The sequence below is a fragment of the Mesocricetus auratus genome, unplaced genomic scaffold (assembly GCF_017639785.1).
Source record: "Mesocricetus auratus isolate SY011 unplaced genomic scaffold, BCM_Maur_2.0 Super-Scaffold_100062, whole genome shotgun sequence".
In the NCBI taxonomy this organism is placed as follows: Eukaryota; Metazoa; Chordata; class Mammalia; order Rodentia; family Cricetidae; genus Mesocricetus; species Mesocricetus auratus.
The window spans coordinates 163,432-307,610 of NW_024429234.1; the positions used below are offsets into that span (position 1 = coordinate 163,432).

Consider the following 144,179-nt stretch of genomic DNA (forward strand, 5'->3'; position numbering starts at 1 on the left):
TGTATGTATATGAAAACTTCTGGCATTGGTACGTATATGGGGTAATATGGGGTATGATATGGAATGTAAAATTCGTCTAAAAGGTTTATATTGCTCTTACTTATACCCACTACTAGTCATTGGCTTTTACAGTAAACTAGTTTCATTAGCCCTCTCTCTCTCTCTCTCTCTCTCTCTGCAGGGTTTCTCTGTATAACAACTCTGGCTGTCCTAGAACTTGCTCTGTAGACCAGGCTGGCCACGAACTCTTAGAGATCCGCCTGCCTCAGCCTCCCAAAGGCTGGGATTAAAGACGTGCACCACCATTTTTCTTTTTGTCGGTCTTTGTTGTTGTTGTCACTGTGGTACTGGTGATTGGATACATAATATTTTCATAACAGCATTGGTGTCTGGAAAAAGATTGTCAAATTCATAAGGTCACTTAGCTGGGGCAGTGGTAAAACCAAAACTGGTTTCTAAAGACTGTTACTTAGGTGAGGTTTTTTGGTGGTGGTGATGGTGGTGGTTTTTGGTTTTGTTTGTTTGTTTGTTTTGGCATGAGAGCCCATTTGGATTAATGATGACTGGAAGAGTGGTTGACTGGATGGGTTTACTCATTTCGTCAAAAGTTCTTCATGTATTCTGGATCATCTACTTACTGTGTGTTGAGCTCTGGTTTAGTGCCTGGAAAGCAAAATCTAAGCTTCAAATGGTACAGCTATGGCTGTAGCAGAGGGTTGTGAGCTTGAGGCCAGCCTGGGCTACACAAGGAGACCCTTCCCCCCAAAAATATATATACACCTACATAGATAGATAGATAGATAGATAGATAGATAGATAGATAGATAGGCAGGCAGGCAGGCAGGCAGGCAGGCAGGCAGGCAGGCAGGCACGCAGGCAGAGACAGACATAGACTTGGGTAAAGGCAATATTCAATTCAATGCCATCAAAGTCCCAGATGGACAGATTGGGCAAATGTCAATTCTTAGCTTCATTCCAAATCTCATGGCAGATGCTGTGGGAAACCAGCAGTCACTGTTGACAGTGTTGAACTTGTTCTCACAAGACTCAAGATCCTCAACAGAATTTCTCAAAACTGTCCACATTTTGTGTCTCTTTTTTACACTTACTATTCATTTATTTATCATGTGTTGATATGCATGCGTATGTACATGAGTATGCGCATGCCTTAACACTTGAGTTTTGGTCAGGGGATAACTGAGGGAGTCAGCTTTCTCTTTCTACCCTGTGGGTGTCAGGGGTCAAGTTCAAATTGATGAAGTCTGGCTGTTGTTGCTAGTGCCTTTATCCAATGAGCCGTCTCCCCAACACTCAAAACTATGGGTGTTATTTTGAAGATTTTATTTACTAATTTATTTATATTGGTGTTTTCAGAAACACCTGGCTATCCTGGGACTCACTTTGCATACCAGATTGGCCTCAAACTCAGAGATCTGCCTGCCTCTGCCTCCAAAGTGCTGGTATTAAATGCATGCTTCACCACACTTTATTATTTTTAATTGTGGCCCACAGGAGAAGGTGTAGGATCCCCCAGAGCTGGAGTTACAGACGGTTGTGAGCCACCCAGGACAGTGCTGGGAACTGAACGTGGGTGCTCTCTGGGAGCAGAGCATGCTGACCCCTGAGCCGCCTCTCTAGCCCCGACTGTGGACATGTTGGGTGGACAGTTTTGTTGTGAGATGTCCCGTGCACTGTAGGCCTTTGAGCAGCACCCCTGATCTCTACACACCACACGCCAACGCCATTCCCCTCCCTCTACTGTGACAACCACAGATCGTGTTCAGGCATGGCCAGAGATTCCCAGAAGCACAAAACTGGGCCCACTGAGAATCACCAGGAGTGACAGAAATTAATGAAATGATAGCAAGTATTTCAAAGGCAACAAACACTCTCCCCTGTAAACGAAATGTGAGGGATATACAGCGACCTCACATGATTATTTTAGAGCAGATGAGGAACGCTTCCCTGAGGACGTGACAACTTAATCTCTTTTAACCAAACACAGGCAGAACCTGCCTGCCACCGACAGAGTTATGAATGCGCAGGTCCAGGTCAATAGTCCCGGGGAAAGGAAGTCAGATGTCAGCTTCCTTTTGGGAAACAAAGGTGGGCTGAGGGGATGTTGTGTGGTTTTCGAGCTGCTGGAGCCTGAACCCAAGACCTCACATATGCTGAGGTCATGACCTCACTGTGCCGCAGCTTCAACCACGGTAGACTGGGTTTTGTAGGGTAATTACCCATTTCAGACCCTGCTATCTAAAGCTCACTCAAGTGGCACAGCCTTGGCAAGGTGCCATGAACTTCAGAATAAAACAGCTAGTTAAAATCAGAGCCCAGCCTTAGATCCTATCTTCTGCTCAGAGGCCGCCTACAAGTCAGAAGTAACAGAGAACAGGAATCAGGACTTACCACTTGTCATTGCTTAGAGAATTTGGATAAAACCCTCCCTCTGCCTTCCTCCAAGCCTGTAACAAGGATGACTGCTAGCAGGGAGGAATGGAAAAGACCTTCAAGATCCCCAAATACCTCTGTCCCCAGGGACTGTGGTCGTCAGGAGTCCCCAGTGGGAAGGTGTGGGTGGATTTTTAGCTGTTCCTTTCCTTAATGAGGCCAACAGGGACTTGTTGGTGCTATGGTATCAATTTTATTTTTTTTCCCAAGACAGGGTTTCTCTGTGTAGCTTTGGAGCCTGTCCTGGAACTCGTTGTGTAGACCAGACAGGCCTCAAACTCACAGAGATCCATCTGCCTCTGCCTCCTGAGTGCTGGGATTAAAGGTGTGCACCACCACTGTCCAACTAATCTTAATATTTTGAGAATTCTGTTTTAAAATCACTTTTGCACACGGGCTTAACATCCTCACCTTTTCCTCTCTGAAAAAGCATTGAGACTGGGCTGTGAGAGAGATTGCCTGCCCCATCCACTGGTCATTTCCTGCAGCGGGTCAAGGATTCATTCCCTAATGCTTCTGCCTCCACATCTCAAATGCTAGGACAGCAGCATGAGCCACCAGGCCTGGCTTGCCCACTTCTTTACCAACAAGATCATGGAGTTCCAAGAATCATGCTGAAAGTAGCATGTCTATATATAAATCAGAGTCCTCCTCAAACTTCTGATTTATTCTTTTTTTTTTTTTTTTTTGGTTTTTACGAGACAGGGTTTCTCTGTATTGTTTTCGAGGCTGTCGGTCCAGCCCAGCCTCGAACTCACAGAGATCCGCCTGTCTCTGCCTCCCGAGTGCTGGGATTAAAGGCGTGCGCCACCACCGCCCGGCTCTGATTTATTCTTTATCTACTTAGGAAAAAATGCTACATGATACATTATTTAGTATATTACATATACACTCATATATCTGTATCACAAATATATCCCAGTGCAATAGAAAAATGGCAGTAGAAAGAACCAATGACATTTGCAATTAAATTAGTAATGTACTACATTGATTTCTTAATATAGCTTTCATTATTTGTTATTGTTACTGTTGTTCGTTTGTTTGTTTGGTCTCTGTGTGGCTCAAGCTAGCCTTGAACTTGAAATCCTTCTTCCTCAGCCTCCCAAATGCTGACTTCCTTCCTTTCCTCCTTCCTTCCTTTCTTTCTCTCTCTCTTTCTTTCTTTCCTTCTGTTTGTTTTTGGAGACAGGGTTTCCTCCATGTAACATCGCTGGCTGTTCTGGAACTCACTCTGTAGACCAGGCTGGCCTCAAACTCATAGAGATCCATTTGCCTCTGCCTCCTGGTGCTGGGATTAAAGGAGTACACCACTATCACTTGGCTCAACTGGTTTCTTAGTTTTACAAATGTTGTGTAGAATATTAATACAGAGGATCTAGATAAAGGACATGTGTGTATGTTATTTTGTATTTCTTTTATAGAGTCAAAATTACTCCACAGTAAAGTCAGTGTTTTTAAAAGGGCACATTAAAATAAATTCAAGGTGCTGAAGAGATAGATGGCTCAGTGGTTAAGAGCACTTGCCAATCTTTCTGCTGTTGTTTTGTTTTTCCGGACAGGGTTTCTTTGTGTAGCCTGGCTGGCCTGGAACTCGCTCTGTAGACCAAGCTGGTCTCAAACTCAGAGATCCGCCTGCCTCTGCCTCCCGAGTGATGGGACTAAAGGTGTGCGCCACCACTGCTGACCTGCACTTGCCACCCTCATGGAGGATCCCGGCTCAGCACCCAGCACCCGCATGGTAGCTTACAACCATCTGTAACTCCAGTTCTGGGGTCTAGCGCCCTCTTTTGGCCTCCTTGGGCACCAGGCATGTAATGCACAAGAGCAAAACACTCATATACATAAAATTAAAAACAAATCTTTTGGGCCAGGAGGTGGTAGCACGTGCATTTAATCCCAGCACTCAGGAGGCAGAGGCAGGCGGATCTCTGTGAGTTCAAGGCCAGCCTGGTCTACAGAGCGAGTCCCAGGACAGCCTCCAAAACAATACAGAGAAACCCTGTCGGGAAAACAAAACAGAAAGAAAGAAAGAAAGAAAGAAAGAAAGAAAGAAAGAAAGAAAGAAAGAAAGAAAGAAAGAAAGGTGGTAGGAAAATGGTATTACAACCAAATGAGGAAACAGCCTTGGAGAGATTACTCAGGTAGTAACCAGCCCAAAAATCACAGCTAGGAAGCAGTAAGTCCATGCTGTACCCAGGATGCCTCAGGCTTAGGAGGCAGGAGAGTAGATTCTGCTATGTGCTCTCTGTGCTCCACATATTAGACACTTGGGAAGGGCGTGTCTTGGGTCCAGAGTGAGAGTGGGGGGCTCCTTTACTTGGCACAAGGCTCTCACAGACTAGCATCAGCCTTCCTATTTCCCTCTATTCTCTGCCAAGAGGAAAGCGGTGCAGGCAGTAATCATGATTGCTTAGAAAATAATAAATGTGACTCTACATGTGTTTTACGTTGCCATTGGCATCGGATGGGAGGGACGTATTCTGTAGGTATCAGGAAACACAGGGGTCAGAGGACAGCTTGCAGGAGTCAGTTCTCTCCTTCTGTTATGTGGGTTCCAGGAATTGGGCTCAGGTCATCAGGCTCGATGGCAAGTGCCTTTACCTGCTGAGCCATCTTACAGTCCCTGGTGTTTTGTAAAACATTGTAGCAAACCCATATGATGGGAACACATACTGAGTCCTCCGAATTCAACCAATAGAAAACCCAGAACACAAAATACACGCAGACCTCCTCTCAAAGCAATGTGATTCACTTGCCAGGAATGGAATTTTCACACCTTCAAAGGCGGAATTGAAATTTTGGGGGAGGGTGCTCAGTGAATCATAAAGCTAGTTACGACATGTAGGGGCTTTGAATAGGAGGAAATGGGAACAATATTTTCACCTCAGGTGGGTTGGCAGTTCAAAATATTGGGCCCTGTTGTGACCTCTACTGAACTGCCACCTCCCAGACAAAAAACAAGCAAGCAAACAAACAAAAAAATCTCAAGAAAACGCTCCCCTCAGGATCCACCATAGAGTAGTGTGCTGGATATCCATGCTGCCCCTTGGAGCAGAGGAAACCCACACTGTCAACCTATGCAGGAGCTGTGCTCCATATCACGTACTTCCATGTGCTCTATCTGACCTTCTCATTGCTGAGGGATGCGCTGATCCCCATCTTCCAGTGCAGGAAAGTGAGCCCCCAAATGAGAGCTGCTGCACCCAAATGTCACAAACCATCTGAGAAAGGATTATCTGCATTTGACTCTAAGGCAGCTGTTTGTTCCAACTGTTTTAAAGTAGCTTTGCAAACAAACCATATATTTTAATCTCAAAAAACAAAAAAATCCTCACTTCCACCAAATCACTCCATAGTGTATACATCCGTGCACACAGTGGTTCACATTCTGAGACCAGATGGTAAGACAAAACTGAAGGTTGTTCCCAGGACACACATGTTCTGGAGACAGAGCTCTATGCTCAAAGAGGAATGAATTAAATGAAACATCCAGGTACAGGTTCCATTTTTTGTTTGTTAGTTTCTGGCTGCTTTTTGTTTGTTTGTTTGTTTGTTTGAGACACGGTCTCAGAGTCCAGGCTGGTCTCAAACTATTTATAGAGTTAAGGGTGTTCTTGATCACCTAACCTTCTTGCCTCCGTCTCAGACAAGATGGGATCACAATCATGAGAGGCCAGACCTGGCTCAGAGTCCACGTTTTAAGCTTGATACAAAGTGTTGCATTCGCACCTAACCTTCTCAAATATTTGCCCCGTTAATTCTTTTGTAAAAAGTGTAATGTCAACTAATGTAAAAGTTAAGGTTTCTGTTCTCAGAGTTTGATTCTGAAAAATTGCATGCACAGTCAAGCTGAAGGGGCTCTGTGGGGCAAACTCACATACACCACCCTCTAGGTTCCCCATGGCTACTTTATTACACTGGGGCCAAGAAGATGGCTCAGTGCTTGCTGCATAAGCCTGTCAATCTGAGTTCCATACCCCTTCAAAACCAGATGTGGAGCCCACTCCAAAATATTGTCCTCTAACATGCACACACACACACATACACACACACACACACACACACACACACACACACACCATTAAAAAAATAAAAACGCTTTCTTGCATTGCTTAAATATATTTGAATTATTTGTTTATTATTGTTTTGTGTGTGATGGAGTGGAGGAGGGCTTGTGCCACAGCGTATATTTGAAGGTCAGTTCTCTTCCACCTTTATGTGGTTTCTGGTGCTCGAACTCAGATGGCAGGCTTGCACAGCAGGTACCTTCATACACTGAGCCATCTCTCTAAGCCAGCTTCAATTCTTTTATTGTTTTCTAATATGTGCCAGGACTCTTCATGGATAATCTCACTTAATCCTTAAAAACTCCTCTTTGAAGTTGGTAGTATCATCACTCCCATCTGAAGGTGAGGAAATGAAGATTAAAGACTGGTATGAGAAGCCAGTGTCTGCAAAGCTACTGTGTGCAAAGCCATCGCTCCAGAAGGCCAGCCTGAGCTGAATCCAGTGGAATTTGACCAGCTCTGTTTATGTTGGAGATTTCTTTTCTGAACCAGAGGAGTTTCCAGGTGTAAAATTCAGTTTAAAAGGCTTCGTGTTGAGCAAGAAAGAATTTGTTCTTTCTGATTCCAAAGATAGATCTTCATCTGGGAGAAAGAAAAAGCCCAAGGAGGAGTGTGTGTATGTTCATTGTAATGTTATTAAAATGGAAGCTAGGCATGTTAGCTCATGCCTGTAATTCCAGCTCTCAGGCATGAGCGCCTGAGGCAGGGGGATTTTGGGGAGTTCTAGGCCAGCCAGGGTCTCACAGAAAGGCTCTGTACCAAAACAAACAAAACTAACAAAAACCTAGCAGGGCTGGAGAGATGGTTCAATGGTTCAAAGCACTAGCTTCTCTTCCAGAGGACTCAGGTTCCATTCCCAGCACCCACATGGCAGCTGTAACTGCAGGTTCAGGAGATCTAGGCACAGACGTGCATGCAGGCAAAACACCCATACACACAAGATAAAAATAGAGGTTAAAATTTTATAAACAAACAGATTTTTAAAGTGTAAGTAAGTTAGGAACAATGTAAATGTATAAAATTTGACAAGTGATAGATGGTATATAATGTAAATTTCAAAATTATCTTTCCTTTGCCTCAGAAATATTTGTCAATCTAGCACAGGAAATATATGTGCAATCTAAAAATAATAATACAATACTTAGTGATATATTGCTAAGACTGTATCTAATTCTGTTCGGTCTAAGAAAATAATAGATTAGCTAAAGGAATCTGTAAGACCAGAACTCCAAGAGAAAAGTAGGTGATCCCATCACATTTTATTTATTGCATGTGTGTATGTGTGTGGGCACTCACATGCCGCAGTGAGAGTATGAAGATCAGAGGACAACTTTTGGGAGTCCATTCCCTCCTTTCACCATGTGGATTCAGGTGGAACTCAAACAGTCAGCCTTCGTGGCAGGCGCTGTTACCTTATGAGCCTCTTGCTGACCCAAGAAAAAAAATTTAAGAGTATTATTGCTTGAGACATGTGCTCTGCACATTTGGTGCATTCTTGAAAAGCCTAATATAAACCCCCCACCCTGAATCACCAGGTGTGATAGCACATGCCTATAATTTTATCACTTGGAAGGCAAAGGCAGGAGGGTCAGGAGTTCAAGGCCAGCCACAGCCATGCAACAAGTTTAAAGCTAGCCAGGGCTATATGACACCCTGCCTCAAAAAAGAAACTAAGCAACAAAAGTTATCAGTGCCCACATTTATTGAGTGCCCACTGTATATAGACACTGGGGAATCAGTGGTGGAAGGACTGAATTCCTAACTGTGGGCAACGCAATACGGGAAGGGATTGTCCTGTCTCTTCCCTGGATGGTAGCATCAAATTACCAGTTTAGAAAGGACTAGGTTCCAGTTGTTAGCAAGTCAAGGTAGGAGATTACTGTAAGTACAGAGTCAACCTGAGCAACATAGGGAGAACTTGGCCAGCCAGGGATACATAGCAAGACCCATCTCAAGCAACATACAAGAAATCATCTCCTGTATCTTCTACTTAGAGTGGTAGCTCCCAGATCAAGGGGATGCTCCCCACATGGCGATACCTGCAGTTCTGAATGCCAAAGCCAGGGTGGTGGCAGTAAGGGAGGGAAGACGCTGTTGGCATCTGATAGACAGAGGTCAAGGATGCCGATCAACACCTCCAAAGCACAGAACAACAAAAGAGTATCCAGCTTGAACACCAAGGGTGCTGGTCCTGAGGAATACTGAGAGATTCTCAGACTCTTTCTTGGAGTCTGACGGAAGCAACATGGGAAAGGACGTGTGTCTAAGGAGGGGACTGCAGCCTCAGGGCAATGTGGCTGCAGGGAGAGGAGGCTTTACCTGCGTGATTGCGGACGGACGTTGTTAGGCAAAATTATGGAGAGAGAAAACCCCAATTTCCTGAGACTCCTACTGCAAAAGTTAATTTGTAAATTGTTTCCTTGGCATATCTTGGCTCCTTTCCCTGCCTCCATACAGAAGGAGACCATATGGTAAAAATGAAAGGCTCTGGGGCTAAAATCAGATCTGGGCTGAGTCCCAAGTTTGCAGGAATTAAGTTTTTTTGTCTTTGAGACAGGGTCTCATGTATCCCAGGCTGGCCTCGAACTCACTGTGTGGCCAGGGTGACCTTGATTTTCTGATCCTCCGGCTTCTAGCTGCCAGGGCATGCATCACTACACCTGGTTTTGTGCAGAGCTTGCAATGGAACCCAGGGTTTTGTGTATGCTAGGCTACCAACTGAACTACATCCCTAGCCCAAGAATCCAAAGTCTTTCTACTTACCTAGAGCTTCTGTTTCCACATCTGAGGAGCAGGGATTGAAAACGCTATGCTCTGACTCAGAACAGGGAACAGGCAGTTGAAATGCACTTGGCTCTCTGCAGAGGCTCAAGCTTGATTCTGACATGATTATTGGTGTTTGTATGCCCACAATGTACCATGAAATGAAAAGGATAGGTATAAAGAAGTATGTATTATGTATGTCCAAATTTTTTTCAATATGGGCATCTGCTGAGAAAATAGTCCAAAGCAATTGCACAAAATGGCAAGCACACATTGTCCCCAAGCAGGGGAACTGCCCGAAATACAACTCAACAGAAACCAACTATATTCCTTTTGAAATCAGAGAGTATATGCACGTTACTGTAGAGCTTTTGGGGGAGGTATGAGGTGGCAGAGGTAGCAAGGTCTCATGTAGCCCAGGTTGGTCTAGAATTTGCTGTGGGACTAAGGATGGCCTTTACCTCCTGACTCCTGTCCCTCCGCCTCCCCTTCCCCAGGGCTGGAGTCATAGGTGTACATCATCACATCTGATGCTACTGTTGCTCTTGAAAGCTGTCTATCCCAAAGGGTACTTAATGACACATGCCTAGCTTGTAACTCAAGCAAAGGCTAAAAGAAGATAGAAAATGAAATAAATGCCTTGTGCCACCTGCTGGCGTACCGCCAGCCCTTGCAGATACTGAGCATCTCATATGTGCCTAGTCTCATACCTGAGTTATACGAACAGGGATGTTTTTATACTGATTGACTGTGATAAGGTGAAAATCTTTGGGCTATGTTGATCTAACAGAGATTTGCTAAGTGCATTTCATGTGCTTCTTTTTCTTTTCTTTCCTTCTCTTTGTTGTTCTGTATTGTTTTGAGACAAGACCTCATTATGTAATTCTGGCTAGCCTGGAACTCAGGTTGATCTTGAACTCACAGATCTGCCTGCTTCTGCCTCTCTAATACTGGGACGGACTTGTGTGCCACCGTGACCAGCTGGTTTTCATTTTCTTTACTAATGAGACTACTGTGAAGCACATTCAGTTACATGTGTGGCTCAAATCTGTTACTTTGTTCACCTTTAAATATATATATATATCTTATATATATAGTGTGTCATATAGCCTAGGCTAGCCTTGGACCACTATATATCCAAAGATGACCTTGAACTCCCAATCCCCTCCCCCCATCCCGTCTCTACTTCTCAGGTTCATGTCTTTTGAATAGTATTTCTACAGATAATATAAACTTGGCTGAGATGAAAGACAAGCGAAAAAAACTGAGTGGAAAAATACAAAGGCAAAACCCTACGATTGAGTCTGGATAGTAGAATTATGGGTGGGGTTTTCAGTTTCATGACACTTCTGTGTCTTCCTAAGGCCCTGTGGGGGTACAGATATCCCTGTGATAATCTCGAAAAGGACAGGATCTCTCCTGTACCCCAGTCGAAAGCTATCCTTTCTTCTAATGATTGGATCTTATTCGACTGTTCTTTTCTGAATTCAGAGTTGAGGTTCCAACTAGCTGAGCCTTGCTTTGAAGCTGGGTACGGGGTGCAGTGTGACTCCCTGCCTGGTCCGTCTCCACGGAAAGGGAACCTAAGGTGCGAGGCATGTGAGAAGCAGCCCTGGCTCAGAGCGTCCCTGGGCAAGGAAGTGAGTCACTGGTGAGTCAGCCCCACCGCCCTGCGCTCGTTGGTATTGTTCCATGAGGCTTCTCCTCTCTGTCACCTTTCTCCCCTGAGCCACACGTGTGGCCTTGAGGTGGCCCCTGACTATGGAGAAAGGCTCCTGGGGGCTGATCCTGTAAAGTCCGTCATTCCTGGCGCCGCCTCTGATTGTTCATGTGCCGGTCTCTCAGACTCCCAGTTAGTCATTCCACAAAGGCTTTATCAGCAATTCCATTTTACAAAGGGGGAAACAGACTCCCAGAGGCTGAACACTCTGCCCAGAGCCCATCATGAGGGAGAAACTGAGACTTAAATTCAGGCCTGCCTCCAAAGCCTGAGCCTCAGGAGCACTGGATCAGGGGGTTGTGTTTCGGGGAGTTCTCATGCAGGTCTGCCCAGAGCACAGCGAAGAAATGAACTCTCGTCCTCCATGTTCCCATCACCTTATATTCATGTCGTCAGGGTCCTCATCTGGTCTTCTTGATCTCTCACAAAACATGTTCTTGGGTCAGAGTTTCTGAGTTACATCTGGGGCTAGGAGAGGAGTGCATCAGCAAAACATCTGCCTGGCATGTGTAAGACTTACTGACACTTACATTAAAGTATGAATTTAGGTCCCCCTTAACTCCTTGAAGAAGGACCTGCAGACGGAGTTCTTTCCGATTGTAGGGCGAGGGCCGCTGACAAACGCTTAGGGGGAGAAGATGTCCTCACTTCTGCTCCCTCCAGAACCAGGCCACTCCAGGCCTTCTCCCCAGGAGCCCAGACTGGCTTTCAGTTTATTAGCTAAAGTGGGGGGAGCCAGGACCAAGTAAGCAGATGCTCAGCGGTGTGGCTGCCCCCTCACAGATGCCGCCAGCCCAGAGTCACGCCCGGGGCTAAAATCCCTCTTCATTTTAAGCTTGTTTATTTTTTGGTAATACAATGTTTTATACATAATGTAGTCACATGAGTCAAAAGTCACATGACATACAGTATATAATATACACTAGTGGAAAATTGTTCCTACCAAGTGTTTTCTACCCAATTTCTTACCCCAACTCCATCCAGTCTCCACTATCCTCTCTCTCTCTCTCCCTCTCTCTCTCTCTCTCTCTCTCTCTCTTCCTTTTTTTTTTTCTTTCTTTTTTTTTTGAGACAGGGTTTATCTGTGTAGCCTTGGCTATCCTGGAACTCTCTCTGTAGACCAGGCTGGCCTGAAACTCATAGAGATCCACCTACCTCAGCCTCCCAAGTGTAGAGATTAAAGGTGAGTGCCACCACTCCATTAGTCTCCACGCTTACGTATTTTTTTCAGTTTTTTTTGTGTGTGTAAATAAACACACACTTGTGTATCCACCGCAATTATTTTCTTTTGGATTTATTTATTTTACATTATGTTGTATGCCTGTCTGTACTGGAACATGTGCTTGGGAACCTGTGGGGTCAGCAGGGCCTGTCAGATCCTGTGGACCTGGAGGGACAGATGGTTGTGAGCTGCCCAGTGTAGATACTGAGAAGCAGACTCCAGTCTTCTACAAGAGGAGAAAGCTCTCTTAACCACTAAGCCACATCTCCAGCCCCTACCACATTTCTTTTAAAAATCACAGCTTTTGGCTGTTTTGTAAACGTTAAAATGCTAGTGTAAGAACACATTATTACCCAGCACTTGGGAGGCAGAGGCAGGTGGATCTCTGTGAGTTCGAGGTCAGCCTGGTCTACAGAGTGAGTTCCAGGTTTTTCTGAAACCCTGTCTCAGAAAAAAAAAAAAAAGAAAAGAAAAGAAAAGAAAAAAGAGCACATTATTACTAACACCCTAATGAAAAGGAATCTATAAGTATTTTCTTTATAGAAACATCTTTGTTTTTTTCTTGTGTGTGTGTGTGTGAGAGAGAGAGAGAGAGAGAGAGAGAGAGAGAGAGAGAGAGAGAGAGAGAGAGAGAGAGAGAGAGAGAGAGAGAGAGAGGATCTCACTTTGTAGCACTGCCTAGCCTGGAACTCACTGTGCAAACCTTTAATCCCAGTACTTAATGAGGCAGAGGCAGGTGGGTCTCTGTGAGTTTGAGGTCAGCCTGGTCTATGTAATGATTTCCAGGACAGCCAGGGATGCATAGTGAAAAAGCAAGCTGTGGGGAGCAAGCCAGGAAGCATTGTTTTCCCGTGGCCTCTGCATCAGTTCCTACCTGCAGTAGGGAGTCCTGCCTTGGCTTCCTGCCCTAACAGGCTGTAAACTGTAAGTGAAGGAAGTCATTTCCACCTAAGCTGCTTCTGGTCAGTAGTATATCACAGTAATGGAAAAGCAAACTCGGATGGTTATACATATCTTTAATCCCAGCACTTAAAAGACTGAGGAAGATCATTAGTTTTTTGAGTTTTTTGTTGTTGTTGTTGTTGGTTTTTTTGTTTGTTTGTTTTTGTCTTTCAAGACAGGGTTTCTCTGTATCTTTGGAGGTTGTCCTGGAACTAGCTCTTGTAGACCAGGCTGGTTTCGAACTCACAGAGATCTGCCTGCCTCTGCCTCCCTAGTGCTGGGATTAAAGATGAGTGCCACCACTGCCCAGCTGGAAGATCATTAGTTTGAGGCTAGCTTAGACTACAATGTAAGACCTGGTCTCAACAAAACAATCAAATACACACACACACACACACACACACACACACACACACACACACACTTTAAATGTGTGCTTGATGCCCATGGAAGTCAGAAGAAAGTGTCAGATCCCCTAGAACTGGAGTTCAGGGTGGTTTTGAACCACCACACGAGTGCTGGGAAACATATTGAGGTCCTCTGAAAGAGCAATAAGTGTTCTTAACCACTGGGCCATCTCTCCAGCCCCTCTTTTAAATAGGTCTTATACATCCCAGGCTGACCAAGGATGGCGCTCTGCCTCTAGTTCCAAAGCACTCAGATCCGGTGTACACCACACCTGGCTTTATGCAGTGCCAGGATGGGACCCAGACCTTCAGACATTCTAGGAAAGCACCCTGATCTACACCCCAGTCCAAACTTGGGCTTTTTGTTTTGAGACAGAATCTCATTCTATAGCCCAGGCTAGCCTCAAACTCATTGCAATTCTCCCCCTTCAGCCTCCCAAGTGACAGGATTACAGACATGTGCTACCAAACTAGGCAGATGATGTTCTTAAAATTGACAGTGGACAAACTGTGGCACATTTGCTTTCTGCAATACAACTCACCAAAACCTAGGTCCTTGGGAGGCGGAGGAAGGAAGATCACACACTTGGGCATGCATGGCCTGTGAGAAAGGACACTTCTGCTGTCTGTGGTTTATGCAGCCAAGAACCTTCTGAGAAATAGAGTCGCATGTGGGTTTTGTCTGAACACGAGAGCATGGAATTGCTGGGTGGTAGACAAAGGCCCACCTTCATTTTATTTACCTTTTTTTTTTTTTTGTCTTCACAATGGTCCCAGGGCCTGCCTGCTAACCTCCTTCCTGGAAAGGAAAGAATTTCAAGGAAGAGCTTCACTGGCTGGCTTTTCTACCTCACTGAGCAGATAAGTGGCAGACATGAGATTCAAACTCAGATCTGAAACCAGAACCTCTCCACTGGGAACTGCACCATGATTTTGACATCTTACCAGGATGTTCAAGTTCCAGGAGGCCAAAGACAACTATAAAGTGAGAGCTAAGGGAATTAATAAAATAAAAGCCTTCCTTTCTGACTTTGGCTCCCTTCCAAGAATTCTGACTTACGCTGGGGTGGCCCGTCTATGTCCTACAACCAGCTTTCCCAAGGGGAATGACTTCTCGTGTTTATAGTAGGTATGACATGAGCTCTTAAAACTTTACAGTCACTTAGCATGCACCATCTCTTACGAAGATTTCTTGACCTAGCGTGGGCCTGTCTCCCTGCAAGCCACCCACAGAGCCACTGATACCTGGCCAGCTGTGTGCAGATGAAGCTGTCTGTGAACCTTATTAATTCACTTTATTCTCAGCTTGTGCAATGACGGCCTGACAGTTCCAAACACCCTAGTGGCATGCCTGGATTGTCAGGGTAGTGGCCTGGAAAGGGCAGGAGCCTGGAACTCCAATCCTTCTCCTCAGGGTCTGGGTGGAGGACCGTACTTGGAGAATTAGATGAGTGGACCACATGGAGTCGGGAATCCAGGAATCAGGTAGCAAGTGTTGGTCCCTCTCACTTTCCTTTGTAAAAGAAAGATGCTACACTGTCCAACATGATGCTGGAGGTTAGAATACCACCAATGTGCTGTGCCCAAGAAGGTCACCTCCTGACTCTGCACCTTCAGTTTTTACACTCAGAAAACTGGACCATGTCCAAAGGCATTGTATGGAATGAAATGATGAAAGCACTTATTTCCTTCAGCTGGAAGAGGAGGAGGTGAGGGAAATAAATCCTTAACCGCTTGACTGTGCAGAGAGCCCCTCCATCTCCAATTGACGATACAGCCATGGTGAAGCTGCTGGGAGAGGCCTGACCCTTGCGGATGACCCAGGACCAGTCACACCAGTGGAAATGATAGCATTCTGTACTGGGCCCTAGCATGAGTGGTTATCTGTCTCATGTGTGTTTTAGGGACCTAATGGGTCTCCAAAGTAGGAATAGCAATGGCACCTGCCTCCTTAGAATGTGGATGGAGATGGGGACCCAGAGAGGAAGTACACCATGTTTAGATACCTCGATGGGGAAAAGTGAGATCATGTCTTAGAGAGGAAGTCTCATATGAGGTCTGTGTGGTCTACACACAGGGAGCAATCTATCATGTTTTGCATGAGAAGTTCTGGAGCTCTGGAGCTCAACAAACCCTTAGTCCTGTCACAGTGGGAGAGTCAGTTACCTCACACACAGTCATTTTGGTTTTTGCTTTGTTTTTGTTTGATACAGGATCTCACTATGTAGTCTAGGCAACTGCAAACTAATGATCCTCCCACTCTGACCCCTGAATAGCTGAGATTATAGGCATGTACCACCAGGCCCAGCTTCCTGACGTGTGTGTGTGTGTGTGTGTGTGTGTGTGTGTGTGTGTGTGTGTTGTTCTATTGTTATTGTTTGTTTGTTTCTTTGTTTGTAGACAGGATCTTACTCTTTACACCAGGCTACGCGAACTACTCACAGTCTCTTGTTTTGGCCTCCCCAGTGCTGGGATTACAGGGATACACAACCAATGCCTAGACTTTGCAATCATTTTGAAAGATCAAAATTATAGCCCATATTCAAAACTTGGGAGGTTTTGCATTAAACATTCCAAATGCTAGGATTTCTATTCTTTCTGTGGGGAGTGAGTGAAGACGAGACAGGGTCTCACTGTGTAGTTCAGGCTGGCTTTGAATTTACAGCAATTCTTCTTCCTTGGCTTCCCAAGTGTAGGGATTATAGACTTGAACTACCATGGCTAACTCCAAGATGTCCAGAATTTCTTAAAACACAGGACCTTTCTTTTTTCCTTCCGTTCTTTCTTCCTTCCTTCTTTCCTTCCTTCCTTCCTCCTTTCCTTCCTCTCTTTCTTTCCCCTCTTCCTCCTTTTTCTGCAAAACAAGGGGGCTGGAGAGAGATGGCTCAGTGGCTAAGAGATCTTATTTACTACTCTTGCAAAGACCCAGGTTCAGATTCCAGAACCCACATGGTAGCTCATAACTTTTTATAACTCTAGTTCCAGGTGATTCAACCCTCTGTTCTAGCCTCTTTAGGCACCATACTAGCAAGCAAAACACCCATTTACATAAAATAAATCTTTATTGTTGTTGTTTTTCTTGTTTCTTTCATTCTTTCTTCCTTCCTTTCTTTTAGAAACAGGGTTTCTCTGTGTAGCCCTGGATGTCCTGAAAATTACTCTGTAGACCAGGCTTGCCTTGAACTCAGAGATCTTCCTGCCCTGCTTTAAGAGTGCTAGGATTAAAGTTGTGTACCACTATGCCCAGCTAATTTTTTTAAAGCAAAACAATATAAACCATATTGACCCCATCTGCCATAAAACTTGAAATAATTCAATATAAACCAAAAGGAAACTCAGATGCTGTCTCTCTGAGTTGATGTTTGAGCACAAAGTCTAGTTTCAAGTAACAATCAAAATTCAAGGAGAGATTGTTTTTGTTGTATGTCTTGTTTTTCGAGACAGGGTTTCTCTGAAGCTTTGGAGCCTGTCCTGGAACTTGCTCTGTAGACCAAGCTGGCCTCAAACTCACAGAGATTGGCCTATATCTGCTTCCTAAGTGCTGGGATTAAAGGTATACACCACCACCACCCAGCCTGGAGAGGCTAATTTAATATCCTCTGTAGTCAAATTGCAGGCCAGATCTGTAGATCTGCTGCACCCTCTCCGAGCAGCTTTGATCTCCTATGAAGTAGAGATGAACGAAGGTGCTTTGAACTCACATCTTCACTACTTCAAACCCAAAGGCAAGGAACAAGTTGGAGAACAGAGGTTCTCTCCTACCAAAACAAAGAATACTAGGGAAGAATTCTGAATGGTTTGGCTTAGTTTCTTTCCTGTTCATGGACCAATCAGGAGTTCCAAAAGAAAAAAAAGAAAGAAAGACATGTAAACCCAAACTATAGGCCTCAATAGCTTTCTGTGGGTTTGATGTCCTGCAGGGTCCAGGAGAATGGGGAGTTCATGTCTGCCATATTGTTTTGGGAAACCAACTAGAGTGAATGTGATTCTCACTCAATGCATACATGGCATTTTACATACTTAGCCATATGCATAAATAACCCTCTCACTCTTCCCCCTTCCTGTAAAGGGGTTTATTAATTTGGTGCTGTTTTATTAGTACAGAAACTAAGTAGTTAAGCCATGCAAGCAAACATTGACCCAAGTAGCAGACCTGGGCTGTGAACCCAAGCAATCTAGCCAGTAGTCACACGCTCAGTCATATCATGGCTGGCTATCTAAGAGAGTTTTATAGGAAAGACCTGAAAGGAATTGTCACAACGCTTGCATGCTTGTAGTACTCAAAGGTGTGGCCACTACTGGCATGGCTCTCCATCTGTGAGCGTGGGTGGGGGAATGGGTGAGAGGTCCCCAGATTCCTACCATGCTTGCTGCCTGCACCGGGTAAACCTGCCTTTGATCTGCCCAGGGAGCCACTGGGCACACACAGCACTATCTGTTTATCTAGCCCTCTACTGGGCACCTTGGCTCTGACGCTGAAGCTTTGTTTTCACCTGTCTCCAAGTCTGTGTCCAGTGACCCAAGCCCTAGATCAGGAATCAGAAAAAGCATGTTTTGATGTTTCTGTTCCTCGTCCAGACTCTACCCCTAACATAATATAAAAAGCAGTTTGTTTGTTGATTGTCTGCGTTTGAGGGAATTGGATCCAATTGAAAAAACATGCTGTGTGTTTTTACTCCGAGCCTGCCTATGTGGCCTGGGACATGGCAATAAATGAGAAGCAGACTAGGACTTAATTTTTTAAAATGCTTTCTAATAAAATAAAGCAATTCTTTGCCTCTAAATTGTTCTGTGCTGGGCTAGGCAGAAGCTTTCTTCATGGTCTGGGGTCCCTTCAATTTCTAAAATGTCTCCACTTCCTCCTGGGGTGGACAGTCAGCCTAACAACTCCAGAATGCTACTTGGATGATGTGGGAAATGTCCCATCCTCCTGTCCCCTAAGCCCGGTAAAAAAGAAGCCTTGTGTCTCTGCCACACCCAAGAGAAGAGGCCTTCTCCCTGCATTGTTCAACTGGAGGAATTCAAGTTGTCCTTGTTGGTTTGTGGTGCTGGGGATGAGCTCATGACTTCTTACTAGGCAAGCATTCTACCAGCTGAGCCCCTCACCCACTCTGACCCACAGCTCTTGGTAGGCTTATCTCATGACTTGCCTCCTAAGCACAGCTGATGGTTAGAATCCAGGGGCATGCATCCATACAAAGGATGAATGAAGTTAATCAGATTCTTTTTCTTTAAATTTTGCACGGGTGTACACATGTGTGTGGTTGTACAGCATCTTCCTCAATTGTTCTCTACTTTATTTTTGAGATGCTGAACCTGGAGCTCACCCATATAGGCAGATAGGCTGGCCGGTGTGCTCCGAAGAACTACATCCCTGCTTCTCCAGGGCTAGGCACACACCATCCCATCTGCGTTTTTACATGGGTACTGGGGATCCAAATTCTAGTTCTCATGCTTGAATGGCAAGCACTTAAATGACTAAACCATTTCCCAGCCCTTTTGTTTTTTGAAATAGGGTTTTTAAAAATTATTAATATTTAGTTTTCACCATATAGCCTTGGCTAGCCTGGAATTTGTTATGTAGACCAGGCTGGCCCCAAATTTATAGAGATCCATCTGCCTCTGCTTAGCTGGGCATGGTGGTACATGCCTTTAATCCCAGAATGTGGAAGGCAGAGGCAAGTGGATCTCTGTGAGTTGAAGAAAAGCCTGGTCTACAAAGAGAGTTTCAGGGTAGCCAGAGCTGTTACACAGAAAAACTCTACCTCAAAACAAACAAACAAACAAAAAATTTAGAGAAGTAACTGGCTCCCTGTAGGCCCATTCACTTTTGCCTACAACAACTGTGACTTCCTAAAGGTTGCACTTTGCCTTCAGAGTCAATGTTGAGGTCACAAAAATGTGGGCTCAGTAGCAGATCCTAAGGCTAAAAAATGTTATTTTTTAATATTTTTATTTTATGCACATGTGTGCTTTTGCCTACGTGTATGTATGTGCATCATGTGTGCCAAGTGCCTGAAGAGACCAGTAGAAAATGTTGGTCCTCTGGAACTAGAGTTATGGATGGCTGTGAGCTGCTGCCATGTGGGTGCTAGGAACTGAATCTGGTCCTGTGGAAGAGCAGTCAGTGCTCTTACCCACTGAGCCATCTCTCCAGTCCCTTAATATAGAGTCTTAACATATAGCTGTGTCTGACACAGTACTGGCTATGTAGCCTATACTGCATTTGACCTCATAGAAATCCTCCTGCCTCATCCTCCCAAGTGCTAAGAGTACAGACATGTACCACCACACCAGGCAGATTCTTTATTCTTAAAATTCTGGGCTCCAAAGAGTAAACGAGGATGGCTGGCCTAGTGTGGAGGTGTTCCAGACTTTAGATGTCAAGCTTCCATCAGGGAAATCCTACTCAGAGAAGGAAGCAGAGATTACCCATGAGGCATTGCTGGAAGAGAGGAATGGTGATGTTGAAATTCACCGTGTTAAGCCCCCTTACATCCCCCTTGGGTCCCACTTCCTACACCGGATATCTTGGCTACATCTCAGGAAAACTCTCAGTTCACTTGACCAGGTCTGACAAGACCTGTTACAGCAACTACAATAAAGAGTACCTTATCCCACCTCGCCACGGTAGATGGTGGGGTCTTTTTAATTAGTATCTGTTCTTCTACAATCTATGTTTCACAAAGACTCAATGATTGTTGGGGGACCCTGAATACACAGTACACAGTGGGAGTAGTGTGTGGGAGTCCTGTAGCACCTTGGGTTTAATACCCAACACACACACACACACACACACACACACACACACACACAGAAAGAAGGAGGAGGAGGAGGAGAAAGAAGAAGAAGAAGAAGAAGAAGAAGAGAAGAAAAGGCTTTGTGAAAGAATGTTTGTCTCCACTAAATTTCTTGACCTGGCTTTCCAGCCTTCCCTGATCTGTCTCCATATCTAACCTTATTTCCCACGACTCCTCACTACACACCCTCCACTGTGGTTAAACCAGTCTCACCGATACATCAGCTCATTTCTCTGGGCCTCCTCCCCCTTTTTCACCTATTTATCCCTCTAATATAAACCACCTCCTTCTTCATTCATTCCTTACACACTTCCCGAATGCCCACTCCATGACAGGCATTAAACTAAGTGTTGGGCGCCCATGAGAACATCACAGACACCATGTTGACTATGGCCTTCCAACCCTTCTTTATGAAGCCTCCTCAGAGAGCACCAGAGTCTCCCCACAACCTCATCACCTCCTTCCTCCCTCATTTGTATGATTGTCTTGGTAACCCAAATAGCTCACTGTCCATAAAGTTTTGCTTGAGTTTTTCCCATTAGGCATCCTCCTGTACAGTGGATTTTATGTGTCTTGGGAACTTGAGCCCCATTTTACACTTTTGAAAATTTATTTATGTGTTTCAGCATTGAAGACACAGTAGGCACCCCTAAATTTATATATATACTCTTCATTGCTTCTTTTTCGATTGAATGTGTCTCCTGCTTTCCTGGCTTGGAAAGTAGAAGGACAGAGAAGCATTTGTCTGGCTTAGCCACCCTAGAAATAAACAGTCCGCCTGGGTTTCAGCTGATCCCAATAACCCTGGCCGTAAAACACCATCTAAATACAGGGTAGGGATGAACAAATAGAGGTTTTATTTGTTCTGTTTAGTCCCTGGTGCTGTGGGAGAGAGCTTCGCAGACCTCCTTACCACAAACTCTTGCTGACAAACAAGAAGCCACTTCTCTGGCCGCCTCCTGGACAGCGTCCTGGTACCTCCAAGTCACCTCCCCTTGTCTCCAGTACTTCTCAAAGACATCTTTCAGTTCTGTCTTTGCTGGGTAGAAGGGAAGGGGTGGGGGGGGGGAGGCGAAGACCCTCAATTTCATTCTCCCCCAGACTTAATAAGCACAGTAACAGTGGTTCATCCCAGACCCGCCCAAAACAACTTCACTGTAGGATGTCTCCACAGAGTGACATTGCCCTTTGGAAACACAAAGTTACTCTTTCAATTCAAGAAAGGAGAAAAAAAATTCATCCTCCAATGAACCCCAAACCTGTAGCTGGCCGAAGTCCCGGGGTGGCTGGCGGCGTCAAAGTGAATCATTTCTCTCCACTCGGATTGCATCAGCCACAGGCAGCTGGGAGCTGCTGCTCCCCAGCAGAGGCCTCAGGCCACGTACCGAATCCTGACTCTTTTTCTTCTGAAAACAGGGTTTCGTGGAGCTGCCCAAGTCCAGAAAAGGATCATTCTGAGGCAGACATTATTCTCATTAGGTTCTGATCCTCTTAAGACTAAACTAGCTGTGCCTGTCTGAGTGTTCACCCCCACCCCCCCTCCCCATGCCTTGAACGTTGAGTTCCTAGCTTATAAAAGCATCCTATATGCTACACAGTTAAAACTCAACTAGAACCTTCAAGCAAAGTCTTCCTAAATAGCCTGGCCTGGCCTGGACTCTGTTTGTAAAGAATTTCCTTGTCTTTCTTTTTAAAGGTGGTATTTAATTTTATTTCTTTTTCTACTTTTTTTTTCGAGACAGGGTTTCTCTGTATAGCTTTGGAGACTGTCCTGGAACTCACTCTGTAGACCAGGCTGGCCTCAAACTCACAGAGATCCCCCTGCCTCTGCCTCCTGAGTGCTGGGATCAAAGGCCTGCGCCACCACTGTCCGGTTTAATAATTTTAAATTATGTGTATATGTGGAGGGGGCATACCCATGAGTGCAGGTGCCTCCAGAAGAAGGTGTCAGAATCTCTGGAGCTGGGTTACAGGCCTGACACGGGTGCTGGAAACTAAGCTGGGGCCCTCTCCAAAAGCAGTACGTGCTCTTAAGCACTGAGCCATCGCGCATGCCCCCTTTCTTTCTTCCATCCTTCCATCCTTCCTTCCTTCCTTCCTTCCTTCCTCCTCCTTCCTTCCTTCCTTCCTTCCTTTCTTCCTTCCTTTCTTCTTTCTTTCTTTCTTTCTTCCTTTCTTTCCTTCTTCCCGTTTTGAGATAGAATCATGTATAATACATCCAGCTGGCCTCAAACTTGGTGTCCAGCCTTAGCCACAGATAGCCTTCTGATCGCCTCCACCCTCACCCCCTCCCCCACCCCCACCTGGGATTACAGGCATGTGCAACCATGTGGCTTTTATGTGACCCTAAGACATGAGCCCAGGGCTTCATGCGTGTTCTTCTAGCTGAGCTACATCCTCAGCCCTGTGGTTTTTCACAGGCTCCTAAGTAAAGAAACCTCTGAGGTAGGTGATCTGATTGTCTCTTTTTCAGGGTATGGACACCGTGGACTAGGAAGGGCTGATTTACAATTTCCTGTTCTCAATCACTATTTAAACAGGTCTCTCTTACCTTTCCAAGGATTCTTCATGCTCCAAGGACTGAGAAAACTCTGCTTCCCCCCAGTCATCTGCAGCTCTCTCTAAGCCTCTTAATTTACTTCTTGTCCATCAGTACTAACGAAAACACTCCAAAATAAGCAGTCATACTTGCTACAAATGTTGAGCCCAGTCTGTATCACATTGTCATAGACTTGACAGTGAACAAAACAGGCATAGATCCTTGCCTCTGTGGAATTTACAGAAGGTATAGGAAGACATACACATAAAGTATATTGGATAGCCAAGTGAAGGTGGCATACGCCTTTAATCCCAGCACTTAGGAGGCAGAGCAGGAGGATCTCTGAGTTCGAGGCCAGCCTGGTCTACAGAATGAGTTCCAGGACAGCAAGGACTACACAGAGAAACTCTTATCTTGAGAAACAAAAATAAACAAACAAAACCATACTGGATGAAAAATACTGACGAGAGAAGGCAGAGGGGCTGGGTTGTCAATCAGTTGGTAAAGCACCTGCCTGGCATGCATGAGACCCTGGCTTCTATCCACATACTGCATAAGCCAGGCATAATGGTGCATGTCTATAATCTTAGCACTTGGGAAGCTGAGGCAGGAGGATCTCGATGTCAACAAGTCCCTGTCTTAGGCGGATCTTTGTGAGTTCGAGATCAGCCTGGTCTACAAGAGCTAGTTCCAGGACAGCCTCCAAAGCCACAGAGAAACCCTGTCTCGAAAAACCAAAAAAAAAAAAAAAAAAAAAAAACCAAGTCCCTGTCTTGAGGAAGAGGAAGGAAGAAGAGAGCAAATGCAGGGGAAAGGTAGCATTTTACACAGAATGGCTAGAGCAGGCTCTTCTAGGCAATACCAGACTTACAGATGTAAGGGCAATAAGTGAGCCGTGTAGAAGGAAGGGCATTCATAACAGGGAAAGACAACCGTGAAGCCTTGGATGTGGTGTGTGTTCGGGAATGGGAGAGGAGACTCAATAGCTGTAAAAGAATAAAGGAGAGCCGGGCGGTGGTGACCCACGCCTTTAATCCCAGCACTCAGGAGGCAGAGGCAGGCGGATCTCTGTGAGTTCGAGGCCAGGCTGGACCGACAGCCTCCAAAACAATACAGAGAAACCCTGTCTCGTAAAACCAAAAAAAAAGAAAAAAGAAAAAAGAAAAAGAAAAAGAATAAAGGAGAGCAAGAGGGTAGTGAGTCAGATGAAAGAGACGGGACTCAGAGCCAAGGGGCCACCATGAGGACTTTGGGTTTATTCTGAGTAGAAAGGGGAGCCATTGGAGATGTTGAGCTCCAAGCAGAGTTGCACCAGGACTCAGGAGACAGAGACAGGTGGAGCTACACAGTGAGTTTCAGGACACATAGAGCTACAAAGGGAGACCTTGTCTCATAACAAAAACAAAACCAAGAAGCTTTATTTGGGTTTTGTTGTTGTTTTTGTTTGTTTGTTTTTTAAAGACAGGCTCTCACTATAGCCATGGCTAGCCTGGAATTTGCTTTGTAGACAAGGCTGGCCTCAGACTCACCAAGTATTGGGGCTAAAAGTATGTGACACAACATTAGACAAGACTTGTTTTTTGTTTGTTTTGTTTTCAAGACAGGGTTTCTCTGTGTAGCCCTGGCTGTCCTGGAACTAGCTCAATAGACCAGGCTGGCCTTGAACTCACAGAGATCAGCCTGCCTCTGCCTCTGCCTCTGCTGGGACTAAAGGCGGGCGCCACTTGATTCTTAACAGTGTCCTCGGACTATAGTGCAGAGAACAGCCTGAAGGAGGCCAGGGCGGGAATATTAATAATACAAGGGAGAAATCATCAGGGAAAGCAGCGTAAGAACAGGAGTCTGAGGACCATGCCCTAGAGCAGTCTACTTGTAGGAGACGTAAGAGACAAGGAGCCCGCAGAAAGGCTCGCAAGGGCAAGGGAGCCGAGGGAAAGCCCGGAAGCATTTCAGGGAAGAGAGACAGATCAGTTGTGTGAAAAGGGCTGAAATATAAACTGCCACACACAAAACAAATGCTTACTTACCTGAGCCTGGTGGTAGATGAATGTAATCCCCTCACTCAGAAACCTGAGGGGGGGGATCACTGACAGTACTGGGTAAGCCTAGGCTACACAATGAGATGGTTCCCAAAACAACAAAGGAAGTGTGTTTGCAAATAACCCTCGAATCAGTTTTGCTGGGTGTGGTGATTTGGGAAGCAGGAGAACGAGGAGTTTTAGGTTATCCTTAACTACATGGCAAATTTGAGGTCAGCCCAGGCTATAGGACACTCTGTCTTAGAAAACAAAAGAGCGAGAGAGAGGGAGAGAGAGGGGGCGGGGGAGGGAGAGGGAGAGAGAGCAGGGGAGGGCAGGACCCTTGTACAAAGTTCTGTGTTCTGTTCTGCACCCAGAATTCTGCCTCTCATCACCACCTGTACTGGGATCTGAGGGGAGGCTTGGTGAGAAGAATAAGCTGCTGTACTGCCTTACAAGAGAGGACAGAAGACCTGACCTGAGGGTGGCAGCAAGGGAAGACACAGAGGCCTCTATGGAAAGCAAAGACAGATCTTGCTCTTAAAAAGAAAAAGTGCCTGCAGCATTTTGTTGCTGCTCTAAGGGAGCAAAGGAGCATGTCTTGGGGCTGGCTGACTCCTTAGGTCATTATGAGCCGTTTCTACTTGGATCCATCCGGAAGCCTACACTAGAGTAGAGGCTGAAGATGAAATTCTTGTGCTCTGAGTTTTTCTCTGGCAGGTAAAGGAGGCAGGCATGTCAGAGCCTGGGAACTGGGAGAGGAAAGATGGGAAAAGATGGCTGGCAAGGCATTCCCGGAGGGTGGGGCAGAGGAACCTGTTTGAAGAGCAGTAAGGACTACCATTAGATTTTGAGAACTTCTGAGCGATGTATACAGTAGATAATGGGACTGTAACATGAACAGTTTTGCACACAGGACACGTCATGCACATCAGTTGAGTGCACGGATGCTTTACAAAGCCTCTTAGGCCCCTACTCTTCAGGACTGCTGTGCCCGAGGCTATCACCAGCCTGACATGGACTAGCTTTGCCTGTTTGGGATCTTACATAAATGGATCTCTGCTCTTGCACACAATCATATATCTTTCATTCTTACTGTTGTGAAGTCTTTCATTATGATTCTAACATCATCGGTTATCACTTGAGCTGTTGATGGACATTTAAGTTGTTTCCTCTGGGAACCACTACTAATTGTGTTGCTATGAGCACAATTGGACGGGTCTGATATTCATCACCACCACCCCCAACCCTGTCACGGTTTACTTTCAATATATTCAAACTTGTAGAGAAGTTTAAACAATTGTAAATGGCTATCTGCCTATGAATCACTATCTCCTCCTCCTCTTCTTTTTGGACAGGGTCTTATCCTGTAGCCCACGCTAGCCTAGAGCTATATACCTAGGCTGGCCTCATATTGGGGAGATCTTCATGCTGCCACCCCTGAGTTCTGGGGCTAGAGGTGTGCCTCCACACCCAGCTCATAGTAGTCTTTGTGGGCATAAGCTTTCATTTCTCTTGGGTAATTAGGTAGGGCTGAGATTATAGCATCATAGACACACACACAAAGCACACCGCACACCACACACACAACAGACACACACAACACAACACACACACACATTTAGCCCCATAGAAGTGTCTTGGCTTTTATTTCATCATAGTGGTTGTATGATTTTAGACTCCCACCCATGATATAGGACTACTACCTATTTTGGTTTATTTATTGTTTGTTTGTCTAGGACAGTCTTGGTGTATAGCCTAGTCAGGTGTCAATCTCTTGACCCTCTTGTCTCAGTAATGGGATTACAGGTGTGTGCTACCTTGCCTGGTCAAGAATTAATGCTGCTCAGTGTTCTTAATATCACTTAGCCTTGACAGCCTTTTACACCAAGTGTTTTGGGAGAGGGGTATGCAATGGAACCTCATTGTGATTTATTTTGTTGGTACTTTTTATTTTGCGGCTTATTTGTGACTTCCTTTGTGAAATGACTATTTGCCTTTTTCCCCCACTCTGGATTGTTGTTTTACTACTGAGTATAGGATTCTTTTAATTTTGCAAATATCATCCTCTTGTGGATAAATGCTTGCCAGAAGAGGGAGAACATGTAAACATTTCTCTCTCTCTCTCTTCTCTCTCTCTCTCTCTCTCTCTCTCTCTCTCTCACGCACACATGCACGCACGCGCACACACACACACACACACACACACATATATACTGATATCTCTATGTATCTATATCTATATTGTGTATGTGTTCGAGGACATCATGGCACTTGTGTGGGAGTCAGAGGACAACTTCCAAAACTCAGTTCACCCAGGCTGTCAGGTTTGACACCTTGACCCTCTAAGCCATCTGCAACCCACTTCTACTTCTTGAAAAGAGTTTCCTTTCTGTATTAACATCTTTGCTACAGAAATAAAAAGAACCTTAAGTGTTGGCTCATGCCTATAATCCCAGCACTTGGGAGGCTGAGGCTTGTCACAAGTCCACAGGTAGCCTGGGCTACACAGTATGACTCTGGCTCCCCTCTTCTCCAAAGTAAGTTTCTACCCTGCCTGCTTTGTTCCGTTATTTATCTCTGTGATAAAATTTGCCTGTGGAAGTTAGAGGCAGGTGGAGTTCTGTGAGTTCAAGATCAGCTTGATGAGTGCTAGGCAAACCAGGGCTGGATCGAAAGAGGGGACAGAGAGACAGAGAGAGAGAGAGAGAGAGAGAGAGAGAGAGAGAGAGAGAGAGAGAGAGAGAGAGAGAGAGAGAGAGAGAGAGAGAGAGAGAGAGAGAGAGAGAGAGAGGCCTCACTGGCCTTGGCTTCATCCTGGCCCTGGAAGCCAGCACAGATTTTTCATAGGTAAAGTTAGAAGCAATGCCCATGCCACCTGTCCCAGCTCTGGTGACCTGCACTACTTGTGACTCTGGGAAATCATTTTCTCATGTTTCATGGCTCATGGTCACACTCTGCAGTCTGCCCGGTGAGCACAGAGTCAGCAGGGCCCCATGTACCCAGTGGGGTAAGGACATCATTTTTGCCAAGTTTTCTCATACCTTGGCTGAATAGTAAGACATCCAGGGTCTGGACGGTAAAGAACAGAATGTGTGGAAGTTCTTTATAACAGTTATCTAATTAAGCCAGGTTCTCCCGTATTGAAGCTGAATGATTTCCCCAGTCCTCAGGCACTTCCCCGCCAATGTCCAGTTAACAGGTGTGAGCATAAATCCTGGCAAGCTTCTTGAGGGAAGAATGGGCTAATTTGCATGCTCTCTAACCCCTTCTGCTCTCAATTGCCCCTCAAGATGACCCTTTATCTCTGAGGAAATTCTTGCCCTGCAGTGCAGCCCTCTTTGGACAATGCTTTGTCCCAGTGGTCATGTTTCTCCTTGTGTCCCCCAAGGCACCAGTCGAAGGTTTTTATGTGGAGCAAACTTTCCCCAGGGGTTTCTAGGAAGCAGATGAGCATAGTCCAGAGCAGGAGGCATGGGAAATTAAACAGAAAATGAGAAATGCGGAAACTAAGATTCAACTGTATATCTAGTAACAGTTTTTTTTATTTTAAATCACATTTAGAGTGTGTGTGTGTGTGTGTGTGTGTGTGTGTGTGTGTGTGTGTGTGTGTGTATGTGTGTGTGAGTCAGCTCTTGCCTCTGATCATGTGGGTCCTGGAGACTGAACCCGGGCTTGGTAATAAGTGCCTTTATCTACTGAGCCATCTCGCTGGCCCTAATATCAGAATTTTTAAAACTGGCAGGATGGGAGCTGGCAAGTTGGCTCAGCAGTTGGAAGTGCTCACTGTTCTTGCAGTGGACCTGAGCTCAGTTTGCAGCACCCACCCTGGGTGGCTCACAACCACCTCGATCCAGTTCTGGTCTCTACAGGCACCTTCACTCACATGCACACACTCCCACATAGACCCAACAAATACACATAATTAAAAAGAAAGTGAATCCTTAAGTATGCAAAACGCAACAGGATAGTAAAGTTAAAGGAGCAATTATACAAATCTACCCTTAGCTAGATTTTTCCTCCCTCCCTCTCTCTCTCTTCCCCCATTTGCTTTTTTAGACAGGGTTTCTCTGTGTAAACAGCTCTAGCTGTACTGGAAGAGGCATTTCTCTTAAGTTCACTATTTAAAGTGGTGTCCAAAAACTCAGCAATCCAGACAAATTTTGTGATAATACAGTTTTTTCCTAGAATTATGTAAAAGTGCATTTTTCTTGCGTAAGTGTGTGTGTTACTGGGGTTGAACTGGCCCTTGAACATACCCCTCTACCACTGAACTATATCCTCAGTGGCTTTTTTTTTAACGGATTTTATGTATCCCTTAAATTTTGTGTTTGCATCACCTAGAAACATAATAACAGACTTCTGCCGGGCAGTGGTGGCGCACGCCTTTGATCCCAGCACTCTGTGAGTTCGAGGCCAGCCTGGTCTTCAATCTTATCCCACCCCCATGCAGTATACCTCTAGGACACCAAGGTCATGGTTTCCCCCACCCCATCCTCCAGTGGTGATATCTTGCTTATATTCTAACAAATAAAGCTTGCCTGAAGATCAGAGGGTGGAGCTAGCCACTAGTTAACCATAGAGGCCTGGAAGTCTGTACAGACAGACAGGAAGTGATATGACTGGGCAGACAGAGGAAGTGATAAGGCAGGAGGAGACAGGAGCTTGGTCTCTTTTCGGCTGGGAAGTTGGAGAGGTAAGGTGTGGCTGTGGCTGGATCCTTCATCTCTCTGATCTCTCAGCATCTCCCCCTATATCTGACTCTAGGCTTTTATCATTAAGACCTACTAGAACTCGTATTACATCCTCCCCTACTCCTTCCTTTCCTTTTTCTACTCTGCCATTTTCTTTCCTGTTTTTAAAACAGGGTCTCACTCTATAACCCAGGTTGGCTTCAGACTCAAGGTTATCTCCTGCTTCGGCCTCTCAGCACTGAGATTACAGTAGTGAGCCACCACATTGTCTTCCAAGTCATTTGTTTGGAAACAATGCTTTCCTGGGGGGCTGATGAGAGGATTGAATGGGCGAAGGAGCTTCCTACCAAGCCTGACCACATGAGTCCAATCACAGGGACCAAGTTGTGCTCTGAGCTCTGCCTATGTGCTATTACATGAACATACTCACACATAAGCATATGTGCACATATACACACACAAGAAATAAACGTTAAAAAAAACATGCTCTCTTACATTCATAACAACCAAGTGAAAGATTAGAGAGAGTTCTTGGCACAGTTCACTTAACACGTTTATAAACAGGAATTCCACCAAACTTCTAGATGAGAGACAAAAGTTGTCCATTACTGCCAGGTATTGGTGGTGCACCCCTTTAATCCCAGCACTCAAGAAGCAGAGCCAGGCAGAACTCTGTGAGTTTGAGGCCAGCCTGGTCTACAGAGCAAGTTCCAGGACAGGCTCCAAAGCAATAGAGAGAAACTCTGTCTTGAAAAACAGAAAACAAAACAAAAAGTGATCCATTACTATGATCCTAAGTTTCCTCCTTTTGATATAAGAGGCTAAAGAGATTGGGAATTTCAATAAGTATGAGAATATTTTACAATGCTCCTTATAAGGTGTGTGGACACACATCTGCACACATTCAAGACTCTATGTGGATCAGTAACCTCAGCCTCCGATCTGACGCTCTGCAGGAGAAGATGACGGGCATGGATGTTGCTCGTGCCTCATCCATCCTTTTTGTCATCCTGTTGAATGAACCCAGGCAGCAGGACAAGTGATAACCTTAAGCTGGACACCCCACTTAAGATGTACAACACCTGTAGTGCCTCTTTTAAAGACAGAGTCTTGTACTGTAGCCCAGGCTAACCTCAAACTCCTTGAAATCTGCCTGCTTCAGCCTCCGGAGTACTGATATTATAGGTTTGAGTTCCATATCCAGCTACCCATCTCAGTCTGAACAAGTCAGTAACCGACTCCAGGTCCCACTTACCTCATCTATGAGTTGGCACTGCAATTCGCTTTTAAAACCACGTCATCAGCACCAGGTGGTGGTGGCGCACGCCTTTAATCCTAGCACTCGGGAGGCAGAGGCAGTATGATCTCACTGAGTTCAAGGCCAGCCTGGTCTACAAAGCTAGTTCCAGGACAGCCAGGACTGTAGGACTGTTACACAGAGAAACACTGTCTCAAACAAACAAATGAACAAAACACTTGCCCTCAGAGGCAGGTGGGTCTTAGTGAGTTCCAGGACAGACAGGACTACAGAGTGAGACCTTTCCTTAAGGAACAACCAAATAAAAACAATCAAGGTTAGGGCAATAGTTCATTGGAGAGAGCACGATAAGTATATGACTGGCCTAGGTTCAATCCTCAGCAGCATTTATATTAGATAAGTAAATAAATAGTTACAGGCCAATTTGATTTCCCTTAGTCTCAATTATGACAATAAATTTTACAACATTTTCATCATGTTGTAAAAATGAGACTTCTTTTTTTTTCTTCCCGAGATAGTTTCTCTGTCGCTTTGGAGACTGTGCTGGAACTCTTTGTAGACCAGACTGGCCTTGAACTCCCTGAGCTCAGCCTGCCTCTGCCCTCTTCCCCCAGTGCTGGGATTAAAGTTATGCACTAACAAGCCCAGCAAAAAGAAATCACTTAGCAATCACCCTTTTTTCCATCGTCCCCCTCACTCCTACACAGTAGTCTGCATTTATAGACTTACCTGTTGTGGGCATTTATATAAATGGATTTTTATGACTGCTTTCTGTCATTTGTAATATTGTTTTCAAGGTTCCTCCAAGTTGAACACATTAAAAGTTATTACTGAGCCGGGCGTTGGTGGCGCATGCCTTTAATCCCAGCACTCGGGAGGCAGAGGCAGGCGGATCTCTGAGTTCGAGGCCAGCCTGGTCTACAGAGCTAGTTCCAGGACAGTCTCCAAAACAATACAGAGAAACCCTGTCTTGAAAAAACAAAAAACAAAAACAAACAAACAAAAAAAAAGTTATTACTGGGGCTGACAAGATGGCTCACCAGGTAAAGGGGCCTGCCACAAAAGCCTCATGACCTGAGCTTGAGCCTCAGTAGCCACAAAAAGCTGATGCTGTGGCTCCCGTCTGAAATTCTTTCAGTGAGATGGGAGGCAGAGACAAGGCAGTGAGTGCATGGCCTGAGCATACCCTATAACAGACTAAGATGGAGAGTGCTAAGACGGCTTAGTATAGAGAGAAGTATCAGACTGCAGCTGTGGTATTGGCACAGAAATAGACAGGTAGACCAATGGAATCGAATTGAAGACCCTTATATTAACCCACACACCTATGAACACCTGATCTTTGAGAAAGAAAACTATACAATAGAGAAAAGGAAAGCCTCTTCAACAAATGGTGCTGGCATAACTGGAAGCTGGCATGTAGAAGACTGCAGATAGATCCATGTCTATCGCCATGCACAAAATTTAAGTCCAAATGGATCAAAGACCTCAACATAAATTCAGCCACACTGAACCTCTTAGAAGAGAAAGTAGGTGGTACCCTTGAACAAACTGGCACAGGAGACAGCTTCCTGAACATAATACCAGTAGCACAGACACTGAGATTGACAATTAATAAATGGGACCTCCTGAAACTGAGAAGCTTCTGTAAGGCAAAGGACACAGTCAACAAGACAAAACAGCAGCCCACAGAATGGGAAAAGATATTCACCAACCCCACATCTGACAGAGGGCTGATCTCCAAAATTTACAAAGAACTCAAGAAGCTAGTCACCAAAATACGAAATAATCCAATTAAAAAGGGGGTACAGAACTAAATAGAGAATTCTCAATAGAGGAGTCTAAAATGGCTGAGAGACAAGAAAGTGCTCAACATCCTTAGCCATCAGGGAAATGCAAATCAAAACAACTCTGAGATACCATCTCACTCCTGTCAGAATGGCTAAAATAAAAAACACCAATGACTGTTTATGCTGGAGAGGATGCGGAGAAAGGGGAACACTCCTCCACTGCTGGTGGAAGTGCCAACTTATACAGCCACTTTGGAAATCAGGATGGAGATTCCTCATGATCGGAATCAGTCTACCACAAGACCCAGCAATTCCACTCTTAGGCATATACCCAAAAGATGCCCAATCATACAACAAGGACATCTGTTCAACTATGTTCGTAACAGCATTATTTGTAATAGCCAGAACCTGGAAGCAACCTAGAGTGGATAGAGAAAATGTGGTACATTTACACAATGGAGTACTACTCGGCAGGAAAAAAAAAACAGTGGAATCTTGAAATTCGCAGGCAAATGGATGGCACTAGAAGAAACCATCCTGAGTGAGGTAACCCAGTCACAAAAAAACAAACATGGTATGTACTCACTCATATATGGATTTTAGATATGGAGCAGAGGAGTACCAGTCTACAATCCTACCACCAGAGAGTCTGGGAAACAGGGAGGACCCTAAGAGAGATATGCATGGTACCCCAGAGAAGGGGAATGGGACAGGATCTCCTTAGCAGATTGGTAGCATGGGGGGAGAGGAGAGAGAGCTGGGAGAAAGAGAGGGGGAAAAGAGGAGGGGAGAGGAGGATATGGGAGAGCAGGAAGTTTGAGTCAGGAGAAGAATAGAGGAGAGCAGGTTGAGAGATCCTATAATAGAGGGAGCCATTATAGGTTTGAGGAGAAATCTGGTACTAGTGAGATTTCCAGAGATCTACAAGGATAACACCAACTGGCAATCTAAGCAATAGTGGAGAGGCTACCGTAAATGCCCTTCCCCCATAATGAAATTGATGACTACCTTATATGTCATCCTAGAGCATTCATTCAGTGGCTGATGGAAGCAGAGGCAGACACCCACAGCTAAACACTGAACTGAATTCCTGGAACCCAGTTGTAGAGAAGGAGGAATGATGAGCAAAGGGATCAAGACAGGCTAGAGAAACCCACAGAAACAGCTGACCTGAACAAGGGGTTTCTCATGGACCCCAGACTGATGGCTGAGAGACCAGCATGGGATTGATCCAGACACCCTGAACGTGGGTGTCAGCAAGGAGGCCTCGAGTAGTAGATCAGTATTTATCCCTGGTGTATAAATGGACTTTGGGAGCCCATTCCACATGGAGGGATGCTCTCTCAGCCTGGACACATGGCCGAGGGCCTAGGCCCTGCCCCAGATGATATGACAGACTTTAGAGATCCCCCATGGAAGGCCTCACCCTCCCTGGGGAACAGAAGCAGGATGGGGTGGGGGTTGGGGGAGCTGGGGGGCGGGGAGGAAGGGAGGGAGAGGGAGCTGGGATTGACATGTGAAGCAAACATGTTTCTAATTTAAAATTTAAAAAGGGGGGAAAAAAAAAGACTGAAACTGTGGCTCAGTGGTAAAGGACTAACCAGAGCTACAAGAGACCTTGTCTCAAAGGAGTGTGTGTAGCCCAAATTCCATTCCCCACCATGTTTGCCCTTAGAGCAGAAAATCTTGCATTTGCCTCTGGGAGATCAGCCTTTTGGCTCCATATCTGCATCAGTAAAACCTTCCTGGAATGTCATTTGGGTAATTTAATACAGTAGTCAAATCCTTCTTCTCTCCTGGCAAATCAGCAAGTACTTATTAGGCATCAACTGTGTACTCAAGCACAAATTCCAGGACCATTTGAGAGCAGTGCAGATGGATAAGCCAAGATGCTTAGGCGTGACCAAAATAGCTTGTTGTCAGGCCCACCTGTCCAGGGGCTTCAAAGGCCAGGGACTGGACAGGTTGGCATTCAGAGCAGTTGGCCACAAGTACACTTTTAGAAGTATTTTCATTTTGAAAGACAAAAGTTGAAGAACACGTGTCTATTATAGATGGAGGGTACCTGGTAACCAAACACAAACTTGTCCGATCAGACTCTGGATTGGGAAAATGACTATGAAGTACGTTATGGGAAAGTGATACAACTAGAATATTAGTTGTAGGTCGGCCAATAGAGTGGAGCAACGTAGAACCTCTGGACTGTGTATAAAAACAAAGCACACATCTGTTTTCAGGAAATACGTATGAATGCATCATAATTGTAAGTCTACAGCTTAAACTGGAAAAGAATACAGATGAAGCCAGTCTTTTGTGTCTGTGGGCTCTGTATCTGAGGATTCAGTCATACATGGGTCAAAATATCAGAACGAAAACCGACATCTGAGCCAGGTGGTAGTGGCGATGCATGCCTTTAGTCCCAGCACTCAAAAGGCAGAGACAGGCAGATCTCTGTAAGTTTGATGCCAGCCTGGTCTACAGAGAAAGTTCCAAGATGGCCAGGACTGTTACACGGAGAAGCCTGTCTCAAAAAACCAAAACAAAACAAAAAACAAATAAACAAAAAATGTCCTGCAGGCTTGCCTACAGCCAGATCAAATGGGTCAAAATATTAGAAAAAGTTTCCCTCCTCTCAGATGACTATAGCTTGTGTTGACATAACAACTGGCCATCACACTACACACTAGGTAAATACCAGGTGGGTATGGTAGCCCACCTGTAATTCCAGCCTTAGAAGACAAAGATCCTCAGAGCAAGCTGCCTATCAAGCCTAGCTGTATCACTGAGCTCTGGGTTTGACTGAATGACCCTATGCGGTGGTTTGAATAGGTATGCCTCCACCCCCAGACTCAAGTGTTTGAATGCTTGCTCATAGGGAGTTGGTATTAGTACAAGGTGTAACCTTGTTGGAGTAGGTGTGGCTTTGCTGGAGGAAGTGTGTCACCATGGAGGTGGGCTTTGAGGTCTCATATATGCTCAAGCCATGCCCAGTGGAACAGTTCATTTCCTGTTGCCTGTGGTTCAAGATATAGAACTCTCAACTACCTCTCCAGCATCATGTCTGCCTGCATGCCACTCAACAAGACAATAATGGACTAAACCTTTGAATCTCTAAGCCAGCCCCAATTAAATGTTTTCATTTATGAGTTGCTGTGGTTGGCCAGGCATTGATGGCTCATGCCTTTAATCCCAGCACTCAGGAAGTAGAGACAGATGGATCTCTGTGAGTTCGAGGTCAGTCTGGTCTACAGAGCGAGTTCCAGGACAGCCTCCAAAGCTACACAGAGAAACCCTGTCTCAAACAACAACAACAAAAAACCATACAGTTAGGACTATAGGAGATAGCTTAGTTTGTAAAGTGTTTTTCATATGTGTGTGAAGACCTAGGTTTAAGTCCCAGGATACATATAAAAATCTGGTCATGGTAGTACATGTTTATAGTCAAAGCTTTGGGAAGGAAGAGACAGGTGAATACCTGGGCTGTCCAGCCTAGCCTAATCAACAAGCCCCAGACCAGTAAGAATCACTGTCTCAAAAATAAATAAATAAATAAATAAATAAAAAACAAGGCAGATGGCTCCTAAGGGGAATGGCACTTCTAGTCCCCAAATGTATACATGTGTACACACATACTCACGTATATGTACCTACACACACATAAAATGTAATGCTCTGCATGGTGATACCCACCTGTAATTCTAGCAATTGGGAGGCTGAGGCAGAAAGATCATGAACATGAGATGGGCATAGGTACATAGCAAGACTTGGTCTCATGAAGTGACAAACACAGGCAGGTGAGACGGCTCAGCAGGTAAAAGCGCTTGTCACACACGTGTAATGACCTGACTTTAGTCCGCAGATCCTCTGACCTTCACATGCATGCCATGGCACACCAGTGCCTACACTCATACTCGTGCACGCACGCACGCACACATACCACTAATAAAGTAAGCTGGGTGCTGGCGCACGCCTTTAATCCCAGCACTCCAGAGGCAGAGACAGTTCAAGGCCAGTCTAGTCTACAGAGCGAGTTCCACGATAGGCTCCAAAGCTACAGAGAAACCTTGTCTCGAAAAACAAAACAAAACAAACAAACAAACAAAAAACCAAACAAACCAGAAATAAAGTAAAAAAAAATTTAAACAAATATACAGCATAGTCACAGGTTACATGGCGAGTGCACTGTCAGGTGTCACCAGTTACCAACAGATGACTTGAAGCATGTATAAAGATATGCATCAGTATGTACAAATTCTAAGTGTTCTATATAAAGGGCTTGAGTATCATTGATTTCGGTATCCAGAGATCCTGAGCCCACCATGGATACTTAGGGGTAACTGTATATATACTCATAAATGTTCTTATGTGTGCCTGTGTGTGAAGACAGAGAGGGGGAGAGAGATTTCAAAAGCAACAAAATGTCAATGAAGTTGTGTGTGTGGGGGGCGTTCTTTATATTTGTTGTTTCTGTGTAAACTTGAAATCATGTCAAAACAAGAGCCTCCTAGAAGTTTTCTCTCTGGTCCTCCTCCTTCACAGCAGATAAAAACAGAAGCAGGAGTCAGCTGACTGCCAATCTCCCCTGTGACCAAGCTGCCTGTGTCTCAGTGCTGGAGGTGACAAGTGTCTGTGTGATAGCATCTGCTAGCAGATGGTTAGGAACCCCAGCACCATCCAAACTTCAAACTGTCCTTGTGTCCTGGTGTAAAAACGTTGCATCATCCCTGCTAACCCCCAGAGTGAGATCCCAAAAGCTGTCTCAATTTATGTCTCTCATTGCCTTGAATCTGAGGCGATCCCAGTAGCTGAGAAGTACCATTGCCAATCTGGACACTAAGTTTCTTCTGAGCTGCGCCACAAAAGAGAAATCTTTCCTGACCCCCCCCACCCTCAGATCAAAGGCAAAATCCCCCACAGTTCCGAGAACATTTCTGAATCCAGAGGCTCAATGTAACTTAATCTGTGCTGACCCAGAGTGAAAAACCACCACACATACACACACACACACACACACACACACACACACACACACACACACACACACACACACACACACACGTGTGCGTGCATGCAATGCTGCTCAGCTCAGGCATCAGGCCACTGGGAACTAGGAGGACAGACGGCAGCCCCACAGACTTCAGAAGCAGACTTTCCCAATCAAGGCCGAGAAATGCCCAAGTTAAACACATGGGGCCTCTGGCATTCAGAACTCGCTAACTCTGAACTCTACAGAATAGTTTCAATGCCAGTCCAGCCTGGGTTTCACCATCTGCCGGCCAGAGCCAACCCACTGACTTCCAATTAGCGGCAAGAGGAAGTGGAGAGGGGAGGGTACTCAGCTCAGGGCTTCAAAGAGTAGGGAGTTCAGGGAGATCCCAGCAAGAGCTTCAATCACAAAGCACCCGCCCGGGGAGAGCATCCACTGCGAAGATCTTTCTAGTTCTCACGAAAGTGCTTACTGACTGTGATGGCCCACAGCCCAGATGGCCTCCTCCTGAGGACAAAGATTTCCTCCTCCAGCTCTTATGCACATGGGGGTGAGATGGGCCTGCAGCCGGCCACCAATCACATACAGCATCCTGGCTTTCCTGGCTACCTGAGACAGGCCTGCAATTCACAGGCTGAAGAACAAAGTGAGCTCTCAGCAAACCCCTTCATCTTGTTTATCTAGTGCTGTAGTAACCCTGTGTGCCCTACTAGTACTGTTGAAATCCTCACTTGACAGAGAAACTGAGGCACAGATGGCATTAGTTTCCCATTATAGCAATGAAGTGTCTGGGATAAACAGTGTTGGAAGCTATTGTGGAACATTATTTTAAGGTGTGTTATATTTGTTTATGATGCGGAACATTTGTTTGATGTAGCAAAGAGATGTTGCATTCTTATATGTTGCATTTGTTTAACTCTGTGAAGCTGTGGTCTTTGCCTGTCTGAAACACCTGATCGTCTAATAAAGAGCTGAACAGCCAATAGCAAGGCAGGAGCAAGGATAGGCGGGTCTGGCAGGCAGAGAGAACAAATAGAAGGAGAAATCTGAAAAGAGGAAGGAAGGAGTAAGAGAGAACAAGGAGAGTAGGATGTTGTGGGCCAGCCACCCAGCCAGCCATGGAGTAAGAGTGAAAGTAAGATATACAGAAGTAAGGAAAGGAAAAATCCCAGAGGCAAAAGATAGATGGGTCAAGTTAAGAAGAGCTGGTTAGAAACAAGCCAAGCTAAGGCCAGGCACTCATAACTAAGAATAAGGCTCTGTGTGTGTGTTTTATTTGGGAGCTGGGTGTTGGGCCCCCAAAGAGCCAAAGAGTAAAACAACAGACATTTTGGCATTCCAACATGGGGCTAGAATGAAAGAAAATCCAGCTGCAAGAGGCTTCTAGCCAATCATCAGTTGACCCTGCTGCTTTGGATCTGTTTCGAGTCAGCAATCATGGCAGGGAGATGTGTTAAATCACATATTGTGGTAGCCACGAGGCAGGGAAGAAGAACTATCTACCTACAACTCCCTTCAAGAACAAGAGTCAGTGACCTAAGATGGTCACCTCTTAAGGACCATGCCTTCAGCTGGTAGGCCTTTGGGGAATGTTCCAGATCCAAACTTGTTTCTTTAAAGATTTGTCTATCGTGTATGTGTGTGTGTACGCATGTGTGTGTGTGTGTGTGTGTGTGTCTGTATGCTCGCGCCCACCATAAGTTTATACACACCGTGTGTGCAGGAGCCAGTAGAGACCAGAAAAGGAAATTAAATCCCCTGGAACTGGAGTTAGAGGAGGTTGTAAGCTTTCATGTGGGTTCTGGGAGTTGAACCTGGGTCCTAGAAGAGCAGCCAGTGCTCTTAACCCCTGAGCCATCTCTCCAGCCCCTGGTTTAAAAAAAAATCACACTATATTTATGCACAACAGCCTCACTTTTAGCATTCCTCCCATTGGTTTTAAGTTTCCCATTTGATTCTTTGCTATTAATTATTCCTTGTTTCCTTTGTAGTGCTGGGAATAGAACCCAGGACCTCATGCACACTAAGCAAGTGTTCTGGCTCTAAGATACACTTGTATGTCACTAATTTCCTCGTTCCCCGTGCTAAGGAAGGACTCTGTGTTTCTTGAATGACTTATTGAAAGAAAAAAGTTGCATGGAGCCAGGTATGGTGGCACCTACACACTCAGTGCTTGGAAAGTAGAGGCAGGAGGATAAGGAACACAAGGTCACCCTTGGGCACATATGAAGTGTGAAACGACCCTGCGTTACATGAGTACTTGTCTAAAGCAAGCAAGCAAACAGGAAAACAGCAGCAGGAGAGAAAAACAACAACACAAGTTACTAAAGGGAAATAAAAACTAGAGTGGCCCTTCTACGACTCTAAAATGCCTAGCATGGGCCAGAGAGGTGGTTCAGTTGGTAGAGCGTTTGCCTTTCATGTGTGAGGACCCACTTTTGGATCCTTAGCATGCTGCTAAAAGCCTGGCATGATGGGGGCACCTGGCGCCCTAGTGCAGGGGAGGTAGACACCGGAAGATCCATGGTGCTCGCTGGTCAGCTGGCTTAGTCAAATACATGAGCCCAGGTTCAAATATGTGAGCGCCTTGTCTCAAACATGACAGAGTGGGGCTGGAAAAATGGTTCAACAGTTAAGAACTATCACCGCTCTTCCAGAGGACCAGAGTCTGATACCCAGAGCCCAAATGGTGGCTCAGAATGTCCAGCCCCCTAAGGCATTAGATACACTCACAGTACATAGACATATGCAAGCACAGTGCCCGTTCACACATTTTTTTTTTAAAAAAGTATGGTAGAGATCAACAGAAGAAGACATCCTCTACATACATCTAATCTCTGGCCTCTACATACACCTAAACACATACACACACACACACACACACACACACACACACACACACACACACACATTTTTAAAAAGACTCCTTGCTTCTAAGGAACTTTCTGGTAACCTAACACTACTGGTTCCTGGCCCTCACTGTGAACATGAGAACCTAGATGGTCCCTGGCCCTTGCCAGCCCCAAGGGAGCCTCATCTCCCATCTAGGACTCCAGTCCTCTGGCCCTGGCAGGCACCTCCTGAAAGTGCTCTCCCAACCTCAGCTGGCCCCTGCTCCCATTTATTCCTACTCTCTCCCAGACCCAGGTTGAAAGATAATATATGTAAACCCTGAGTTTGCCACTAAGTGTAAGCAATGCTCCCCAACAAAGACATGGGAAGCAAACACTCATGGTCAAGGCATGGTCCAGAACTCAGGAGCACAACTCTAAGGGGCCTCCCTGCTCCCAACCAGCTAGTCAAACCTACATGATGGTGCAGCTGAGGTCCCCTAGGCAACCTGACTGTCATCCACAGTGCCTTCGTGTAGCAATTCCAAAACCATCCCTGAAAACAGATAAGGTGTCTTTATCTAAAGGAGGAGGCTAAGACATCCTTCCCAGTCAGTAGCCCCTTTTATTCAGGACCAGGTTCCAAATCTTAATCTCCCTTCTCTGTCTGCTCCCTCCCACTCCTGCCCCAGGAATAGGGACTGAACCTAGGACCCCGTGCATGTTAGGCAAACCCTCTACCATTGAGCTGCATCCCCCGGTCCTTTTTATTTTACTTATTGTTTTTACTTTTTATTTTGAGATAGGGTTTCTATGTAACCAAAGATTACCCTGAACTTCTACTCTCCCTTCTCCACCTCTTGAGTGCTGAGATTAGTTTATATGGTACGGGGAACTGAACCCAGGTGCAGGCTAGCAAGCACTCTACCAATTAAACTACACCCTTGGCCTTTGTATTTTGAAACAGGGTATTGCAGAGTTGCCTTGAACTTCCTATGTAGCCCAAGCCAGTCTTGAGCTTGCCACCCTCCTACTTCAACTTTCCAAAGAGCTGGGATTGAAGGTCGGCATCCCCAAGCCCAACACTACCCCTCTTACTAAAGAACATAACATTTTTACTTACTATTCTCAATTTATTCTCTTAATACCAGTCATTTCTACTGTCTTTGGCCCTGGGGAAACTGATCCTGGGACTGCCTGCAAGGCCCCAGAGAGCCTTCACCCTCGGGCTTCGGGTTGAATGTGGCCAGTATTTGAGCATTCCTGTGTGTGTGTGTGTGTGTGTGTGTGTGTGTGTGTGTGTGTGTGTGTGTGTGTGTGTGTGTGGCGGGAGGGAGTGCTGAGTCAAGAGTAACACATAGAGACAATCACAGGCCAGCCACAGCCTCTGTCCCCTAAGGCAGTTCCTCAAGGCTCAGCCCTCTGGGCTCCCTTTGGCCCTTCAGCTCTAGGGAGCTAACAACTTCCTGTTTTTGCAAGACCCAGGATCCTTTCACTCTGGGCTTCTTTTATTAATTTTTAGCCCCCAAATAAACCCTTTTCAATGCACTTTCTGTTTCCTCCTAGAACTAAGAATGTTGTTTAAAAAAGAAATCATGTACAAAGTCTCTATTTGGCATAAGCCAAAAAAAAATGAAACCTTGATCACAGAATTTGGGGCAAAAGAGTTTGGAGAGAGAGAGAGAGAGAGAGAGAGAGAGAGAGAGAGAGAGAGAGAGAGAGAGAGAGAGAGAGAGAGAGAGAGAGAGAGAGAGAGAGAGAGAGAGAGAGAGAGAGAGAGAGAGAGAGAGAGAGAGAGAGAGAGAGAGAGAGAGAGAGAGAGAGAGAGAGAGAGAGAGAGAGAGAGAGAGAGAGAGAGAGAGAGAGAGAGAGAGAGAGATTCTTTTTTTGGAAGGGGGAGGTGTGTGGGTGTCTCTCAATGCCTTGAAATCCAGTATCAAGGCATAGGAGGCAGCATCTCATTAATTTGATTCTCTTCAACAGATATAATCTGGGAGCCTGCTGTGTTCCAGAAACACTACTCTGGGTTGGGGGAACCCAGAACCACGCTGTGCAGGCCCCAGGTTCCAGAACCTCACACTCAGGGACACTCAGCCCATGCAGGGTGAAGGCCCTGCAGTGTAATTGAATGTGACAGGCAGCCAAGCAAGGCAAAGCCAGAAAGATAAGGGCCTAATCAGAGTCAGACAGGACAGTGGGAGAAGGGAAGCAGCTCTGGGCATCACTGGGGACCTGGGAGGATCTTGTGAGGTGGGGAGGGGGTCACACAGGTCAGCTCCAAGGCACAGCAGCCCCTCCGTAGCCACTTCTGGAAACCCCAGACATGGTATTAGAGCCTGCCCTGGACCAGCATGTTACTTCTCCCCCATTTGTCTCCCACTGGCCAGGAGCTGAACACACCCACTTCCCAAACACACACACACACACACACACACACACACACACACACACACACACACAGAGAGAGAGAGAGAGAGAGAAATAATAATAATAATAATAATCAATTTAAAAAACTTAAAATTGTAGATACACTATTTAAGTCAGGCCTAGGGCACAGGCCTATAATCCCAGCCATCAGCAGATCTTAAATTCAAGGCATGCCTGGGTAACTTAGTGAGAAACTGTTCCAAAACAAGAGGTTACAAAAAAAAAGTGGGCTAAAAGACAACTCAGAGGTACAGCACTTGGGTGAAGCTCTGTGTTCAACTCACAGTTCTGAAAATAATTAAATAAAAAAATTAGCTTTCCATGGTGTCATCAGTAACCCCAGTACTTAAAGGCCACGGCAGAGGACTGTGAGTTCAAAGCCAGCCGGGTCTTCACAGAGAGGCTGTGTCTCAAAAAAGCCAAAATAATAATTATAATTATAATTATTATTATTAAACTCTTTTCCTCAAGGAGGATAGTAGCTGGGGATGAGAAAACTTGAATTTGGAGTTTGTTTTCTGGCTTCAAACTCTGGTTTTGCCACTACCTGCCTGTGTGGCTGTCAGTTCTCAGTAAGTCAGTGTTTTCCTCTAAGTGAGGATGATACCAGGGCCTCCCTTGTGGGTGTCCTGTGAAGTTTTACTAGGTGGGAGACTCCATACAAAGTGCTAAGTGTCCCTTCTGGCTGGTTGTAGATCTTGCTACTCTAATCAATTTGAAGTCAAGGAGTTCAATCCAGGAGAATTCTCATTTGGTTCCTACAGCAGCTCTGTATTCAGCCTTGGACAAGTCACCTGGACTGAGCCTCAGCTGTTTAGCTAGAGCAGGGGAGGATGGAACAGTGCACACACAGGAAGCTCTGATGTACGTGTGTGTGTGTGTGTGTGTGTGTGTGTGTGTGTGTGTGTGTGTGTGTGTGCGCGGGCACACATAGAGGTTGGAGGACAACTTCCAGGGACCATCTCTTTTCTTCTACTGTGCATTCTAGGGGTCAAACTCAGATGGGCAAGCTTGTGTAGTAAGGACTTTTACCACAGGGCCATCTGTCTGTGTGTGGGTATGTGCACGTGAGTGCAGGTATCAGTGAGGCCATAAGAGGGCATCGTATCCACAGGAGCTGGAATCACAGGCACTCATGCACTGTCTCACATGGTGCTGGGACCCAAACTCACAAGTACAGTAAGCATTCTTCACTGCTGAACCATTCCTCTGCCTCCATAAATTACAATTTTACTAGGCTTCTTATGCAGAACATTTCTGGATTTACCAAAGAATTACATAGATATCAGTTTCCTTGTACCTGAAGTCCATTGCCTTCTTTCATCATCTTATATTGATGTGATATATTTGTTATGAGTAATGTACCAAAGTTGATGTAGGGTTATCAATTTAAGTCCATTGTTCATTCAGATTTTCTAATGTCCTAACCTCCTTTTTGTGTACTAGGATCCCATTTTCCAGGATTACCACATTACATTGAATTGCTTAATATTCCTTAGTTTTCTCTTGGCTGTGAAAATTTCTCAGTTTTCTTATTTTTACTACTTTGACAATTATTCCCATTTGTAAATTTTAAAGAAATGACAATTGTTTTATTTTACTTACCTCAATATCCTCTAGGTTCCTCTACATTGTAATATGTATCAGAATTTCCTTTCTTATTCAAAGGTAAAGAATATTTCATTGTATTGGTTTTAGTTTTTAAGACAGAGTCTTACTATGGAACCCAGGCTGGCCTCAAAATCACCATGGAACTTCAGGCTGATCTTGAGCTTGTGACGCTTCTGCCTCATTCCTGCTGAGTGATGAAATTGCAGGTAGGGGCCACTCACCACACCTAGCTCTCACTATGCATCATGGATGTCATACAGTGTCTACCCATCACCACACCTAGCTCTCACTATGCATCATGGATGTCATACAGTGTCTACCCGTTCATTTATCAGGAGTTACTCATACCTTCTGGCTGCTGTTGTACTATATGCATACAGACATGCCAACAGCTCTCTCTGAAATCCCACCTTAGTTCTTCTGATTCTGTATCCACAAGTGGAATAGCTGGCTCATACTGTGGTTTTGTTTTGAACGAGCTTAGGACTGTCATATTCTATGGCATAACGGCTGTATCATTTCATACTTCTTTTTTTTGTTGTTTTGTTTCTTTTTTTGTTTTTTACGAGACAGGGTTTCTCTGTATCGTTTTCGAGGCTGTCGGTTCAGCTCAGCCTCGAACTCACAGAGATCCGCCTGCCTCTGCCTCCCGAGTGCTGGGATTAAAGGCGTGCGCCACCAACGCCCGGCTAGTTTTGGTTTTTCAAGACAGGGTTTCTCTGTGTAGTCCTGTCTGTCCTGGTCTTCCTGCTCTGCCTCCTGAATGCTGGGATCAAAGGCATGTACCACCACCACCCAGCTGCTTTGTCCGTTATAAAAATCAGATTTATAGAGTCTAGATATTCGATCCTTATGAGACACAGGATTTGCAAGCATTTCCTCTTAGTCTGAAGACTGTCTTTTCAGTCAGCTGTGGTACTGTGCCGAAGGGCTCCTCCTGTCGCTGCTGCCCAAGTGCTGGGGACACAAACACAAGCCACCATGTCCAGTGCCCAGGTTTTTATGCTAGTGCTAGTAATCCAACTCAGATCCCCATAGCAAGCTTTGGCTGTCCTGGAACTACCCCTTCTGGACAGGCTGGCCTCGAACTCACAAAGATCCGCCTTCCTCTGCCTCCCGAGAGCTGGGACTAAAGGTGTGCACCACCAACGCCTGGCCTTTGTCATGCATTTTTTAATCTATCAGTGCTCAGCACTCAGTACCTCATCCAGTACTCAGAAGGTATTGGCTAAAATGAACTGAGTCCCAATCCCTTTGGGTGTCAACCATGATATCACATGATAAAGTGTGTCCACTTCCAAAGGCGAGTGCGTACGTCTGTGGTAAAGGCTAGACACAACCAAAGGGCTTTTATTAAACCAATCAAAGTGACACATCTTCACAGTGTACAAAGATTATTCCACAACAGCACAGTGACATTTTCTGTTTGGTGCTGGAAGATGTTTGTGTGTGGTTGGGGGAAATCTGGGTCTCTGCCATTAACTGGTCATGTGTGTCCCTGTCTCTAAAGTTCCTGCCAGCCTGACATACCATGACATGATAAGCCTTCACGTGTCACTATGTTTCTCTTATGACAAAGATTTTTGTGTTTGCTGGAGAGAGTTAGAAAATGCAAAACAAGGGTGCAGAGGAAAGCAGGAAGTCACTCAATTTCACCACCAGTTGGTTTTACTAATATTTACTCGGTTGTTTAACAAAGGATCCAGCAGCCTGAACTAGATGTAAATATTTTTAGTTTTAAAAATCACAGAGTGTGCGTGTGAGGGGAAGGAACATTGCATGTAGAGCAGGTGGGGCGGGGTCAGAGGAGGACACACAAGCATCATTTCCCTCCTTCCACCATGTGTGTCCCAAGGGAGGAACTCAGGTGTCAGGCTTGGCAGCAAGTACCTTTTCCCACTAAGTCACCTGCCTGCATGTGTGTCTAAGAGGGCACCTGATCATCTGGAATAAGAGTTATGGGCAGTTGTGAGCCACCATGTGGGTGCTAGGAATCAAACTCGTTTCCTTTGGAAGAGCAGCCAGTGTTGTTAACTGCTGAGCCATCTCTCCAGTCCCTAGGATAGCTTCTATAAGTAGGTTAATTAGCAAACACACCTACCAGGTTGGAGGAGGCATGGTCACCATGGCACGTGCCCTGCCTTCCTTTATGTTCCTCCACAACACTAGAAGGAGGGTCAGGACCACGTTCTTCCCGGCAGGCACTAGCTGAACATGACTGTGTAAAGTTAAAGTTAATTGAAAAGAAATAAACAACCCAGAGCCTCAGTTGCAGTGGGCACATTTCAGGCTCAATGCGCACACATAACGAGAGCTGACAGGAACTGGTGGCAGAGAAGATACTTCCATCACCTCAGAAACTGGTCCAGAATAATGTTCACTTAATGTCGATCATCATGAGAAATCTGGGGTACTTTCTGGATTCCTTTATGAGCATTTATGGATTATTATGCTTAAAAGCAGTTTTGAAGTCAGGCAATGGTGGCGCACGCCTTTAGTCCCAGCATTCAGGAGGCAGAGGCAGATGGATCTCTGTGAGTTGGAGGCCAGCCTGGTCTACAGAGCAAGTTCCAGGACAGCCAGGGCTGTTACAAAGAGAAGCCCTGCCCCCCCCTCAAAAAAGGAAAGAAATTATAGTCACATGTGGTAGTGCATGCCTTTAATCCCAGTAGAGACCGGTAAATCTCTGTGAGTTCAAGGTCTAGGACAGCTCCAAGACAGACTGGATAGATAAACTGTCTCCAAAAACAAAAACAAAAGTGTTTTGAAAGCTTGTGCCTTATGCCTTCAGCTCTCTATAGATAAATTGGACTATGGGATGCTTTGGGATCTTTGCTGCAATTCTGCATTTGAATCCAATTTCCTTCCTTGAGTTCATTGGAGAGAGTTCATTGGATATGTTAATGCCAGGTGGTGGTGGTGCACGCCTTTAATCCCAGCACTCAGGAGGCAGAGGCAGTCAGATCTCTGTGAGTTCGAGGCCAGCCTGGTCTACAGAGTCAGTTATAGGACAGACTCCAAAGCTACAGAGAGATGTATAAAGAGAAGCTTTTTCTTGTCTGCTGCTTTGGTTTATCACCCGCCAGTTGCCTGGGCTCTGCCATGTTGTAGTCCCCAAATAACACACAAGACACTGTATTAATTATGAAGCTGTTGGCCTTGCTTGTTTCTTACTGGCTAGCTCTGACTTAAGTAATTACCCCATAATTGTTAATCTAAGTATGTTTCTTACCGGAGAATAGTTCCGGGCTTCCTACCCCATGGCGGTTACATCTCGAACTCTCCTGTGTTTCTCCTTCCCAGAATTCTCCTGGACTCCTAGTCCCACCTATCTAGATTCCTATTGGCTCAACAGTGCTTTATTGACAAAGGACTTCCCCAACAGAGATGTGTGCTTGGTGTGCACCCATCTAAAAACCCAAATGTGGTCCTGTGTGTGCCAGTAACCCCAGCACTGACAGAGGTAGAGAGAGGAGGATTGCCAGGCTTGTTGGCTGCCTAGGTGTTTAGGGAGAGACCCTGTCACAAAGAAACACGAGGATGATAAAAGAGGACACAGGGTATCTTGCTTCTGTACATGAACAGGTGTGAGCGCCATACACGTACAACTCAGACAGACAGACACATACACACACACACCACACACTTATACAAGCCTGGCATGGTGATGCATGCCAAAACCTTTTTTTGGGGGGGCACCACCACCAGGCAATGGAGTCATCCATGGAATCCCCTTGGAACTGTAGTTAAAGGTGGCTGTGAACCACCATGTGGGTACTGTGAATTGAAACTTGGTCCTCTGCTAGAGCAGCCAGTACTTTATTTATTTGTTTAGATATGTATACAGTGTTCTGTCTGCACGTATGCCTACATGCCAGAGAGGGCATCAGATCCCATTATAGATGGTTGTGATCACCATGTGGTTGCTGGGAATTGGACTCATGTCCTTTGAAGAACAACCAGTGCTCTGAACCATCTCCCCAGCCCCTGGTGAATGACTTTAATCCCAGCATTTGGGAGGCAGAATAGGCAGCTCTCTGTGAGTTCAAGACCAGACTGGTATACATAGTGAAGTCCCGACAAGAAAACACAAAAGTCTACACAGCAGTTAGCTATGATAATGCAAGTCTGAAATTCCAGCAGGAGAATAGCAAGTTTGAGATTAGCCTCCTGGGTTACATAGAAGAAGTCAAGCCCAGTCTGAACTACAGAGCAAGACTGCATAAAGGAGGGAAGGGGAGGGAAGGAGGAGGGAGGTGGCAGCTGTAGGTATAGCTCAGTTGGTAGAGTGCTTGCCTAGCATGCCCAGTGGGCAGTCCTCTGTACCACATAGAATCATGAATGCTGGCACAAGCAGGTGAAGGCAGGAAGACCAGAAGTTTGAGTCCAACCCAGACTACATGAACCCCTATCTCAAAATGAACATATAAAATCTCCATACAGTCTTGGAATATAGCTGATACAGCACAATAGCAGAGCACCTGCCAAATATGCATGAGGTGCCAGGTTCACTCCAGTACAGGCGACAATAACAACGAAACAGGTGTCCTTTGTGGGGCGGGACTATGGCATGATGGTAGAACTCTTTCCTAACATGTGTGAGGGCCTAGATCTGATCCCAAGTGCCTCCTGAAAACAATAATCGTGTTCTCTAATACACAACAGCATTGACAATAAAACAAAAGCCAAGACAGACACTGAAGTTACTTTTCCTGAAGGCTGTTGGCAGGATGCTGAGAGTCCTTCTAGGTTTGGGTCTGTCACAGACAATCACACATCACACCATCAGTGTAAAGTCTGGATCCCAGGTACTATGCTGTCCAGTGTGTTTTAAATTTTTTTGTTCCATTTACACTTATTTATATCGTGTTTGAGTGTGTGTGGCGTGAGCACATTCCACGGCATGCTTATTGAAGTTGGAGGACAATTTGTAGGAATGTGTTCTCTTCTTCCAACATGTGGGTCCCAGGGATTGAACTCAGGTCATCATCAGACTTTGCTCTCTGAGTTATCTCACCAACCCATGCTTTTATTTCTTTTCAGTAACATCTCCAGCATTTTGTCTTGGTGGTGTGCATTTGTCCTTTTTTTTTTCTTTTTCCTTTGTTTTGTTAGCTGGTTGCTCGGTTGGTTTGGTTTGGTTTGGAGATAGTGTCTCATATTGTAGCCCATCCTAGCCTGTCTCAGCTTGATTACAGATGTGACCACCACACCTGGCTTGCACATGCTCTTCCTTTACAGATCAGTAGAGCCCAACAACTCCCTGTCTGCTAACCTGGACTGGCAAAAAAAAAAAAAAAAAAAAAAAAAAAAGGCCTCTGAAGCACCATCGCTTTTCTCTTACTCCTCCACAGCTGTTTTGAAACAGCTTCTATGATTGTGGCATTATCAGTCTCGATTGGCCCCACCCACCCTGCCAGTCCCTACGTCCGGTAGCCAGCTTTGAAGAAGGCTGCACACTAGCTGGGTAGGGTCAGTTTCTCCTTGCCCTCTGCCTTTTTGGGTCGTCTCTTCATTCATACCTTTCCAGGCAGTGAGGCAGAACAGAGCAAGGCGCATTTCCAACGTGCCAGATGGAGACTAGGTAAGGAAGTAGGCTGCATCAGGCACAGGAGCCACTTCCGGTCACATCTGGGTCCCTCTCTCCTCCTCCAGGTGGTCAGCCACAGCGTCTTTGCTGACTCCTTTCCACCCACCTAAGTCCCAAACCCACTTCCGGCCGCAACCTTGCAGGACACATTCCTAAATTGTCCTTTGCATGCTGTGACGGGTTTGCCACCATGACGTTGGCGTTATCTTCCATAGGCAGAGGATCCAGATGAGGAGCATCTCAAGATGGAGCGGGTCTAGGGTGGGGGTTGGCAGAGGCGACACAGGGTGTGAGTTACTTACGGGTGTCTCGGGTAGTCTTGGAATTCACAACCCAGCACTTGGACCAAACCCAGAAACACCAGTTCAGGCCTCTGTTGGGGATGATGGGTGTGCCCATTCACTTTGAGGCCCCAGCGGCGGTCTATCCACAGTCTCCCCTTGGACAGAATCAGTGTTTGCCAGGATGTTTCGTCCTCACCGTGACACGTTGCCTGTGAGCAGCAAGGGATAGAGATGTATTCTGGCTCACAGTTCCGAGAATACGATCACTGTGGTGGCAAAGGCATGGTGGGAGCCAGGGCGGCTCCCAGCAGTGGAAGCTAGCTGGCTACCTTAGCAGTTGGGAAACAAGACAATGGGCCTGAATTGGATTGACCTATGTATGACCCTCAAGCTCCACCTTTTATAATCCTTGGTCACCCAGGTAGGGGTATCCAAAAGGTTTCACAGTCTCTCAAAACAGTGCCACTGGCTGGAGGTTCAGTGTCTAAATACATGGGGTGGGACATTTTACATTGGAATCTTAACAGCCAGGTAGGAATATGGGGTGGATATTGATGTGCACAGTTCCTTTTTGGGGCAGTGGGTGTCTGGAATTAGATGGATACTTTGGAGATATTACTACAAATCACTGAGCTGTCCGCCTTGGAATAGAAATATGGGGGCTGGGCAGTTAAGAGTGTGTACTGCTCTTGCAGAGGACCCGGGCTTGTGCTCTATGTCCTAACGCCTACAGAAGTAGATGTCAGAACTTAGTCCTTGAAAGTCAGATCACAATGTCTCCATTTCTTCTTTATTGTTTGCTTTCCTTCCTTCCTTTCTTCCCTCCCTCCCAACTTCCTTCCCTACTTCCTTCCTTTCCTTTCTTCCTTCCTTTCCTTCCTTCCTTTATTTCTTTTTGTTTTGTTCTATTTTTTTTTGAAACAGGGTTTCTCTCTGTAACCCTGGCTGTCCTGGAACCCACTCTGTAGACCAGGATGGCCTTGAACTCACAGAGATTCATACCTGCCTCTGCCTCCTGAGTGCTGGGATTAATGGTGTGCATCATCACCTGGCTAAGATTTATTTTTCTTTTTTGCATATGAGTCCTTTGCCTGCAAGTATGCCTATGCACTCCGTGCATTCCTGGTGCCCAAGGAAGCCAGAAGAGGGTGTTGGATCTTCTGTTACTTGATGATTTGCCATGTTGGTGCTGGGAATTGAATCAGGATCCTCTGGAAGAGCAGCCAGTTCTCTTAACCACTGAGCCATCTCTCCAGATCTGTTGTTTGTTTTTCAAGCCAAGGTTTCTGTGTAGCCCTGGCTGTCCTGGAACTCACTCTGTAGGCCAGGCTGGCCTCAAACTCAGAGATGCACCTGTCTCTGCTTCCTGAGTGCTGGGACTAAAGGTGTGTAACACCACCTGCCAACAACCTCCACTTCTTCATAACAGACTTATAACTCCAACTGAAATGTGATGCTGTAACAATAACGGCACACTTACTGAAAGTAAAACTAAGAAATTACTCACAAGATACCAAACAAGTAACCCAGATGAACCAAGTAGTGCCCCCCCCTGCTGCTGAACCGGAAGCCGAAATCCGGGAAAAGAGACCAAGACTTCCTGTGTGCTGTCTTTTATGCCTTCCCCCGTAACGCCCCCTAGCCCAAAAGTGGGCCTGGCTAGTGACGTAGTTCACCGCCTATGTATGTATACATCTTTACATCCGTCCGTATACGTCTTTAGTCATGCCTAAAGTGGGTGTGGTTAGCGGTGTGGTAAACCGCTCTTTTATTACCTCATCTGTATGCGCCTCTAGTAAGTCACATGGTTAATGGCGACATACAGGCTTCCTCCTACAGAAATGTCTTGTGGAAGACGTAGGATTTGTCAATCAGCCTGACTTCACTCATTCAAACACGGTAAAAATTCCACTCTAGGAGGGAAAAGATGATCATAGTTAAGAGCCGCTGGTTAGCAATAGGCAAACTCACTCTCCAGACAGCTCCAAGAACCCAAGGGGAGAAGACAAGTAGATTTTGTTCTTTGTAACCTGTGTGAAATTGCCACTGATTGTGCTTGAGGGTCAGACTCTTCCTATGAACTGCTGCTCCAGTCTTCCTGATACAGTCCTGGCTAGCCAGGTCAGGTCAACCTTGCACACGCTACTTGATTATGAGGCACTCTCAAGGTTTGTGAGCTCTGAGAGATCTCTGAGTGGTACATGAAGCCATGGCTGCTGGAATGATGGGCCAGGAGGTCTTGCTGGAAACTTGGGTACCCTTCTCCCAAACCTTTGTAGGTTGCAATTGTCACCAACAAGCAGGGACAAGATTTCACTATTCCTGAGAACTTCTGGAGGTAGAAAAATGGTTCAGCAGTTAGAGCATGTATTTTTCTTGTAAAAGACCCAAGTTCAGTTCCCAACACCCATGTTGGGCAGCTCACAATCTCCTGTAACTCCAACTCTAGAGCATCCAACACCTCTGGCCTCTCTGGCACTGCATATTCTAGAAGACATACACACTCTCTTAAAAATAATGAAAATAAATCTTAACAAAAGTAATAATCTGTCACCAGGATCTTGGTTTCTGGGTGTTCTTCCATAAAACACTAATAGCCATCACCGGTTTCTCAGGTACAAAGAGTCCAGACAGATGGTGTCAGCTCTGCCCTCCAGTCCACTCCAAGTGACCTCACCCTAGTTTACCTATTACTACACAGTGAGTCTATCTATCTCAAGACCCACACTCCCCCTTTCTTCTTTAGATTCTCGGGCATCGTTAAATTTTGACCTTTGAGGAAAACCTTACAAAGACACACTTGACCCTGAATCTGCTCAGCCCCCCCTCATAGTTTCAGCAAAAGATACTCCCAAAGGAGCCCAGAGTGGTTAAAATCCAGGGAGTCCTGGTGTTCTTAGGGCCTCCTCCATGTGCTGAACTGGTCTCACCAGCCTCAGCTGATGTGGCAAGAATTGGAATCAGACAGACATAGCACTGGATGCCAGCTCTGTCATTTGTTAGCTATGTGAACTTGGGCAATGTATCCAAGCTTTCTGACTGTCAATGCCCTTATCTAAAACCCAAAGCCAAACAAAAGAAACAAACCGTAAGGAATGAAACCAAGGCTAGTAGCTGGAGTATAGTGTGGTCATTGTAGAATAAAGGGATCAAAGCTATGCATCTGGCACTTAATAAGTATCAACTCTCCATCTCTCCTCCTGATGCCTGCCATGGATGTTAACACTCTGCCGGGACAAGATCAGCCACGCACTTGCTCCTATTTCAGTCTCCTGCAAGAGCAGGAACAGACAGCTTGGACAAGGAACAGAGGTGTAATGTGGCCATTGAAAGCACGTTATGCAGGCTAGGAATGTAGTTCAGTTGGTAGAGTGCTTGCTTGGCATGAACAAAGCCCTTCAATCGATACCCAACAGGCTATAGCCAGATGTGGGAGCACATATTGGCAATCCCAGAACTTGGAAGGTAGAGGCAAGAGGATCAGATATTCAACGTTATTTTTGGCTACATAGTGTGAGGTTACCCTGGGCTACATGAGACCCTGTCTCAAAAGTGGCAGGTGTGGTGGCGCACACCTTTAATTCAGCATTTGGGAGGCAAGGCAGGTGCATCTCTGTGAGTCCAAGGTTAGCCTGGTCTACACATAGAGTTCTGGGCAGCCAGAGCTGCAGAAAGAGGTCCTGTTCTAAAGTAAATAAATAAATAAATGTCTTAAGAGGAAGTCTATATGAATTTTTTTTGAGACAGGGTTTTACTGTGTAGCTCTGGCTGTCCTGGAACTCCCTATGTAGACCAGGCTGGCCTACAACTTTGAGCTTACAGAGATCCTCCTGCCTCTACCTCTTGGGAGCTGGGATTAAAAGCATGTGCCACCAGGCTGGGCTGTCTATGAGTTTTAACCACCATGGATTTGTAACAAATTAGGTACAAGGGGAGGAGAATTTTTTTAACAGTGTATGTCCACTTGAAAAAGAGTCACTAGCCCTCTGCCTATCTTGTTACCAAAAAGGACCAAGCTACAATCACCCCACTTAACTGGACCACTGGTCCACCTCAACTACAATAGCTTCCTTTCTGTGGAGACCAGCTCTAAAAATACAAACAGCATCCTACTCTCCACGGTCTGCCACATTGTAACAAAACCCCAACTTCCACATCTTGGCAAGGCTTACAAACCCCCATGAGATAGAGCCCCTGCTCTCTTCTCAACTCCTGTTCCCCTTCCAGGCTCAAGGATTTTTCAGTTCTTTAAGTAAGTCAACCATTCAGTCTCAGGGCCTTTGCAGCCTCAGTTCCCTCTGTCTGGAGTCCTCTGAGTGGCTACTGTCTTTTTAATACTATAGCCCCTGTTCATTCATGGGGGATATGTTGCAAGACCTGCAGAGGAAGCCTGAAGCCTCGGATAGCGCTGAATCCTACATGTGTTTTTCCTATATGTCTACATCAATGATAAGGCGTAATTTACAAAAGTATTGATGCTAATCAATAGTAAGACAGAGAAATCATCACAGTGTACTAGGATAAAAGTTGCAGAAGTGTAGCCCCAGAATGTTAGCCAAGGGATTAGCAGGTAGGTAGCAGATGCAGCATGGGCACACTCATGAGTTGGGTGGACAGAGTGGCATTGCTCATTTTATCATGTTACTCAGAATAATGCACAATGCAAACATTCTATGTTGTTCATTTCTTTCACAGTTGACCTTTAACTGGCTACAGAAAGTGAGGCAGAGAGTGGGCAGAGAAGTGAGTCTGTCAGTGGTCTCTGTCTCATCCGGTCCCTGCCCCCAGGTGCCAAGAACACAGCCTGGTACACAGCTGGCTGAGAATCCTGTTTGTCAAATGACTGACCTCCTCCATCTTGCCATGGAGGCATAAACTGATGATGTCACGGCCAGGTCTCTTCATATTAGAGCTTCTAATATGTGAGTGTCTAGACGGTCCTTTTTATTTTTGGCATTTTTGGCAAAGTGACTTTCTTCTGGAATTTAACAAAACCAGACAACGCCTGTCTCCCCAGAGCCTCCTCCAGAGCTGGGCCACCTCTCCTTGCGGGATATACTTCTGCCACCAGTGCTAAGACTCTTAAAAGCCAGACTGAAGGAAATCTGGTGTATGAGTGTGGGGACAGGACAGGCCTTTCCTTAATTTCCTTAACCCAACAGTTTCTTTCTTTCTTTCTTTTTTCCTTTCGTTCTTTCTCTCTTTTTTTTTTTTTTTTTTTTTTTTTGTCACCAGTTAGGATGGGGCCTTTAGGCAGAACTCTGCCTGAGCTACACCACTGGCTGGCCTCGAAGGGTCCTCACTTTAGAGGTTAAATGTTCAGTTTGAGGCGTGGAAGGGAGAGGACCCCCTATTTTTCAATCAGTGTTGTGGTAACGTCTGTGTCCCTAAAGGTTAAGAATGGTGGTTATGGAAGGCATATGATTAGGCCAGTCACCATCCTAAACAGGACCCAAAACTGCCACAGTCACGAGAAAGGAAAAGTGTTTCATGCTCCAAAGAAAACAAAGCCACTTCCAACAGGAATTGGCTGTCATAGTCTCTGCACTCGGAAAAAAAAAAATCATCAGAGAGTCCGCCCAGCCTGCCCAAGGCCCAGCCCTTAAGCCCAGGTCTCCAGGGAGCGCAGTGTGCCTTTGTTTTCCAGTCTGTGGGCAACTGGCTTGGCCAGGAGCCAGAGTGAGAGACCTTTATGGAAGAAAGTCCTGCCGGGTGCTGAGCCGTGCAGGCTGGAAGCTGCTGGTGCCGGTGGACTCAGACCCCTGACAGAGATACCCACAGAGCGTGAGAACAAAGAGTCTGCTGCAGGGGCAGTGTCCCGGCCTGCTTTCTTCATGGCTTCATGGCCCTCCTGACCCATCCAGCCTCACGAGCTTACTCAGGGGCCCTTGGTGCTTTTAGAAGAAAGTTTGGGACCTTTCAAAATTGGCATAGCCATGTATTCTCCCAGGGGCCCCCTCAGCTTTCAGAAGCTCCCTTGCTACGTTGGTATTCAGGGACACTCCCTTCCTCTGACCCTTCTTGGCTTTGGAAGAGGAGGACCTCGGAGGTGGCAGATGTCCCAATAAATGTTGGAAGGAGCCCCGTGAGTGCGCGGGCGGCCGAGCCAGAGAGCTGCGCCAGCACTCAGGGTAACCTCCGGGGAGGGCGCAGTCCACACACATCCTGGCTTCCAAGAGCAGACCTTGGGTGTCTGCCCATAGTCAGACACTCCGGCTCAACCCCAGGCCTTGAGCCCCAGCGGCAGGAGGAGGGGTGTCCCTTGGTGTGGAGCTGCCCTTCTGCACTTGAATAAATATCTCTTTAAAATACCCCAGTACGCTTAGTCTCCAAATCCAAGCTTCCCCATGGCCATAAATGGCACCTTCATCACCAGGGCTTATCCTTGGGGCACCAGTTTACCGTGGCACCACTTCCTTGGAAAGACCTTTGTAGTCACCATCTCCGAAGTGCTTGCGCTTATGCCCCAACTTTCTTTCACTAAAGTCGGCCTCTCTCAGGGTCACATTCTGTCTCCACTCAGTCTGTAAAGTCATGAGGGTTTGGGACAGCTACACAGTCTCTTTCTTCTTCTCAGGGGCTTGGCAGCCTTCTCTCCTCCTCTGTGTGCCTCAGGGAGTAGACAAATGGGGACAATGCCTACGGCCTCTGCAGAAGCCAGTCTTAGGCATGCGCAGTTTGCACTGACTGGCCCCATTGCCCAAGCTCCCCCCCCCACCCGGGCTGGCAGTTGAGAGCCCTGAAGGGAGGCACACCGAAGAGATGAGAGAGCAGAGGACAGGCCACAGGAGTGAGCTTTCTCCTTGTGGAAGCCCCTGCTGGCAGCTCTCCCCCACGGGTCTTCCTGGAGATCACCCTGTCACATTCCCTTTTTCAGATCTGTGTAGCATTGGCTGTCATGTGCTACCTTGTGCGTCCAGACAGGTTTCCTCTTGACCCTTCCTACACTCTGCACACGGTACCCTCACTAAACCCTCCTTTAGATGCTGCAGTTGTTACTTTCCAGGACCAAGTCTGGGACCATGTCTGATTCACCGACCACTGTTTCCTCAACAACACTGAGCAAGGTCTGGCAGATCCTAAGCACTTGTTATGAGCCCGCTTTCAATAAGTGACTTCATTTATTTCATGTTAGTGCTGTGCTAGGGTCCTGAGTATCCTACGTAAGCATCTTGTCATGAAGCTGCAGCCCCAGTTTTGACGAATGAATGAATGAGCATGCTTGAGGCTGGAGAGATGGCTCAGCAGTTAAGAGTCGCTTATTGCTCTTACATGTGAGCATACCTACATACACACACACATATACACAATTAAAATTAAAATATCTTTAAGAAGAAGAATGCTAGCCGGGCAGTGGTGGTGCACACCTTTAATCCCAGAACTCCGGAGACAGATGGAGGGGGATCTCTGAGTTTGAGGCCAGCCTGACCTACAGATAGAGTTCCAGGACAGCTAGGGCTGTTATACAGAGAAATCATGTCTTAGAAAGAAAGAAAGAAAGAAAGAAAGAAAGAAAGAAAGAAAGAAAGAAAGAAAGAAAGAAAGAAAGCTGTGTTTTAATTTTATTAAAGTATAATTCATATATTGTAAAATTCACCCTTTTAACAATACAATTTTGCATTTTTGGTATGCTCGCAAACTGCTGTGACCATGACCACTAACTAGAGAAGGCCTTCATTACCCTATACTAATAAGTAGTCACTAGCCCATGTGGCCCTTCCATCCCTGGCAATCCCAATCTGTGCTAATTTGCCTATGAATTTACCTATTCAGGATATGTCACATAAATTGGATCATATTGTATGTGATTTTTTTTGCGTGTCTAGTTTCTTTTCTTTCACTTACTGTCATGATTTCAAAATTTATCCATGTTTAGTGTGTGTCAGTGTTCCATTAATTCTTATGGTTGAATAATTTTCCATTGTGCACATGTACAAGTATGCACACACATACATAGGCATAAACATCTCTGGATGTTTGAATAATGCCTCTATGAACATTGTTACACATACTTTATCTGAATATATACTTTCTTTCTTTTCTACTATTTTTATTCTGTGTGTGGGGTTTTTGTCTGCATGTGTATGTGTGCACCATGATTATGACTGGTACCTGCCAAGGTCAGAGGGGTGTGTAATCCCCTGACACTGGAGTTACAGATGATCGTGAGCCATCATGTGGGTGCTGGGGATTGAACCCAGTCCTCTATAATAGTAACAAGTGCTCTAAACTACCAAGCCATCTCTCCAGCTCCCTCCCACTGTTATTTTGAGACAGGATCTTGCTATGTCATCTGCAATAGCTTCTAACTCATGCCCTGGTCTCCTGAGCACTGATATTACACGTATGTGCCATTGTGCGTGGCTAAACATGCTCTCAGTTCTCATGGCATGTGCATGGCGCAGGGAGAGATTTCCAGGTCGCATGGGATCCCGTGTACTAGTTTTCTGTGTATCCCGCAACACGGCATAGTGCTTTCTTTGTCATGTGGCTATGGGTACTGACGTCTGCGTGGTGAAGGGCCCGGATGTGGAACAAATGAGGTCTCAGCAACGGCAGGTCCACTTTAGGTGATCAGACTACACAAACAAAAATGCTCTGCCGGGCGATGGTGGCGCACGCCTTTAATCCCAGCACTCGGGAGGCAGAGGCAGGTGGATCTCTGTGAGTTCGAGACCAAGCCTGGTCTACCGAGCGAGTTGCAGGACAGACTCCAAAACAACACAGAGAAACCCTGTCTGGAAAAAACAAAAACAAAAAAAGAATGCTCGAAGTAGTGTTGCTGGTTTAAAGAAAGTTGAAACAACCCGATGTCCATTGAGCATAGATTACATAAATACCTGTGGACTGTACATCAAAGAAAAATAAATGAGCTCTAGCTACCCAGAAGACCATGGGGGGGGGGTGTCTCACATAGTGTTGAAAGAACCAAGTCCCAAAAGAATACATACAGGATGATTTCATTGGTATAAACTTCCAAAACAAAGGAAACAGAATCATGTGCCTTAAGGTTACATGTGTAGGTGGAAAAACTATTAAAATGATTCTAACAAAAAAAAAAAAAAAACAGGATATCGGTTACCCCTGGCAGCAAAAGGGAAACCTATGTCAGGGAAGGGCTCGGGGAAACTTCCGCAGACCACAGCCAGTTGAATCCTCATCCTAGGCTTGCACACTGGAAGGCTGTTCTGAACAATTGCAGCTGGACACAGGCTCTTGCCTACTTACCTTCCATTTTGAAAGTCTGAGCTGATAACTCAAAGACTGGGCAGAACAGAGCCCAGGGCCAGGTGTCAGGAGGCCTGGATTCTACATCAGGTTCAGCACTCAAGAGCAGTGTGACCCCAAGGCACATTATCTACTTTCGCCTCAGGTTCCTTATCCCTAAAGTGGGGATGCTAACAACATCAGCCCTCCTGAGGCTTCTTAGGTCTATGCTATGCTAAGAGTCTGCTTGTATTATCAGGAGGCATTCTGCAGTTCCAAGGTTGATTGAAAAAATGTTTGAAGCCAGAGCCTGCCTAAGGGTAGAGCTGGGAGTGGACCTTGGGCTCTCCACCTCTCAATGGGAGGCTGCCATCTCCAAAGGCTGCATCCCCCTCCCTTGACCACCCTGTGAATGGCTGTCTGCTCTCCCAGTCAAGGTGAGAAAATGACCACAACTCTCAGGTTTGTGTCTCCTCTATGTGAGACACAGACAACAGACCCTGGCAAGTCTGGGTACAAACTGCAAAAGTCACACGGACAGGATTGGTACTGGTCTAATTTGGATCAAGTGTCCACCTCTGATCCAGTCAACTGTGGCAAAGGAGCAGAACCACGCACCAAATGAGACACAAGCCATGAAACGGAATGGGAGCACAATGTTGCTCTGAGCACACAGACATCTAAGTCTGAAGAGACACACGCATGGCCCTAGAACAGAGAGCACGGAACAGAACATGGGACATCAACTCCTACTTAACCTAATCTCTAACAGTCAGTGGAGCAATGTGGACACATCCGTTCTATAGACAGAGACTGAGAAACAGGCAGTGCCCAGGATTTTTTTTTCAAGATAGGGTTTCTCTATATAACCCTGGACATCCTGGAACTGCCTTTGTAGACCAAGCTGGTGTTGAACTCAGAGATCCACCTGCCTCTGCCTCCCGAGTGCTGGGGTTAAAGGCGTGCACTGCCACCTCCATCCAGCATGCCCAGGGTTCTTTAAGAGCAACACTGTGCTATTTTGGGATCAACAATTATCTTTTGTGGTGGGGAGGGGTTATCACATGCACCATGCCATGGTTAGCAGCTGTCCTGGACTCTCCTAACCAGATGTATTGCTATCCCTCTAGCTGTGACAGTCAAAAATGGGGGCTGCAGAGTTAAGAGTATTACAGAAGATCAGAGTCTAGTTTCCAGTACCCACCTCAGGCAGCCCAAGATCTGGCTCCTAGGGCACCTGCTCATGTGTGGTGCACATACAAACAGACACACACATACACATAAAGCAAACATACTTAAATCGTTTTTTTTTAATGTCCCTAGGGGGCTAGGCATACGTTGTCCTTAGTGTGCAAAACCCTATCTATGTTTAACCCTCTCTAGATAAGATGTCAAATGGGCCCTGGAGTTGGGAACTGTGGTGGTTTGAAAGCAAATGGCCCCCAAAGGGAGTGGCACTATTAGGAAGTGTGGCTTTGTTGGAGTAGGAGTGGCCTTGTTGAAGGAAGTGTGTGACTATGGGGGTAAGCTTTGAGGTCTCCTACGCTCAAGCTATACCCAGTTATACAGTTCACTTCCTGTTGCCTACAGATCAAGATGTAAGACTCTCAGCTCCTTCCCCAGCACCATGTCTGCCTGCATGCCTCCACGTCCCACCATGATGATAATGGACTGAACCTCTAAAATTGTAAGCCAGCCCCAGTTAAATGTTTTCCTAACAAGAGTTGCCATGGTCATGGTGTCTCTGCACATCAACAGAAACCGTAACTGTGACAGGAACCTTTGAAACGGGTTAGTGAGTTGTGTTTGTACAATCTCTTTCCACTACTAACAAAGAACCAGGATCCAAATCCAGGCTGGGTGACTCTAAGGACTATTTTTAGTCACAGTCTCCCTTGTGGTAATGTCTAACTTGCCTCATACAGCTGCAATGCTGTCAGTGTGAACACACCTTGCAAAGTTAGGTGAAACATAGACATGGCATGCCACATCTGCGAATTCTTCTCCTGTGTTTCCAGTTCTGTATCAACAGGACGGGGCTCTCCATCACCAACCAACTGCGTTCCACAATTGGCTTCCTAATATGGTTGCTTCCTAGGCACTTCCCTTCATGGAGATTGACACATTTTTAAAACAATTACTGCAATTTATTTACTTATCTGTGTATGTCTGAGTGTATGGGTGTTCGTGTATGTAGGTACATGTGTACCATGTTGAGTGTATAGAGACCAAAAGGCAACTCTCAGGAGTCAGTTCTCACCTCCTACCAAGTGGGTCCCAGGAACTGAACTCAGGTTGTCAGTATTGGCTGTAGGCTCCTTTGCAGCGAGCCGTATTGCCAGCCCCTTTCATGAGGATTGCTATTTCCAGGTTCCTGCCTTCATGTGTCTAATTCCAACTCTCTGTGCTTTGTCTTACCACAGCTGCACTTGCTACACTTACTTCAGATAACTGGTCCCTGTGTTAGTTTCTTTTCTATTACTGTGATGAGACACCATAACCAGGGAAACATATAAAAGAAAAGTTTACTTGGTCTTGTGGTTCCAGGGAGTTAGAATCCAGGACGGAGGGTGAAGGCATGGTGACAAGTGGCTGGAGCAACAGCTGAGAGTTCGCACCTTGACCCACAAGCAGGAAACAACACAATGGGAGTGGTACAAATCTGGAAACCTCAAGCCCACTCCCATCGACACACTGCCTCCGAGGCCACACCTCCAATCCTTCCCAAAACTGTCCACTAGCTGAGGACCAAGTATTCAAACATATGAGCCCATGGGGACCATTCTCATTCAAACCACAGTCCCCAAAACCCACTGACTAAACAAATTACACCTCTTCCTTCATGAAGCTAATGGTTGTTGTCTTCTAAACCCAGGTTTCCTTGGAGTGAACTCATCATCACTAAAACCCCTCCCTAAGAATCTTATTGGAAAGAAACCTTCCATGAACAATCTTTTTGTTTGTTTTGGTTTGGTTTTTTTGTTGTTGTTGTTGTTTTGCTATTTTGTTTTTTTGAGACAGGGTTTCTCTGTGGCTTTGGAGGCTGTCCTGGAACTCGCTCCTGTAGACCTGGCTGGTCTCGAACTCACAGAGATCCTCCTGCCTCTGCCTCCAGAGTGCTGGGATTAAAGGCATGCACCACCAACACCCGACTCTATGAACAGTCTTTAATCTATTGGGTTTTTTGTTGTTGTTTTGTTTTGTTTTGCTTTGCTTTTTGACAACACACGAGTCTTTATTGGGCAGTTACTTGAGGGGGATGAACCCGGATGGATGACACCGATGCCAGGCCGGCCGTGCTTCACCGGCTTGTAGGTGATGGAGAACTCGCCCAGGTAGGGCCGACCATCTCTGGATTGATCTCCACCTGGTTGAAGGTCCTGCCGTTGTACACGCCCACCATTCTGCCTACCCTCTCAGGCAGGATGATCATGTACCTCGGGTGGGTCTTCACCTCCTTCTCGGCCTTTTTCAGGTGCTGTTTCTGCCACTGCAGGCCACGATTCAGCCGCCGCCTCTGTCTGGCGCTGCACAGCTGCATTAGCTGCTCATAGGACATGTCCAGCAGCTGGTCCAGGTCCACGCTGCGGTAGGTGAACTTGTGGAAGGTCCGCTTCTTCTTCTGCTCCACTTCGGCTATTTTGGTGGCTTCTAGGGAAAAAAAAAAGGCTAATCTATTGGTTTTTATTCTAGTCTCTAGTATTAGTTGTGACTCAATTCTAGAAACTATGGAGTTCTTACTGAGTCTTTTCCATCCAAACCCGAAGGGGAACATTTAGGCTTAGAGAAGCGAATTTGTTCTGCATGGTGGCAGGGAAACTGTCAAGAGAGCTTCTGGGAGTTTACAGAAGAAAATATATCCTGGGCTAGCATTTGCTACCCAGCCTAACAACCTGGGTTCAAACCCTGGGTTCACAATGGAAGGATAGAACCAATTCCTGAAAGTTGTCCTCCGACCTCCACATGCGTGCTATGGTATATGCATGCTTCTCTACTCCCTATTCATAGATGAATAAATGCAATAAATTTTAAAATAATTGTATTTTATTATTTTTCATTGTGTTTATTTGTGTGGTGTGTGCATATGAGTATTGGTGTCCTTGGAAGACAGAAGTGTTGGTTCCACCTGTAAATGTAATAACCATTTTTTTTTTCATTAAAAAAAGGAAAGAAAAACATATTCCTATAGGTTCATTTGACTATCTGGTAAAGTGACCATGATCCACCATCCGTAGCCTTCCATTTAAGATCTGAAAATTGAGGCAGAAAAACACACAGACTCTGAGTGTACAGTTCAGTGGATTTGCCCAAAGTAAACACTCTCACAAAAATGCCACCCAATCAAGAAATGAGTAACATTCCAGAAGCCCCTCTTGGGCCCTCCCAGCCACTCCCCACCCTCTTCCCAAAGGCAGCCACTGCAATTTTAATCCTCTGACCTCCATATTTTTATATATCTGATGGCCCAGATAATTATCTCTAGAGGCCAGAGTTAATCAGAAACTGGGAGCATTATTTTCCCATGAGTCATTTCTCTTCGGCATAGTTTATCAGTGAGGATGCTTCCAGCTGTAAGCAATAGAAACTGCAAACCAACGACCTCAACAATAGGAAGATCTATGCCCTCTCTAGAAATGGAAGACTTGCTATAGGGCAAGATTTGGGATGAGGCTACTTGGTTAGGCTCAACGTTTGTGGATTTCTCAAGAACTAGCACATTAGTTCTTCCTTGGGGCGCTCTCTTTTTGGAGAAGAAACAGCTCCCAGATGTCCCTTCACATCCCAATGGAAAAAATTGGCTCACATGTGCGGTCCACCAGACCAGGTGGGTGGGCTTATTCCAGCTGTCTTCACACTTGGGCTGGGATAGACATTGGGGTGTCTACTCCATAGCTCTGTATGAAGAACCATAGCACGAAACTGAAAATGTCTACTTTGTATTTATCAACATGCTTTATATTGCTAAATGGTAATGAGAGTTGGAAACAGAGATTTGTGGCTGAACATACTGTTAGAGATTCAAGGTTAGGGGTAAGTAACTGTGAGCGAGGAACAAATTGACCATGACAAAGTAAACACAGCAGCCCTTGCCCTCTCTCTCCTCTGAATGCTAATGGTCCTGTCTCTCAGAGCTGCCTGCTTGGGCACTGAGTCATGAAGATATTTTCTGAAAGTTATTGGAATAGTGTCTGTTACCAGTTATGCTAAACGCAGGACATAATGTCTCAGTCTACACTTAGGACAAATTCTGCCTCTTTCAAGTCACATGCTGGCCTGCTGCACACATGAGGCATGTCATTTAAATGCTATAAGGTACACCAATCATGATCATGGGCTCCCCAAAAGATTCCAGGTTCTTTTCATTAACCTCAATATGTTCTGGAATTTTCTCTCATGTTAAAAAAAAAGTCCAACATTTTCTTTTTAAAAGTTATGAGGAGTCATATATGTCTGTGTTTGTATTTATTCTTTAAAAGACTTATTTTATGTGTGTAGATGTTTGCTTGCATGTATGCCTTTACATACTGCCTTTAGAGGTCACAAGGGGGCGTCAGATTCCTGGGAACTGGAGTTACAGATGGTTGTGTGCTGTCATGTTGGTACTGGGAACTGAACTTAGGACTCCTGTAAGAGCAGCAAATATTCTTAACTGCTGAGCCATCTTTCTAGCACCATTAATATTTCTTCTCATGAGGTAACAGGAAATTATTAAATTTTTCAACGTAGGAGTCATAATCTTATTAAAATACTGAATGATGCCAGGAGTGGCACTTGGGAGGCAGAGGCAGCAGACAGATCTTTGCATTTGAGGCCAGTGTGGTCTAAGCTCCAGGGCAGACAGGGTACACAGAGAAACCCTGTCTCAAAACACCAAACAATGAAAATAATAAATAAACAAATGGATAGATAAGCAAGCACTGAAAGAACACCAACTGGAAGAATCCGTCACTGCAAATGTGAATTGATAAGGATGCCATCGTCGGTAAACAGTAATCAAAATCATGGCAACACAACAGTGATATTTTTGTGTTAAATGGCAAAACTCGCACATCTGTGAGTGACAGTATAAACAGCAGATAGTTTTTAATGGTGAATGACTGTGTTATATTCATATGTAATATTTTCCACACGTATGTGCATGTATTAGTCAGGGTTCTTTAGAAGAACAGAACCAACATAACGAACATATGTGTGTGTGTGTGTGTGTGTGTGTGTGTGTGTGTAGAAAGGGGATTTTATTAGAATGGCTGACAGGCTATGGTCCAGCTGGTACAACAATGATTGTTAAGTCCAAGATTGTAATATTTGTTAAGTCCACGAGTCTGGATGTCTCAGCTGGTCTTCAGTACACACCAGAATCCTGAATAAGTGGTCTCTAATGCCAGTGATGGAATGGGCTTGCCAGCCAGAGCAAAGCACGCAGCCAAAAATCGAAAACTTCCTTCTTCCATGTCTATTTAGGCCACCAGCAGGAGGTGTGGTTCCCGTTAAAGGTGGATCTCCCCACCTCAAAAGGTTCAGTTTTAAGGTGGGACTTCCTACTTCAAATGATTTAATTCAGAAAAATCCCTCACAGGTGTGCCCAGAGTTTTAGTTAATCCCAGAGTAGTCGACTTGACAGCAAGAGTAGCTATCACTGTGCCTTTGTGTCAATAATATTACATTTGGTTTAAAAAACTCTAAGGAGCTGGGGACACAACAGAGTCCTTACTGATTAAGTCATCTTCCCAGGCCCAGTCATAAATGTTTTTAATATTTTAATTGTACCACATTTATAAGGTGCTATCAGCACATACAACTCTCTGTTATGTAATATTACCATTATAAGAAAATATATCAATAACATGCTTTATTTAAATGAGTCCATTGTTTGTACCAAAGTAAAAAATAAAACACCTGGAGAGAAGGCTCAGTGGTTAAGAGCACTGCATACAAAAGAAAAAAAAAAAAAGAGCACAGCTTGCTTTTCCAGAGGACCCAGGTTCAGTTCCCAGCACCCCACGACAGCTCACAACTGTCTGTAACTGTAGTCCTAGGGGATCCAATGCCCTCCTCTGGCCTCCTCTGGCACCAGGAATGCACTGTGGCCAACACCTGTGCATAAAAATAAATAATAAATATATTTTAATGACAAAAACATGTATGTAATGCTGTGTGCTGGTCTTCCTTGTACTGACTGTTATGATATTTGCCACTTGATAGTCCCTGGATGTTTGATTTGGCATGTGTGTTAGGACTGAACTTTTCCCCATGAGTGACCTAAGCTGTGTGATCTTCATTCCTATGTCATCTGGGAATGCCCCTTTTATTCATAGCTCCATTCCATCTCCACTTTGCAGTTTGAGGCAAGCTTTTGTGAAGACAGTGGAATATTTCATGATTTCAAGACACGCACACACACACAGGGGTTGGAGAGATCGTTCAGCAGTTAAGAACACTGACTGCTTTTGCAGAGGACCCAGGATTCAAGTCCCAGCACCACATGGTGGCTCACAAGTGTCTGTAACTCCAGCTCTGGGGGATCAACGCCCTCTTCTGACCTTCACGGGCACTGAGCATGCACATGGTACACACAAATACATGTGCATGTAAAAACACGCATACACATAAAACAAGTCAACTGCTTTTTGTTATGTTTTTGTTTTGTTTGGTTTGGTTTGGCTTGGTTTTTCAAGATAGGGTCTCTCTGTGTAGCTCTGGCTGTCCTTGTAGACCAAGATGGCTTTAAACTCACCAAGATCCACCTACCTCTGCTCCTGAGGGCTGGGATTAAAAGAATGCGCCACCACCACCCAGCTAAAATGTGTAGCCTAGGCTGGCCTCAAGCTTGTGGTCCTCCTGCCTCTGCCTCCTTCAGCAAATCCTACCAGTGTGGGCCAACACAACTACTTCTTAAGAACATTCAGGATCCTCTTTACAGTTAAGTAAATGTCATTTGGAAGCTCCACAAGGTCAGGTCAAGGCTGTATACTTTCAACAGGTATGCTCTTCCCCATCCTGCCAGCAGAGGGCACATTCTCAGCTTCTGTTTTGTTCTAATTGTCCCCCAGCAGTCAAATACATAAGATAAATCTCAAAAAAAATAAATAAAATTTTATTTTATTTGCTTATTTATTTTTGAGACAGGGTTTCTCTGTGTAGCCCTGGCTGTCCTAGATACTGGTCTGTACACCAGGCTGGCCTTGAACTCAAAGATCTGTCTCTGCCTCCCAAGTGCTAGGATTAAATCTGGGTGCCACCATGACTGGGCTTTAAATAAAATTGTAAAGGGACTGCAAAGCTTCAAGGAAGGTTCTACAGCTTTTTTGTTAACATTTGTCTGGGGTAAAGCATGCTGGGTCACAGAGAATGCTGAAGCTGCTCACAGATGAAGAATGTGCTGGGTAAACATTAGTTTTCTTGGGACTCAGCAATTAAGAGCATGTCCTGCTCTTGCCGAGTTCAGTTCTTAGTCCTCAGGTTGATCAGCTCACACTCCTTGGGGATCTGACCTCTTCTAGCACATGCCCTCACCTGCATAAAACCCCACACATCCACATAATCAAAAGTAATACAAAGAAATCTTACAGAAAAACATTTTTCTTGCCCAACATGCATGGGGCCCTGCGTTCAACCCTTAGTACAACTAAACATAAAAAATGAAATTAAATAAAAACAGTCCAGAAAGAACATGCATAAACAAAGCAGGCAGTTATATAAGCATATTTACTTTTATTGCATGTATGTGTTGGGGGGCATGTGCATGTCCCAGCATACATGTGGAGATCAGAGGACAACTTCTTCTTTTTTTTTGGTTTTTCGAGACAGGGTTTCTCTGTATTGTTTTGGAGTCTGTCCTGGAACTCTAGACCAGGCTAGCCTCGAACTCACAAGAGATCCACCTGCCTCTGCCTCCCGAGTGCTGGGATTAAAGGCATGCACCACCAATGCTCGGCTTTCAGAGGACAACTTGAGGGATTCCTTCCTTCTACCATGTGGATTCCAAGTATCATACTCGGAGACAGGTGCCTTTACCAATGGAGCCATGGGTATAGTCACCTTTTTAAAACTTTCATTAATGGTTGGGGACACAAATCAGTTGGCTAGCATGAATGAAGCCCTGGGTTCAGTCCTTAGTATCACATAAATTGGGTGTTGTGGTGCACTTGGGCTATCTTCTGCTACCTAGGGAGTTTGAGGCCAGCCTGGGCTATATATGAGCAGACTTAAGGCTTTTTTTTTCTTTTCTTTGAAACAGGGTCTCACTATTTAGCCCAGACTGGCCTTGAACTTGTGATTCCCCAGTCTCCTGAGTGCTATGACTTTTAGGTATATGACACAGCCCTTCTTGGCTTCCCTAACTGGTAATGCTTAATTCTCACAAAGGGTTTTTAAATCTTATTTATTGCCGGGCGTTGGTGGCGCACGCCTTTAATCCCAGCACTCGGGAGGCAGAGGCAGGCGAATCTCTGTGAGTTCGAGGCCAGGCTGAACCGACAGCCTCCAAAACAATACAGAGAAACCCTGTCTCGTAAAAACAAAACAAAAAAATTATGTATGGTTTTCCAACCTTAAATTTGTGTAAATGGAATCACAGCCTTGTCAGATTATCATGAGTCAAGAAAGATTTGTCACAAAACTACCAAACAGCAGGAAGAGTGCCCTGATAATGAATTCTTATTAGTATCAGAGATTAAGCATTAGGTTCAAATGCTGGCATTAAGAATGGGGCTATGCCTTCCTGTCACTAATCCCCAATTGCAGTGGTAGTGGAATCACCAGGTCCTAATGAGTGATCTACTCTGACCTAATGTTGGTCATGTTAGAAGGCTATCAGTATGTGATAGAGGTAATTATAAAAATGGTTTATTTCCCTTGCTTCATATAATCACTAGAACCTCAACCTTTGTTTAAATTTCCTCAGCAGTTTAGCTAGTTCCAAGAAAAGCAATCATTTGAGGCCCAGCACTGCAGATAATAAAACATTACCGCATGTTGGCTTTTCTTTACCAGTAGAAATAGAACTCCAAATTGCTTTCTGGTTCCTACTTCATATCCCTTAACATGGCAGAACCAGGATAGCTGTATCTTGCAACTCTCAAATGAGAGGTTCACTTCCAACAAAGAACCCTGAAGAGCCACAGTGCACTTAGGTTAAACAAATGCTGGCAGAGATACACAGAAGAATTGTGTGCACCTCAACTGTTCTCATTTGGAATACCTGAGAAGTACAGCACCAATATTTCTTTTAAAAAAAAGTTGTTTTTTTTTAAAAGCAACTGTAGTCAGGACAAGAAAAGGAAAACAGTATCTTTATTGTGTAGTTCTAACAAACATTCACTGTGTGCACATTCCAGTAGAAAGAGACAAAGATCTTTGTTCAAAATAAGCTGAAATCAAATAGGTAAACAAACTCCATCACTGAATACACAAAGGAATGTTAATATTAGTCACTCCCAGTTGAGGCTGCAGTAGAAAGCAAGTTAAATAACTGAGCTGATGTTCTGCCTGAGCAGCCAGTGTAGGCGACGTAGGCGGGGGCAAGGAGTGGCCACTGAAATTCATGATTAAGACACTGGGCATAAGGCAGGTGACTGGCACATCTCTGCTTCTTCAGAAACCCCCTCCTGGGCTGCCCCCGTAAATCGCAAAGCTGGCCAAATATGATGGAGCTCTCCGTTACTTTGAGATATTTGGCAACTGAATCACACAGCTTCAAAACTCCAATTTCTTGTTGAGACATGACATGTTTGAATCCATTTCCCTTGGGTCGGAGGCAAAGAACATTCATGTTCCGTGCTTCAGTCACCTCAGGTGGACGTCAGCCAGCTGGGTACACCTGAGATGAAGTATGGATGCCACATGTGATGACACATCTGGCTTGTAAAAGCACTTCTCACTGCTCCCAGCACTGAATGAGCACAAACCCCACATCATAAGCCCCGGTGGCAACTGTTCAAAGAGCCTACCTACCAGTTCAGATGGTAGCTTTGGACAGACTTGTCTGCTCAAGTAATCACACAAGGAGTTGTAAACAGTCCACAAACTTTGTCCCACTGAGTGCTTTACAAACACGCAGTCACTTGGAAGGGAAAACCAGCTCCCAGGACCAGATAAGAACTTTTAGAGATTAACACCCTGTGCCTTGGTAGCACAAATTCCTTTTTGTGTTCACCATCGGTTAACTTGTATGGTGTGGTGGCAGCTGGCCACTTCATGAATAAACAACCAAACACCTCACAGGTTGGGAGTACTGTCAGCCAACAGGGGCTGGCTCCTCTTGCTCTCAATAAGTTAGCATAACCCACAAATGTCAATGCTTCTTTGACAAGTTCTGTCTTTTTTAATGCATCTGGTGCACATGCTGTATTGCTTTGTTCAGGAAAAGCCTCAACAAACTTTCACCTAAGACATACCTCTCCCCCTAGCTGTTGCTATAGGCAACAGAATTACAGCAAACAGACATAAAAGGGGTTTGGGGGATTTGAGACAAGAGTCTCACTATGTGGCTTTGGCTGGCCTGGAGCTTGCTATGTAGACCAGGCTGGCCTAGAATTCAAGAACTGTCTGCCTCCGCTTCGCAAGTGCTAGGAATAAAGTCATGTGCCACCATGCCTAGCCACCCCCCCAAAAAGCTGCATGTTTTTTTATAATATAAAATGATATATATTATCAGTAGTTCAAAAGAAGCCCTGGGTATTAGGTGGATTACATAAATGGCAAAGACAAAGTATGACAATCTTTTCCTTCTGGCTCTCAGTAAAAGAAACAAGCTCAGATAAAAGCAGGAAAAGAACATTGATGTGAAATAGAAAAACACCATTTTCGAATTGATGTTTACCATAAAAATATCAAAACACCGATTTTACTTAAAAAATAAGTTTTTTTGTGTGCATGGGGGGTGTTTTTGAGACAAGGTCTCTCTATATAGCTCTGGCTGTCCTAGAATTCCCTCTGTAGACCACACTGGCTTCAAACTCAGAGATCCTCCTGCCTCTGTCTCCCAAGTGCTGGGATTAAATGTGTGTGCCACTACCACTGAGCCAAAAACAGTTCTTAACATTTCCTATAGCCAGATGCTTTTCACTGGCTGTAAAGAGGTTGCAAATTATCTTCAGGCCTAGTGTCAGCATGAATGTCCCTTCCTGAGCTTCAGCGTGCCTTTGTTCTTCCCATCTACCCAACATATTGCATGTAGCTTGGCTATCAGGCAAGTGGACCCCAAGCCTCACTGCACAGACCTTCCTTGCCTTTAAGTGGAGATGTACTCAATCATGCCACTTTCTTTCAATCTACCATATTACAAAATTTCTAAAGATAAAAGTGATTAAGTATGTATCTCTGATATATAGAAATCATCTAGAAATTAAAGTATCATATCCAAGTATGCAAGGAAAAAGGCGAATGTTATTTTGATGAATTCTGAATTCATTCAGTTGTTAAATCACAGAATAGAAGTCCTGGGCTGAACTTTTTCTTAAATAGATTGCATGGGCAGACTGGTTTAATGTGCAGTTTCCTGTCCTGTCAAGCCCCTGGCAAGCTGGAAGGGAGGCAGGAGACACTTCCCAGCATTTCTGGTCCTTCTAGAATTCACTGGCTTCCTGCTGGGCATGACAACAGTCCAGAAGCAGATTGTTAATGAACAAAGGATGTGGAGGAAAATCATAGATAGTGGGTAAAAAATAACTGTGAAACTGTCAGATACTGCCACAGGGAAAAGAATAAAGTCAAAGAGGTCAGGAGAAAGCCCGGACCAATGAGAAACAGTAATTTTAAATGGTTAACTACTCTCCAATGAAATACATATCCAAGGGAGAAGGGAAAAGCTTCCAGATTTATCATTATAACCCTCAGAGAAAAGTAGAGCAAAATCACTAAGTTGGAGCCATGAAAGTAAAACAGAAATCAGAAGTCTCTTGGCAAGGTCTCCTGTCTTAAGTGGCATGCCCCAACAATGACATTTACATGAAAGTTATTTTACTGAGATAAAGCCAAACTTGAGTTTCTTACTTTGGTAAAACAGGGAATTAAAAATTAGTTAATCAGTAAACAAAATAGCAGCAAGAGCCTTCCACGAAGCCACACAGATACAACCACAGGCTTCAGCAACCTTCATGGTGAGTTTTTTACCAGCAGACAGCGAGGGTGGAAGATGGTTAGAAACTGGGGTCAGACCACAGAGAGTGTGCCAACGGTCACTCTTTAAACTGCTGTTCTGTAAGTGGTGCTTTGTTCTCTTTTTAAAAGAGATCATTCTGAATTCACCTCAACTCGCTGATCCCTTCTTCCGCTCTTCTACACCTCAGAAACCAAAGGGATGCAGTTTGTAAAGTACTCTTGGGAAGAAAGGAGCTGAACTTAGGGACAGGAGGGAGCCATCAGCTAGACTATCTGGGAGGGAGAAAACCACATAGTACTTTTTTTTTTAATTTTTATTTCTTTTGTATATTTTTTAAAATTACATTTGTTTAGCATGTGCTTGTGCCTCTGTGTGTTATGTCTCAATGTGTGTACCTGTGTGTATACACGGTGTCTGTGTGTACATTAGGGCCATAGCATATATGTAGAGGTCAGAGGGCAACTTTTGGGAATTGGTTCACTCCTTCTACATGTGCATCCAGGGATCAAACTCAGGACATCAGGCTTTGCAGCAATTGCTTTTACCCAACAATCTATCTTGCAGCCCCTTACTTTTAATAATCATAAATAAGATCATTTGGCAGCTGTGTTTTAAATAAGATAGACACATCTTAACTTCATGAAACCCCCTGATGATAAATGACAAAATTAAATCAGAATTAAAAAATAAATTTACTTAAAAGAAAAATAGGAAAAGATTCAAAACTAGAGTACTGTTCCCTTAAATATACCCAATGTGAATTCAGAGCATCAGAAATCATATACTGTCCCCGAAGGCCATGACTCTACAACATAGGAAGTCTAATCATCAACATAAACTCTGAAATGAAGGGAACGGGTGGAAGCCAGTGAGAAGAAACCCTGGCAAGGACACAATGTGAGCAGGAGCTTTGGGCATCAGGCTCTGGCTGGTGAAGGACCCTGGTCCTACTGAAGGAGAAGAGATATCTAGTCAGACATCTTGGCTCCAGGGGGGCAGGCAGGGGAGGAAACTGGCAGGGTTCAAGGAGGAAGCATTGCGCAGCCTCCAAAGTGTCAGCTTCTCACTCCCAGGAGCATGCGCTCCCACACTTCAGCATGGTCTCCTCAGGAGGACTTGTTGTCGGCCGAGAAGTGACGATACAGGAAACCTACAAGAATAGCGCCCACGACGGGGAGAATCCAATATGCCCAGCAACTAGAAGGAGGAAGAAAAAGCAATGAAGTTAAGAATATTTTATCCAAATACTAGAATGCTTTTCAGTACCTATGTTTTAAAACCCGTGAGAAAAGTCTTGCTTTTCTCTTAGTTAAACTTCTATCACACATTATTTGAAAGGAAAACAAAAAGCTCAACTCTACATTTATTTGTGTCTGTGCACACATGTGCTCAGGCATGGCATGACGTGCATGTGAAGGTCAGAGGGCAACATGTGGGAGTTGGTTCTCTCCTACCATGTGGGAACTTGAATGACCAGACTTGGCCAGTGTCTTTCTTTACTTGTTGAACCATCTTGGAGGATCCTAAAGCCCTCCTTTTAGAAAGGATGTTAAAAAAAAATTAATTTGCTGGGTGATGGTGGTACACTCCTTTAATCCCAGCACTTGGGACAAAGAAGCAGGTGGATCTTTGTGAGTTTGAGGCCTAGTCTACAGAGTGAGTTCCAAGACAGTCAGAGCTGTTACACAGAGAAACCTGCTCAAAAAAAACAAAAAAACAAAGGAATTTAACTTGCAGGGTGAGGTCGTGTATGCCTTTAACCCTAGCATTTTGGAGGCAAAAGCAAGTAAATCTCTTAAAGTTCAAGGCCACCATGCAGTGACACCGTCTCAAAAAAAAAAAGAAAGAAAGAAAAAAAAAAGAAAGAAAAAAGAAACAGTAGTTCAGTGGTAGAATGCTTATCTACCATGCAGAAGGCCCCGAGTGTTAACTCTAGCACCACAACATAACAAAGAGAATGCATAATATGTTATCAAAACACATACACAAGCTGAACACAGTGGTAGATGCCTGCAAACCCAGCACTCTGGAGCTGAGGCAGGAGAATTGCTGCAACTTAAAGGCTAGCCTGGGCTACACTGTAAATGCCAGCTCAACACCAGCTATGTACCAGTATGATCCCCAGAACTCAAATAAAACTTCAGGGAACAGTGGTTATGCTTGAAATTTCAGTGCCAGGAGACAAAGATGGGCAGATTCCTGATACATGCCAGTGTAGGTGAACTAGAGAGCTCAGGACAGTGAAAAGTCAAATCTTGGAGACAGACAATGTTCCTGAGGATGAAATCCGCACATTTCATGTATACAAATGCATGCAGAGACACACATATATTAAAAAAAAAATTCAAAGCCACTCTGGTGTTTCCACTAGATATACATAAAAACCTTTCTAGGTGTTTCTAAGAAAACGTACTGGTTATTTCTGGGTTATGGGGTTATAGATGTTAAAATCTGCCTTTGTGATTTTCACAAATTATTATATTGCAGTATTAATTTTTATGTGTATGGTGCTAGGGGCAAAACCCCATATAGATATTAATATTACCTATCTTATTGTAAGTTTAGAAGCAACACAATCTTTGCACCCAAGTAAGATGCTGGTAATGGGAATCGGGTGGCCAAGCTCTCAATGTCTACTTTTATTTGTTGTTTTTTTAAAGATGTATTATTTATTTTATACAGGTTTCTGTCTGCATGAATGTATGGCACCATGTGGGTTCATGGTACACTCAGGTCAGAAGAGGACATCAGATCTCCCTAGAACTGGAGTTGTGGATCCCATAATGTCTAGTTTTAATTTTCTGGACACTAATGAGGATATACGAAAAGCATACAGGTTGTTGTAAAAGAAGTTAAGCAAGTGGCAATGCCATAGGAAGTACTGCAGGTGACTTCCCTTAGGAGTTTCAGACACTATCATCCTTAAAACAACTGTTAGCAGCCAGGCGGTGGCGGCACACGCCTTTGATTCCAGCAGAGCCAGGCAGATCTCTGTGAGTTTGAGGTTAACCTGGCCTACAGAGTGAGTTTCAGGACAGGTTCCAAAGCAATACAGAGAAACCCTGTCTCAAAAAGCAAAAAGAATCAATTCTTAGTGTGTACACACACACACACAATGGGAATAGGTGCTTGGTGTGTATGTAAATCCCTATACATGTGTGTGCCTTCTGCCTGAGGAGACCAGAAGGTGTCAGATTCTCTGGAACTAGAGTAACAACCGATGGTTGTGAGCTGCCATGTGGGTGCTGGTAAGTGAACCTAGACCTTCTAGACGAGCAGCAAGCACTCTTAACTGCTGAGCCATCTTTCCAGCCTCTTTAAAACAATTCTTTAATAGAACTTATTAGCTCTGCTCAGCTTAAGCTCTGTGGCTTTTTGTGACCCAAATAATTTGGCTGCCCCTCTAGTTAACATATCCAGTCTTGGTATGAAAAAGTTCCAAACCAATAAAGCCAGCTGAGATTGTTAACAAAAATTATTCCCTTTGCCTACCTAAACAGATGTAGCACAGTGTACAGAGAAGTACAGTGTCAAGTTACCTCCAACCAATGAAATGACAGGCAAATTGGCAGCTTTGCTAAAAAGCCAAGACAGCGAGGTGCTTTGCCTGCATGTGCGTATGTGCACCATGTGAGTCCTGGAGCTCTCAAAGGTCGGAAGGTGCCAGGCCCCTAACACTGGAGTTGTAGAGCTCGTGGGTCCTCTTGTTCTTTACCACTGAGCATCTCTCTGGCCCAGCTATAAACATTCATGGATCTGTTTCCTTGAACCTTACTTTTGTAGGATAGTCATACTATGTTGCCAAGGTTGGTCTCAAAACTCCTGGGTCAAAGAATCCTCTCCAGTAGCTGGAATTATAAGGCAGGCATACTACACTCTTGATTTGTGACATGTTCTGTTGCAGGTCTCATAGAAATGGAACTGCTAGGTCAAAAGTTATTTATTAACACTGCCAAAATGGTCCCAAAATGAATGTTCCCAGAAGAGGAAGTAAGAGTCTTGGTAACTAACTCCTAATAATCAAGTCTTATGTGTAGGAACTCTAGTTTTTGCCCACCTACTAGGTGTGAAATAGACCTATGATTTTAATGATATGACACTAAGCTTTTTCCCACATGTTTGTACCTGTGTAAAGCATTTAAATGAAAATATTTTGCAAATTCTATTGAGATTTGTGGGTTTTTTTTTTTTTTGGTTTTTCGAGACAGGGTTTCTCTGTGGCTTTGGAGGCTGTCCTGGAACTCACTTGGTAGTCCAGGCTGGTCTCGAACTCACAGAGATCCGCCTGCCTCTGCCTCCCAAGTGCTGGGATTAAAGGTGTGCGCCACCAACGCCCGGCTGTGTGTTTGTTTTTTGAGACAGGGTTTTTTTTTTTTCTGTGTAACTTCTGGAGTCTGTCCTGGAACTCACTTTATAGACCAGGTTGGCCTCAAACTCACAGAGATCCACCTGCCTCCACCTCCCCAGTGCTGGGATTAATGGTGTGCATCACCACCACCCGGCTCTATTGAGATACTTTTAAAACTTCATTTGCAGTATTTTTTTTTTTTTTTTTTTTTGGTTTTTCGAGATAGGGTTTCTCTGTAGCTTTGGAGGCTGTCCTGGAACTCACTTTGTAGACCAGGCTGGCCTCGAACTCACAAAGATCCGCCTGCCTCTGCCTCCCGAGTGCTGGGATTAAAGGCGTACGCCACCAACGCCGGGCGCAATATTTTTTTTTTTGGATAATAATTCTTTTAAAAACAACACTGATTCTTTGAAATTGTCATACATTCATTTGTTATATGTTGATGGTATCCTTCCACTACTACCCCGTTCAGCTCTCGAGGGCATAGGTTTTCACACTGTCAGTTGCAACCCCTTTGGGGGTCAACTGACCCTTTCATGGGGGTCACTTAAGACTGTCAGAAAGCACAGATATTTACATTATGATTCACAACAGTAGCAAATTACAGTTGTGAGTTAGCAATGAGAATACTTTGAAGGCTGGGGGACAGCACCACATGATGAGCTGTACTAGAGGATCGCAGCGTTAGGCAGGGGTGGAGAAGCACTGCTGCAGGGCTTCCATCCCTTCTCCTCCCCACTTCACACCCTCCTTTTAAAAGAATTAATGCTCTTCTCTCCCAAAACCAATTACTGCTGCCTGTATCTGCATAGAAAGTCTGTGCTTTGGTTCTTCTTTTTAAAATGTTATGCATATAGACATTTTGCCTACAGACTTGTCTGTCTTAAGTGCATGCCTAATGCCCAGAGGCCAGAAGAGGGCATCAGATCCCACGCCCACTCCTAAGTTGGAGTTAGAGATGGTTGTGAACCACCAGGTAGGTGCTGGGACTCAAATCCAGGTCCTCTAGAAAAGCCGTCAGTATCTTACTGCTGAGTTATCTCTCCAGCCCAAAACATGTATATTTAAAAAGAACCTCTTGCCAGACTTGTAGACTATAAGAAAGTCCATTAGGGAGATACTAACCTTTTGCATGTACTGCTTTTTGAAGGATCCTGAAGAAGTCACATGTTAAAAAATAACAGAAAGAGAACATTAGTATTGTGCATTTAAGTCTTCTTGGATATCTACAAACTGTAGCTCATAACAGAATTTCCTTTACACATTTGACACCTATAGCCTCTAGGTAATGGGTAGGATTGGAATCTTTTATTTCTAATAACAAGTTGGTATTTCTTACTGAATAATCACTAAAGAGAACACAGAAATGACCTAAGCTTTTTACATGTAAAAATATCAATAATAAAAGTCTATTGAAATGGCCAGGTGATGGTAGTACACATTTTTAATCCCGGCACTCAGGAGGCAGACAGGTGGACCTCTGTGAGTTCAAGGTCAGCCTGGTCCAGAGAGTGAGTTCTAGAACAGCCAGAGCTGCACAGAGAAATCTTGTCTTCAAAACAAAACAAAACAGCCGGGCGGTGGTGGCGCACGCCTTTAATCCAGCACTCGGGAGGCAGAGGCAGGCGGATCTCTGTACGTTCGAGGCCAGGCTGGACCGATAGCCTCTGAAACAATACAGAGAAACCCTGTCTCGTAAAAACCAAAAACCAAAAACAAAAACAAAACAAAAGTCTATTGAAATGGACTAATATTTTGGGCCACAAAGACAGGCCTATTTAACTGGACTTGCCACAGCATAGCTAAAAATCACAATTTCTGAAAACATTTTAAATAAGTCCCCAAATCTCTTCTCTTGCAAAACTGTCAACTATCAAATATGCTCTTGAACTACTACTTTATGGCTTACAGAAAGGATGTAGCTTATTTTTTGAAATTGAACTATGGGCTTTGGGGATTATTTAACTTTTTTTTTCTTTTTAAGATTTTGTTTTATGTGTGTTTTGTTTGTTTTGTTTGTTTGTTTGTTTTTGGTGACGAGGTTTCTCTGTGTAGCTTTGGGGCTTGCCTGAAACTCACTTTGCAGACCAGGCTGGCCTTGAACTCACAGAGATCCACATATCTCTGCTTTCAGATTGCTGGGATTAAAGGCATGCGCCACCTGGCTGTTTTTAAGAGTCATTTAAAGTTATGTGGATTATAAGTGTTTGCCTTCGTGTATGTATGTGTGCCAGGAGTGGGGTGCTGGACATCCTGGAACTGGCATTATAAACATTTGAAAACCTCCTATGGTTCATGGGAATAAGAGCTGGGTCCTTTGCAAGAGCAAGCCATGCTCTTAACTACTGAGCCATTTCTCCAGCCTATGGTTATAGAACTAAAAGGGGAAGAGCTGTTAAAGGAAAGTGAAAAGGGGCAGACACAAAAGACCATCTATTATATAAGTCCATTTATATGGACAATGAATTGAAACAGATGGACATCAGCAGTTGCCTAAGGCTGGGCAAGAGGGATTGGGAGGTAAATAAAATATGGCTGGTAACCGGTCCATGATTCCTTTTTTCTTTCTTTCTTTCTTTTTCTTTTTTTTTTTTTTTTGAGACAGGTTTCTCTATGGCTTTGGAGGCTGTCCTGGAACTAGCTCTTGTAGACCAGGTTGGTCTCGAACTCACAGAGATCCTCCTGCCTATGCATCCCAAGTGCTGGGATTAAAGGCATGCGCCACAACCACCTAGCCCCATGATTCCTTTTAATAGTGATCAAGTTGTTATAAAATTGATTGCAATTATTATTGTACAATGCATTTTTACACAAATGAACTAAAAACAGCTACACAGATTAACACATACTTCAATCCTGAAAACACACAAAATCTCTACATTTCAAACCTTTTGTACTCTTTTTACAAAGTCATGAATTACGTGTTAACTACAGTGAACCTTGAACTACATCATAAGTAAGGAGAATGAGTATAGCACTATGCTTATAAAAGGCTGATACAGTAATCATTTCTAACAAGAAATAATATAAAATGTCATTTTTTACGCTAGATACCTTTAAATACCCGTTTTAAGAGCAATCCATTCCTGGAGGGGAGAAAAAAAAAGAAAGAAAGAGCGAGAGAGAGGGAGGGAGGGAGGGAGGGAGGGAGGGAGGGAGGGAGGGAGGGAGGGAGGGAGGGAGGAGGGAGGAAGGAAGGAAAACTTGCCTAACACACTGGAGGAATGAAAAGAGAAACAACCCAACTTCTTCAGACACTGACAACAAAGTAAATGTTAAGCTATGGCCCCCTTTTAAATAGAAATAGTAAAAGAAATACATAAGGCACAGCTACTAACAGCCAAGTCCTTCAGCCAGTTTGGAAAGAAGCCACCTAAGTTTAATTTTGTTTTTGTTGTTCAATTCTTTCTCAATTTGATAAACACACACACACAGATAAGTGGTGAGCAATATAGAAAGTTACTTCTGGCCTCCACATGCACATGTGCTCATGTAACTGTGTGCACACATCCATAAAACATACACAAATACAACACACAAATTTAAAACAAAACTCAGTCCTAATGCACAAGGTATTAAGGGTTTAATTCCTCATAAAATCAATCAATAAATAAATATATTCTTATGAACAGTAATACTAAAGATGGGATTTGTAGGTTAAAAGAAAATATTTTATGCTCAAGTGTTTTGGTTAGGGTTACTACCATGGTGATGAAACACCATGACCAAAAGCATCTTGAAGAAGAAAGGGGTAAGCCTGGCATTGGTGGTGCACGCCTTTAATCCCAGCACTCAGGAGGCAGAGACAGGGGATCTCTGTGAGTTCGAGGCCACCCTGTTCTACAGAGCGAGTTCCAGGACAGTCTCCAAAACAATACAGAGAAACCCTGTCTCGAAAAACCAAAAAATAAAACCGGAAAGGGGTGTTTTGTTCACAATTCCATATAACAATCATCAAAAGCAATGAGGGCAAGAACTCATACACAGCAAGAACCTAGAGGAAGGAGCTGATGCAGAGGTCATGGAGGGAGGGATGCAGCTTACTGGCTTGCTCCACATGGCTTGCTCAGCCTGCTTACACAGAGAACCCAGGAACTACCCCAGGGATGGCACTACCCACAATAGGCTGGGCCCATCAATCACTAATTTAAAAAATGCCCTATATCCTATGGAAATATTTTTCTAATTGAGGTTCCCTCCTCTTAGATGACTTTAGCTTGTGTCAAGTTGAAATAAAACTATCCAGTAAACTTTTTAAAAGTTTGTTTTTTTGTTTATGTGTATGAGTGTGTGCCTTCGTGTGTGTGTGTGTGTGTGTGTGTGTGTGTGTGTGTGTGTGTGTGTGTGTGTGTGTACAAAATGGAAATCAGAAGAGATCATTGGATCTCCTCAAACTAGAATCACCAGGCAGTTGTGAGCTGCCATGTGTGTTCTGGGAACTTAACCTCAGCCCTTGGAAAGAACAGTTAGTGCTCTTAACCACGGTGTCATTTCTCCAGTCCCAAGTAAACTTTTTTATAAATCTTCCCATAACTGAAATATATATAGTATCTTCCAGCTCAGTGCTAACTCAGCTTTATTGTTTGTGGAATGAAGATTCAGATGAACTAAAATTCTAAAATCATTACTCCAGCACAATTTTCTGAGCCAAGGCATTTTAGCAAGACCTTTAAGATCAGTAGAAGAAGCAATGTTCTTGCATGTCTAGGGAGACTGAGGGCATTACTATCACACACCCATCTTTTTCTTTCACCAGCTCCACAAGAGAATGTTTCCCCAGATATTTTCTCAAGAAGCAATGTGAAAATGAGAATCAGAAAAATGTCTGTCTAGCAGTCATGGACCTCCCTGTGAAGGAAGATTTCACTCTTGTTTATAAGAAAACATGAGAGAGGACACACACTTAAGGAAAGTGGTAAACATCATCACCAGAACATAGGAAAGAGCCAAATTTATGATTACAAGGCATTGAAATTGAGATAGGGTGCTGTATCTTTGGCTAATCACAGATTATATTTAAGCTTTCAAACGCATAAATAACAGATGCATAAAATGTATAAGGAGCTTGTGATCAATTCCTAAGCTGTATTTGCTATTCCAAGAGGATTCTAAGTATTTAAAATTTAAGCCTCAAGCATCTTCAATAACCCTCACAGCAGTTTCCCAGCTTTTTACTTGCTAACTATGGCCTTTCTGTTGGGATTAAAGGCGTGTGCCACCACGCCCGGCTATAAATTTTATTTTTGTTTGTTTTTTGTTTTCAAAACAAGGTTTCTCTGGTTCTGGCTGTCCTGAAACTCAGAGATCCACCTGCCTCTGCCTCCCAAGTGCTAGGATGAAAGGCGTGCGCCGCCACCACCCCCTGGTTTGAATTTTATTATTAGGTGCATGCTACCACTTAAAAAAGAAGGGGATAGGACTGAGAGGTGGCTCAGAGGTTAAGAGCACTGACTGGCCGGGCGGCGGTGGCACATGCCTTTAATCCCAGCACTCGGGAGGCAGAGGCAGGGGGATCTCTGTGAGTTCGAGGCTGGGCTGGACCGATAGCCTCCAAAACAATACAGAGAAACCCTGTCTCGAAAAACCCAAAAAAAAAAAAAAAAAAAGAGCACTGACTGTTCTTCCAGAGGTCCTGAGTTCAATTCCCAGCAACGACATGGCGGCTCACAACCATCTACAATTCAACCTGGTGCCCTCTTCTAGCAGAACACTGTATATGTAATAAATAAATCTTAGAGGACTTAAGATTTACATATTTTATAGGCCAAATTATATAAGGTCATGTAGTATATATAATCTTGGAGACAGCCTTCTCGTGAAGTTCCAGCACACTTCATGCTTTTACTACAAATCATCTCTTTCAATAAAACCTTTGTTATTACTGGTGCTTAATTTTTTTTTTGGGTTTTTCGAGACAGGGTTTCTCTGTAGCTTTGGAGGCTGTCCTGGAACTCACTTTGTAGAACAGGCTGGCCTCGAACTCACAGAGATCCGCCTGCCTCTGCCTCCCGAGTGCTGGGATTAAAGGCGTGCGCCACCAACGCCCGGCTACTGGTGATTAATTAAGAGTACATTATATCAAGATTAGAGAGATAGCTCTGCAGTTAAGAGCACTGTCTGCTCTTCCAGAGGGCCCGGTTCAACTCCCAGCACCCACACAGCAGTTCATGCCTGTCTGCAACTTCAGTTCCAGGGTGCCTGACACCCTCACACAGACACACATGCATGCAGGCAAAATACCAATGAAAACAAAACTTAAAATTAAAATAAAAAAGGACATTATGCTTATGTGTGCGTATGTATGTGAGTACAGTGCTCCCGAAGGCTAAAAGAGGGTACTGGGTCCCTTGGATCTAGGGTTATAGGCTGTTGAGAGCTACCTGATATGGGTACTGAGAATTGAACTTCAGTCCTCTGAAATAGCAGCACATACTCTTAGCTGCTGAGCTACTTCTCCAGTCCCAAATACTTTTTCTGGATGAAAATGCAGTTCAATAATTACTGCCTCACAAAGTATATGTCCCTGTAGTCAGCCTAGATGTACAAAAAACTATTTCTCTGTCGACAGGAGAAAATTTAAAAACAAGAAACACTCCCCAATACTAATTTCTACATTCTCTTTAGGAACTCACTATAGGATTCATACTGAGAAACTGTCTCAAGAAAACAACAAAAAGAACCACTGTGATGATACATATAACACAAAAGAAAAAAAGGCAAAGTTCAGTTGGTAGAATGATTGCCTAGCACACATGAATCCCCGGGTTTGATCAACACCATAGTAACCAGATGTGGTGGCCCACACAAGTGATTCCAGAATTTAGGAGGTGGTCATCTGTATATGGTGAGGTCAGCCTGGGCTTGAGACTTTGTCTCAAGGAAAAAACATCCCAAAGTAATCATCCCCATATAGTCAGACCTAAAAGGGGAAAAAAGTGACCTACCAATTCTATCTGGAAAGTATGAAAAGGCACTGCCTGGCTTTTCTCATTCCTCATTTTACTTCTAGAACTTCGTAAGAAGATATTAATCTCTGGCACTGCTCAGAAAACAACTGCATTTGTTTTTCAAGAGTGGCTGGGCCATGACATTTTATGTTTAATTTCCAAAGACCATAAATGTCTGACAAACTACAGGGAGCAATGACATAGCCTGATAGGAGTCTTTGATTAGCAGCAATTACTACTCGAATCTATGAGGCCTAACTCCAAACTTCAATAAGCTAGGTGGTTAAGACAGGAACAATAAAGAACACTTCCTGGTTTTATTTTTCTGAAACAGGTTCTCCTGTAGCCCTAACCTGCCACGTGGCTAAGGGGGTTTTGAAGTAGTGACTCTCTTAACCCCAACTATCAAGTACAAAGTATTTTCTTTTTATTACTTTTTATTTTTGAAGACAAGAGTCTCACCATGTAACCTGTGGCATTGCCATACCCCAAAGGATAAATTTTGTTTGTTTTTTAAGACAGGGTTTTTTGCCGGGCGTTGGTGGAACACGCCTTTAATCCCAGCAGAGGCAGGTGGATCTCTGTGAGTTCAAGGCCAGCCTGGTCTAGAGTTCCAGGACAGCTTCCAAAACAATACAGAGAAACCCTGTCTTGAAAAACCAAAAGGAAAAAAAAAAAAAAAGACAGGGTTTTTCTGTGTAGCCCAAGCTGTCCTGGAACTCGCTTTGTAGCCCAGACTGTCCTTAAACTCACAGAGATCTGCCTGCATCTGCCTCCTGGTGCTGGGATTAAAGGTAAGCATCACCACTGAAAAATGTTTTCTAATTCTAATTAGTTATTACTGACTAAAGCCAGGCATCATGGCACACCTTTTATCTCAGAACTATGGAGGCAGATCTCTTTGAGTTCTAGGCCAACCAAGGCTACAATGAGACCCTGTCTCAAAAATAAAAACAAAACAATGATAACTGTTGTCGGATTTATAAATTACAAATCTTTATATTGTAGTATATCCAGGCTACCAACTAGGGTATTATCAATCTACAATGAAACAATGGTGACCATGATCACTTATTTACCTGTGGTATAGTAAAAGTAACATTAAAAGCTATTTCTAAAAGAATCTGAAACGAAGACTGGGCACAGTGACCCATGCCTGTAAATTCTGGACTCCAGAAGTGGTAAGAGGAAGATCAGAAGTTCAAGGATATCCTTAGCAGACATGACCAACCCTGGCTAACAAGCAAACAATGAAGAAGTGGGAATGGAAGCTGACTTCAACTCCCAAATAGAGACATTTAAGGGTGTGGTTTTTTTTTTTTTGTCTTGTTCCCTCACACTTCCACGGGAAGAATGTAGAGCTGTTAGAAGGTGGAAGAGAACTGATGCAACAGAGTGAAAATGAGAATGAAAACTAAAACTCTACCCTATTTAAAGCTGAAGGCTCTACTTAATGAAGCTTAAAAAAAAATCATTTCTTACAGATTCAGAAACCCTGAACCACAAGAAAGGAAACTAGTTAATAAAATGAGCGTCCCTCCTACTTCTTGACAGTGAATGTTTAACCATACATAAAGAAGTGAAGGAAAGAGATACCTATATCCTAGGATAGAAATCTCTGTTTCAACCACTGTGAGAAACCAGATCATTTCTCAGCCTTTTGGCTAACATCAAGCATAGAAATAAACCTGAGGGATCAAGAATTTCTTCCTGGAAAAGGAATCAGTTTGGAATATAATTCTATGAAAACCTGGTAGATAGTCTTGAAATTTTTCCAAAAGGCTTTCTTTGCCTAATCTGCCTGAAGGTAACAGACTGCCTGACTGGAAACAAACAACAGCCAGGACCATCCTAATGGAGACAGGTCTCTCGGGAACAAGGAGCTAGAGAAAAACAAGCTTGAAAGCACAGCTTTCGGTCCCTCCCTAACCTAGGATGAGGCCACATTACACTTGCAGGTCTAAACTACCATACCATTTGGTGAGCTGAGGAGGCTTTTTTCTATACTTCTTGCATGAGGGTGGTGTGGGAGGATCAGCAGAAAGTGTGGTGCTCGGCTTCCTTCCTATCACCTAGGCTATTCAAAATACAAACCCAGCTCAACTCAAGAGATTCTGAACAAGAATAGTGAAAGCCCAGGAAATGAACACTTGGTTTGTATTTTCAAGTTCATTCCAGGGGATCCCAATTTAGGTTGATGCAAGAAACAGAATTTCTGACACACTACTGTCCATTCTCCACAAATGTTCCTAACTGCCTCCTGTATTATCAAGAAAGAAAACCAGCAACAAGAAACAATTGATACATTTCTAGACAAGGTAACTATAAAAATGTATTTCTACTGTTTTAACATAAAGAGTGCTTTCATGATTGCTGTGAAGAACTGAGTGAACTCCTAAATTCAAGGTGTGTCCCTTGTAGAAAATTATACTATCCTTTGAATGAAATGAACTCTAAGAGCAGCATTTTTGTTCATGATTCAATTAAGGCCATGATTAGCTCAAATTTTACCTTAATGTCACAAGAGGAATCAAGAATGGGTAAGGTGTGAGGAAGGAAAGACAAAAACCAGTCAAAAGTGCTTACAAATGTTAAAAGAACCATTTCATCTGCCTTTCGTAATTCAACAGTTCAAAGCAATAGAGGAGCAAGACAGAAGAGTTAATATATATAAACACTCTGGATTTCAGGGCAACAGAAGGCAGACACTGCCAAGCAAGCAATCTCTTGAATTGAAAGAATTCTTGTACCAAGGCCAGTTTGAACTGCTATGCCAAACCTGTTCATTATTTCCTGGCTAATTGAAGAATGAGGATCTAGAAGAAGGAAGGAGGGAGTCTACTGTGTGCACGATGAGTTAGGAAATACCTAGACTGCTATCCCTTGAGGTCAGAGGGCAGTGTGATAACCTTCTGAAGGGCAGAAGTCACAGGAAACTGTAAGAACATGGGCAATGAACACCCTGCTTGTGGAATTAGAAAAGGCTTGTAAGCTCTCTTCTTGGTACATAAGACAAAGCACACTAAGGTTCACACATACTCAAATATTGAATCTTTTGTTCTGGCTGCATCAGTGAGAAAACTGGGAAGAGCGTGAGAAAATATGAGCACACAGGTTTTTAAAAATTCATTTGGGGAAATAGGGACAGAAAGAAAGGCTTCTATTTTACAGATAAAGAAGATATCTTGTAGGAAAAAATTTTAATCAGAGCATTATCATCTGTTTTATATAAGTAAGAATAGGATTTCTCCTAAACTGAACCCATAACCTAATTTGTTTCAAAACTACAATAACCATACTTTGGAGTCTCAATAAAAAAGCATACAAAGCATTAACAAAATGCTTCTTGCTGGGCTGAGGAGATGGCTCAGCCATTAAAGGCTAGACTCACAAACAAATTGTTAAAACGCTTTCTTTCTTTCGTTTAAGATTTAGCTATTCTTTTGTCCTGACAGGTACAAAATCCAAATTACTTAAAAATAGAATTTTGGTTTGGATAAAAATAAACTCAAAGCCTGGGCAGTGGTGGCACATGCCTTTAATGCCATCACTCGGGAGGCAGAGGCAGGTGGATATCTGTGAGTCTGAGACCAGCCTGGTCTACAAGAGCTAGTTCCAGGACAGGCTCCAAAGCTACAGAGAAACCCTGCCTTGAAACCCTACCCCACTCCCCAAAAAAGGAAACTCTAACTCACAGAGATCCATCTGTCTCTGCCTCTCGAGTGCTGGGATTAAAAGTATGCACCACCATATTCTGGCTCTCTTCTTGTTTTAAGCCTTTATTTTTATTTTATGTGTATGGGTGTTCTGCCTACATGAATATCACTTGTACATTATGTGTATACAATGTCAGCAGAAGTCAAAAGAGGACATTGGATCCCCTGGGACTAGAGTTATAGACAGTTAGGAACTATACCATGTGGTTGCTGGGAACTGAACCCAGGTCTTCTGGAAGGACAACCAGTGCTCTTAACCACTGAGACATCCTTATAGCCCATTTTTATTTCTCTTATTACAATTATTTTTAAAAGCCAGGCTGTTGTGATACACGCCTTTAATCCCACCCAGCACCTGGGAAGCAGAGGCAGGTGGTTCTCTATGAATATAAGGCCAGCCTGGGTTTACAAAGTGAGTTCCAGGACAGCTAGGAGAAACCTTGTCTCAAATTAATTAATTAATTTTAATTAATTAAAAAAGAAAGGAAGAAATACTTGAAACACACAAGACAAATTAATGACTTCTTACCTTGTTACCATCTTTTTTAGGTTTAAGGTCATTCTGTTTCAAATAAGAGAGAAAGACAAAGAACAATGTTAGATGGATCTAAATGAATCCTATTAGAATGTTGAGCACAAAGGACTTACAAGTTCATAGCTAATACCGTTAGCAAGGAACTTTTCAAGAATAACCAAACCACTATTTTAGGAACAGATATTATTAATTATAAAAATCAGTCAATAAAAGTAAAAAAACTAGTTCCCTTAACTTTCCTGATACTATGGGCTACACTAGAGAACTTGATGATTCTGGAGAAAACCAGGCCTGAGAGCTGGGTTGAATTTCTACTCTAAATAATTCATTCTCATCCTGTTAATGCCTGCCCAGTAGTTTTCTCTGCATAAGTGACTGAATTACACAACAGTTCTTACCGGATGAACATCACCAATGTAGTACTGCTTTAGCATTTCCCTGGCATCAGGAGAGTGCCCAACATCTTCAAAGCTTTCGGTTGCATCAGCACCAGCTTGTTCCAGCAGAACCTCTTCCCCACCAGGATGCTAGAAGGAAACGGCATTTGCTAAATAGGGTGCTCTCTGGAAAGCAAACTGAAGTTTTTCTTCCCATCCCCACTCTTCCTTTCCCCTTTCTCCATTTAATGGAACAAACTGTGTGCCACCTGTGAGGGCACATCAGGAAGAACACAGCACCATTTTCTACAACATTCTGGCCCAAAATGCATAATGTGGGTAATAACTGATTTTCTTTGTCAATATCAAAACTGCAACAAAACAACTATGAAAACCACAAGTGGGAACTCTAGAATTTCTGGGGTTCTTTATTCTATTTTTTATAATGTTCTTCCTCTTCCTCCTCGTTCGTCCCTGGCTCCTTTTTTCAGATAGGGTCTCATGTAGTTTGGTTGACCTGACACTGGATATATAGCCCAGAATGAGCTTTAAGCCAGCTCTCTGCTTTCCTGGGATTGCAGGTGTGAGCCATTACATCCAGACAGAGGTGCTAGGCATTGAACCCAGGGCCTCATGCATGCTATTGCCCATTTCATGTCTCTCTCCTTTCTTTTAAAAAACTTTCTCTTGTGTATGTGTGTGCATGTGCACGAATTCCTCCTGCTCAGCTTCCTGAATGGTTATTCTTGCAACTTCTCTGTAAGTTTAAAACTGTTTTCAAGTTAAAAAAAAAAAAAAAAAGAGTAAGTAAGTAGGTAGGGCAGGGGAAGTACACTATAATTATAAGTTACTAAGAGACTGAGATGTCTTTGTGTCCATACTTGTAAAATGGAATAATGAGAGTACTTATCTTGACAGCTATTGCTATTACATAGGATAGGCTACAAACACTTGGCACTGGAGGAAATGGCTCAGTAGGAAAAAGCCTGACAACCTGATTTTGATCCCTGGAGCCTATGAAGAGAACCAACTTCCAAAAGGTGTCCTCTGAATTCCCTCCACACATGCTTTAGGGCAACTTGCACACACATGTACACACACAAACTAATAATAAATTTTTAAAAACTTGACACCTGCCAGGAATGATGACACACACTTTTTGTCCCAGCACTTGGGAGACAGAAGCAGGCAGATCCCTGAATTCCAGTCCAGCCTGGTCTACACAGTGAGTTCCAGAACAGCCAAGGCTACAGAGAGGCCTTGTATCAAAACACACAAAAAGTAGATACCTGGAAATGCCAAAGGGACTCTGGTGGCTGCACAAGATAATCACCCTGCCTTTTGAAACTGTTTTCACTAAGTATCACCTATTCCAAAACTGTATTTTCTAAACTCAGCAGTCCCTGACTTCAAAACTCAGCAGACATTTACTTACTAGCAAATTTGGAATTTTCAGTATTTAACACATCTAAACCTGTATTTCTGAAGTACTGTTGCTTTTTAATTAGTTACTTTTTATAACAACCACTTAAGCAGTATTAATAATGTCTTAAAGATTAATTCAAGAGAAATACAAAGCCTCTCAAAGTCACCTTCCAGTCATAGTCGTTTACTAGCCAGCTCCCTAAGGATCAAAAAGCTTCTATCTTGGTCTCCTCAAAGGTATGCACCCAGGAGAATCCAGCAGCTAAGCTATTTTAATGCAGGAGTAAGAGTACAGTTCACATGCTTCATCTGAAACCATTCAGCTGTTTCTTCTGGAGAGAAAATGAAACCACTGAATTAGGGATCAGCATCCCAATTTGCTCTGTGCTAAACTATGGAAGATATTTTCCCCTTATGGCATATCCCAACAAACATAAGAGGTTGAAGAGGATGTCCCAAGCTCAAGCCAGCTGGGATAACTTTGTCAGTCCTGTATCACAATGAAAAGCCACAGTGGTACACACCTTTAATCCCCAGCACTCAGGAGGCAGAGGCTAGGGGATTCCTGTGAGAACTTAAGAACTGCCCTTACAACTGAATAAAGCTGGGAGGAGAGGTAATTCTGCCCAGGGGAGAACACCCCAATTGGTAGTCCAGTGCCAAATAGTCAGTCCTGAAAACATACATACATACATGTAAAATTATACAGATCAGCAGGCTGTTCTTAGGAATATATGTACATACAAATACATGCCCGTAATAACAATTGATGAAAAAAGAGGCCACAAATTTGGAGAGCAGGAAGGAATATATGAGAGCATTTGGAGAGAGAAATGTTATAATTAAAATACAATCTCAAAAATGAACAACAAATTTTCAAAAAAGAAATAATGACTAAAAACAAGGTGTCCTTAACCTGGAGTCTCTCTGAATAAAGGGAGGTATAAGCCTGGGACATGCAACAGGACCATTCTTTTCTGAGCCTTGATACTAGAAAACATAGGAAATGACAAGTATGTGGCTAGTAATTCACAAGGAAAAAGTCAAATTAAAAATGTTTTAGAGGTGTCTTGAAAACCAAAAAAGCTAGGCGGTGGTGGCGCACACCTTTAATCCCAGATGTTAGAAGACAGTGTCATCACCTGGAACTGGAGTTACAGATGGCTGTGAGTCACCAAGTAGCTGCTGGGAACTAAACTTGGGTCCTCTGCAAGAGCAACAAGTGTGCTTAACCACTGAACACCTCTAAAACTTTTTTCTGTTTTTGTTTTTCAAGACAGGGTTTCTCTACAGCTTTGGAGCCTGTTCTGCAGCTCTCTCTGTAGCCCAGGCTGGCTTCAAACTCACAGAGATCTGCCTCTGCCTCCCAAGTACTTGGATTAAAATTAAAATTAAAATTGCCCGACTTAAAAAAAAAAACTAAAAATGAAATGGTTTAAGACTGGGAGATGATGGCTCAGTGGATAAACTGCTTAACCCACATAAGTGAAAACTGGAAGTCATGTAAATGTCAGGTAGACCTGGCAGCTTGCCTATAATTCCAGCGCTGGGAAGGCAGAAATAAGGGATCATAGGAGCATGTTGACTAACTAGACTAGTCACACAGGTGAGCTTTGAATTCAACTAAGAGGCCCTGCATCAAATTAAGTAAGACCCTTGATGTCACCCTCAGCATCTACACACATGTATACACACACACAAACACCACATGTAAACATTTGTACACACATCATACAAATAGATACATAAAACTGTTTTAACTTTTTTTCTTCTGTTAACACTAAAAATAACAGGCAGAAAAAGGAGAAACCCTGAGCTACTTTTCAATCATTTGGAAAAGCATTATCAATTATAACTAAGTATTATGTGCAGTTAGCCCTAACTTTAAACATAATAAAACTATTTCTGGCCAGGGCATTGGTGGTGCACGCCTTTAATGCCAGCACTCAGGAGGCAGAGGCAGGTGGATCTCTATGAGTTCAAAACTAGCCTGGTCTACAAGAGCTAGTTCTAGGACAGCATCCAAATCCACAGAGAAACCCTGTCTCGAAAAAAATTTAAAAATTAAGAATAAATTTTAAAAAAACCTTTTTGTGGATAAATATGTTTATGTCTATGTTGGTATTTTAATCATTTTCTTTACAAAAGTGTATAATTGTTACTACTAAAAATTTATTAACTATAGATGAACAAATGAAATTTCCCTGTTCACAAAAACTATTTTCAGCATGAATACCTAGTGCCAGGACAGATACATCTCTGAATACTGTCTAGAGAAAATGAATGGCTCTAATGTATTGCTACATTCTCAAGTGCTTTTAGAATCAAAGAGGGTTATATTACTAAGGTCCTTGCCTTGTAGTTAAGAACTTATCAAATTGGGACTGGAAAGATAGCACAGCAGTTAAAAGCACTAGCCGCTCACATAGAGGGTCCAGATTCTGTCCCCAGAACCCACCTGGGGGCTCACAGCTGTCTGTAATTCCAGTTCCAGGGGATCTGAAGAGAAGTAGAGGGAGAGACCCTCTTCCGGCCTGTTCAGGCACCAAGGATACACGTGGTGAACAGACATATATGCACACAAACATCCACACACATAAAATAAAAATTTTAAAAGAATATATCAAATCAACAGAAAAATCAAAACTGCTATCAGTAAGTATATCACTCAGTTGAACTAAAGACCTAGTTATTTTGGTTAAGACATTTCATACAATGTTGTAAAATGACAGCAAAGGCAATTTCTGGCAGACACATAGATATGAGTTGCCCAGGGATATTCTACCTGGATTAAATGTCCTAGAGAAGTGACAGGGTGACATTTCTGTCAAGTAGATATAGGGCCAGTAAGATGGTTTATCCAGCAAAGTACTTGCTGTACAAACCTGAAAAACCAAGTTTAATCCCCAGAACTTATGATGAAAAGAGAAAACCGTTCCCTGACCTTCACAGATGCACCATAGCAAAGGCATGCCCATATCCACACAAACACAATAATAATGATGATGATGATAAATAGTTTTTAAGTAGACATAATCATAGCAAATAACTTCTCACTCTACAAAGAAACCCAACCCAACAACATCAGGGAGGAAACATTTCTTTTGACTGCTTCAGAGGATTTCTAGTCCATCAGAGCAGGGAAGGCATAGTAACAAGAACACACGATGCAGATTCATACTGTAGTGGCCTGGACCACAAAGTACAGAGTAGCAAGGGTTGGCATGATTTCAAAAGGCAAACTCCACATGACCTATTGTCAGCTTAGGCTCCACATCCTATAAGATTTACAGCACCCCAAAATAGTGTCACCAGTTGGCAGATAAGTGTTCATAAACCTGTAGAGAAAATTTCTAAATCAATCCATAATAACTATAAAGCTGATATAATATAAGCCAGGCAGTGGTGGTACAGGTCTTTAATCCCAGCACTCAGGAGGCAGAGGCAGATCGATCTCTGAGTTCAAGGCTAGCCTGGTCTACTGAGTGAGTTCCAGGACAACCTCAAAAGATACAGAGAAACCCTGCTTCGAAAAAACAAAAACAAAAAGCAAAAAACAAACAAACAAACAAAAAGAAGATTTATACATAAGAGACCAAAAGGAATGCTTTATGACATAGTATAGTATGCAAAAAGCTAGATGTCACCACACTGGTCACTTTGGGGAGTGAAGGGGTACTGATTAAGAAGAAACACACCTAGAGGACTACCAGAACTTGGAAGGCAGTCTCACAGATGTATGAACTTAGGAAAAACTCATTAAAGAAGCTTCTAGGCTTTGTGCATTTTTGTGTTACAGATTTTAAAATATGTCTTCAGAACTATGCAGTTGACATTCAAAAAGAGGAAACACCTGGATATGTTTACTGACTGGATACAAGGTAGAATTTTTCGAATGTTTTTCACTGCAGAGTACTTTCTACAAGCAACATTTTAGATGGAAGCCCAATATATACACTCAAACACAGTGATTAAAGTGTTTAGCAATCTTCAAGAATCAATCTAAAAACCATCCACACATACAAACGGATAAATAAGACTAAATGACAAGGTGGGAGAACTTTGGTTGGAATGTAAAAGGAAATTTAAAGCAATAAATAAGTATTTAAAAAAGACTAAATGACAAATTGATGACATCAGTAGCAGACAAAAAGCAGTCTTAAATATTATTAAGAGCTACATGTCCCTAATTTCAGAGCCACAGGTCTTGGAGAGCATACTGTAGACTGCCAATAAGTAAAAATGTCCTGTTGTTGTTAATCCTAAAATTCACCAGGAAACAAACAAACAAACAAACAAACCAGTTCCACCATTCTGGTGGAATTTAAGCAAGCTTTTATTTAAAATGATAAATACTGACCATGATAGAATTTGGTCAGAACCACGATCTGGAAACTTTCCAGCTGTGTGGCCTCGGGACTTATATGGACAAAACCCATAGGTTATCATATTTTCCCATGAGGCTTTGCTGTTATTTTCCAAGAACTACAACTCCCAGAATCTTAGGAAGTTACCTGGATTTGCTGAAGGAGGCAGAGGCAGGAGGATCACGAGTTCGAGGCCAGCCTGGGCTACACATTATTTATTTAGCGTGTGTGTGTGTGTGTGTGTGTGTGTGTGTGTGTGTGTGTGTGTGTGTGTGTGTGTACACCTCAAGTACTTGTACGGAAATCCAAGAACAACTTGTAGAAGTCAGTTCTCTCCTACTATGTAGATTCCAAGAAGAAACTAAAGCTTCTCAGTAAGCACCCTTACCCAATGAACCATCTTGCTAGCTCAACTTTCATTTTCCTTTTTACTTCAGAAGAAGAGGGCAGGGGAGGGGGAAGAAGAGAAAGAGAGGAATAGGAACCACTAATACTAGTAGTAGTAGTGAAAGGTTACACTTAAGAGATATAGCTCAGTGGCAGAATGCTTGAGGAAGGGCAAGACCCTAGGTTTGATCCCCAACACCATACATACACCATTCCCCATACACAAGCCAACTGAAAAAAATGAAAGAATCAGAATTCCACTAACAGTGTAGCATGTATCCAATTTGCAAAAATCATAGATAAAATGCATCTGATTTAATTTAAAAGAACTTCAACAATCTAAGCATAACATGTTTCTCTGCTTGCTTCTAAAAACAGTTCCACTATGTCAACTAAGTATTTTCCAATTGATTATTCATATTCATGCTAAAATTATTTGTATATTATGGCTGGTGGGATTTATAAAGAGTAAAAGGGCAGGGGGGTAAAAGAGATGGGGGAAGGAGAATCTACTTAACAGGCTTTAAAGAGTGCCATAGTGATATATAATACCTTGTAGCTAATCTGAAATACTTTAAATTGTCAAATAAAGAAAACTTTCTAAATGAGATTTTAACTTCTTCATTGGTTGTCCAATTAGTCAAGAACCTCAACTACTAGGGGTGGAAAGATAGCTCAGCAGTTAAGAGCATTGGCTGCTCTTCCAGAGGACCCAGGTTCAATTACCGGCACTCATATGGCAGCATACAGCCATCTGTAGCTGCAGTTCCAGGGGATCTGACACCCTCTTCTGGCCTACATTGGCACCAGGCACACACGGATGTACAGACATATATGCAGGCAAAACATTTACGCACACAAATTTTACAAATTCAATAACAACTCTACCTCAAAAACTTCACCATTCAAGTCTGGTAATAATACTGGGTTCTTTTCAGTAGGACAACACTGCACCTATTCACCATACTTCAATGTTGGGATTGTGAGGAAATATCAGTCCCCTCCACATCTGATAGTATTAGTCAGCTAAAATTTTGACAGTCCAGAGCTCTTAGCCCTTTAAAATCTATAACAAAAATTACTGGAACTGTGCCACATTTATGCCTCATTATTCAAACTAATTAAAAGCTATTTAGCATCCAAAACCCACATTAGTTGAGAGATACAGATACGCTATTATACTAATAACAATCCAGATAAAACTGTTACCTCATCCATTGAAAAGACAATCAAGGCAGCAAAGGGGTGGGACAGTGGAAAAAGCAGAAACCGTGGAGGCCAGAAATAGTTGTGACAATTTCAATCAGGTAGACTTGATTTATATTTTATATACAACTAGTAACTACTAAAGCCATGCAATTAACTACTAAAATCAAAGGCTTTCAAAAAAATAAGTCAGCAAAGCATGAGACTGTTTAAAAAACTATTTTAGCTAATAAATACAGAATAAGTACTGTTTTGTGAAACTAAATCAGGAAGAGATATTTGTTTACTGTTGTTTTGAGATTGGGTCTTTTTTCTTTTTTTTTTTTTTCTTTTTTTTTCTTTTTTTGGTTTTTACGAGACAGGGTTTCTCTGTATTGTTTTGGAGGCTGTCGGACCAGCCTGGCCTCGAACTCACAGCATTCTCCTGCCTCTGCCTCCCGAGTGCTGGGATTAAAGGCGTGCGCCCACCACTGCCCAGCGAGATTTGGTCTATTTTATAGCTCTGGCTGTCCCAAAACTCACTATGTAGACTAGGCTGGCCTGGAACTCACAGACATCCACCTGCCTCTGCCTCCCATGTGCTGGAATTAAAGACATGGGTCACTATGTCCTCCTTAGGAAGAGATTTCTTCATAGTACCTTTACCCACAGAGCCATCTTGCCAACCCAAGTGATCTGTATAGTGAAGTATTTTAATTCCCATCTCAACTCTTTTGTAGAAGGTGTCGGTGACTTAAAGATTTGCCTTACATTTTTGGTCTTTGAAGTGTTGAAAAATTGATGTGTACTCAGTAAAAATTATACTTCAAATTTTTAGCTTTTTGAGACTGGTGATAAACAGTATGATACTGTCTCATGGACAGTGACAGGGAGCCACTTTCCAGGTGGCCATCCAATTATGAGGGCAAACAGCTGCAAGTCAATAATATACTATATAGTATTCAACAATTATAGGAGACATTCGGAATGTTTAAATGGGGGGGGGGCTTTGGTAACTGAACACAGTGGTACACACATGCAAACTGATTGATGCTTGCGATGTGAAAGCAGGACCTGGAGTTCAAAGTCACCCTCACAGTGACATCAGCTTGGATTACAGACAAGAAATACATTGTGGTCTGGGCTTTCTCATGAGACTGAGGCAGGAAGAGTATTGCTTGAGCCTAGCAGTTCAAGATCACCCGGGTGTTAGGTAGCATACTGATACTTGATACTGTCTCTTATAAAATAAACATCCCAGCACTCAGGTAGGCAGAAGCAGGTGGCTCTCTGAGCTCAAGGCTGGGCTGGTCTATATAGAGAGTACCGGAACAGCCAGGGTCAAATAGTAATTCCCTGTCCAAAATAAAACAAGTGTTCTTTACAACTCCATTCCCACTACTATATTTGTTCAATCAAGGAATAAAACCAGGTCTCAACTCAAAGAGGGTAGGATAAATTACTCTCAGCCTTTCTGAGTAAAAACAATGATGTTATGTGGGGAGCCACAAATTGTGTAATAACATATTCAGCTCAAGAGCAAACCAAAGAAAGGCTTAAGACAGATCCAGGATTTTCTATTTCTCAATATTTGCCCCATATGTGACCTGCGGCATTTAAAGCTCTTAACACTTTCAAGCTTGCAATTCCATGCCCAAAACAAAAGTTCTATTCATCCTGTTCCCAGGAAAGCCAAAGAAGGCAGTTCAAAGTCAAAGCTCAACTTGTTTTTGTTTTTGTTTTTCTTGGGTGGGAGGCATGTTTTTTTTTTTCCTTCAAGACAGGGATTCTCTATGTAACAACCCTGGCTGGCCTAGAACTCACTTTGTACACCAGGCTTGCCTTGAACTCACAGAGATCCCCCTGCCTCTGCCTCCTGAGTGCTGGGATTAAAGGTGTGCACCACTACTGCCCAGCCAAAAGCTCAACTTTCAATCCTTGCACATATGACTATAGGAAAATAATGCTAATAATAATAATAATAGGTTAGAAATCTCTGGGTTGAACAATCCTACACGTAAGGCTCAGGGAACATCCTAGAAGGGGGCCAGAAAGATTATAAGAAACAGAGAACCAGGATACCTGCTGCTAGACAGGGACTCTGCATACATGAAATCTCAGCATGGCTGCCTAAGCTAAACCATATAATGACCACACCAACTGGAATGCCAACATGAATGGGAGAAACTTCACAAGACCCAACTCCTAGATAAAGAGCTACAGGCGACTGGCTGCTAAGGAAAGAATTAATTTTCTCCAGGGAGGAACCGCCTGATAGGCTATCCAATCCCAAGCGTCAGACCTAAACATATGCACATATATGATCAACACTAAAGGAAGGAGTTGGAGGGAAGAGATTGAAGGATAGAAATAATATAGTGTACTCATGTATTAAATTTTTTTTTTTTTTTGGTTTTTCCGAGACAGGGTTTCTCTGTGGCTTTGGAGGCTGTCCTGGAACTCGCTGGGTAGTCCAGGCTGGTCTCGAACTCACAGAGATCCATCTGCCTCTGCCTCCCGAGTGCTGGGATTAAAGGCGTGTGCCACCAACGCCCGGCTTACTCATGTATTAAATTAACCAAAAAAAAAAGCTAAAAAAAAAAAAAAAGCAACAAAAGGATTCTTTAATAAATAAATAAATGAATAAATAAATAAACAAAAAGAGGTTGGTTTCTTTTGTTGTGTTTTTTTGAGGCAGGGTCTCTCTGCATGGCCCTGGGTGTCCTGGAACTCTATAGATCAGCCTGGCCTAGAACTCACAGAGACCTGCCCTAGTCTGTCTCCTGTACCATGGGCAACAGTTGTGCATCACCACACCCAACTTTGTGGGATGATATTATTTTACAATCAGTGTGGGCTGGGGAGATTGCCCAGTCAGTACAGTGCTTTCCACACTAGCATAGAAACTCACCCATGTAAAAGCTCAGTACAGTGGGGTGTGCTTATAATCCAAGAGTAGGGGAAGCAAACATGAGGATTCGGTTCAGTAACAGTCTCAAAACACAAGGTAGAGGGCCTTCAAGATGGCTCAGAAGGCTCATCAGGTAAAAGTACTTGTTGCCAACCCTAATGACCTGAGATCATTCCCCATGACCCACATGGTAGAAGGAGAGAACAGATTCCTGAAAATCATATGTGGTCTTCCACATGTGTGCTATGGCATATACATGTATACAAACAGATTTTAAATAAATAAAATGTTTAATCATAATAAAATTTCTAAAGAAAAATAACATGTATCAATGCACCACATCACATTAACTGAAAGAAGGGAAAACCCTAATCATCTAGTGACAGAAGAAAGCACTTGACAAAGTTCAATACCCTGATAAAAATCTTAGGAAACTAGAAAGTCAGCAACATAATAAATAGCACTTATGAAAAACATACAAAAGAATACTCAAAGTAAAAGACTGTTCCTTAATTAGTAACAAGATCAGATGCTAGTTCTCAGGACTGCTGTTCAGTACCATACTTAAAAGTTCTAGCCAAGACACTTAGACAAATAAATACAAATCCAAATAGGAAGAAAGGAAATAAGAAAGAAAGAGAGAAAGAAACAGAAGAGCTCAAAGAATCTATAAAAAAGGTATTAACAGGTCACAAAACAAGTCAGCAAGCTTTTGGGAACAAGCTCCAAAAACAAGAATGTGTTTCCATAACAGCAATGAATGATTCCCTCTCCCATCCCCCCAAAAAAGAAAGAAGGAACTTCTACTTAATAGCATTTAGAAAAATTACGACCTAAGTTCAACCATGACCAAGGAATCCCAGGCTACCCTTGAACTTAGAGTAATCCTCCTGCCTCAACCTCTTGAGTACTGAGATTACAGGCATGAACCACAGCTGACTTATATAATCTAATTTCTATAGGTAAAATTCATAGAAACAGAAATCAGAACAGTGAACTGCCAAGGCTGGGAGCATCAGGGGATTGGGATTTGTTGTTTAATGGGTACAGTTTCAGAATGGAATGAGAAAGCTCTGAAAATGGATGGTGGTAATAGTTGCAAAAATAATGTGAATATGTTTATTGCCAAACTAAATACTTAAAAATGGTTAAAATGTTAAATATTACAATTTTAAAATGTATCTTAAGAATGCTTTTCATTCAAAGAGTAAAGGTGGCTCAGTAGGTGATGGTCCTTTCTGTCAAACTTAAGTACCTGAGTTTCATCACCAGAAAGGTTTAAGAAAGGACTTGACTCCAGAAAGCTGTCCTCTGACCCTCACATGTACACCCACCCACACAAGTAAATATATAACATTAAAAAGCAGGCTGGAGAGATGGCTCAGAGGTTAAGAGCACTGACTGCTCTTCCAGAGGTCCTGAGTTCAATTCCCAGCAACCACATGGTGGCTCAAAACCATCCGAAACGAGATCTGATGCCCTCTTCTGGCTTGCAGGCATACATACAGACAGGACACTGTATACTTAATAATAAATAAAATAAAATAAATAGCTGGGTGTTGGTGGTGCACGCCTTTAATCCCAGCACTCGGGAAGCAGAGGCAGGCGGATCTCTGTGAGTTCGAGGCCCACCCTGGTCTACAGAATTCCAGGACAGGTTCCAAAGCTACACAGAGAAACCCTGTCTCAGAAAAAAAAACAAAACAAAACAAAAAAAAACCCAACAACAAAAGCACACATACACATACACACAGTTAAGTTAAGACAGGCACAAAAGGCACTATATGATTCAACTATAAAAAACAGACACAGTTGGAGATTACCACGAATTTGGGGAGTAGAATAGAGTTGTTGCTTAATGTTTACAGTGTTTCTGTTTAATGTGACAAAAAGCTTTGGAAATAAGATTGTGGTGATAGCTACGTAATACTGTAAATGAAATGAGTGGCACTGAATTTGTACAAGTAAAAATGGCTAAAATTGAGAGCTAAAGCCAGGGTAGGGGTAGCCCTCAACTCCTAGCACTCAGGAAGCAGATACCTGAGTTTGAGGCCAACCTGGTTTATAGAGAGTGAATTCCAGGACAGCCAGGGCTACATAAAGAAACCCTGTCTCAAGACTGGTGGTGGTAGTGCATACCTTTAATCCTAGAGGCAGGTGGATCTCTATGAGCTCAAGGTCAGCCTGGTCTACAGAAAGTTACATAGAAAAACCCTGTCTCAAAAAAACAAAACAAAAAATAAACCCTTTCTCAAAAAACCAACAAACAAAAACAAAAAAGAAAGAAAAAAAGGGAGATCTCAGGGTATATATATGGGTCAATCCTCAACACTACAAAAGTAAAAAAGGTAAAGATAGTTTTATATACATGCACATATAAATATACATACCACTTACTGTTATAAAACAGAACCTTAATTTATATACCAACATTTAACATAAGCCCAAAATTTACTTCTGTCTAAATCACAGACAAACAAGAATTTGTCTGTGATCTAGACTGGTTGTCTATAATAATTAAATCTACTGAACAATAAAAAATTTCTTCCTTGACCTAGGAAGTGGCAGTATGCTTATCAAACATGCAGAAGATTTGATTCTTAGCATGGCAAAACACAAAAAATACAATAACAACAAAACTTACAAGGAGCTGGAGAGATGACTCCACAGTTAGGAGCACTTACTACTCTTGAAGACTCATTTGGTTCTCAGTACCCACAATGGGCACTTATTGCTACTTATAACTAAGTTCCAAGAGACCCAACACCTTATTCTAACCTCCACAGGCTCCTGCACTCAAGTACACAGATACACATACATACACAAAATAAAAAATAAATCTGAACAAATCACATACACAGGAGCTAGAGAAAGTTCAACCGTAGAATGTTTATTTGCCTAGTAAGCCCAAGGTCCCCAGCTCAAGCTCTAAACCAAAAACAAGTAAGATTCCTAACTATTTTAATTAAGTATAAAACCTAGTATTATACAATACATAATGCCCACTTTCTTTAGTGCCTACTTTGCATAAAAATCTCTTGCGTGTTTAGTTTTGGGGTTTTGTTGTATTTCAGACAGTTCTCAAACTCAAGATTTTCTCAATTCAGCTTAATAAGTACAGGGATTTCAGATTGACACTACAGATGGCTAGCATTTAAATCTCATGTAAGCTACCATATAAACTAACAGAAGAAACAATTGACTGTGTGGTCTACATATTTTTAACTCAAGCAAAAAATAACCAAATAAAACACTGTAGGGCTATGAGAAAACTTTGTACTATTCTCTTGTGAAGGATCTTAGCCAATTCAACCATCCAAAGACTATGTATGTGGTAGAGAGCAGAAGTAGTCTGAAATTCAGTTAGTTTATTAAATACTACTGATAAACAACAGAAAAATCTATGTTTTACAAGGCAAACCGAAAGAACAAATTACTAATGGAAATTTATCCCAGATTATTAAGTCTATGGAAAGAACAGAGGACTGATGAACTGACAAGAGAATGTGAGGAATGACAATTACAGTACAAAATTCTAGCTGGAAAAAAGTATTCAAGTTGTCTGTGGATGGAAATTCCATACGGATGCAGTAAAAATGCGACAATGGAACTCTACTAGAGACCACCTGACTTGGAAAATGGAACTGAGAAACATTAGCTTGAGGAAGCAACAAAAATTAGGCTGGATAATAAAGAGTAATCTCTAGCCAAATACATTATATCACCAAAGCCAAAAATGAAGATTAAAGTGTGGCAGGGAAAAGAAAGATAACACAAGATAGGAAGTGACAGGAGGAAATGATGGCATTTGCTTGAGGTAATAGTGAACCTGGTAAGACAGGAGTGTTGCCTAGGAAACAAGCCTGATGCCAAAGGGTATACCCTGGTAAGGTCACCAAACTACCCCAAGTCCCAAATTCAGGTCTACAAGCTCTAACATAACCTGATAACCTTACCCACCCCAGGCCCCACTGCTACAGACTCTCACAAGTGTTTAGGTATTTTCATAGAATAACAATTTTAATTAACTAATTACTGTGGGTGATGCACACACATGCCAGACAGAGCACATGTGTAGAGAGACTAGAGAACAACCCTGTGAAATAGGTTCTCCTTCACCCTATGTAGGTCCCAGGAATTGAATTCAGGTAGTAAGACTTGCACCATAAGTACTCTACCAGCTGAGTCACCTCCTAGAACCCACAATTATTATACTATTTAATGTCTTTCTTTACTAGACTATAAACTCTCAGGAACAGGGACCACAGCTGCCTTCTATGTGACTGAGACAGAGCATGACACCTGTAAGATGACTGAGGAGCACTCACTCTGTTCAAAAGGCACATACATGCCTATGACCACACATAAAATGAACACACAAATGAAGACACAGTTATTGATTGGGTCACCCTGCTTGTGCAGGGCCAGGGATTAAACTTTGCCTCATCTTATTTCAACTCTTCCCTAGGACTACTCATGTGAACTGCTGAGGGAACACAGAATGCCTTCTATATACATGCCTACCCACCACTTACATGACAACTGAAAAGTTTTGTTGCTGCTGCTTTTTTTCTTAACCGTCCTTATGAAAATCCACTAAAACTGACTAGTCAAACTGATGTTTTCAGGGGATCCCCTGGGACTGTACTTAATAGACTGTATTCTCTGCCTTCCTTCAGACCAAGCCACTGTCTCCTATATATGACAACAACTACTGCCAGCTCCTTCCTGTTACTCCTAGGCTTCTAATTCAAAGTTTCTTTCACTTAGCACTGTAAAGATATGGCTGGAATATGGCAAGTCCCAGGTTTAATCTCCCCACCAATAAATAAACAAATAAATAAATAAATGTTGCTGAAACAACATAGTTCTATATTATTTGCAAAAATCTGTGTTTTTTCTAAACTCTTTATGCTGGATATTGTGTTTATGTGTGCTATTTAAATTACTAATCAAAACCACCCATGAAGGTACTACTGTTGTGGAGGTTATTTCCCATCAGCCCCAAATGAACACAAAGATGTTATATTAATTATAAAACTATTGGCCAGTGGCTAGGGCTTCTTATTGGCTAGCTGTCTTAATTATTAACCCATTTCTATTAATCTAAGTATTTCCATGTGGTCTTTGCTTACCAGAAAACCTGGTGCGAACTCTCTTTCCAGGCTCTACATGATGACTCCGTCTGCCTATGATTCCCAAAATTCTCCTCGTCTCCTAATCCCACCTATCTTCCTGCCAATAAGACAAGCATATACACAAAAGGACTTCCCCCATCATACTACTACCTGCATTTTGCAGATGAGGAAGGGTCTTTACAGCGCTACTTACCCAAGTTACATACCTTGTAAGTACTAAAAATAGGACACTTGAATCAGGCACTTCGACCATAAAGTCGGTCTCCAGTCATCAGAAAAGATTCAGGTTAAAACAACAGGAAGGAAGGAAGGGAGGGAGGGAGGGAGGGAGGGAGGGAGGGAGGGAGGGAGGGAGAAAGGAAGGAAGGAAGGAAGGAAGGAAGGAAGGAAGGAAGGAAGGAAGGAAGGAAGGAAGGAAATAAAAGACCTACCTTGGCCCATGAGATGGTTTAGTGGGTAAAGAAGGTACCTGCTATCAAGCTTGACAACCTGAGTTCAATTCTCAGGGCCCACAGAGTGGACAAAGAGAATCAAGTTCCACAAATTGTCATCTGACCTTAAAAACACCATAACATGTGCACCATGGCACTCTCATGCACTTGCATACACACATGTGTGCGTGCAAAATTTCCCAAAACTTAAATACTTAACTCTATATCCAATATCTGTATACTTCATTGTCTGTATATAAGATGTCAATAAAACTGACTTGGGGAAGTCAGGCGTTGGTGGCTCACACCTTTAATCCCAGCACTTGGGAGGCAAAGGCAGGAAGATCTCTGTGAGTTCAAGAGGTTAGCCTGGTCTGCGTAGTGAGTTTCAGATCAGCCAAGGCTTCACAGTGAGAACCTGTCTCAAAAACAAAAACCAAGCAAAACAAAGAAGCAATGCAGGGGCTGAAGAAATGGCTCAGTGATTAATTGTAGTTCAAGGAAATCCAACATCTAGCCTCTACAGGTTCCAAGTATGAGTTACCTACCAAGCCAGATTTACTGGCTTCTGCCTAGTTTTCTGGCCATATTAACTTTTTTGGGGGTAATGGGAGGGTTGAGACAGGATTTCTCTGTGTAACAGTCCTGGCTGTCCTGGAACTAGCTCTGTAGACCAGGCTGGCCTCAAACTAATAGATCTGCCTGCCTCTGCCTCCTGAGTGCTGCAATTAAAGGAGTGTGCCACCACCCAGCATGTACTTCTTATTACCCCTATCACTACTATTCTGGTCCAAGCCACTATTCTTTGCCTTAATTACAACATCTTCCTTAACTATGCTCCCAATTCTACCTTTGTCCTCCATCATTGCTTTCTCAATAGAGCTTGAGAAATGACCCAATTAAACATTAAATTGCATTATATGATGCTTTCTCTCCAATGATTTCCCATCTCAGGACAAAAATCAAACTTCATCCTAAGACCAACAAAGCTGGAACAGGATCAGCCCTCTAAACATTCTGATCTCCTGTGCTACTATCCAACCAATGTCCCCAAACATATCAGACATATTCTTACCTCAAGGCCTCCTGTGCCCTCCCCAAGGAAAGCTCTCCGGTAGACATCCATCTGACTAGCTCCCTCACTTTACTCCTGCCCTTTACTCACCTTCAAGATACTATCTCTGGCTTTCATACCAAAATTATCAACCCCTTATCTTTACTGCCTCACCACATATGCACAGATTACACCATCCTCTTTCTTCTTAGAACCTATCCACTATCTAACCATAGATTACAATTCATCCACTTACTCAGTTTACTGTCTGCTTCCTATGCATTGTGGACTTTAGATGGCACAGATTCATACTGTATCCTTAGTACCTAAAACAGCATCTGGCACCAAGTAAAGGCTTAATAGTGCCTAAGTAAGATGAATGTATAAGCTTGGAATGACAGAGATTATGGAGAAAGCTAACCAGGAACAGCTAACTGCAAGCTGAGAATGGTGGTCCAAGCGTGTCATCTCAACACTCAAGAAGCTGATACAGAAGGATTGCCACAAATTCAAGGCCAGTCTTTGCACCATAAAGTCAGCCTGGAATACAGGTTAAGACACTGTCTTAAAAAAAAAAAAAAGACAACAAAGAAACAGCTAACTGAAGATAAAGAGCCATATCTCAAGCTTCAAGGGAAGCCTTGCCTACCAGATGTCATCTCTAGTTACATCAGTTCATGGTAAAATTGGCAGATAACCTTAACTTATCTGGATACTTCCAAATTCACTGTCTATGCTCAATCAATAAATTCTTGGAAAATGAAAATCACAAAGCTTGAAGTAAAAAAAAATGGACCGTCTCCATATTATGGACTATACTTTAACAGAAATGTGCCAGGCATTGGTGGTGCACGCCTTTAATCCCAGCACTTGGGAGGCAGAGGCAGGAGGATTTCTGTGAGTTCGAGACCAGCCTGGTCTACAGATAGAGTTCCAGGACTGGCTCCAAAACAGAGAAACCCTGTCTCGAGAAAAAAAAAAAGAAAAAGAAAAAGAAAATGTATTAGAAGGCAAATACCAGAAGACATACTTAAGACTAGGATTTTGAAGTAATACTATGTGGACAAAAGAAATCAAGGGATCTTCTAAGCCCAACTGTCACTCATCACACAATTATATGATCATAATCTCCCAGAAACTGCTTCTGGTATCCCTTTCCATGTCACTCTTAACTAGTTGTTTTTAAAAAAAATTAAACTGTGGGCGGTGGTGGCACACGCCTTTAATCCCAGCACTCCGGAGGCAGAGGCAGGTGGATTTCTGTGAGTTCGAGGCTGGGCTGGACCGACAGCCTCCAAAACAAGACAGAGAAACCCTGTCTTGTAAAAACCAATAAATAAATAAATAAATAAATAAATAAATAAATAAATATTAAAAATTTAAACTGAGCACCTTTAATCCCAGGACTCAGGAGGCAGAGACCAGCCTGGTCTACATAGTGAGATCCAGGATCTCCAAGGCTATGTAGAAAGACAATGTACCAAAGCAAAAAAAAAAAAAGAAAAAAGGAAGGAAGGAAGGAGGGAGGGAGGCCTGGCCAGAAGTGACGTTATACAGTCATCATTAATTCTAGTACTTGGGAGAATCAAAAGTTCAAGATTATGTAAGATCCTGTCTCAAAATAACAAGCAAAACAGCAAACAACTGGGCTGGGTGTATAGAGGTATGGCTTAGTGAATGGTGCTTGTCCTGTTTTCATAAGGCCCTGGGTTCAATCTGAAAAACCATTTCTTTAAAAGGAGGAAGCGCAAACCTAAGAGTCAGATGTGGTGACACAGACTTGGAATCCCAGCTCTCAAGGTAGGACTATAAAGAGTTTAATGCCTAGCCTGGGCCGCAGAGTAAAATCCTGTCTCAAACAAACAGCATCATTCGGGGTAGAATACTTTACTTGCCTAGCATGTGTGAGAGTCCTGGGTTCATTTCCCAGCCTGGGGGGGGAGTAAGGAGGAGCGGGTAGTCTACTATACAAATGTAAGAAATTACCAAATTCTTGAATTTTGTTCATTGTCTACTAGAAAAAAAAATTAGCACAATGTCCTCTTTGCAAAACTTTATACTGAAACCCTGGAGGGAAGGTGTGGCTCTGGGAAAATAGTTCAGAAGTAGTATTTGCCTGATATGTGCAAGGCCTTCATATGCAGTATCCAATACCACACACAAAAAAGAAATGAACTCTTCTCAAAACAAAGCTGAATTATAAGTTATCAACCATAGGGTATTACTCTATACAAAATAAAATGATCACACAAATCAAGGCTTCAAACTAATCTTTAGTGACTGTCGATCACTGCTTCCCTGATGTTGAGAACGGCAGCAAAGGAACAAAAGGGTACATTTTAGGGGAATGAAAATGCTGTTTCCTCAGAGTTGATTAAACGGCTGAATGCCTGTCAAACTTAAGTCTAGAGATGTAATTCAGTTGACAGAGTGCCTGACAAGCACGGGTTCTGGATCCCTAGCAGGGCACACACAGGAACATTAGAAGTTCAAGGTCTAAACAGACGACAACATAGTTGAGATGAAAGACAGCCTGAGATACATCAGACCCTGTCTCAGGAAGAAAAAAATTATCTACTGTACAATGGCCTCAATTGTATAAAGAGATTTGATCTGAAGAGCTAAGATAAAGGGTTGAGAGCGATCAGATTTAGCTTAATGGTACACTTGCCTAATAAGGCTAAGGCCCAGGGTCAATCCCCAATACCTTACGAAGTTTTAAAAATAAAAACTAAGAGGGGGGAGGGGAAGGAGAGGGAGTTGGGATTGACATGTGAAACAAGCTTGTTTCTAACTTAAATAAAAAAATAGAACTAAAGAAAATAAAAATAAAAAATAGAGGGAATATATAGTCAATGGCAAAAGGGGAAAAAATCATGGCTTCTAGGTCAACTCAAAATAAGGGAGGGAAATATAAAAAAAAAAATAAATCAGGCCACCATCCTTTTAACTCTGCACTCAGTAAGCAGAGGCAGGCAGATCTCTCTGAGTTTGAGGCCAGAGTGGCCTACTTAGAGCTCCAGGACAGGCAAAGATACACAATGAGACCTTGTCTTTAACAACAAAAATCAATTGGCTAGTCGGGAATAGGGGTGGCAGGAATCTCGGCTCCACTGGAGAGAGCAGTCATTGTTTAAGAGCACAAACTACACTCTCAGAGGATCCAGGTTCAGTACCCAGAATCCACGTCAGGAGGTTCACAACCTCCAGTTACTCCAGCTCCTGGGGTTGTGACCTCCTCAGGCACCGAAACACTGATGCACAAGCCCTCGTACACACACATCATTTTTAATTTTGTAATTAAAAAGAATTCTCGGCTTCTCCTCAAGAAAATAAAAGCCCCAAAGGCAGTGTTTCCTAAGGCGTACTTTCTGGAAAGTAAGGAGCAGTTCTGAAACGGGTTCGAGTGGATTAGGTCATTAAGTGTGTGTGTGTGACCTTGAGGGCTCTCGGCCTCTGCAAGCCTCAGTTTCTCTGCACGGAAAACGGGCTGAGGGTCTGCCATGTGATCTAGCAGACCGCGAGGACTGCATGCATTAAGAAGCGCACGCTGTCACCCGAGACTGCAGCCATGGAGAGCCCGTGCCTGCCTCCCAGGAGGTCCCTCAGAGGGTCGCGGCCCCTTCCAGGCGCGCGACGGCTGCGCGTGGCCTCCACCCCTCACCCCAGCAGCGCGCGGCGGCCTCCCGCCTCCCAGGCCCGCACCTCGCTGAGGAAGCGGGTGATATCGTAGACTCGCCCGTGGATCACCATCCACGTCTCCTCCGCGGAGTTTCGCTTCGCCACCTCCTCCAGCCGGTAGTAGGTGACGGAGGGGTCGCAGCCCTCGCCATTCCCTCCGCTGCCGCTGGCCCCTGAGGTCGCCATTGGGTCCGAGTGCCTCTCTACCGCTATCTGGGCTTCTGCAGCTAACTTCCTTCAGGTCCGGCCCGCGCTTGGCCCTCGTCGGCTTCCGTAACCGGGTAAAGCCTGGTCCGACCTTCACGTAACCAATCAGCGTCGCCCAATCCTTCCATCCTTACCAATCAGATACCGTGATTTTGGACCGGCGCCTAAACGTTGCCGGGTGACAGGTGTCACCTCAGGAAAGGGTTCTTTCTCTTCGCTGGGCCCGCAGGCAAGCGTAGTCCTGAAAGAGCCGGGTCTCCAGAGCCTCTTTTCCCTTCCCTCTACCCTGGGTTCCCCGAGTCACCGGAAGCTCTATCTTCGCGAACAGAATTGCAGCCCCGGGGTTGCTCTGGTTCCCCTTAGGCTCCAAACGGCTCCGCAATAAAAACGGGCGTGATGACCTCTACCTTCCTTTTGGAAACGCTTGGCACACTAAATGGGAGTGTGTAAGGAAAGGTCTGAGCACACAGCAGTCGCTGTGTAAATGCAGCTGGTTTTGAACACCAGGGCTCTACGCCCAAGGACAGCACTTGGGAGGGCATGAGCAGATAGATACCCTAAGTTTCCTCCACTACCGACAAAATCACTCTGACGGAATTTTTCCGTGATCAGGGCCTGTCAACACTATTTTAGTTTTTAAATGACCTAAAATGGGACTTACTTCGGACCCCTGCTAGAAGTCTAGGTATTTCGGAATTCCAAGTTAATGTTCAGGGTTGTGAACCTCTTATCTTTTTTGTTTGATTGTTTTTTTTTTTTTTTCTTGAGACAGGGTTTCTCTGTTACAGCCCTGGCTGTCCTGGAACTCACTCTGTAGACCAGGCTGACCTTGAACTCACAGAGATCCACCTGCGTCTGCCTCCCACGTGCTGGGATTAAAGGCGTGCGCCACCACCCAGCTGAACCTGTTGTCTTTAATTGCCAGTAAAACTAATAGGCTGATCATCCTAAAATGTTTCCATCATGTCACCTCACAGCCTACCACCCAGGACATTCCGGAACCTATCTGCAATTCACTAATATTTTACTTATTTACCTATGTATTTTGAGACATATGTCACCATGTAAGCCTGACTGACCTGGAACTCACAGAGACCCATGTGCCTCTGCTTCCCAAGTGCTGGATTAAAAGTGTTTCATCAGCCGGGCGGTGGTGGTGCTCGCCTTTAATCCCAGCACTCAGGAGCAGAGGCAGGTGGATCTCTGTGAATTAAAGAGGCAGCCTGGTCTACAGAGCGAGTTCCAACAGTCTCCAAAGCCACAGAGAAACCCTGTCTCGAAAAAAGTAAGTGTGCATCATCATTGTGTGCCAAGTCCATTTTTCATATCTTATTTCCCTAATTACACAAACTATGTGCTGTAGTTTGCTCTGACGACTGTCATAAATCACTGACCAAAACTAACTTGGGGAGGAAAAGGCTTATTTGGCTTATGAGTTATAAGCCATCTTCCACGAAGCCAGGGCAGGGCCACCTTTCCTATATAGCCCAAGCACACATGCCTAGAGATGATGCCCCTCACAGTGGCATGGGCCCTCCTACAGCAACTAGCATCAAGAAAATGCCCTATGAGACATGCCTGCAGGCCAATCTGAGGAAGGCAATTCTTCATTTAAGGCTCCCCTTCATAGATGTGTCACTGTAAGAGCAAAGCCTTACAATTCTTAGGATCTTCCATAATCACTAAATTCAAATATTTAGATTGATTTCAAGGATTTTTGTTTTATAACAGGGTTTAAGGAAGAATGTAGATATAAGAGACAGGCTCTTTGCTATGTTTAATTTTATTTTTATTATTTTGTGTGAGCATGTGGTTACAAATGTGCATGTACACCCATACATGCACAAGGAAGCTAGAGGGATTTGTCAGAGGTCTCCTCGACCACTCCCTACATACTCCCTTGAGAGACTGTCTCTCACTGAACTTTGAGCTTGCTGTTTTCAGCGACATCAGATGGCCAGCAAGCTCCCCGCATCTGCCTGTCTCCACCCCCCAGAACTGGAATGACAGTTGTGTGGGGGCCTGTCTGGCTTTTAATGTGGGAGCTGGGGACTGGAGCTTAAGTCCTCACATTTGCTCAGCAAGAGCTCTTACCCAGCAAGAGCCCCTATTGTGGCTTTTTTTTTCACTTTTAAAAAGTACTTTTATTTACTTATTTGGGGCAGGGGTAATGCCTGTGGCGGTCAGAGGACAACTTGTAGAAGTCCTCAGTTCTTCTCTTCACCCATGCAGGTTCCAAAGACCAAACTTAAATCACTAAGCTTGCTGGTAAGCACTTTTACAAACTCAGCCATCTTTCGGCAGCTCTCGTCCCCCTATTTTCTTTATTTTGGTTTTTTGGGGGGTTTGTTTGTTTGGCTGAGGATCTTAGGTAGCCCAGACTAGTCTGAAACTAACCAGGTAACCAAGGGTGACCCTAACTCCTGATCTACCTACCTCCATTTCCCAAATACTAGGATTAAATGTGTGTGTGTGTGTGTGTAACTTAATTTCTATAAGTGATTATTGCCAAAAGCAGTGAAAACAAGCACTCTGCACATATTTGGTAGCTCAAAAGGGACCTCACAGTACACGTGAATCTTCTGAGGATTCTCTGCCAGACATGTAGAGGCCAGTAGGACCAGATATAGAATCAGAAATTGACATTTTTAGCAAGTGTTTCCATGGGTTCTCGTGCAGTTTGTCTGAGAACAGTGTTGAAAAACACTGAATTTTAAAAACCATGATAAAAATACCTTTATCATTCATATGATGATTTAGGTAGTAAAGCTTTCTCATCATTTCCTTTCTACCTCCAATGGTGTTTTTTGCTTGTATTTGTTTGTTTGTTTTTTTCCAAACAGGGTTTCTCTGTAGCTTTGGAGACTGTTCTGGAACCCTCTGGGAGTAAAGGCATGCACCACCACCACCCAGCCCAATGGTGGTTTTAAAGAGAATACAATGGGAGAACCTCTGTGGAAGGGAGAGGTGGAAGATGTTCATCTGGAAAAGAAAAAGTAGACCTTTCCCTGAGGGAGAGACAGATTTTTAAAGCTATCACAGTCCATCATTCACTTTTTTCCTTCCCAGAGCCAACCCTTAGAAGCTCTTTGGAAATTTTCAGAAAGTTATTGCAAAGTTAGGAACCTTTATCCTCTAGCCTGGTTGTCAGCAGAATGTGGGAGAGCGTCAAACAATGACTAAAAAAGGTTCAAATGGGGGCTGGAGAGATGGCTCAGTGGTTAAGAGCAATGGCTACTCTTCCAAAGGTCCCATGTTCAATTCCCAGCACGACATGGCAGCTCACAACCATATGCAACTCCAGTTTCAGGGTATCCAACACCCTCACACAAATATTTATGCAGGCAAAGCACCAATGCCCACACAATTTTAAAAATAAAATAAAAATAAAAAGGTCCAAATGTCAGAGGGAAGCATACAAAGTCTATTGGAAGGGGGGAGGTCCTTTCTCAATATCCTCCATCCATGCCCACCAATATCTGTCTTGCTACCTAACATTTCCCCTAAAGAGCTGAGACCTTAAAATCACTTATGAGATGGACATGAAGTCAATCTGGAAAGTTCTGGCTGAAGTTCAGACACATTGGGTTTAGTATCTCCATACTTGCTGACTTCCAGGTATTGGAGGGCAAATGAGGGGACCCAGAGAGTGGAGTTAGATTGTCACAGGATCAGCTAATCATGGATTGGCTGTCAACAAGACTAGATAAAATTAAGGATCAGTTGAATACACAAAGTCAGAAAATTAATAGTCTCACTACCAAGATTGTAACAGGTTAAGTTGAGAACACAAGTCCAAAGATTAATAATGTCACTACCAAGAGTCTAATGGATACAATCTACTTTCTACTACAAAGATCCAGGAATTCTTTTTTTTTTTTTTTTTTTTTTTTTTTTTGGTTTTTCGAGACAGGGTTTCTCTGTGGCTTTGGAGGCTGTCCTGGAACTCGCTTGGTAGTCCAGGCTGGTCTCGAACTCACAGAGATCCGCCTGCCTCTGCCTCCCGAGTGCTGGGATTAAAGGCGTGCGCCACCAATGCCCGGCTCCAAGCTTTCATACTTAATAAGACGTCTCTGTGTCATTGTTTGGGACCTGGAGGTCCAAAGAAAGTCCGACTACATACAAACTATTTTTTTTTTACTGTTAGGGAAAACATGATCATCTTCTCATATCTTACAACTGGAGATGTCCACCTGGCTCTCAGTAGCACATACTCAGGGCTTATTTAATAGGGGAGACCTTTAACACTTGGATCCTTCATCTCTTTTAAAGCATAGTTTCATTTTGTTGCTGTTTTATATTATTATCAATCATTTTAATCATTAATCACATTTTTCTGCTAGATGTTTAAGACCATATAGGTGAGGATTTAGTCCCCAGGGTCACTTGGGCTTGGGAAGAGCCCCTAGCTCCTTCAGCCTTTTTTTGCCCTCATGTTTGTGCCCCTTGCGTGTGCTTGGTGCCTGTGGAGGTCAGAAGAGAGCATAGGATCTCCTGGAACTAGAGTTATGAATGGTTGTAAGCCACCCTGTGGGTGATGGGAACTGAACCAGGTCCTCTTCAAGGACAACTGCTCTTAACCATTGAACCATCTCTCCACGGCACCATTAGCCTTTTTTTAACCAGCTGTGTCATCTGCTGAGGAGGGATCAGGCCTTGCTGACTGTGGCTCTCCTTGGAAACACTGATGGCATATCCTTCTGTGTTGGCATTCCTCTTTATAGGATTTATACATGTTAGAATCCAGTTTGGAGGAGTCTCACAGACTCTGCACACACAGGAGAGCAGGTGACTTCCCATAGTCCCTTGGGAGCTAGCTAACCTTGGAGAATAAGAATTAAATAGTGTCTCTTTTAGACTTTCTGTCCGTGGATTTATAGGCCTTCAAATATAGTTATTAGATACCTAAAAACTTGGGCAAAAACTAAACAGGTTTAAATAAATCTAGATTAGACATAGATTCTTGTTCTTTAAGCTGGTACTTGTAAATGCTGTCAACAACAGATCGATAACAGATCTTAAGAGAATCTTCCTGATTTACGCAGAAGTGTTATTGAACTTTGACCTTAGATATTTTTAATAATATTTAATTATTATACATCTATCATCTCTAGTCTTATCTCTTACATAACTTATGAATCCAAGTAGAGGTTTGATTGAACTTTGATCTTAGATATTTTAATTGCCTTTAATTATTATGCATATATCATACATAGTCTTATGTTTGACAGAGCTCGTGTAACTTAAGACCTTTTGTACCTTGTCAAAGCTCCCTTAGCTTTATTTTTTCCATTCTCAGAACTCCCAGCCATCTTAACTGTGAACAGTCTTATCATACAGAACTTTAATAAAAATATATTCTTTAAGGATTTTATTTCTGCCGGGCGTTGGTGGCACACGCCTTTAATCCCAGCATGGGAGGCAGTGGCAGGCAGATCTCTGTGAGTTCGAGGCCAGCCTGGTCTACCAAGCAAGTTCCAGGACAGGCCCTAAAACAATACGGGGGGGGGGGAGGCGGGGCTGGGAATACTCAGTCTCAGCCAGAGAAAAGCAGGTCACAGGACAGAGGAAGAAAATCCAGTGTAACCGGGAGCACTAACCACTGTGGAGGAATTGTTTGTTTGTTTGTTTGTTTGTTTTTTGGTTTTTCGAGACAGGGTTTCTCTGTATTGTTTTGGAGTCTGTCCTGGAACTCGCTCTGTAGACCTGGAACGAATTGTTTGTTTCTTAAATCAAGTGGTTCTGGGGAAAGGGAAAGAGTGCAGACAAGTCTTTGTGAGCCTTAGTTTACCCTCCTGGAGACAAGAAAGTCATGATTACAGCTGAGATCCTAGCCTTTTAGGAAAGGAGTGGATAAGACAAGGAGTTCAGTTTCAAGCCCGCAGGAACACCCAACTCGGTTCTGGAATTCCGGGCCAGTGAACAGGGGTCTCCGAAAATTCACAGACTTCTCAAGGGGAAGGGAAGGAGGAACAGAGTTTCAGTTAGGGCGAGGAGCCACAAAGGAGAGGACAGAACCCGGGGAGGAAGAGCACAAGAGAGGATAGAGGAGAACCAAAGCCCTGACTGTAGAACAAAGCCCAGAGCTGTCACCAGAACCCAGATGTAGAGAGAGAGAAACACTGGGGTGGAGAGGCAGAACCCTGCAGCAGAGAGAGAACACTGGGGGACAGAACCCTGCAGCGGAGAGAGAACACTGTGGGGGGGACAGAACCCTGCAGCAGAGAGAGAACACTGGGGGACAGAACCCTGCAGCAGAGAGGGGGACAGAACCCTGCAGCGGAGAGAGAATACTGGGGGGACAGAACCCTGCAGTGGAGAGAGAACACTGGGGGACAGAACCCTGCAGCAGACAGAGAACACTGGGGGACAGATCCTGCAGCAGAGAGAACACTGGGGGACAGAACCCTGCAGCAGACAGAGAACACTGGGGGACAGATCCTGCAGCAGAGAGAACACTGGGGGACAGAACCCTGCAGCAGAGAGAGAGGGGGACAGAACCCTGCAGCAGAGAGAGAACACTGGGGGGCAGAACCCTGCAGCAGAGAGAGAACACTGGGGGGGACAGAACCCTGCAGCAGAGAGAGAACACTGGGGGGGACAGAGCCCTGCAACAGAGAGAGAACACTGGGGGACAGAACCCTGCAGCAGAGAGAGAACACTGGGGGGGACAGAACCCTGCAGCAGAGAGAGAACACTGGGGGACAGAACCCTGCAGCGGAGAGAGAACACTGTGGGGGGGACAGAACCCTGCAGCAGAGAGAGAACACTGGGGGGACAGAACCCTGCAGCAGAGAGAGAACACTGGGGGGGGGACAGAACCCTGCAGCAGAGAGAGAACACTGGGGGATGGAACCCTGCAGCAGAGAGAGAACACTGGGGGACAGAACCCTGCAGCAGAGAGAGAACACTGAGGGGGGACAGAACCCTGCAGCAGAGAGAGAACACTGGGGGACAGAACCCTGCAGCAGAGAGAGAACACTGGGGGGACAGATCCTGCAGCAGAGAGAACACTGGGGGACAGAACCCTGCAGCAGAGAGAGAACACTGGGGGATGGAACCCTGCAGCAGAGAGAGAACACTGGGGGACAGAACCCTGCAGCAGACAGAAAACACTGGGGGGGACAGAACCCTGCAGCAGAGAGAGAACACTGGGGGACAGAACCCTGCAGCGGAGAGAGAACACTGGGGGGACAGAACCCTGCAGCAGAGAGAACACTGGGGGACAGAACCCTGCAGCAGAGAGAGAACACTGGGGGGGGGACAGAACCCTGCAGCAGACAGAGAACACTGGGGGGGGACAGAACCCTGCAGCAGAGAGAGAACACTGGGGGGGACAGAACCCTGCAGCAGAGAGAGAACACTGGGACGGGACAGAACCCTGCAGCAGAGAGAGAACACTGGGACGGGACAGAACCCTGCAGCAGAGAGAGAACACTGGGGGGGACAGAACCCTGCAGCAGAGAGAGAACACTGGGGGACAGAACCCTGCAGCAGAGAGAGAACACTGGGGGGGGACAGAACCCTGCAGCAGAGAGAGAACACTGGGGGGACAGAGCCCTGCAACAGAGAGAGAACACTGGGGGACAGAACCCTGCAGCAGAGAGAGAACACTGGGGGGACAGAACCCTGCAGCAGACAGAAAACACTGGGGGACAGAACCCTGCAGCAAAGAAAGAACACGGGGTGGGGGGCAGAACTCGAGGGTGGGGGAAGCGGTCTTAGATGGGCATCATCAGAGCATCTCAGAAGGTAAAGGGTAAGCAGAAGAGTTAGTGCTGGAATAACCTGTGGAGGAGCAAGTGCTATAAAGTTTGAGGTTTGTATTCTGGAGGAGTTTGTGGTGAAGGCCTTGGGAGAACAAAGACCCTTTCATAGGGTGCGACAGATTTCCTTAAGGTTTTTGAGTTATGATCACAAGCACATCAAGTCACATAGAGAGGAAGGTGATTGACTGGCTACTTAAAAAGCTGTTCAAGATAATTTGGGGTTTAGACCTGAAACATTTTAGCTCTCTACACTTACTGCTGAAGTTCTGACAACACGGTAGCTATTAAAGTTTTAACTCGGTTGTAGCACAGAAGCATTGTATTTCATATCAAAATTATCAAAGACATCGGATATTTAAGAAGCAAAGAGCAGATGAAGGAGAGGCACTCTACCTTAGACTAGAAAAGTTTAAATATAGGAACATCATTTCCATCACTGAGGACAATGTGGAGTGCAAATGTAAACCCCTTTAAATACAGCAGGGTTTAAGAGATATAAAAATGAACCTCACAAGGCAGCGCACACATCTGTGAGTTCCAGGCCGGTTAGGGCAACATGTGGCTCAAAAAGTAAATAAATCTGCTGGGCGTTGGTGGCTCAGGCCTTTAATCCCAGCACTCCTCGGGAGGCAGAGGCAGGCAGATCTCTGTGAGTTCCAGGATAGACTCCAAAACAATACAGGGAAAGCTTGTCTCAAAAATTCAAAATTAAATAAATAAATGTACAAGTTTTTCTTTTAGGCTGGAGGGGGTCTTCTTTTCATTAATGAAGTCACCTGATTATCTTTACTTTTTAGAAGTTTACATAGTGACAGATGTTTATTTAATTATTGATCTAAAGGACTAGAGATCATAGACATGATAAAATTTTGTATAATGGGCAAATTTTATGTACATTTAACTTCTTGTCCAGTAAAATAAGCTCCATGATTACTATGTAATTTTGCAGGAATGTCCCAAATATGAACAATTATTTGAAACAAAGATTTTTTATTTTTATTTTATTTTTACTATTAAAACAGTATCTATCTAGCAAGCGAAGGCTTTACCAAATTGGAAAACATATAAACAGCATTTGGAGAAATGTAATCATGGGCTTAAAATGTCTTATTTAGTAAAAGGAAAAAACAAAATCGTTGTCATTATAAACACTAAGAGCAAATCAATAATTAAGAAAACCTGATAGTTGCACATAAAAAAAATCAGGTATCTGTTTTATATAGTTGTTAACAGAATGGTGAACTAGGGAATTATAGTTAAGTTAGTTCCAAAAGGGGAACAAAGGAAGGAAAAAGGAAAAGAATTGAAACAGATGCAGTGTTGTCTCTGTCTCACCTTTTACCCAGTTTCCCTTCCCACTCACCCACTCCAGATTGTCATATGTTAGCTTTGTGTGTTTCTTTTCTAAGTTTCTTAATGTACATGCAGTAAATACAAGGTTGCTCATTTTGTTTTGTTTTGGTTTTTTTGTTTGTTTTTTTTTTTTTTTTTGGTTTTTCGAGACAGGGTTTCTCTGTGGCTTTGGAGGCTGTCCTAGAACTAGCTCTTGTAGACCAGGCTGGCCTTGAACTCACAGAGATCCGCCTGCCTCTGCCTCCCAAGTGCTGTTTGTTTGCTTTTTGTTGCTTCTCTTTTTTCTTTCCCGAGACAGGGTTTCTCTGTATAACAGTCCTAACTGTCCTGGAACTCGCTGTAGATCAGGCTGGCCTCTTCCTCACAGAGATCCACCTGCCTCTGCCTGCCAATGCTGAGATTAAAGGTGTGCGCCACTGCTGCTGGGCAAGTTTGCTCATTTTATGACCTTTTTTTTTTTTTTTTTTTTTTTTTTGGTTTTTTGAGACAGGGTTTCTCTGTGGCTTTGGAGGCTGTCCTGGAACTTGCTCTGTAGACCAGGCTGGCTTGGAACTCACAGAGATCCACCTGCCTCTGCCTCCCGAGTGCTGGGATTAAAGGCATGTGCCACCAATGCCCGGCTTTTTATGACTTTTTTTTAAAGAAAAGGTAGTGAATAACACACAATCTGTGCCATGCTTTTTTTTTCTGTTTTCTTTTTTGTTTGTTTGTTTGTTTGTTTGTTTTCTTTTTTGAGACAGGATTTCTCTGTATTGTTTTGGAGGCTGTCCTGGAACTAGCTCTGTAGACCAGGCTGGCTTCGAACTCACAGAGATCCGCCTGCCTCTGCCTCCCGAGTGTGTTTTCTTAATGACTTATTAGAAATGTTTAGATAGATGGAGGAGGGAAGTAACAGCATCATAGCATAGCATTTGTATAGCCTGTATGAGGCCTTGTTTTGCACACACACACACACACACACACACACACACACATACAGTTTACCTGATGATACAGAGAGAAATCCCAGTTCATTAGTACAGTGGCACAGCTTTGCATAGTTCTAGTATTCATAGTTGTAAATATACCCTAACTTATATCCTACTGATAGCAATTTGGGTTTCTTCCAGGCTTTTGCAAGCATGAACAATACTGAAATTAGTAATGTTGATCTTACAATGTTATACAATGTACAAAAAGAAATAGGACTTCTAGATAAAAGCGTAAGCATTTGCAATGCTAGCAATCACCAAAATGATATTCTCAATAACAATGCATTTAAGCAAGTTCACACAGCCTGACACACAGAATACTGATGTTTTTGAGTTATGGTAACCCTACATTTAAAAAATTGTAAGTGCATATTATCACATATTAGTTTTGTGGGTTTTTTCCTAAGTTTCTTTTATTAAAGGCCTTTATGTACTTTATGTATATGGGTACTTTGTCTGCATATACATCTGCACACCCAAAGAGGGCATTAGACAGTTGTGAGCTGACATGTGGATGCTAGGAATTGAACTCAGGATCTTAGGGAAGAACAGTGAGTGCTCTTAACCCTTGCGCCATCTCTCCAGCCTTTTCCTAAGTTTCTTAATGCAAATGCAAGTAAATACAAATATACTCATTTTATTACTTTTTGTTAGAAAAATGTAGTGAGCAATGTACAATCTGTGCCATGCTTTTTTAAAATAATAACTTATCTTAGAAATGTTTAAATAGCCGGGTGGTGGTGGCACACGCCTTTAATCCCAGCACTCGGGAGGCAGAGGCAGGCGGATCTCTGTGAGTTCGAGGCCAGGCTGGACCGACAGCCTCCAAAACAATACAGAGAAACCCTGACTCGTAAAACCAAAAAAAAAAAAAAAAAAAAAGAAAAGAAAAAGAAAAAGAAATGTTTAAATAGTGGCTGTGGTTAAGAGCACTGGCTGCTCTTCCAGGGGTCCTGAGTTCAATTCCCAGCAACCACATGGTGGCTCACAACCATCTGTGATGAGATCTGATGCTCTCTTCCCACATGTAGCCTCTGTATGTAGATAGAACACCATATACATAAAATAAATAAACCTTAAAAAAAAAGAAATGTTTAGATAGAACCGAGGGCATAGGCCCATAATAAAGCATTTGCCTGTAGATTTTGTATGTTTGTTTTTTGCAACAAGATCTTGCTGTGTATTCCTAGCAGTTTTAGTTAGGATTTCTATTGCTCTGAAGAGACACCATGACCATAGCAACTCTTTTTTTTGGGGGGGGGGGTTCCAGACAGGGTTTCTCTGCAACTTTACAGGCTGTCCTGGAACTAGCTCTTGTAGACCAGGCTGGTCTCGAACTCACAGAGATCCTCCTGCCTCTGCCTCCCAAGTGCTGGGATTAAAGGTGTGCGCCTCCACCACCCTGCAACCATGGCAACTCTTATAAAGGAAAACATTTAACTGGGGCTGGCTTACAGTTCAGAGGCTTAGTCCATCATTGTCATGATGGCCAGCATGACAGCATACAGGCAACCATGGTGGTGGAGAGATAGCTGAGAGTTCTACATCCTCATCCGCAGGCAACAAGAAGAGAACTGGGTACCACACTGGGCATAGCTTGAGCATATATGAGACCTCAAAGCCTGTCTCCACAGTGGTACGCTTCCTCCAAGGGTACACCTTCTAATAGTACCACTCCCTCTGGGCCAAGCATTCAAACACATGAGTCTATGGGGCCATACCTATTCAAACCACCACACAGGCCTTGAACTTGGGATTCTTCTGCCTTAGTCTCCTAAGGGCTTGAATTACTGGTCTATACCATCATCTATACCATCAGGCCTGTTTCATGAGCCTGTTTTAGAAGATATTCCATGCATTGGAAAGGTCCCCTTCATCCCAACCTCACATACATATATTCCATCTCAGGTTCAATGTCAGCTCCTAAGTGAGGCCTAGACTTGCCACCTCCTCTTAGTAGTCTTTCTCTAATACATCCTTCTATTTTCCTTCTCCCCATGGAGCCCATGACCACATGATATCTTCTGACTTTGATGTGGATCCCCAGTGTCTAAACTGATGCCTGGTACTCACTAGATACTTAACTGTTTACTGAGTCAGTAGACACCCAGCTTCTGGGATGAGAAAAAGGCAGCAAACTTTCTAAAGAGAGTTTTGTGATGTTAGAGTGTGAGAAAAGAATTTGACCTTGAGAGTAGCTTGAAAATGCCTACAGATGGCCTCAAACTTTAATCCTTTATTCTCAAGCATTTCAGCCTCATAACATTTTAGCCATGGCCATGAGACCCACCCCTGGTTAAGTTCAGGTTACAGCTGGGGCACTGAAATATTTTCTTTCATCCATAATCACTGGATCAAGGCCTATAAATCAAATGGTTAAGACACAAAACACAAACAAGGTCATAATTTGTTTCTTCCTGCCTGCTGTTTTTCTTGGCATGAAAAAACTCAGCTTTTCCTGACTAGGGATGGGTAATGACATGGGGGGGGGTGATTCATTAAGAGTGGTCAAAGAAACTGGCCTTTTATTTCTTCTCTTTCTTTCCCCTTATTGTCCCAACTCACATTAGGAAACATATTGACTAAAGTAACTCTCCTGCTGATAAAGAACTTTCTGCAACTCTTTGTTCACTTATTATGTTCCCATGATCAAATTATTGGAGCCAGAGGAGCCCTGGGAATGTGGGTGGATGTGATGGGTATTTCTGGTAAAGAGAGACATCCTAGAGTCATGTTTTTTTGTTTTATTTTGTTTATATTTGTTTTTCTCTTTCCACCTTTTCTTATTTTATTTTGGATTTTTCAAGATATGTAACAGTCTTGGCTGTCCTGGAACTCACTTTGTAGACCAGACTGGCCTCAAACTCACTGAGATCAGCCTGCCTCTGTCCCCCAGTTGCTGGGATTAAAGGGGTACAACACCTTTCCTTTTCTTTTTCTTTTTTTTTTCCTTTTGGTTTTTCGAGACAGGGTTTCTCTGTATTGTTTTGAAGCTTGTCCTGAACTCACTCTGTACACCAGGCTGGCCTCGAACTCACAGAGATTCACCTACCTCTGCCTCCCCAGTGCTGGGATTAAAGGCGTGCACCACCAACGCCCAGCTAGCAACACCTTTTCTTAACAAAGCTGTCTTCTAAATTAAGAAATTGTTCTGGGGAGCCTGCATAAGACTGAACTAGGCCCCCTGAACATAGGTGTCTGTTGGGGGGCTTGGGCAGTCTATGGGGCCACTGGCAGTGGAACTTGTATTTATCACTAGTGCATGAACTGACTTTTTGGGGTCCAATCCCTATGGACTCTCTCAGCCCTCAGCCTAGATACAGTTGAGAGGGTCTCGGTCCTGCCCCAAATGATGTGACAGACTTTGATGATCCCCCATGGGAGGCCTCACCCTCTCTGGGGAGTGGATAGGGGTGGGATGGGGAGTTGGTGCTGGGACTGGGAGGGCAGGAGGGACAGGGAACTGGGATTGATATGTAAAATAAGATTGTTTTCAATTTAAAAAGTTAATTAAGAAAAAAAGAACTTGTTCCTATTCCCAGGGTCTGGCCACACAACAGGGTTCAAATAAAGCTAAGGGCAACCCTGTGAACTGAAGTTCTTCTGTTGTTATTTGAGGAAGGGTCTCTCTGTCTCTGTCTGTCTCTCTCTCTCTCTGTCTCTCTGTCTCTCTCTCTGTCTCTCTCTGTCTCTCTGTCTGTCTGTCTGTCTGTCTGTCTGTCTCTCTCTCTCTCTCTCTCTCTCTCTCTCTCTCTCTCTCTCTCTCTCTCTCTCTCGCCCTGGCTGTCTATGCTGCCTCCTATGTAGACCACGCTGGTCTCAAGGCCTCAGATTCACATCTGTCTCCTGAGTGCTGGAATTAAAGGCATGAACCACCATGCCCAGGGGAATCTCAGTTCTTCGTCTCTCAAAATGGAGTCAGAAAGCTAGCACAAATGAGTGCTACTAATTTTAAGTATTTTTAGAGCCTGAAAAAGAAAAGAAAGTTGTAAAGTAAAAATATTTTTCAGGGGGCTGGAGAGATGGCTCAGAGGTTAAGAGCACTGCTCGCTCTTCCAGGGGTCCTGAGTTCAATTCCCAGCAACCACATGGTGGCTCACAACCATCTGTAATGAGGTCTGGTGCCCTCTTCTGGCCTGCAGGCATACATGGAGGCAGGGTGTTGCATTCATAATAAATAAATAAGTCTTTTTAAAAATATTTTTCATAGAACACATAAATGATAATATTAAAAGAAATGGCACGCTGTAGGCACACATGAGTCTGTAATTCTGTTTCAGGAGACTGAAACAGAAGGATTACAAGTTCAAGGCTAGCCTGGGCTATGTAATCAGACCCTGTTTTTAAAAAGAAGAGAGAGGAGCCAGGCGTTGGTGGCACACGCCTTTAATCCCAGCACTCGGGAGGCAGAGGCAGGTGGACCTCTGTGAGTTTGAGGTCAGCTTGGTCTACAGAGCAAGTTCCAGAACAGGCTCCAAAACAATACAGAGAAACCCTGTCTTAAAAAAAAAACAAGAGAGAGAGAGAGAGGAATTGATTACAGAAAATGCCATGCTTGTCTTCTACATTATGTACATTTTTCTGTTATTTCAACTGCTTGTCTACATGAGGAATAGTGAAAAAACTGAAAATACATTCAGCAAAAAAGATAGACAGTGATCAATCAACATGCTGGTTGCCATGGTGCTGCACATTTAATCCGATGCTGGGTGGGCAAAGAACCGAAGGGTCGAGTCCACAGACACTTTCCCCTGCACGATGAAATGAAATAGGGCCTGGAAAGGGCTCCATGGTTAAGAGGATTGGCTGCTCTTGCAGAATACATAGGTTCGATTCCTAGCACCCTCATTATGGCTCACAATCATCTGGCATTCTAGTTCTAAAGAATCCTACACCCTCTTCTGGCCTCCAAGGACACCAGACAGACAGACAAGCACTGTCTACATATATAAATAAATCTTTCTTAAAGATTTATTAATTAATAAAGAGAGACAGGTATTCTGTCTGACATGGCTCCATGCAGGTCAGAAGAGGCACTAGATCTGCAATTACAGATGGTCTGTGAGCTCAATTCCATGCAATTGCTGTGAATTGAACTCAGAACCATCTGATAAGAACATCCAGTGCCTTCTTAACTGGTCTGCGAGCACATCATGCAGGCAGAACATTGTACCCATAATAAATAAATCTTTAAAAAAAGGAAATGAAATGAAAAAAAATAAGTCACAGTGCTGTCTCAGAGCTGAGGGTTTGTATTTGATTTTAACTTTCATCTTTTTTGTTCTATTTGTTTGTTGTTCTGTATGCATGCATGCCTGCAGGCCAAAAGAGGGCACCAGTTCTCCTTACAGATGGCTATGAGCCACCATGTGGATGCTGGGAATTGAACTCAGGACCTGTAAAAGACCTCTGAGCCATCTCTCCAGCCCTGTTTGTTTGTTTGTTTGTTTGTTTGTTTTTGAGACAGGGGTTTTCTGTATAGCCCTGGATGTTCAGGAACTCGCTTTGTAGATCAGACAGGCTCCCAAACTCACAGAGATCCACCTGCCTCTGCCTTCCAAGAGCTGGGACCAAAGTTGTGTGACACCACACCTGGCTTTAACGTTCATCTTTATACTTTTCTGTGTATTCTCATTTCTTCCCAAACTTTTTCTATTAAATGACTTTAGACTGGTTTATGTGTCCCAGCCTCCTGCACTTCTCCACACAAGTGGAGCGATTTCCTTTCCCAGAGGTATATATATGTAAAAGCATGAGAGGGAACAGGAGAGGTGGGGGACAACTCTGACTCTGATCCAGTGTGAGCAACACTGTGGAAAAATACCAGGGATGCCACACCCTCCACGTGGCTCTCTCCATTGTTTTTCTGTCCCCTCCGTGAGAAATAACCCAGTTCTTTTACCTGCTGTTGTGAGTAAATGTGACCTCTTCCTGCCTCATTCATGACTTCCCTCTGAACCTGCTGTAGACCTCCGCTGTCTCTTTAAATTCCCAGGGCAAAGAGCTCCTTTCTGCTAGTGCTGGGGCCTTTGAAGGAAGGAAGAGTTTCAGGGTGAGTCTGTAGGTCCTTGGAGCTCTTAGCTGTGCTTCTGGTTGACTTACAGAAGGTATTTAAGAAATAACAGGTTTCCAGGCTGGGAATGGTGGCAGTCACCTATAATAATCTCAGCACTTAAGAGGTAGAGGCAAGAGGAGTGTCCAGAGTTTGGGGTCAGCCTATTGCAAATAGTGAGTTCTCTACCAACCAGAGCTACATATCAAAATTCTGTCTCAAAAAAATAGGTGGGCAAGCCGGGCGGTGGTGGCACACACCTTTAATCCCAGCACACAGGAGGCAAAGGCAGGTGGATCTCTGTAAATTTGAGGCCAGCCTGGCTTAGAGTGGCCAGGACAACCAAAGGTACACATAGAAATCCTGTTCTTGAAAAACCAAAAAATAGGGGGGAGGCAGGCAAGACGGAGTGCCCAGAGGGTTGGCTCTGTTGGTAGAGTACTGGTCGTGCAAACACGAGGACCCTGAGTTTAGCCCTCAGGACCTAATACAAAAGTGTAATCATAGAAGCAATTGTAATTCTAGTGATGGGGGGCGGGGAGAAAAGTGGGTCCTGGGCTGCCTGACTAGCCGCCAGCCTGGCCTCCTTGGCAAGTTCCAGGTCAATAAGAAAACCTGTCTCAAAAACAACAACAACAACAAAGACACAATAACAACAAAACAAAAATAAAAACACAACAACAAACAAAGAAAAAAACCAAGGTAGACAGTTGCCAGGAGTGGTGGCAAACGCCTTTATTCCCAGTACTTAGGAGGCAGAGGCAGGTGGATCTCTCTGAGTTCAAGGCCAGCCTGGTCTAAATAGTGAGTTCCAGGACAGCCAGAGCTACATAATAGACCTTATCTCAAAACACAAAACTAGCAAGAAAAAAAAAAAGACAAAAAAGCAAAAGAAAACAGGTGGTTGGTGCCTGAAGAAGGACACCTGAAGGTGTCCTCTGGCCTCCATACACCGGCACACACATCCAAACATACACACAAGCACACATATCCATGTATGCTCATTAATCAATTAGTTAATTAAACATGCAGCGTTAACAACACAGAAGACCCTAAGTCAGTTGAGAAAAAGTAGAAGATGCTTATCTTCTGATATTGGCTATTGGTTAGAGAGTACAGTGAAGTATGTGACCAAATAGCTTCCTTATATCCTAATTAAACAGATTCCCCTTCCCCCAGAAATTCTGCCAGTAATGGACCAGAGTGAAGAGAAGTTGTACCCCGCCTTCATCCTCAGCATCCTCCTCCCTTTTTTATCACTAGGACCTTGTACATGATACCACTGAGTCGCCCTCCTTTACCCAGTGGCCAACCTCTCAATCCTCAGGCCTCAGGAAAAGGAAGATACTGGACAGTCAGGCCCAATTTCTCCTAATGACCTCTCTTCTTTCTATGTAGAAGTGAAGAGTGAAGAAAAACAGGAATGCTGTTAATCAGGGACCCGCCACACAGCAGGACACATGGGGAATGGGACAAAGTACCTTCCTAATGAAGGTCATCTGTCCGGGAGGGATGTCATTCCTTCCTGGCCTGTTCTGGAGTCACAGGGCTCCCTACAGCAGTGACAACATGGAACTTTCCTCCCACTCCAGGACTACCTGTCAGAGGAACCCAGTGGGCACAGGAGAGCAATGGGATGAGCAGGAGGCTAAGGGGCACCTTGGCCAACGCCAAATCCAGGCATAAGTGAGATCTGTTCTGGTGACAGACAGTACCTGTCTCAGTTTTGCACAAGTTAGCATGTATAGTTTCTGCCCTCAACACTGTATGCCCAACACAGAACTTGGCCTCCACTTCCCAGAGGTGCTCAGATTATGAATCCCAAACTTCCACTAGGACGTTAAGAGCCCCCCTTTTAGTAGTTCCTGTTATGTACTTGGAAATGGATCAAGTATTCTAGAAGATTCCAGCAGATCTGACTGCCAACTTGAAGTAGCAGTACCAGCTTCTTCATGTTGGCCCTGTCTCTGCTTGTCAGCAGCTTGGAAAACTCAGGCCAGAGGGCTCCTGGCTTCAGGGAAAACCAGCCATGTGGGCATGTTAGAATATAGGAAATGCTACTGAAGGTGTCTGCTCTACCTGAGAAAAGAGAGGTTTAATTACATTCGTGTGTGTGTGTGTGTGTGTGTGTGTGTGTGTGTGTGTGTGTGTGTGTGTTCTCCCATTGGCACCAAGGCTTATGTTTGGAGGCCAAAGAACAACTTGCAGAAGTGACTTCCCCTTTAGCCACATGGGTTCTAGGGATCCCACCCAAGTCTTCTCGTCCTCCTGCTGGAATGCTCCACTACACCAAGTTTATAAAGTATCAGAGGCAAAACACAGAATTTTGCACTTGCTGGGCAAGCACTCCATCATTTCAACACTTTTTTTTATAATTTATTTTATTTTTATTTTATGTACATTGGTGTTTTGCCTCCATGAGGATATTGGGTCCCCTGGAACTGGTGTCACAGACAGTTGTGAGCCACCATGTTGGTGCTGGGAGTCGCTCTTTTTGTTTTTTGTTTTTACGAGACAGGGTTTCTCTGTATTGTTTTGGAGGCTGTCGGTCCAGCCCGGCCTCGAACTCACAGAGATCCGCCTGCCTCTGCCTCCCGAGTGCTGGGATTAAAGGCGTGCGCCACCACCACCGCCTGGCTGGGAGTCGCTCTTAACTGCCGAGGCATCTCTCTAGCCCACGCAACTCTTTTTATTTAGGAGGCTGAGATAGGAGAATTACAAGTTTGAGACCTGCCTGGGCTAGAGTGATTTCAAGGTCACTTAAACAATATTCCAAGACCTTGTCTCAGAATAAAAAGTGAAGAGAGCCGAGGCCACGGCTCTGGGGTGTAGTGTTTGTGAAGCGTGTACCAGGCCTTAGGTTCAATCCCCCAGGGCTGGGAAGCACATTTAAGTCTTCATTGTCTCAAGAGTGATTCGTGGTGGCTGAGCCCTTTTTTTTCTCAAGACGCTATAGATTGGTTTTCCCAGGAATGCAGGATCAAAGGTTTCCTTGGGGCCATATATCCCTTTGAAATGGATTCAAAGGCAGAGAAACTGGAAGGACTTCCTCTTTAGTCAATCAGCAGCCAGTGAGCACAGGTGTCCAGTTCTCAGCTACTCACTGTCTGATAAGCCCAAAGGTCACAGCTCTCAACTTGAACTCACTTTCCCTTCTTCCTGCCTCCTTTGTGTGCGTGTGTGAGAGTGTGTTTAGATGGTCTAAGTCAGCTGGGGTAGCGTTTGTTTTCTCCCCGCAAACACAAACACAGTCCCCAGGATGTGCACTGGGTCTGATGCAAACTACCCAGCTGCATCCAGCTCTCCCTCAGCCCACAGCCCTTTATTGCTGCATTCCGACAAATCAGCCATGTGACAGAGGTTATTTTTAACTTCAATGGAGCAGCTCCCTCTCCTTTAATATATCATGCTTGGCCCACATTCCCTCGGTGAAAAGGGCACCAGCGGCTACTTCTGAGAACTTTTAATTACTTTGATTGTTTGCAAAACTCTGTTAGAAGCTGGAGGGGGAAAAAATTCATCTTTTTCCTTCATCCTCCAGTCCCCTCCTTCCCAGGTTTTATTCTTTGTTATTATTGAGAGGAGACTGGATTTGACCAGGGAATTTACCAAAGTTCCCCCAAAGGCTCCCCAACTTTGTGGCCACCGTCCCCACCAGAAGAATTGTGGGGTTTTTGTTTGTTTGTTTTTAAGATTAATTTTGTTGGGCAGTGGTGGCATACATACGGCTTTATTTCCAGTGCTGGGGAGACAGAGGCAGGAGGATCTCTGTGAGTTTGAGGCCATCCTGATCTACAGAGATAGTTCCAGGACAGCCAAGGCTACACATAGAAACCCTGTCTTCAAAAACAAGAACAAACAAAAAAGATCAATTTTTATTATTTTTACTTACATGTATTGCCCCTCGGTGGGCATATGTACTCTCAGGCACAGAGGCCACAGGCATCAAACATCCCTGAATCTGAAGTTACAGGAGTTAGTTGTGGGTGATGGGAACCCAACTTAGGTCCTCACTAAGAGGAGCATGGTCTCTCTTTTGGGGGGAGGTATTGGGGTGACTTGTTCATTTTTGTTTGTTTGGTTGGTTGGTTGGTTGGTTTGGTTTGGTTTTTGAGACAGGATCTCACTTTGTGGCTCTGTCTAATCTGGAACTCACTATGTAGGCCAGGCCTGCCTTGAACTCACAGAGATCCACCTGCCTCTACCTTCAAAGTTCTAGGATCAAAGGTGTGGGCTACATCTGGGCGTTGGTGGCACATGCCTTTAATGCCAGAACTCGGGAGGCAGAGGCAGGCGGGTCTCTGTGAGTTTAAGACCAGCCTGGTCTACAGAGCGAGTTCCAGGACAGCCTCCAAAACAATACAGAGAAACCCTGTCTAGAAAGTAGCATTTTCCAAGTTGCATCTACTTTTACAAATAAATGCATTCTGAAATAAAACAAAATCTATTTTGCTAAGTTTTGAATTTACCTCCTTTTTCTCATGTTAATATTGTTAGCTCTGTTTTCATTGTAATGAGGAAAATCTACGTTTTGAAAACCACTTGCCGGGTGTTGGTGGCGCACGCCTTTAATGCCAGCACTCGGGAGGCAGAGGCAGGTGGATCATTGTGAGTTTGAGACCCGCCTGGTCTACCGAGTGAGTTCCAGGACAGGCTCCAAAACAATACAGAGAAACCCTGCCTCGAAAAACAAAACCAAAAAAAAAAAAAAAAAACAGAAAAGAAAATCACTTATTTCTGGTTGGTGATGATTCATGCATTTAATCCTAACACTCAGCAGAGACAGGTGGATCTCTGTGAGCTGAGGCCAGCCTTGTCTACAAAATGAGTTCCAGGACAGCCTCCAAAACAATACAGAGAAACCCTGTCTCGAAAGACCAAAAAAAAAAAAAAGGTGTGGGCCACAATATCCACTCAAGGGGCATGTTTTCTTAAAGGCTAAGACATCTCTCCAGCCCTGAGTTGTAAAATTTTTTCCAAGATTTATTTTTATTTATGTATATGTGTGTATGTCTGTGTCTAAGCACATGTGTATATGAGCACATGTATGTTGGTACCTAAAGGGGTCAGATCCCCTGGAATTGAAGTCATAGTTATCTGTGTTATATAACTGTGTCTTCCAAGACTGAAACATTTTATCCTGCAGGGAAACTCCTTAAACAGAAAAGTAAGCAACTCAAAATAGTTTCAGGAAGTTCCTGAAACTGAACGGATTCACTAGTCCCAGGCCTCCCAGAGAAAGCAGTCAAAGCTCCTGGGAGTTGCTCTCAGACAACCCAAGTTGCAAAGAAGACTGTGACAATAGACAAGCAGCTTGGGAAGAGGGACCAGAGTCCCTTACTTGGAAGGCTGTGCAGCAGTGCTCCAAATTCCCAGTTTCTGTGAGCTGTCACCCGTGCTGGGGTGGGTTTTAGTGATGCAACCATCTTTGAGTCACTTCTGCTTCTATAAGTAACCCCTCACCCATATTCCTCTAAGTAACTCCAATAAAACTCAGGGTCCACCAAGTTGGACTTTGGTGATATCCATGCTTTGACCTGTGGTGGCCTCCTTGTAGACACTGTCTTGAGTCTCCCCAAGAAAAGTTTTGCCATGCAACAGCCATGAGCCACCCAACTTGTGTGCTAGGAACTGAACTCTAGTCCTCTGAAAGATTGTTGAGCCCAAATTCTGAACCCCCAAATCACCAAGAGACCTGTTCTGATGCAAAAGCAAAGAGTCTTTAATTATTTAATGAGTTAACTGAATTAACTTGGTTTTTCCTTCCATCCGGCACAGGGGGTGGGGCAAGAAGGACCTAGAGTGACCAAAGGGAAGGGATTCTATTGGGGCAGAGCAATGGGAGTGTTTAGGGGTCTGCAATAGTCTCAGGACTGGTGCACTTCCAAGCTTGGACAACATGTCCTAAGTTGATTGGTCAACTGGTTGCTATGTTCTATAGGCCTCCCAGAGCGGTTGCTATGTTCTGTATGTCACTGTTACTATAAAGCACATGCAGAGCCCACCAACTAACTTCTGATTGGTTCCTTGCCACATGGAGGGTATCTGGCTTCCTAGTGACTGGGGCAGGTATGGCAAGGTCAGAAGGTTGGAACACGTGCTGAGTCAGAGGCCTCCATCTTGCTAGTCTCTTCTGCAGCCTGACATGGCTGCTAAAGCAGGGGGCTGGATGAGGGTCTGGTCCCTTCAAGATCAGGAAACTCTCCTTACCACAGAGCCATCTCTCCAGCTCCTAGATGAGTTGTTGATTGTATCAAGTGCAAATCCATCTGGGAGGATGAAGGAAGGTCACACCATCTCAACCCTACTCTGACAGGTGGCTGAAGATGGGGGTTGGCTCCAGAAGCACTTGGCACTAAGCATTCCCTAGGTTTTAGACAAGCCCCCACATCACTAAATTTATTTTTTAAGAACTTGTTCTTCGGGGGCTGGAGAGATGGCTCAGCGGTTAAGAGCACTGACTGTTCTTCCAGAGGTCCTGAGTTCAATTCCTGGCAACCACATGGTGGCTCACAACCATCTGTAATGAGATCTGGTGCCCTCTGCTGGCACACAGAAGATTGTATACATAATAAATAAATAAAATATTTAAAAAAAAAAGAACTTGTTCTTCAAAGCAGTATTTTTTGTATAGTGGGGGTGGGAGAAGAAAAAAGAAAACTATCTCCCTATAATATAACAGTATTATTAGCATAAAATAAAAGGACAAAAGGTAGGAATAACACTGGGCATGCTGGTCTATGCCTTTAAATCCAAGCACTTGAGAGGCAGAAGCAGGCAGATCTCTGTAAGCTCAAGGCCAGCCTGGTCCATGGAGTGAGTGCCACGACACACAAGGCTACATATTGAAACTCTGTCTCAAAAAAAAAGTAGAATACATAAATGGTTTTTACTAATTTTATTACATTTCTTTGTTTATTTTGGGGAATGGGTGAACATGTGCTGCAGTGTGCATGTGGTCAGAGAAAAACATATAGGAGTCAGTTTTCACCATCCACCAAGTGGGTCCATGGGATCAAACGCAGCCAATCAGGCTTAATGAGCTTATTTTTATTTATCATGTGTTATTTTAAGTGTGTATAAAATCCGTCTCAGAGAAGATAGCCTAGAAACTAACAGAACTGGGAAAGGGAGCTGGGAATCTGAGCCACAAAAGTGGAGGAAAAAATTATATTTTATGCTCTGTATTTTCTGAGGCTTTAAATTGTGTCATGTTGTCATCTGAAATTAAGAGACACAATTGCAATTTTTTTTAAGCTGGGAAAAATATTTGGCAATATTTCCAAGCACCTGGGACTTCAGGTTACTGGAAACGCCCTGTTGTTTGTGAGTCCCAGCAGGAAGAAAGGGCACACTCCCAGCTGCCTCTCTCTGCAACCATGAACCAAAGCCACAACACATCTAATGAGATAAAAAAGATACCAAGAGGACAGAAGGAAATCAGTTCCGTCTTTGGATTGGGTTTGTATCTTGAGTGTTTATCAAAGGCTAGACAGCTCCTTCCTAAGTCTGAATTCCTGTCAAGAAAGAATCAGTTCAGAAAATATGAGTTCCTCTTTTCAAGCCACTTTGGACAATCTATTCTGGTGTGAAGGCAACGGAGCCAAGTTCATTCGCAGGGAACGTCTGTGTGGGGGAAGAAGGGAAGACAAGGTCCAAAATAAAGTGAACCTGGACACCTCTGCCTTTTTCCCAGCTTCCTTCTTGCTGCCATTGGTTAGCTATATGGGAAGGAAGGTCTGTGGACCCTTTCTAATTTATCATTTAGATTTATTCTTGTCATCTCATGAGTGTGGCACATGGTGGAAGAGGAGCTGGACTCTTTGAGAACACTTGTGTTCTAGAAGGCTCCCAGAGCTGTTAGAGGATAACTCTAGGATTAATGTCTCCTTGTGATCTCAAGTCAACCAACAAGAAAAACGAAACACAAAGCAAGATTTAAAACAAACAAACAAACATGATTTTTATATAACAAAATTATAATCATTTGTATTGTTTCGTAATAAATTACCCTCTTTAAAATCCAGGCGATGGTGGAGCATGACTGTACCCCCTGTCCTCGGGATGCAGATCTTTGTGAGTTTGAGGCCAGCCTGGATTACGGAGCTAGTTCTAGGACAGCCAGAGATATAGAGAAACCCTGTCTCAGAAAAAAAAAAATCCTTCCATTATTTTTCTTGTATTACTAACTTCTGACGTAACTAGTGGTTACTAAAGGGCTAGATTTCACTGAAGACTAGAGTGTTGCAGACAAAGGTTTGATTCTCCTTATTTACTTCTCACAGTGCCACTTGCTTTCTTCCTTCTAAGAAGAATGCACACAGGAAGATGTGTGCACATTGCACGCATATAACTCTGCAGTTTATCTGAGACTTGAGCATCCGCGGCTTTTAGTATTTTAGTGATCCTGGATTCAATCCCACTTGGGAATTGAAAGAAGATGTATTTCTACTTATTCTACAAATGGTATCAAATACCACGTAAATTTCCTGAATCTGTTATATTTATCATGGAAATAAAGAGAAAAAGCAAAGGGTGTCCTTTGTAAGGATCTTGTTGCAGTCACGTTGATTATTTGGTGTGTTAGCCCGAGGAGCAGTAAGAACTGCTGAAGTTAATGCAATACCTGCCATATTAGGGAGGGTTTCTGTGACACAGTACCTCACAAGAGCAGCTCCAGGAAGAAAGTCTTCCTTCTCTTAACTCACGGTTTGAGGGGACACAGCCCATGATGCCAGGAAGAAGGGCTTCTCTTAACTCACGGTTTGAGGGGGCACAGCCCATGATGCCAGGAAGAAGGGCTTCTCTTAACTCACGGTTTGAAGGGGCACGGCCCATGATGCCAGGAAGAAGGGCTTCTCTTAACTCACGGTTTGAGGGGGCACGGCCCATGATGCCAGCCGGGCATGGCAGTGAGAGCATGAGGTCATGCCCTGTCTACAGGGGTGGGGGAGGGGTGGTGCTGCCAACATGCAGGGTGAATGTTCCCCCTGGTTAATCCCCTCTGAGACAGCCCAGAGAGGAGTGTCTCTTAGCTAACTCCTAATTAACAGTTGACAGTGGAGATTAACCAGTATTGTGGTGAAAGCTCCTCCCAAAGCCTCCTCCCTTCTCTCCCTCCAAACCCCGCTGCATCTCAGAAAGTCCGCCAAATGATGACCCCTCTCCCAGAGATGCTCAAGACCACTCCCACAGGGTGTTTAAACTGCCCCCCAGAAAATAGATGTGTGGTTTTCCGGTCTCTCTTTACCATATCCAGGAGTGCTGGATCCATTAAACATAAGCTTTTTCTAATTCGTTTTGATTTGGTCTGATTTGGATTGCTACTATGTATGTAGCTCAAGGCTGGCCTGACATTTAATATGTAGACCAGGTTGGCCTTGAACTCATAGAGACCTTCCTGCCTCTGCCTCCTGAGAGCTTGAATTAAAGGCCTGTTCCTCCACACCCAGCTCTCTCTTGCTTTTACATTTGGGGGGCGGTTTCTCTGTGTTCCTGGCTGTCCCGGAACTTGCTCTGTAGACTAGGCTGGCCTCAAACTCAGAGATCCACCTGCCTCTGCCTCCTGAGTGCTGGGATTAAAGACGAGCATCACCACCGCCCAGCTACTTGTTTTTTGAGATAGGGTCTCACTATGTATCCCTGACTGACTGGTTTAGAACTTGCTAGATAAATCAGGCTGGTCTTTTTTGTTTTGTTTTGTTTTTGTTTTTTTTTTGAGACAGGGTTTCTCTGTGGCTTTGGAGGCTGTCCTGGAACTCGCTTGGTAGTCCAGGCTGGTCTCGAACTCACAGAGATCCGCCTGCCTCTGCCTCCCGAGTGCTGGGATTAAAGGCGTACGCCACCAACGCCCGGCCAGGCTGGTCTTGATTGTAGCTCTCCTGCTACCTCTGTCTCTTCAGGTGTGCACCATCACATGTAGATTTTGTTTTGTTTTTGTTTTGAGGCAGAGTCTCTTCCATAGCCTAGGCTGGTTTTAAATTCCTGATCCTCCTGCATCCACTTTGCAAGTGCTGGGATTATATGCATGTGCCACCCTGCCTAGCTAGACCTTTCAAATTCTGAAGTGTGCATCCCTCCCCCTCTCTTTCAACCATTCAGTCCTGGTTAATATGCACAACTCCACTTTTGCTCTGCTTCTGGAATGCTCACGCTTGCAAAAGAATTCCTTTTTTCTTCGGCTGCCTGAGTCAGCAGCTATTAAGCTACTGTTTCTCCTCGGCTAGCTAGCCCTGCCAGTTGTCCTTGAGTACAGTGGGCCACAGGCAAAACCTAAGTGAGTTCTGGAGACTGGAAGTCATTGTTCTGTTTGATCTGACCAGCCTCAAGTGCACAATCTTATGCCTGGAAGAGCCATTTTGCTCATGTCTGTGCTGAGTATTGTCTCTCTCTTAGAAGTTGCTCGTGGTGGATGATTAAGAGAGAAGAACAGAGCCGGGCGTTGGTGGTGCACGCCTTTAATCCCAGCACTCGGGAGGCAGAGGCAGGCGGATCTCTGTGAGTTCGAGACCAGCCTGGACTACCGAGCGAGTTCCAGGACAGCCTCCAAAGCCACAGAGAAACCCTGTCTCGAAAAACCAAAAAAAAAAAAAAAAAAAAAAAAAGAGAGAAGAACAGAAGGCGAGGCCAGCAGGTATTAACTGCTTCTTAGTTCTGAGTGCAAAGGTGTGCTGGTAACTGTTTAACAAACAGCTCTCAGAAACCACTGAGGGGAACTGCATTAGCCGAGTAATCTGGATCAAGCAAGGTGAGCTGGAGATTCCAGCCAAGCACTTGGGTTTGAACTTTGGGCTTCACATATCCCTAGAATCCACCTCTTTTTTCCTTAATTGATTGCATTTAGTTTAGTTTTTCAAGACAGGGTTTCTCTGTGTAGCACTGGCTGTCTTGGAACTCTCTCTGTAGACCAGGCTCACCTCAAACTCACAGAGATTCGCCTGCCTCTGCCTCTGCCTCTGCCTCTGCCTCTGCCTCTGCCTCTGCCTCTGCCTCTGCCTCTGCCTCTCTAGTGCTGGGATCAAAGGCATGCACCACCATTACCAGGCTTTCCTTTTGAAATTAGGAGCTATTTTAAGTCACATAAAATTAAGCAGAAAGTGTTGACCCTTCTCCACTTCGAACCTCTTGTGCCCAAATTCTGAACCCCTAAATCACCAAGAGACCCACTCCAATGCAAAAACAAAGAGTCTTTTATTGTTTAAGAAGTTAATTGTTTTAACTTGTGCCCTTTGTCCTTTCATCACAGCAGGGTGGAGTGAAAAGGACCCGGGAGAAACAGCGAGGTGGGGAATTTATTGGGGTGTGCAAAGGGAGTGTCTAGGGGTATGCAACAGTCTCAGGATTGGTGCTCGTCCGGGCTTGGGTACTGATTGGTCAACTGGTTGTTACAGCCTAGAGGCCCTCCCAGGGCGGCTGCAACGCTCTGCACATCACTGTTGTACCACATGTAGCACATCCAGAGCCCGCCAGCCAGCTTCTGATTGGTTCCTTGCCACGTGGAGGATATCTGACCTCCTACTGACTAGGGCAGCTCCTGCAAGGTCAGAAGGTAGGAAATTCAGCAACATGTGCTGAGCAGAGTCCCAACTCTTGCTGGGTCTTTTCTGCAGCTTGTCGAGACTGCTAAAGCAGGGGTGTGATCCCTTCAAACCCACCCCCCACTATCAATACCCCACACTGTAGTGATAAATCTGCTCCAAAAACCATGGTTTGTGTTAGGGTTACTCTTAGTGTCCTGCCTCCTTTCTTGTTTTTGTCTTTGCTTTTGTTTTTTGAGATAGGATTCATGTCGCCCAGGCTAGCATAGAACTAGACATATAGCCAAGGTTGACCATGAACTCCTAGTCCTTTAGTCCTCAACCCCCAAGCACTGTGACTACAGGTATGTATTACCATGCCTGGCTTGTTAGTGCACTTTCTGTGGGTTTTGACTAATGAACAATGGCTGGAGAGATGGCTCAGAGGTTAAGAGCACTGGCTACTCTTCCAGAGGACCCAGGTTCAATTCTCAACACCCACATGGCAGTTCACAACTATCTGTAACTCTGGTTTCAGGGGATCTGACACCTTCTCTACCAATGCAAATAAAATAAAGCTAAATAAATAATTAAAAAAGAGAATATTCTACGGAAAACAAGTATGATCTCTGATACCCCAGCTGAGGGAGTGTAGTGGAGGATCTTGGAGATGAGGTGTACATAGGCGGAGTGACAGAAAATCCCGTGGAGTTTGTGACATCAGGTGCAGATTCCATGTGACTGGGCTCCTGTCACCATGACATGCCTGGTGTGAGACTGTAATCAGTTGTTGCACCAGAGGCAGCTCTACGGAGTTAAGAGCTCAGAGGAGGGCACTGGTGAACTGGGGCCTCCAACATAAATCATCAGTCAAGAAAATGCCCTTATAGACTTGCCTGCAGCTTTACCAGCCAGTGGTTAAGAGGCTGAGTTGAACAAATAGTTGAAGATAAAGTTAAAAGGAAAGAAGATGAGAGAGACAGTTCTTCCACGGTGCCTAAAGCCTCTGCAGGCATTGTGAAGTAGAGCGGCTCAGCGGATCACCAGGAGGCTCCGGCCACCTTGACCTGTTGACGCCTGCCTGCTCGGATGCTGCTGCTGCTTGGCTTGCAGGCCAGGCCTGCACCATGAAACTGCTGCTGTTGCTGCTGCCGCCACCAACCCTTACCTTGCTGGCATCGCTGGGAGGAAGGGAGCACGAGGCCACTCACTGCCCTCGGGCTGCAAACACAATGGTCATGCCAGGGTACTGGCGGGATGTCCAGTGAGGAGGGCAAGATGTCACACAGCCTGGAGCTTGTGCAGGTACTGCCCCAGACACTCTGCCCAAATGTACAATCACCCTGACAACAAGATATCCAGGATGGAGAATGATTCATTTTCTGGGTTGTCTCCTCAAAAGATTCTGTGATCTATGCTGCCCCCAGAAACCATTTCCATGTTGTCACAGGCTTCTATGGGCAGGGATGCATCTTTTGCAATAGTACGGATGACTGCACACTCGGATGACTGAGAATAAGTGACAGGGAGGGCTTCTGCGCCACTCTCTCCCACTCCCCGTCCCAAAAGAAACTGTCCAGACATAAAGCTATTGAAGAAAGTCCTTCTAAACTGTGATATAGATGCTGAAATGTAGCTCTTCACAGTTGATGCCTTCCATCTCCATAGAGGGGCGAATGGGAGGACTCAGTTATCCTCAAGGAGCTGGCCCCTGGGATTTAGCCAAGGCTCAAATGAGTATATATGGGCAACACAAATTGGACTTGGTGCTTTTATTTTTATTTTCTTATTTTTTTTTAGGGGGAGGGAAGAAGGGTGGGAGGGTGGACCTGGGAGGAATGGGAAGTGTGATCAGGGTGCATTGCATGTAATTCCTGAATAGTTAATAAAAAAATTGTGTGGGGAGAAAAAGAATATTATACACTCTCTGTCTCTCTCTCTCTCTGTCTCTCTCTCTCCCTTTATCTCTAACCCATCCTACCAAACACCGTAGCAGAGCAATCCAGAGCTCTGCTCTTCCCTTCATGACTGTGTGACTAACTGTGAGGTAGGGCTAGCTGCTACTGCCCACCATCATGAGACTGTATCGTATTGTATGATAAAGGAAAGTCAGTTTATAGCATATCTAATATGTATTGCTTTTGCACCAGTCTAAGTTCAAAAAAAAGAAAAGAAAATTCAAGTCAGGCCATCTATACACTCACTTTTTAAATAAATTTTGCTTTTAGTGTTGTATCTAAGGTAACATTGTCAATGTCATCTAGATTTTCTCTTAGATTATTATTTGGGGTATTATAATTTTACATTTTGAGTTAACTTTGTTTAAGGTCTGTGTGTAAACTCATTCTGTTGCACATGGATATTGGGTGTGTCAGGTACTATTTGTTGAAAATGCTGCCTTTCCTACATTACATTATCTCTATTGCTTTGTCAGAGATTATTTGACTGTATCGATATGTGTCTATTTCTGGTATCTCTATTTCATCAATATTTCACTATACTTACCATCATGATTACTATACCTTTATAGTATATTTTAAAGTTGGGTAATGTCAGCCTTCCAGCATGTTCTCATCCTTTAATAGTGTGTTCATTATTCTGGGTCTTTTGTCTTTCCAAATAGACTTTGGAATCAGTATAGGTATGGTGGTGCACACTTGGCAGGTAGAAGCAGGAAGATCAGAAGTTCAAGGCTAGCCTTAGCTGCATATGGAGTTTAAGGACAACCTAAGCTACATGACACCCTATCTCAACAATAAAATAAATAGTAAGAAGTAAGTTAGAGTCGGTTTGTCAATATCTTCAAATTAACTTTTTTTAAAAGTCCATGTTTTATGAGTAAAATGCTCACTCCTAAATGGTCTCCCAGCCCTCCAGAGAGGAGACAGGGAGGCGAAACTGGAAAACCACTCAAAATAACTCTGATTGGTGTTCTTTTGAACACATTTGGCGGAACCTACAGTAAGTCTTTTTTATTATTGTTTCTAGGAACCCAGGACTGTGCCATGCTTGACAGATGCTCTGTCACTGAGCTGCAACTCCCCATTCAATACAGAGTCCTCCTACCCAGGAACACAGAATCTCCCTCCTATGATTTTGCTATAATTGCTTACTGCTTGGAGTAGATCTTTTTCAGTTCTTCCAAATGTTGTGTATAGACAATTACGCCATCTACAAACACAGTTTGATTTCTTTCTTCTTGAGCTGTATACCATATACTTCCTTTCGCTGTTTTCTTTCATTAGCTAGGATTGCAGTATAGTGTTGAAAACCCACCATGAAGAGGCTGGAGAGATGGTTCAGTTGAGAGTACTGACTGCTCTACTAGAGGACCTGGGTTGAGCTCCCAGAACCCACCACTACCTGTGACTCCAGTTCCAGGGGACCTGACACCCGCTTCTGACCCTGCAAGCACTGTATGCACGTGGTGCACAGACACACATATGGGCAAAACTCCCGTACGCACAAAAATAAATAAATGCATAAATAAGATAAACAGAGAAGCCGTCATTAAGATCCCGGCATGGCGCCATATGCCTGTAACTCCAGCATTCTGGAGGCTGAGATTTGAGGGCAGCCTGGGTCATGTAACTACATAATGAGTTCCAGGCCAGCCAGAGCCACGTGGCAAGACCTTCTCTCAAAAGAAAAAAAGTCATTAAGGAAAGTTCTATGATACATTAATAACATAATAATAATTACTTAGCATGATCCTACCTAGTAGCCAATTTAAGTTTTTCTTTTTTGAAGGGCTGGTGAGATAGTGGTAGGCGCACTGCCAGAGTGGACATTTAGGTTGAGTCACTATCACAAACAGGGAGGGAGGGAAGAAGTCACTCCTGAAGGCTATCTTTTGACTTCCACATATGTGCCATGGACCGTGCAGACACAAATAAAGATAATTTTTTCTTTCCTGAAATAATGATTATGTCCTGTATCACCAAGCCGTCAATGAAGTTTTTAAAAATATTTATTTCCCGAGGCCGGGCTGGACCGATAGCCTCCAAAACAATACAGAGAAACCCTGTCTCGTAAAAAAAAAAAAGAAAAAGAAAAAAATTTATTTCCACCAGCCGTTGGTGGCACACGCCTTTAATCCCAGCACTTAGGAGGCAGAGGTAGGCAGATCTTTGTGAGTTTGAGGCCAGCCTAGTCTACAGAGCAAGTTCCAGGACAGCCTCCAAAGCTACACAGAGAAACCCTGTCTCAAAAAAACAAAAACAAAAAACAAATGTATTTCCTTACTCATTTTGTGTATGTATGTGGCATGCGTGTGGAGATCAGAGGACAACATTCGAGAGTTGATTCTCTCCTGCTGCTCCATGGGTCTTAGGGATCAAACTCAGGTCACTAGGCTTGGTGGCAGGTACCTTTACCACCAAGCCATGTCAGTCACCCTCAGCGAAGTTTTAAAACAATGATTTGTGTTTTCTCAGTTACAGTTGACAGGTATTTTTCTCTTGCTAATTTATTATGGAATGTTGAAGAAATAGACTCTGGACTAAACACCCAAGAATGACTTTGAAAATACCATAGGCCGGGCGATGGTGGTGCACGCCTTTAATCCCAGCACTCCGGAGGCAGAGGCAGGCGGATCTCTGTGAGTTCGAGGCTGGGCTGGACCGACAGCCTCCAAAACAATACAGAGAAACCCTGTCTCATAAAACTAAAAAAAAAAAAAAAAAAAAAAAACCGTAGAACTGACTGGCAAGCAAATGACAGTGTTGCCACCAACCAGAAGCTTCAGAACTGCCAAGCCGTCGCCACAGCTCCTGATACCAGAGTACCATTGCCTCTGCTTCCGTCAGCACCAACAAGTGGAATAGAAACACAAATAGAACCATAGCTTCGAGAGTTATGAGAAAGTTAGGCTCCGCTGTCCAAGAAGCCGACTACAAAGGCGTTGGAATGGGTTTTAAACAACCAAGTCTAAAGCAACCTGCCAGGTGCCACGTCTGGAAACATGCCTGGTCTCATTTCATTCCAAAAGAATTCAAGGAGGAAGGGACTATAATTATCCTCCACTGACAGATGAGACACAATGGGAGGATGGTTTGGGTTTTATTGTGCTTTGGAAAGGTAAAAGAAACCTGTTCTTCCACTCTTGGAGAGAAAAAAAAAAATACAGCTACCTGGAGAAGCTGAGGTGGAAGACAAGGGCCCACAAGTGGGAAAAACCATTTCCTGGGTAACAGGGGACAGCAGAATGAATTCGAGGACACCCGAGCGTGCATGCCATACAGATTCCAAAGTCCCTGCTTGCTTCATCAAGCCATACTGCCCCAAATGGAAAGAACCAGAATTAACATACGCTCAATGCTGTCTTAAGGATCCTTCCCGGTTCATATGCCCACTTTCCCTTTGCATCTATAGCACAGAACACAGAGAAAAGTTCCGAGTTGGCAGAGAAGACTGCTGAGGGAGGTGAGTTTGCAGCAGGTTTTAGAATAGAGACGACGCTGACTAGTGTATGGCTGGCACACCGCAGAGGGTTTCAGATGAAAGAATTCACAGGCCCTCATGCCAAGACTGAACTGAAGGGCGCCTAACACTACAGCACTTCAAAGCGATGCCCTTGACTGAGGATAAAGGAGGCGAGTCGGTGTTTGGGGAAAAACAAACAAACTGGCAGGGAAAGGAAATGGCTACAGAACGTCACGTGTGGCTCCTCTTGTGGTTAAAGTTTTATGGCAGTTCCAGCTCAGAGCTGAGACGCTGGCTGCGTGGGTAAAACAGCTTGCGGAAGAACCCAGGTACGCAGGGTGCCCAAGCGCCCCTCAGAAGTCTAGGACTGCTAACTCCCACAGCAACGTGCAGGTGAGGGCAGGAGAATCCCCAGCAGCCTGAAGGCCAGGAGCTCAAAGACAAAACAAAAGGAGATTTCGTCTCGATTAAGGTGGATTTGGAAAACTGATCGCAGGCTGTCCTCCAGCATGTGTGCATAAATGCATGTGAGCTCTCAAGCAGGAGCAAAGATTAGCTTAAAAAAAATTAGTACAGTGGAGCTGGGAAGATGGTAGTTAGGAATGTTTCCTGCTCTTCCAGACGACCAGCGTTCTGTTCCCAGCACCAGCATCTGGCAGCTCACAGCCATGAGTAACTCCAGAACCCGGCTCTCCTCGGTTCCAGCAAACACACTCATATACACATAAATAAAAATAAATTTCTTTCATTTTGAATCAGCATGAAATCTCAGGGAACCGACCATGGCAATGATATAACAAGTGTTCTAGGTGATTCTTAGACCTGTCTTGATTATCTGATCCTGAGGACCATTCTGAATTCTTAGATCTTCTTCCTAGAGACTGGCCCAAGCTCCTATCTGGAAATTGGGGTTCCTTTGCAACATTACTCTTTCTTAGAAACTTTCCAGTAGAATCAAATCATAGTTATGGGGCTGGGTATGGTGGTTTACACCTTTAGCCCTAGCACTCCTTAGGCTAAGGCAGGATGATAACAGGTTCAAAGCCTGTCTAGGTACAGAGAGGTTTCAAGGTCAGCCTGGGTAACTTAGTGATGTTTTGTCTCAAAAAAATAGAAAGCACAAAAAGAGCTGGGGATGTAGAGTGCTTGCCTGAGTTCTATTCCTAGCACACACACACACTCACACACACACACACTCACACACACTCACTCACACACTCACACTCACACACTCACACACTCACACACACTCACTCACACTCACTCACACTCACACTCACACACACTCACTCACTCACACACTCACTCACTCACACACTCACTCACACACTCACTCACACACACACTCACACACACACACTCACTCACACACACACACACCAGAAATATTTTTATGATTTTTTTTAGCCATCTGTAAAAACAGCTTTGCTGTTGAAGCATAAAAAATGCTGGAAAAGTTCAAATGTTGTATATATGTAAATATGTACAGTACATAATAAATATGCTTATATGGAATGTGCCTTCTGAGGTCTCAGCAGAGCTCAGGTTCTTGCAAGAATAACCAGAGCTCCCTTTTACCCTCTCAGCCCCTCCCACTGGGGAGAACAGAACAGCAAGAACAGATAGTTGCGGTTAAATTTTAACGTGTATTTATTTCTCTACAACTGCTTGCTGT

General features: G+C 44.0%; 1 protein-coding gene and 1 pseudogene across 1 annotated transcript; both read right to left on the bottom strand.

Moving 5' to 3' along the window:
- Positions 1–45,377: 45,377 nt before the first annotated feature.
- On the bottom strand, positions 45,378–63,250 carry LOC121136300 (annotated as a pseudogene).
- A 6,633-nt stretch (positions 63,251–69,883) lies between these two features.
- LOC121136295 (cytochrome b5 type B) lies at positions 69,884–109,477 on the bottom strand. The gene is made up of 5 exons (XM_040736508.1): positions 109,237–109,477; positions 88,655–88,783; positions 88,251–88,283; positions 78,184–78,212; positions 69,884–73,907 (listed from the first exon to the last, which is right to left on the bottom strand). Exons 1-5 carry the CDS (start codon positions 109,396–109,398, stop codon positions 73,817–73,819), a joined length of 444 nt encoding a protein of 147 aa, XP_040592442.1. The 5' UTR covers positions 109,399–109,477; the 3' UTR covers positions 69,884–73,816.
- Positions 109,478–144,179: the final 34,702 nt, after the last annotated feature.

Bases quoted from the DNA above. Each gene is read 5' to 3' on its own strand.
- LOC121136295 (XM_040736508.1), bottom strand. From the start codon at position 109,398: ATGGCGACCTCAGGGGCCAGCGGCAGCGGAGGGAATGGCGAGGGCTGC. The intron at 88,784-109,236 runs GTGCGGGCCTGG...GTTTCCTTCTAG, and splicing joins TCACCCGCTTCCTCAGCGAG to CATCCTGGTGGGGAAGAGGT. The intron at 73,908-78,183 runs GTTAGTATCTCC...TCCTCCTTCTAG, and splicing joins AAAAGCAGTACATGCAAAAG to TTGCTGGGCATATTGGATTC.